General features: G+C 36.4%; 8 protein-coding genes across 9 annotated transcripts; 2 read left to right on the top strand and 6 right to left on the bottom strand.

Moving 5' to 3' along the window:
• Window positions 1–36,152: 36,152 nt before the first annotated feature.
• LOC128222698 (uncharacterized) lies at window positions 36,153–42,033 on the bottom strand. Of its 2 annotated transcripts, none has more exons than XM_052931792.1 (4): window positions 41,931–42,033; window positions 39,351–39,757; window positions 38,047–38,214; window positions 36,153–37,878 (listed from the first exon to the last, which is right to left on the bottom strand). In XM_052931792.1, the coding sequence occupies exons 2-4, from the start codon at window positions 39,375–39,377 to the stop codon at window positions 37,726–37,728; spliced, it is 348 nt and encodes a 115-aa protein (XP_052787752.1). In that variant the 5' UTR covers window positions 39,378–39,757; window positions 41,931–42,033; the 3' UTR covers window positions 36,153–37,725. The 2 variants fall into 2 exon arrangements, with proteins under 2 accessions (XP_052787752.1, XP_052787751.1); XM_052931791.1 differs by having other exon boundaries at window positions 41,261–41,982.
• Window positions 42,034–49,322: 7,289 nt separating this feature from the next.
• On the top strand, window positions 49,323–50,375 carry LOC128223518 (uncharacterized). The gene has a single exon (XM_052932795.1). It carries the CDS (start codon window positions 49,323–49,325, stop codon window positions 50,373–50,375), a length of 1,053 nt encoding a protein of 350 aa, XP_052788755.1.
• An 8,567-nt stretch (window positions 50,376–58,942) lies between these two features.
• Window positions 58,943–72,246, top strand: LOC128222943 (protein odr-4 homolog). Its single transcript, XM_052932134.1, has 12 exons — window positions 58,943–59,076; window positions 59,252–59,407; window positions 60,382–60,507; window positions 62,798–62,901; window positions 63,290–63,326; window positions 65,216–65,353; window positions 65,679–65,852; window positions 67,640–67,762; window positions 68,174–68,258; window positions 70,173–70,355; window positions 70,673–70,771; window positions 71,850–72,246. Exons 1-12 carry the CDS (start codon window positions 58,981–58,983, stop codon window positions 71,918–71,920), a joined length of 1,392 nt encoding a protein of 463 aa, XP_052788094.1. The 5' UTR covers window positions 58,943–58,980; the 3' UTR covers window positions 71,921–72,246.
• A 1,552-nt stretch (window positions 72,247–73,798) lies between these two features.
• On the bottom strand, window positions 73,799–77,101 carry LOC128222944 (uncharacterized). The gene is made up of 2 exons (XM_052932135.1): window positions 76,618–77,101; window positions 73,799–74,502 (listed from the first exon to the last, which is right to left on the bottom strand). The coding sequence occupies exons 1-2, from the start codon at window positions 77,075–77,077 to the stop codon at window positions 74,099–74,101; spliced, it is 864 nt and encodes a 287-aa protein (XP_052788095.1). The 5' UTR covers window positions 77,078–77,101; the 3' UTR covers window positions 73,799–74,098.
• Window positions 77,102–84,342: 7,241 nt separating this feature from the next.
• On the bottom strand, window positions 84,343–91,275 carry LOC128223517 (collagen alpha-1(X) chain-like). Its single transcript, XM_052932794.1, has 2 exons — window positions 90,879–91,275; window positions 84,343–84,766 (listed from the first exon to the last, which is right to left on the bottom strand). The coding sequence occupies exons 1-2, from the start codon at window positions 91,273–91,275 to the stop codon at window positions 84,363–84,365; spliced, it is 801 nt and encodes a 266-aa protein (XP_052788754.1). The 3' UTR covers window positions 84,343–84,362.
• An 8,452-nt stretch (window positions 91,276–99,727) lies between these two features.
• Window positions 99,728–106,130, bottom strand: LOC128223515 (uncharacterized). The gene is made up of 2 exons (XM_052932793.1): window positions 105,734–106,130; window positions 99,728–100,122 (listed from the first exon to the last, which is right to left on the bottom strand). The coding sequence occupies exons 1-2, from the start codon at window positions 106,128–106,130 to the stop codon at window positions 99,728–99,730; spliced, it is 792 nt and encodes a 263-aa protein (XP_052788753.1).
• Window positions 106,131–114,124: 7,994 nt separating this feature from the next.
• LOC128222917 (uncharacterized) lies at window positions 114,125–120,585 on the bottom strand. Its single transcript, XM_052932094.1, has 2 exons — window positions 120,167–120,585; window positions 114,125–114,758 (listed from the first exon to the last, which is right to left on the bottom strand). The coding sequence occupies exons 1-2, from the start codon at window positions 120,561–120,563 to the stop codon at window positions 114,355–114,357; spliced, it is 801 nt and encodes a 266-aa protein (XP_052788054.1). The 5' UTR covers window positions 120,564–120,585; the 3' UTR covers window positions 114,125–114,354.
• Window positions 120,586–129,996: 9,411 nt separating this feature from the next.
• LOC128224695 (uncharacterized) lies at window positions 129,997–140,357 on the bottom strand. Its single transcript, XM_052934671.1, has 2 exons — window positions 139,875–140,357; window positions 129,997–131,163 (listed from the first exon to the last, which is right to left on the bottom strand). Exons 1-2 carry the CDS (start codon window positions 140,269–140,271, stop codon window positions 130,760–130,762), a joined length of 801 nt encoding a protein of 266 aa, XP_052790631.1. The 5' UTR covers window positions 140,272–140,357; the 3' UTR covers window positions 129,997–130,759.
• Window positions 140,358–141,236: the final 879 nt, after the last annotated feature.

Here is a 141,236-nt window from a genome sequence, read left to right as displayed (position 1 = left end):
TACTACAACATTTAAAATGCATTTGTATATTTTGACTATATTTTGTTATATGTAAGCTGATTGATGAAAGTACAGTTTATAAAATAATGCTATAAAGATGTCGGATGTTTTTAATGTCGTGTCTAGCATGTAAATCTGCATGTAAACCATTTATCAAATTATTGAATTCTCATGAACAGCAACACTTAATGAATATTGCGCTCCTATGGTTAAATGTGTTGCATGTTGCTAGGTACATTCCAAAATTAGCCAAATTTAGTTTTAAGAAAGACGTTACATAATGTAATACGACCTACCACTATCAACATATCGCCGTAGGAGGCTGAACTTGATGACATCACTATAAAAATCTAGAGGCGTGCCTCCTGTCGTCTACTGCGGAAAACATGACACGCGCGAACTCCGAAAAATATTTTACCATTAATACGATTCTCATTCATGGAAATGACATAGTTAAGTACGAACACTTCTTACCGCTGCATTCACTATGTTGAAATATTTTTTGTGAAGGCTTAAAAACTACCATCAATCAATTTTTTTTTCTGCAACTCAAACTTTACTGTTGTGCCTTTAATTGAGGGAGTACGAATTCGTCTGGGGATATATACTTCAAAGAAACTTTCAAAACAGAATTCCACCTTACATATATCAAATACGCATTTAATGCTTGAAAGCAGACGGACAGACACTAATAAGTGATACTGTTTCATATCAATGGAACTACAACATAAACAATAACTTTGGTTTCGAGTTATGTTATTTCTGGCTTATTTACCAGTTTGAATACAAAGTTGATGTACAACCAGTAATATCTACGCAAGTAAAAATTCCTTTTTCCAAAAGATATCGAAATGAATTTCCTTTACCATATTGTGCGTAACATCTAGCCAAAAAAAACTAAATGAAATGCGATACATCTAGCCCCCAAAACAGGTATGTTAGGTAAGATTACTTTTAGGTTTCTAATTGTATTTTATTTTTTACCGACGGACTATGAAAACGGAAAATTCGGCGCCTATTTCGTAAATAAGGCCGGGTAGCCCGAGCCAGAATTATTGTTTTCGGCCTTGGTGTAACCTTTTGGCTACTGAGCTTGTTTCTGTAGCTTTTCACATAAGTATTGAAGTCACTGTAAATATCCAATACTGTGCCTTCCCCCTTCGCACCATACCAATCATTTTAAAAAAGTGAGTCATGTATTCTACATTTAAATTCTTCTATGCATGTCTAACCACAAAATTTGACGACCAAAATTTAGTTTTCTCGGTAATGCGTCTGAAAAATCTTATTTAATTAATATTTACCCTATGATACCGAAATTGCAGAAAAATATGCAATGAAAGAATATATAATGTATTGGTTTTAGTGTGGTGTAAACTCACGCCGGTAAAGTCAGGAATAAAAGCAAAATAGAAAACAGACACTTTAACCACTTGAACACAAGGACTTGGATTTACGTTTTACATATTTTATTTATTTAGGATTGTTGGGATAAGAGTGAGGTTTGTGCACGTAAACTGGTTTAAACTCCCAGTAAACCACATTTTACTGACCGTTCCAAGGCGGTACATAACAATCCTTGATAAACATACCTTGTTTTTTTTTATATAGTATATATTAATGTTTAAACTTTTGGCTGCTGAGCTTGTTTCTGTAGTTTTTCACGTAAGTACTGAAATTGGATATTTCAACATTTTAAGAAAACATAGATGGCATCACATGTTAATGTCAATCCACAAATATCACTACAACGAATAACTGAATCCTGTTAGTATTGGTATTTAAAATTGTGGTATTCAAAAACGATATTTGAGCAAATATCATTATTCAAAATCCAGCTCTCGGTGTATTAGATTTAACACTCCTAATGAGTTACTCTTTTTCGTCCAAAAGAGTACATTTTACAAAACATGAGCGTGTTCCTTAAAGAACAGCAAAACATTCCAGAACAAATAAAAACTATATAAACTGTGTACTTTTGTAAACAACATCGTTTCGCCAGATGTTGCCATTTGTTTTGCTTTAAGCCATTCTCTACATTAGCAAATAAGCAAACAAAATACATAAGCAAGCGTAAACACATTCGCATAAGAACCACATAAGGTCAAATTGTTTTGCGTAACCCTTCAAGCCATTCTCTACATAATAAAGCAAAATACTTAAGCAAGCGTAAACGCACTCACATTTGAACCACATAAGGTAAAATAATCCTACTTTGGACGACAGTTGAATTACAAGAAACCTTTGCTTTGTAATAAAGTACAATTTGGTTCCAATTTAGCTCCATATGCAATATTAAATACTATAAACAAAGGAGAGTCCTTACCAAACTGTTTTATTAGACTATGTATAAAAATCAGTGTTGCAGAATATATTCAATGACTTTATAGCAGTAGCAAAATCAAAATAACGTATTTAGAATGAAATTGTATAGTAAACCTATCATATCACGTTTATACGAATTCAACCATTCTACTTGAACGCTTTTAGAACGAAAAAAGTACTCGTGGAAAATTCGATAAGTTGTGTCTGTCAAGCATTTCTTCAATATCTTTGTTATATTTTCAAAAAGTTAAGCCACACAGCCGTGATAGAAGTCACTTGGATCTTCCGTTATTAGATTAACTGAATTCTGCAAACGTAGCGACAATGCAAATACCCATTTATATGATACGAGGTGAGACATTTATATACTTATTGATAACACTATTTTATATGTATGCTGTTTGTGTCTGCTGTCTGTTTTTCAGTGCGATTCGTTGAGTGTTTGTGCCTTCGAACAAACTCATAGTTAAATGTTAACTGCTGATCGCTTATTGTTTATTTGGTTATTGTATGACTATGAAACAAGCTATGTAACAATCTTTTGAAGTTATATGCAGACATTGTATCGTTTTCAAGCCGCGTTAAATCAATGTTATCATTAACAAACATGGACTACCTAGGATTCTATGCTGTACTCATTATGCTGCAAGCGCATTTCATTGGTTGACTGTGCACACGGAAACAAATAGATTACTGCACTTATTTCACATTATGAGCTTCTTAATTTGTTTGATTACTTTAGGTACAATTTAACGAGAAAATAGTTTATTTAAAGTATTTAACATATTGCCGTCATATGGTTTCATTCTTGCGAAACATAAAAAGGTATGTAGATCAAAATTTCTTGGTGGATGCATTTGTTTTATTCTAACTTAACATCAGCTGAATGAATCATGTTCTAATATATCATTAGCTTAGTTTGGTCAAAAGGTTTTATCTTTTTATTTTCAATTAAATGTTTTAACATTGATCCCATAACATATCGGCATATGGACATACCATGCAAACATATCACATCAAAACACAATTGTGCTTAAAGCCATATAACTTTGTTTAAAACCGCTCAACTGTGCTTTAAGCCACATAACTTTGTTTAAAGCCGCATAAAAGTGTTTAAAGCCAGACAACTGTTTTTAAAGCCACATAACTGTGCTTATAAAGCCGCACAGCTATGCTTTAACCCACACTACGTGATTAAGTTACATGTATTCTGTATCAAAATCAATAGAACTGCAAAACAGTGTAGGTGGTTGTCTTACAGCTTACACATGTTGTTGATAATAACAGGTTTTGCAAGAACGCGAGAAAGGAGATGAAATACCGCCGGAGATGATATCCGGCGACGTCTTGAACATTAAAGGTGGTATGCAAGGCATGTAACACACACTGCCCTTCATAATTTATGCAAGCCCTTGGATGAGTACGAGTCGGCCTCCCAGATAGCAACTGCTTAATTATTAATGGTTTTATTCATGGCTATTTCCTAAAATGTAGTTCCATGTCATATTTCATACACTAGCTTATGATTCAAAGGTGACAACTCGCTTAACATTTTCAAACAAACAATTAATGATAAGCATGGACACAATAATAAGCCAAAGATATCTTATTATCTTGAAACAAACAACAGTTACTTTACGCATATAAAAAATAAATCAAACACACTCATACCGATACAACATTCATATCCATGAAGACACAAGTGTATTTCATTTTACAGTCAGCAAGACAATGGAGAAATTTTCCTTGGGTTAAACAATGTTTCAGTTTCTCAAGGAATATCATCGATATATTAACAATATATATGTAGAGCTATATACATCGACAAGGCAGCGATATTTCCACAATAATAAACAGGACAACAAATTACGGTCAATATTTCTTACATTGTCTACTAAAGATTTTGCGGGATGCTGCGTGGATAAATGAGTATTTAAAACTTGTTTTAAAGCTTTCAGTCTTTTGTTTTTATGATAGTTTTGCAGATTTATGTTATCTTTAAACCGTCTTTGGCTGGCTCGGAATGTTTTTGGATGTGACGTCATTTTCGTCAAATATTTTACATAGGTAATCATTTGGAAGAAAAGATTAGCTAATATATGTCACTTTCAAGTTTGAAAAATGTTTTCTTTAATTGTTCCCAGTTTTGGAACAATGATACTTCTTATAATGAAACTCTATGATCACACCGTCTTAAACCTTTTATTTTCTAAGGCAGACTGTTTGTGATGCTCATAGTTTCAAACAATGACTACATCGTATCTTTGAAGGGTTTTCCCTTTAGGTATTCTGAATTGAATACCTCCGTCTGCAGATAGAGTTGTGATCCCTAAACATTGAAGTACTTGGGGTTTTCCTATTAGTTTATTATTATTTGTTTTATAATTAAGTTTCCTCAAGTTAATGCAAACTTTGATAAGATTCACCATTTACGTTTTTTATTCAGGATTGTTGGGATAAGAGTGAATTTTGTGTACGTAAATTGATTAAGCCCCCAATAAATTTACATTTTACCGACCGTTCCAAGGCGGCATCTAATAATCCTTGATAAACATACCTAGTTTTTTATATAGTATGTATGCATTGTGTTGTTTGCGGAGTTTTGTGCCGTTGTTTCATGTTTCTTGTTTGTATTTTTTTATTTTTGTGCTCTATATCTTTGGCGTATACCCTGTGCCATTAAACGAGGTTTATGTTTTAGCGTTTGGCTACTGAGCTTTTTTCTGTAGATTTTCACATAAGTACTGTAAAGAAACTTATTGTGTTGTTATTTCTTTTAAAAGAGCATCCATTGTTTACAGCCTTAAACTTTTTAACAGTGGAGAAGTGACAAGATTGTTCTACAATTTGCGAACACAAAAGAATGAATAATGTTTAGTCGAAATCGTGATTAATTTGTACTTTCGTTTATTTTTAAGTTTTGTTCTTGTTGGCAAAAATATATCGGGGGATTTTTTCTCCCAAAACAAAAAACTTGTGATCCAATCTGTTTTAAAAACATGATTGGATACACATTTGCAAAGCAGAGAAGAAATCTAATTTCAAAGCACTTCACAGAAAGCTTTTTCTGATTGCAGAATGTTCTATTTTCATGAAGTACTACTTAGGCGGTTTAATGTATTTCCAACATAATTGAGATAGTAAATACATTAATTGATCGAAGTGCAATTCATATTAAGAGTCATAATTTGATGATGATATTATAACTCCTTATCATTATGTTGCAATAACAAAATTGTGAACAATTTGATGGCAATAAAACAACGCGAAACGCATGTCTTTTGAAAAGGATTTTTATGATAATTTTATAACAGTTTTGCACTTTGCAAAACTGTTTTTCGGTAATTGTGTTTTGTACATTTTTCGGTATTGGGAAAGTTGAAGGCGACACACGTCTGGAGAAACACAAAGACAGTAAGGTAAATTGAATGGATATGAACATTACCAGACATAAATGGAGGCAAAATGAAAGTTGTAGGTTTGAAGTGTTTATATATGGAAAAACTAAGTATGCGTTTCTCAATTATAGATGATAAGATAATACCTGGAGACAAAATGATAATGCTAGGAACAAAATATTGATGCACTGAGACAAAATCATAGTTGAAGGTACAAAAGAGAAACGCTCTGAAATGAAACGAGTCATTGAAACGAGTAGAGACCATGTAGATATGGAGGACAATAAACAGAGTGGTTTATATCAAATTTGTATTGAGAGGGTGAGCATAACTGATGTACATCCGTAGAATTGTGAGTATGCCAGGTCTTATTTCTATACAGTCGGGAAAAAATGCTGGAGTCTTTCTGGTTTATATTTTGAGTTGAGGAACAGGTGTTCCAAAGGACTTAATTATGTTTCTTTAATCATGTGATTTTGGTTTGCTGCAGACCTCATTAATTTTCATTGTATTGAAGAAACATAATAAAAAAACAGAAAATGCAATGTATTTTCGCTAAAAGAAAACTGGATGAGTTTGGGGAAAACAGTGAAACACATATATTCGTTCATGTACAAGAAGTGTGAATACCAGTACTGCTGTTTAAGTACCTGATATTGCAGAAAATCATATTGAATATACAGTATGTACTGCTGTATTCGATACGCAAACCATGATGAGCTATCTTTATCTTCGCAGTATATAAACCCGTTTGTTAATGGTTTCAAATTGTGGAAAACACATTTATATTTAGATTATGATGTGCATAAAAGTAGAAAAAAACATGTTTATAATTGTGCTGTATGTAATATAGGTGTGATTTTATTTTTGTTTCCTGGAAACACATGTTGGTATGTACATACGCGGTCGATCTATCAGCGAATTTTTACTGTGAGATTTCTAGATATTTCCTAAATGCTGAAATCTTACAAACATGTGTTATCTTTGATACGGAATAAGATACACTTGCATATCAACTGGTCAAGTAATACGCTTGGCCTCAATGTAATCGAAACGTAATGTAAAGTATAAAATGTATGCCCCTAAAGAATTATTTTACAGACTAAAATGGAAACTAGTAGTTGGCAATAATCTGATTAAGTGTTGCCACTGATTACAATTGTTATTTTAAGAAGTCCATAAAAATAATTGCTAAAAACCTAAGTTTTCTTGTTTTGTCGTTTTGCTAAATTTCTAATCATCAGTTTCGAACGCTAAAACATACAATAATGCAATACATGTACATAAAGGGAACTTTATACACTTCCTCAATTATTTTAAGTCGAGCAAATGCTTTATAATTATGAGGGTTTTATATATATATATAAGAGTTCTTGCCATGCTGGAATTAAAGGATAGGGGCTAGATTTATTTGCAAAAGAGCATTAGCCGTTTTAATTCATAAAGTGTAACCAGAGTTACAAACATATGACTTTTTGTAATCATGAAAATTACACAGACATCCAGGATCGTACACGACAAAACTGACTTGGTAACCGCCATTTCGAATGCGATATTCATACACGATAACAGATCATTGATATAGTCTTATTTCAAAAGCAGATGTACATGAGTCGTATAAAATTACAGTTGAGGACATTTTTTTAGAAATTATTACAGTCAGAAATATAAAGAACAGATCAAATGTAAATGTAAGCGTTTATATATTTTCTTATCATATACGAGGTTATTCAACTAAATTGATTCTGACGTAAAGTTAAGATTGAAAGCCTATTATAGTATAATTCGACATTTTGCCTCATTTTGGGATTTTGGACTACTACGTGTGTTTGACATTATGTCCAATAATGGCAAGTGGACAAACATACGTAGTGTAAAGAGTGCTTTCAAATTTAAATCGCCGCCATCTTGGTTTTTCATTATTTGTTTAAAACATATACTGGGATATATACTTGATATTTTGGCGAAATGTTTGTGTGGTAATTGTTATTGACTTCAGAATCGAAGTAACTTTCAAGAAAAACAACCGTGGATGAAAGTTGGCACGGTGTAGTTTTCTGTGATGTTTACAAATGAAAGTAACGGGGCGTCAGAAGTTTCCGAAAATAAAACAAAAAACATGACATGCGACTTCAACAAATAATTCCAATAACGTGAAAAATAACATTTACAATGAAAATTTAATGTCAAGTATTCAAAGACCGGATACTAACATCATCTGTATACGAATCGTTAATAATAAGTTGTTGCTCGCTATTCGACTCTGAGTCCTCACGTCATTATAGACATCTTTGGGAGATTATCGCATAACGGCGAGTTTGCTTCATTCCATTTCCAAATGCAGCTGTACAAAACTTTCGAATCATATCAATGATTTATGAGTTTATTGAAATATGTAGTTCGAGAAATTAATTATGAAATCGATGTTTTGTTTTTCTCTCAGATTTCCTGCAGTTTTCAGCACGATCCAGTTAAGATACAGTATGATTAATATGTTTGCGTACAAAATGCAAATGTTCGTCAAGTATTCGTTTAAACAGTTAACTTATAGGGCATGAGATCGTGTTCCCTTATCGATATATGAAATTCTTAGCATACTCTTTATGATTTATTTTTGAGTCAAATGCAACTCAACGAACAACGTGTGTTAACAATCATAACATATGTCTGGAAAGCATTTATATCAATGTGATATATTATCCACGTCTTTATTGTTTACATCGTTTCTATTCAATTAAGATTTCCTTATCTAATAATGGTAATTTATTGGTACTTAACTAAATAAAAAATAACAGGATGTGGTCTAGGATGCTCGCTCTATATCAAAGTTTCAGAGCTCTTCTTTAGATTGATATTTTGTAAATATTTTCATAAATATTTCAGAGATTAAATAGGGTTTTTTTCATAGAACTAGACCTTTCCGTCTTCCGGCCTTATGCAACATAAATTCCTTGAAGAAAACAACGGTTCAAACCTTCAAAGTAAGAAATTTTCTGAGGACAAACGCGACATACATTTTTTTATTGTTTAAATCAATTGGATTTGAACTGTTTTTATAGGAAATTATTGTTATCATATACGCGGAACGCTTAATATGGCTTTTTAATCCATAGCCACGGAGTGAGGAGAGGATAGAAATGCACTTCGTCCGTCTATCATTCTGTCCGTCTGTCCGTCCGTACCATTTCGTGTCCGAATTATAACTTACTTATGCACTGATGGAAAACCATATTACTTGGTACGGATATTGTCCTCATTGAGACGATGTGCATTGACTTTGACCCTGGTCCATACATCAATGTTCAAGGTCGCACGATACATTTTAAGGTCTAAGTACACATGTTCGTGTCCGCGCTATAACTTACTTATGCATTGATGGAATACTATATATAAAGGGTACAACTGTTGTCTTTATTGAGACGATGTGCAGTGCCCAATACTCGTGTCCAAACTTCTTTGTTCAAGGTCACACGAGACATTTAAAGGTCAAGTACACATACTTTTGTCCGCATTATAACTTACTTTTGCATTAATGGATTACCATATTACTTGGTACAAATGTTGTTTTCATTGAGGCAATCTGGCCTTGACCCGGGTCGATACCTCAAAGGTCAAAGTCAAATATAGGTCAGAGTACACTGCTTATGTTAGCGCTATAACTTACTTTTGCATTGATGGATTACCATATAACTTGGTACAAGTGGATCTCATTGAGTGACCTACGTTTTTATGTGACAACATTAGCATTTCTCCTGGATCTAAGCAATTTCATTATATAAGTATTTAGAAAAAAACACACAAAAAAACGGCAGGGAAATAGCCGTCCTTTGGACTGCCTTGCTCAATATGACGTGTAATCTGTTTGGATAGGGAAATTAATTTGTACTGTTTAACCTTTTAAATACTTGAGATAAGAAATAAATTAGGGGAACAGGTTTTAACTGTAGCGAACTACAGAAATGGAAGGGTCATACTCAGTACTAAACCAAACTTAACTACTTGTGTAATTTTGACACATCTTATTTGTTCGTACGTAATACATGAATTGTAAATGCGTGTGGTACACGCATCAAATACATTTTTCATTAGAATTAGACTTTGTTAGGTGTTTTTGCCACATAAAAAGGACAATGTAGCACTGATTTGCCGTATACCTCATACCTAGGCAAGGTAATCGTTTTCACGTGCAATGTTCTCCAGGAATTTAGGAGCGTGCTTCCCTTGAGTGTTGTGTTATTTCAATGGCTACAAAAACACTTGTCGCCTATCAGTAACAAGTGCATTCATCACGATGGGCTGTTTATTCGTTTCCAGAGTTTTAGCAGGAAAGTCAACGACGAGTGTTCCATTTTACGACCTGAAGCAGTGCATTCTATCGCAGAGTGTTCGTAATTAAGTCCTCACACAAAGTACGATATGATATTCTTCGGACCCATAGCACTTTCTAAGAGGCGGTTATGTCAACGTGTATGTACTGATTTTTTTCAGTAAGTCCACTTTTGTTGGCAAAATATAAGTCATATCTGTCTGGAAAAGTCACAAATTCGACTATTTTAAGGGTTGTTTAACACCAAGCGAAATATTGAATCCATTTAATACTGAAGACAGACGAACATAGCGTTTGAAGGTTTTGAAGAACTATGTTTAAACGTCTTTCGCCTGTATATCGAATTCACATATCACAGCCTCCAACTGCTTGTAAATATCGCATGGAACTGACAACTGAATAGGCGGTTTTATACGTCCGCAAAGCATCCAATTGAATTCGATATAAAAAAAAAACTTCTTCGAACGGCGCTCTGACAGATGCAACAGTTTGAAGTGTTGAAACTGCGAAGTAAAAATTAACCTTCTTTTCAATGTAAAATGTCATTGCGATTATAGACAGACAGACAGCCAGACAGCCAGACAGACAGACAGACAGACAGACAGCAACAGTCAGGCATCGATAGGCAGGCAGGAAGACAAAAAACAGACAGGTAGGAATTTCTACCAAATATCAGTCTGAGTGAAGTTTCTGTGTAAATGAGGATTCCTCTCAAGTATGGCATTGGAACGTTTTTATATGTGAACCATCTCACATCTTGACAACGCTTTTATAGAATGGTATAACGAAAATGAGTTTGGTTTTGAATTATTTCAGAAGAATATATGCTCGCTTAATATTTTATTAAGAATTGCATTACTTCAGCTGTGTTTATTTATGAATATTTTGTAACATTATAGATGTAAATGAAATACAACGTTGTACATTCATTTCTTTAGTTTGACTTAGTTTTGCATAGAACCAGAACCTATCATGTGATATGTAAATAGACTAATGATGATGTGAACCGTTCGGAATACTAGATCCAGAATCACATCTGGTGAATTTAAGTGTTGTATTTACCATGTGAAAACCATTTGTTATTTAGATTTTTTATGCACCAGCCAATTGTATATGCCACCCCCCCCCCTCCTAAGTCCGGAAAAGCGGGGAATTTGACTTCCGGTCCATCCAATCCCCCACACACACACACCCGGGAAACCTAGGTAAGGACAATTCCCCGCTATTTTCAGTGTGAAGACAAAACCACTGCATTCACTTGGCACTGCGGGGCCACCTGAAAGGTAAAATAACGGGACATTGCCTCTGCTGTCTCCGGTTTACCCGGGGCGGGTGCAGTGGTTACAATTCACTGTTGCATTATAATTCCGGATTATGCTGAAAATGAAAACAAAATTTATGGTGATAAGGCTTCCATTTGTTTTGGTCAATCCAGGCCAGTGTTTATATCGCTATTGGTGAAAAGATATTTGTTCAAAAAGGTTGTTTTGTCAGAATTTAGTCAAGATGAGCTTGATACATCAATTTGGACCAATCAATGACTCATGTTCCTGTTAAGTTGAGCTGTCATCTTCAGCATCGTCGTAACAAGGTATAATTTTGGTCACTTGTATTATGACTTGAATAAAATAATACTTAGTTGATATTTCCGATATCCATCAAAATCGAGTCTAATAACGCAATATAATAGCTCAGATACACATGCTTTATTGCATAATTAATGATCCTTTAGTGTTTTAGACGATAAACAATGACTTAAAGCATGCTGAAACATATTTATTGTCAAAAATAAGATTTAATTTCCAAAATTCGAGCCGGTTTATACCAGAACCCGGCATTTTGATTGAATTTATTGAAACCCATGCTCAACCGATCGATATACAGTATGAAAACACCACCCATCGGTTACTTCCCTTCACAAACACTAGCGTAGATAAATTATAATTGATTATTTTTCAGCTTTTAAAACAAAATTACCTAAAAAATATGGTTGGCAATCAAAATGAAGGTGCGGGCGCACAAAAAAAAAGTTTTACATCATAATGGGCTGATTATTGGTTAGGAAAGAAAACGACGAGTGCTCCACTTTATGGACTGAAAAAGTAAATTCTATCGCAGACTAGTTTTCTTAATTAAGACCTCACACAAAAGTACGATATAATACTCCTCGGACACTTAGCACTTTATGAAGGGCAGTAATATCAACGTGTTTGCACTGATTTATTTCAGAAGGTCCATTTTAGTTGACGAAATATAGCGGGCAGGAGGGCGGGCGGGCCTGCGGGCATGCGAACGGACGGACGGATAGTCAGGCAGACAGGCAGACACGTGATATGTAAAGGTATAAATGATTATTTGAACCGATCGGAATAATAGATCCAGAATCAAATCTGGTTAATTTAAGTGTTGTTTCTAGCATGTGAAAACCATTTGCCAAGTTATTGAATTTACATTATTCACAGTAATTAATTAATATTGTGAGTCGGTGGTTAAAGCGTTTAAATGTTATTCAGTACATTGTGAAACGAGCCAAGAAGTAGATTTTATAGGTTTAACGAAAATTGATCTATAATGAAATATGACTAAATTGACAGGCAACTGGCGGCAGAAAGCGATAAGAGGCTGTACTGGATGACATCATTTCAGGAATATAGACGCATGCCTCCTGTCGTCTGCTTCGGGAAATATTTCGGAGAAATTTCTGATAATACTATTCTCATTCATTATAATATCATACCAACGATTTCCTAGCGTTCAATCCAATACGATGGATGCAATATTGTGTATTTTTTGAAATATTAATCAGCTAGGGATAAACACCTTATACTTGTGTGCCTTTGATTGAGGACGGCTATACATACTTATCGTCCATATAACCAGGACGTATTTAATGTTTAAGATCTGTGAGATGAGTGTATGAAATACACAGACAACTTTTTTTAACACTCGCATCTTAAACAACAATTCGAATATTCGTATACGAGATATCCAAGATAGCAATTGGTTAAGTCGTTATGGTTTTTATTTATGGTTATTTCATAAGATATAGTTACATGGAATATTTCTTACACTAGCTGATGGTTCAAAGGTGGCAACTCGCTGAACATTTTTAAACAAACAATGAATGATCAGCATGGACACAATAATTAGCCAAAGACATGTAATTAAAACATGTAATTATATTGGAACACACATCAGTTATTTCACACATATAAAAAATAGACCAAACATACTTATACCGATACAACATTCATATTCATGAAGGCGCAAATGTATTAAATTTTACAATCAGCAAGACCATGGAGAAATTTTCCTGGGGTTAAACGATGTATCTCTTTCTCAAGAAACTATCGACACATAATCGATCTAAATATAGAAATATATATATAAAAACAAGGCTTCGACATTTCAAATATAATGAAAGGAACAACACATTACGGTCAATATTTCATACATTGTCTACTAAACACTATGCTGGATGCTGCCCTGGATTAATGGGTATTTAAAATTACAAACGAAACTTATGATGTAGATGTTATTATTTTAACGTGTGAATCCTTTGTTTAAAGCGGGATCCTCCATACAAATCGAATTTCCTAAAAAGTGAAAAAGTGACGAGATTGTTCTACATTGTACGAAGATGTGTTTCGTACATATTTTAGATAGCAAATACATTACATGATCGAAGTGCAATTCATTTTAAGAGTCATAATTTGATAATAATATTATAACTCCTAATCATTCTAATGTTATCACAAATTTGTGATCAGTTTGATGAACGATAAAACAACGTGAAGCGCAAGTCTTTTGAAAAGGATTTTTATGATAATTTCAGAACAATTTTGCACTTTGCAAATTCGTTTTTCGGTAATTGGTAATTAGTTGTTTTCTTATCCTTAACACGTTTAAGGCGACGAACAATATATGTAAAGTGTGTTTTGTACATTTTGAGTAATGTGAACGTTGTAAAGGTCAAACCTCTGGACGCATAGACAGTAAGATACAGTGGACGGATATATGAACATTACCAGATGTCTAGACAAAGAACAAAATGAAAGAAGTAGGTATGAAGTATTTCTATACGGCAAAACTCAGTGATCAAATGATAGCGGTGGGCACTACATATTAAAACCTGGAGACAAAATTATAAGTGTACGACCGAAATATTGATGCACGGAGACAAAATGATAATTGGGGACACAAAACCTGCTTTAAAGACTGAGTTCAGTTCTTAATACGAGATGATACAATGTAAACATGGACGACAATAAACAAAGTGGTTGATATCAAACCTGTATTAAGCAGATGAGCATATATAATGTGTTATCGTAGAACTGTGAGAATACCAGGTATAATTCACACACAGTCGAGAACCAAATGCTGAAGCCATTCTCGTTTATATTTTGAGTTGAGGGACAGGTGTACCAAATGACTAAATTATGTCTCTTATCATATGAGTTTGGTTTGCTGCATTTCTCACTTATATTGAAGAAACAAATTATGCAAGTGTGTTTTCGCAAAATGAGAACTGAATGAGCTGGGGGAAAGCTTCTTTGACGACAAAAGAACAATGAAACATATACATTCGTTCATGTCAAAGAAGTGTGAATACCAGGACTGCATCATATGTTTTAGGACATTCTTTTGAAGAAATATCGTATTGAATGACGAAACCATCGTACATACTGTTGAACTCGATACGCAAAACATGTTTCGTTATCTATATCCATGCAGTATAAACCCGTTTGTTAATGGTTTCAAATTTTGGAGTACATAGTTGCATTAAGATTATAATGTGCATACAGGTAGATAAAAACACGTCTATAGTTGTGTTGTATGTAGTAATTGTGTGATTTTGTGTGGGGGGGGTTCTGGAAACAAAAGCGGGTATGTATGTAATCGGTCGATCTATCGGCGAATATAAACGATGTTTTTATTAGATTCTACTAAATACTCAAGGCTAACAAGTGTTTACGGAATACGATATAACTTGCATATGAACTGGTCAAGTAATGCACTTGGCCACTGTGTATTCGAAACGTAATTTAAAGTAAAAAATGTACGCCCCTACATAATTATTTTCCGGATTAAAACGAAATGTATTCGTTGGCAATTATCTGATTAATCAACCTTTTGTATTTTTGTAGACAATAGATGTATATATCTGTTATGGCATTCCAATGAATGCCCAGTTACAAACATACATGGTATTTGTTGATTTATTACCAGCTAGAGATGTGACAGTCATTATGTGGATAACACATAAATAATATTTTATGGGACATACACAGATTTATGTAGTTTACAATGGTGTGGGTTCAATTATTTGATTCCTTGTAGTGTTTCTTCGTCAATATGTTAATTTCTAAATTAAGCATCACGTGGGATAGCCAGCCAATGAATAGCTGTTGGCCATTAAGTCTTTGTTTTTCCGCGATTGTGCATCGCGTGATTATCATTTTTTTATTCCACCTCCTCCCATTCCTCCCCCACAACTTGACTTACACGTCCAGTAGAGTTGATATCATTTTATCTAGTCAGGTCTCAGTTTACTGCTACTTCTAGTTGCCATACATGCTACTTTATGTCATTTTATACATCGTTTTATATTGTTGTTTATTTATTTCTTGTGTCGTTCATACAATTGTTATGTTTGCATAATATTGTCATGCATGCTACTCTATATCAGTATTATACATCTTTTTATATTTTTGATGTTTTATTTCCTTGTGTAGTTCATAAAATTGTTTTGATTGTTTAATTATGTTTTACATTGTCTTTCTGGCGGATTTTACTGCCAGATAAGAAATCAGCCTTTTGTATTTTCGTAGACTATTGATGTATATATTTGTTATGGCATTCCAATAAATGCCCAATTACAAACATACATGGTATTTGTTGATTTATTACCAGTTAGAGATGTGACAGTAATTATGTACGTTGGATTACACATATAACACATAAAAAATCAGTTCTGAACTCTTAACATACAACTATGCAAAGAATGTACGTAAAGGTAACTCTATAAAATTCATCAACTGCTTTTAAATCGAACGAAAGCTTTATAAACTTGACGGTTTCATAGGTCTTGCCATGTTGAAGTAATAGACTACAAGCTAGATTTATTTACATGTCAAGAAACAAGCAGCAGCAGTATATTGTGATTTAATGGTAACCATGGTTTCAAAGATATGACTTTTTGTTATCATTCAAACCACACAGCCATCTAGGAACGCGCACGACAAAAATGTATACAGGTTTGATAACCTAGGTCTCGAATGCGATATTTAAACAATATAGCAGAGGTATTATATAATATAGTTTTATAGTTTTATTTTAAAAGCAGGTATACATAAGTTGTATTTAATTATAGTTGAGAGCTTTTAAAAGAATTTATTACAGCAAGACATATGAAGAGCAAATCACATGTAGATGTAAGCTTTTTGATATTTGTTTATCATATAAGATGTTATTTAACTAAACGGTTTTCAATGTAAAGGTTAGCCTGAAACCTATTATCAGTCATTTTGCCTCATTTTGTGATTTCGGACTGCGCGTGTTGGACAGTATTTTTCACTAATGGCGAGTAAGCAAACATAGTGCCGTCAACTGTATATGGCCGCCATCTTGATTAATCATTATTTGTTTTAACGAGATGCTCGGATAAAGACTTGGAACTTCGGCGACATTGTATTGTGGCAATAGTTATTTACATCAGAATCGAAATAGCATTCAAGAAAAACAATCGTAGATAAAGGTAATTAAATATTATACCTGGTACGGTGTTATTTTCTGTGAAGCTTACAATTTAAAGTAACGGAGCATCAAACGTTTCTGAAAATACAAATACAAAATCACTTTCCACTACTCTGCTTGTTTCTGTAGTTTTTATATAAATATTCATCATATAATTCGGTGTTAACCAATGTCCGCACTGAAGTGTATGGACAGTAAACACGACAAGTTCAGAGCCTTTTTAACGAGGAAGTGTAATAGAATTAGATTCCGAACCTTATCCAGGAAAGTAAATTTACCGGAACTGTATTCATGAAAATCAGAAACGTTTCAGTTGGTTTAAACAATATTTATTTCGATATAATAGTTGCAATAAGTTAGTTATAAACAACGAACATGTTAATTATGCACAAAACAATAGTTTTAACAGAATTGAGAAGAAAGCCTTAAGGCTTATACTATGTCTCGCTTCTGTAGGTCATTTACGCTGCTTAGGCTAGTGCGTTTCAGTTGAAAGGTAATGTACAAATCCACAGAAAGATGTTAGAAATGGTAAATTATATATTCAGTGCATTTTCATAAATTAACATGTATGAAAACAACAACGTTAATACAAACGGACGCATACTTTAACGTTGATAATAGGTTGCTGCACGCTATTATGCGACAATCACTTTCAAACCTTTAGGTCATTGTGGACATCTACTGGCGATTATCGCATAATGATAAGCAAGCTTCAGCTTTCCAAATGCAGCTGTGCCAAAAGCGCGAGTTATATTTATGATTTAAAAGAATATTGAAATATGTAGTTCGAGTTATTCATTATGAAAATGATTTCCTGTTTTGATTTCCGATTTCCTGCAGTTTTGGGCTCGATTCCATTAAGATACAATACGATTTATATGTTTGCATACGAATGGCAATGTTCGTCGATTAATCGTTTATACAATTATTACATAGAGCATGAGATTGTGATCGCTTATCGATATATAAACATTTTTTTCATACTCTTAACACTTTTATGTTAAGGCAGATGAAAAACTCTGAGCCCATATTAAAAGTGTGCATATTAATACTTACGGACACATTTGCCCTTCAGTATGAAAAACAATCTAAAAATCCCTTATCACTTTAAAATGTTCTTAAAAGCACACCAGCCGCAGTTTTCTTGTTATCAAATATAAAATATGTCTAGAAACCATTTATATAATTGTGTTATAGGCATAGTTTAAATATCAAATAATTAATTATATTTTGTAACATTTACTTTGATGCATCCGGATTTACATATCTACTTTCACTTTGTCTCATCCGGGTTTGATGCAGTTAATTTTTACATTGAGTTTCATTGGACGAAATTTTGATTGGCTGTTCATTCGCGCTAATGAAATTTCTTGGGTAAATTGTTACGCGGTTTTTGGCATTCGATCTTTGTTGTCGTGACAGTCAGTTGACTTTAGAATAATTTTCAATTTAACCTACCCACCCAATCCTTTATTATTCGGCATGAGGAAAGACGTTTATTTGGTTGTGTTGAATAACTATTTCCTTTTGTTGTGCATGGAAGTATTGTGATGATACTTAGATATTTGTGTTATTTTTGTTGTACTAGGTTCAATATGTGTCTTTATGTTGCTATTTGTATTAGACATTATAATACGTGATAATGTATGTGTGCATCACATTTATCATGTTATTGATATGTACAACTTATTATATTGATGAGTACTTAGTTTATTTAACACTGATGTTTAGCATATGGCGAATTTATACATTATGTGTTAAGTTATTTCTTTGAAATGAGAATTATTTGTATTCCAAATTATGTCACGACGGAATAAGCTAGATAAACTTGACTAGCATTCGGCGTTGATCTTATTCTTCCTAAGTAAGGGTTTTTTTCTTTAATAATGAGCTATATAAAGAGCTGAGGATAATTTATTGGCTTTGTCTTCATTGTGTTAATGAATTAATTTCATAATTTTAACAAGAAGTGTTCAGATTTACATTCAACATGATTTCTTTTCTTTGTAAATATAAAAAGAATCTCAAAACAGCGTATGTTCCATTAAGATTACTAACTAAAGATGGTATGTTTAAGGATCTGGTCAAGGATGCCAGCTCTATATTTAAGAATGAGAATGCTACTTCCGATTGATATTCCGTTTATGTCTGAGTGATGGACATAATCCAAAGGTGTTATATTATTTTAAATTCAGTCAAATACCTGCACTCAGAGAAACCAAAATAATAAATATCTCAGGCATTAAATATAACTTGCTGTCTTCCGGCCTGATGCAAAAAGAATTCTCTCAAAAATTAACACTTCAAAGAAAGTGAATCTTTTTAGGGGCAACAAGGTATACATTTTTATTGTGACATTTGCGAAAAAACGCTAGAAATGGCATTTTTCCAATCTGAATTGTTGTCTGATAGCATTTAATGTATCGGAAATTTATTAGTAGTGTGTACCCTTTGGCATACCTCAGCGAACAAGTAAGGGATAAACCAAACTTCTCTAATTGTGCAAATGTGTACGCATCTTATTTGTTCGTACGTGCGACATGAATTGTAAAAGCGCGTGGTACTCGGTTCAAATGCATTTTTATAAGTATTAAACTTTGTGAGGCGTTTTTGCCACATAAAAAGGACAATGCTGCACTGATTTGCCGTCTACCGCATACTTAGGTAATCGTTTTCACGTGCAATGCTCTCCAGGAATTCAGGAGCGTGCTTCCCTTGAGTGTTGTATTATTTTGATGGCTGCAAAAAAATGAACACTTGTCGTCTATCAGTAACAAGTGCACTCATCATAATAGGCTGTTTATTCGTTCGGGAAGAACACGACAAGTGTTCCACTTTGAACTGAAACGAATGAGAAAGTAAATTATATCGCAAACTGAAGTGTTCGAAATTAAGACCTCACACAAAATAACGATATAATATTTTTCGGACACATAGCACTTTCTTAATGGCAGTAATCTTAAAGTGTTTGTACTGATTGATTTCAGTAGGTCCATTTTTCTGGCGAAATAAAGCGGGTAGGAGGGCGGGCGGGCCTGTGGGCAGGCAGACAGACACACAGACAGACAGACAGACGGACAGACGGATACACAGACAGACAGACGGACAGATGGACAGGACAGACAGACAGACAGTCAGACAGAAGACAGACAATAAGAATTTCTACCATATATCAGTATGAGTGGAATTACCGTGTGAATGAGGCTGCCTCTCAAGTAAAGCGTTGGAACGTTTTCATATGTTAACAATCACACATTTTGAAAACGCTTTTATTGATAAGAATAACGAATATGAGTTTTGTTTTGAATTATTTCAGAAGAATATATGTTCGCTTTATAATTTGTATATACTAATTGCATTACTTTAGCTGTGTTCATTTATGAATATTTTGTTACGTTATAGATAAATGAAATACAACATTGTATATGCATTTCTTTATTTTGACTATAATTTTGAATAATACCATAACCAATCATGTGATATGTAAAGTGACTAATGATGATTTGAACCGTTCGGAATACTAGATCCAGAATCACATCTGGTGAATATAAGGGTTGTATTAAGCATGTGAAAACCATTTGCCAAGTAATTGAATTTACATTATTCACAGTAATTAATTAATATTGCGCTCCGGTGGTTAACACGTTTATATGTTATTCAGTACATTGTGGAACGAGCCAAGAAATAAAGTTTTTATGTTTCACGAACAATGATTTATAATAAAACATGTCTTAATTGATGTCTGACAGACAACTGGCGACAGAAAGTAATAGGAAGCTGGACTGGATGACATCATTTCAGGAATATAGGCGCATGCCTCCTGTCGTCTGCTTCGGGAAATATTTCACGCGTAAATTCCGAGAAATATCTGATAATACGATTATCTTTCATTTAAATATCATACCAACAAATGCTAAGCGTTCAATACGATATGGTGGATGCATTACTGAGTAAAATTATGAAATATTATTAATGTTTATCATCTTGGGATAGACAACATGTGTGCCTTCGAATAAGGACGGATATATACTTATATTCCATATAACCAGGACGTTTTTAATGTGTAAGATCTGTCAGATCAGTATATAAAATACACGGACATCTTTTATAAATACTCGTATCTTAAACAAAAATTTGAATATTCAGATACGAAGAAATAATTAGTAGGTGTTGAAAAGCGCAAAGCAAGCGAATAAAATGTCAGAAGCGGAAGCGTTCATGGGTAGCTGGTGGGAAGAAGAAAAAGAAGGATATGAGGCGATGGTCACTGCCCTAGGTAGGCGCAGTGTTGATTCATCATTCTTGAATTCTGTTTAAAAATGTGTTTAAAAGTGTTTGAAAATGTGCATTGGCAAATTCATCCCAAACCTTTGTGACGAGTATATTTAGGTGTAGTTGTTCAAACATCAACACCTAATTAATGTATAAATTATAGATGAATTATATTTTTAAGGATTTTAAAAAAAAACATAACTTCTGTAGACAAAATAAAATCACCGTTCCAAGTGAATCAACGGATTATATTTTCTAAATTGACTCAAGTTGATACAATAAAAGAATGAAACAGTTTTACATAGTCAGCTATTTTTAGTTACATATGATTATGAAAATCCAAACAATTGTTCTAAATGAGGTTAAGTTTTGAATTTTCGACTTCTAGGCTGGCCTCTGGAGTTTTCATTGTATAATAATCACAAAATAATTTTTATTTTTTAAATGTTTTGGCAAATTGGCTTCTTAAAAACAGTATAAAGTGTTTTAAGGCCAATAATCAAAAGTATATACTCACACTTAAGATAATGAATTAATGATACTTAAACATAATAATCAGCATTGTTCTATTAATATAATATGTATAAAGACAATATACAATATTGCTAAATATGTTATAAATAAACAAATAAGAAAACCAAGATAAGGAAGCAGAAAATGTTTTTTATCTGTATTTCATAGCATCGTAAATAAGTAATACAGATATTTCTTACGAGAATTATTTTTTTTGTGTGCCAGATTAAATAAATTCAAGGCAAAACTGTGGCCGCGTTTTAATATCTACTGTTATTATCATTAGTTTGTAAATGTTCAAGATTGTTTCTTTTGCTTTCCAGTTCGAAATCATTCTTTATCATCCTTACATATGTACGTCGTTGAAACTGGCAGCACATTCTCTGTATACCAGCAAATTAACTATATATTTTAATATATTACCCCATTTGTTACAACTAAATAAAATCTCTCATTTACCATAAAAGTATCAAACAACTGCTAAATTTGTATTTTTTATTATTTTTTTCTTAATAAAAAAACATTAAATTGTTATTTCAAAGTTAACTGATTTTCTATAGGATAATCCTGATTTTTGCATAGCTACCATGAGAAAAAAATATTTGAGAAGTATTACTCTTTTATTAAATCGATTTTTATATCATTTATTATTTATGATTGGCAATAATAGTTAGATGACATGAAGTAACATTTGATTGATTAAGAATGCGCGGAGTGGGTGAAGCGAACAATCCTTTCTAAATCATTTAACAGTTACTTCATGTCATTTGATTTATACATATTTTATTCAACATATACAAACAAACTACACAGAATATGCACATATACACAAGTTGTCTATAATATTGAAATGGATTTGAACGAAAGCATAGGTTATAGAGTTCTTCTCCGCGTCATTTAACTGTCTTAGAATACTACCTGATTGGCTCAAACATTTTTAATGCAAACTCTGAATCAGGGGGTCTGTATTGAATGAGTGGCAGTCGGCAGACCTTTAAACACCCGCAAGAGTTAAAATTCTTAGTGATTAAGCCTAGTACTAAATGATTGCCATTCTGCAATTTTATTGGCTGAAAATGTAGGTTGTATTCTTATTGATTTTATACCTTCAACCATAATACAAAATGCTTTTGGAACGAATGAATAACGCTGGAACATATTATTACCTGTGCTTGTCAATCAACTTCTTAAGTAGCGTTAGTTTTGTTTCTCTTCATTAAGTTAAGCCACGAAGTGATGATAGACGTCACTTTGATCTCCTTTAATTAGATAAACAGATACCTGCATTGTAACAATAATGGAAATACCAACATGAATTGGAAAACTAATTTATATTTGTGTAATCTGTGTCTGTTATATTCTAGTGTAGTATGTCTCGGTGCGTGTCTTTTCTGCTTCAAAAAAGTTCACAGTTAACTTTCAACGACTAGCACTATGATCACAAATGCATACAAAGTCATTTCTGATTCGCCATCTCATTTTACCACATAACAGCAATACCTGATTTACAATGATATATGTCGTTTTTTTCGCTCTTCAAAAATGGAATCTCTCCAAGATTGTTTTGATCAACAACCTGAAGGGAAATTGGTTCAGAAAAAAAACACGGCAGTGGACTGGCATTCTTATGTCCGCGTGTTTCACTGACCGTTCCAAGGAAGCTCCTTTGAAGTGTGTGTGGTCTGTTTGTGGTGTATTATCTGTGTATATCGCTAATATGTTGTGCCTCTCGTTCAGTGTCATTTGGTCCTTGCCTTGTGACTCATAGTTTAGGTTCGAACGTTAGACTACTGGGCCTGGCCATGGATTATCGGTGTTATATTGAGTCCAGGCCTCAGTATGAAAAAAGTACTCATGTCAAACCTCAATATCACTCTTAACTTATTTTACCACATAAAAATAATAGTATGTTTCAAAATCATGATAGGTCTTTTAACATTTTGAAAACGTATTTTCAAAAGGAATGTATTCTTAAACATGTTTTGTTAATATTTTATTACATAATGCTATATGTGAGCTGTATCACATCATACTACGTATATGCAGTATTATATGCGGTATCATATCGTACTAGATGTGGGTGTTATCACTTCATACTTCATATAGGATATCTCACTTCATACTACTTACAGGTAGTATCTTGGACGGTATCACATCATACTACTTACACGTAGTATCATAGGCGATATCACATCATACAACAAATAGGCAGTGTCATAGACGGTATCACATCATACTAAATGTGGACGGTATCACATCCTACTTCATATAGGATATATCATGAACGGTATCACTTCATACTATTTACAGGTAGCATCATGGGCGATATCACATCATACAACAAATAGGCAGTATCATAGACGGTATCACATCATACTAAATGTGGACGGTATCACATCTTACTTCATATAGGATATCTCATGGACGGTACCACATCCTACTTCATATAGGATATCTCATGGACGGTATCACATCATACAATATGAGGGCGGTATCACATCATACCACTTACATGTAGTTTCTTACGTGTTATCACATCATACTATATATAGGCAGTACCATAGGCGGTATCACATCATACTACATATAGGTAGTATCATGGACGGTATCACATCATACTACATATAGGTAGTATCATGGACGGTATCACATCATACAATATGAGGGCGGTATCACATCATACCACTTACATGTAGTTTCTTACGTGTTATCACATCATACTATATATAGGTAGTACCATAGGCGGTATCACATCATTCTACATATAGGTAGTATCATGGGCGGTATCACATCATACTACATATAAGTTGTACCACAGGCGGTGTCACATCATACTACATATAGGCGGTTTCACAGCATGCTAAACATTAAAGTTATCCAACCATCTAGACTTATGCATATGATCGGTATCACATAAACTACATGTGTAAGGTATCAAACTGTATATGTGTGAAATCACATCATACCACATTTGTTCGAAATTACAGCGTATTATCTATGTTGTAAATCAAATCGTACCACATATAGGAGGTATCACATCATACAACAAAATTATGTTAAGTATTACATCATACTACTAATTTGCATCATCACATCATTCTATGTATGAGTGTTATCACAGCATATTATATTTATACTGTATCACATCATATCGTATATATGCAATATGACATGATACTATTTACTGGCGATTTTACATCAAACTACATGTTCAATATCACAGCATACTATATGTATCGTAATGTCTCATTAAACTACATATTTCCGGTGTTACATGATACTACAAATTGGCGGTAACCGACCATCTAGCCTACTACATATAATCGGTTCATATAAAACTACAGATGGGCGGTATCACATCATGCTATATATGTGGCGCGCAACTCCCCAAGGATATACAATGTATGTGAGGCCTGGAGGCCACTGTATGACGTTATGAGACAGGCCAAAAACGCGGACAAGGACGTGAAATTTGTCGGAAAGGACTTATTCATAAATGGTAGACTCTACAAACCCGGCAACCAAGAGCGCATGGAAGCCCAGTAGGGGCGTCACGATGGGCAGTCCCTTAAAGTCGGGTCGTGGAATGTAAATGGACTCAAACGGAAGTTAGGGGACGAAGACCTCATTTCACACTTAAAAACATTTGACATAGTATTTCTTAATGAAACCTGGATACCTAGTATAAATAGTTTATAGAAATCTCTGAAATTGAAATAAAAAAGCCATATTGGCTCAAAATAATAATAATAAAGCCCCGGGTATCGATAAACTTCCAGCTGAATTTTTTTAATGCTCGGTTGATATAATACTTCCTTTCTTTAAAGCCATGTACAATCGTATATTTCATACTCATGAATACCCCCAGTCATGGGGAAAGGGAATCATTACCCCCGTATTTAAAAAAGGTGATGTAAACGATGCTAAAAATCACACTGACAAACATCCTAGCAAAAATATACTCTCAAATACTTTTAAATAGATTAACGTTATGGTCAAAGGAGCACGACAAATTAACAGAAAACCAGTTTGGATTCCAAAGAGGGAGATCAATATCAGATTGTATATTTACCTTACACTCGGTTATATCGAAAACTCTCAGTGAAAAAGAAAAACTTTATTGTGTTTTTATAGATTATCAGCATTTTTTTGACCGCATTGATCACTCTCTTCTTTGGCAAAAACTGCTAAATGAAAACATCAGTACTCATTTTGTTTTAGCGTTGAAAGCAATGTATAACTCTGTGGAATCGTGCGTTAAGTTCAAGTCCGAGTTTTCTCCCTTTTTCAATTATTCATCTGGCGTCAAACAGGGCAATCCTAGTTCTCCATTATTAGCAATGTTTTTTATAAACGATCTTATAGAAGATATAAACTCTGACCTGCCTGGTATTATTTTCCTTGGAAGATATCAAACCTTTTCTTTTATTTTATGCTGACGACATGGTACTATTCGCAAAATCGTATTCATGAAAGATTAAAAGTAATGTTGGAAAATGTTGAAACATACTGTAACACATGGGGATTGAAGATAAACGTAGGCAAAACTAAAGCAATGATATTTGAAAACGGAAGATCAACGCACGTAGATTTATCAATTTATAATGCATTAATTGAAGTTGTTCAATCATTTAAATATCTTGGTATACATCTATTCAAAAATGGAAATTTCCTAAGATCTCAAAAACTAATTGCACAACATGCCTCTTTCTCGTTACATAAACTGTTCCAAATTTTTGACACTACTGAATTACCTATATCACAAAAAATAAATTATTTGATATATTAGTGGGATCGATATTAATTTTTTGCTCTGAGATATGGGGATTACATCCAGCCACGGATTGCGAATTAATACACACTAGATTTCTACGAAGCATGTTAGGTGTAAAAAAAGTCTACTAATCGAATTACCCTTTACGGAGAATTGGACATAGCCCCATTATATGTATATCGAAAATTTAACATGATAAAATACTTTAAAAGAATCTTCGATAGTAAAAAAGATGTACAATACACTTAAAAACGATGACATCAACAATAAAACTTATAAAAATAAAAATTGGGTCTCTCAAGTAAAACTCATCCTAAATGAACATGGTTTTAGTTACGTATGGCTAGAGGAAGAAATTGACAACCATCGTATTGAGTTGATCCGAAAAAGAATTTTTGATAATTATTACCAAAAAAAGTACTCCGAAGTTAACAACACCTCAAAATTAACCAGTTATACTCTATACAAACATAAATTCGAAAAAGAAATTTATCTTGACTTAATAACTGAAAAACATTTAAAATATACTTTAGCGAAATTTCGAACATAATCACACCAATTGGCAATTGAAACTGGAAGATATACAAACACCCCTCAAAATGAAAGATTTTGTAAATCCTGCAACATGAACTTAATCGAATCGGAATACCACTTTCTTCTAGTGTGCCCAAAATACAAAGAACTAAGAAATAAATTGTTTAAAAAATATTTTTGCCATTGGCCAACTATAAACAAATTTAACATTCTAATGAGCTAAAATCAAAGAAAACTATTTATAATATTTCAAAATTCCTATTCTTTGCAAATAAAATTAGAATATCATAAAAACTTCTTTTCAATAACTAAACCTAGAAACACTTTTGTATAACATCGTTAACATTGTATCTCTTGAAAATGTCTTGATACTGTTCTGTTCTACCCATTTGATTGTATCATTTTGTTCATGCTAAAAACATTGTATTGTTTTATGCAATAAACTATGGAACTGAACTGGAAATATTGATAGAATGACACCGATTTTGGTTGGTATTAAATACAGATAGAATGACACCGATTATGGTAGGTATTAAATATAGATAAAATGACGCCGATAATGGTAGGTACTAAATACAGATAGAATGACACCGATTATGGTAGGTATTAAATATAGATAGAATGACGCCGATAATGGTAGGTACTAAATACAGATAGAATGACACCGATGATGGATTGATAGAAATAGACAAAATGCTGGGAATAAAGCATGCTTGAATGGATACGAGGTGCTGGATAGGTGCTACACTACATTTTTATAATCGTTTATATTAAACATGCATGCATTTGGAAAACATATATGTTGGTAAGCGCATTAGTTATGGTACCGCATTAATTGTGATAACGGCAATACGTATTTATATATACAGACGGGAATAAAGTGTCTGAGCCATTTTGATAGACATTTTAGTAGAGGAACTAAATAAGTAAATCATGTTTCTTTTAACATATGATTTTGGTTTGGTGTAGGCTTTATGCAACATAACTTTACTCATATTGAAAAAGCAGAAACAGAATATGCAGTTATATTTATCCTGTGATCCACATGCGGAAGCCGAAAAAAGACGAAAATGCAAGTTTCAAATTATGGAAAAAACACATGTGTAATAAATTACTATATTTACAAGACATTTCGGATGGAAAAATAAAAATATTTGTTGTATTTTTTTTTCTTTTTCAGGAAACACAAGTGGGTGATTTACATATGCGATCGATCTACGCGCGAATATAGACCATAAGCATTCTAGAACTTTTTTAATCCATAGTGCTTACAAGTGTATGACATTCATACGGTAAACAATGTATACGAACCGGTCTAATAATTCGCTCGACAACTTAATATGCGATACGAATTTTAAACTGCAACATGTTTGTCAATATAGGATATGTGCTCATATTTAAAACAATAGCGGTAGGTGGGTCAAATTAACACTTGCCATAACAGCTTATATTGTGAATGTTTTTCCAGACTGCTCTCTCCGGAATAAAACCTAAAGACAATAAAACGGAACATGCTTTCTGCTTAAGATTTAAAACTGCTAAATTAAATTTGAAAGGAAATTAAATGGAATTCGTTATGATCCAAAACCCAGTTAAACAAAAATGAAAGAACATATACCGTGATATGCAAAGCAAACGTCAATTTTGGCTCGTCCTTACTCCACTTGCCTCCTCTCATGTTTCATATACTAACGCACTTTAATCGAAGAATAGATTGTATGCAGTGAAAACATGTGTTATATCACGTCCGAGGTCTTATGTTTTTTAAACAATCTTGATAAATTGACATGATGTGACCGGACAGTCAACTGGTATCTTGACATGATGTGACCGGACAGTCAACTGGTAACTTGACATGATGTGACCGGGCAGTCAACTGGTAACTTGACATGATGTGACCGGGCAGTCAACTGGTATCTTGACATGATGTGACCGGACAGTCAACTGGTATCTTGACATGATGTGACCGGGCAGTCAACTGGTATCTTGACATGATGTGACCGGACAGTCAACTGGTATCTTGACATGATGTGACCGGGCAGTCAACTGGTATCTTGGCATGATGTGACCGGGCAGTCAACTGGTATCTTGACATGATGTGACCGGACAGTCAACTGGTATCTTAACATGATGTGACCGGGCAGTCAACTGGTATCTTGGCATGATGTGACCGGGCAGTCAACTGGTATCTTGGCATGATGTGACCGGGCAGTCAACTGATATCTTGACATGATGTGACCGGGCAGTCAACTGGTATCTTGACATGATGTGACCGGACAGTCAACTGGTATCTTGACATGATGTGACCGGACAGTCAACTGGTATCTTGACATGATGTGACCGGACAGTCAACTGGTATCTTGACATGATGTGACCGGACAGTCAACTAGTATCTAAATGTACTGCAAGGTGTGCCATTACGACTTAAGATAAGTGACATGATACTGGTGTGATACTCTAGCACGTATCAAAATGTTCATTAACATGCCAAGGGTAAAGCACGATACATGGGAGACAAATGTCGAATGTTTTAACCTATAGTAAATTATACTCCTATTCTCCCAGTACTACCTGTTTGTGTCGAGCGCCAGGCCATTAACTTTTGGTACCATTTTAATGTATTGGTCTGAGAGCTGAGCTACCATTATGGAAACATCACTCTTGAAAGGTGTAAAGGTTTAATAACTTTTATTTTAAATATCACCGTTTATAAACATTAAGCATATACGTACTCGGTGACATTCTGTCGTTGGTCTTTGATCTGTCCAGCTTTCCTTGTATTAATTCAATGTTTGGAAATTTACAGGGGCGGATCCAGGATTTCACGTAAAAGGGGGATCGCTAATATGTATTTTTGGTTAGGGGAGGGGGTCGTTCCAAACTAAGTTCGTGTTCGGTGTTCATAAAAAAGGTCCATTTTGGAGTTTGGTGTAATTTATAGATATCTTTTTACCGTATTCTCATGAACTGATGACCTGAAAAAAAATAGGGGAAGAAGAGGGGGTGTCACGCCGGGAGTTCATCGAAACCCATCCCCCAACAAACTCCAAATCCGCTATCGCTTACAGAAGAAGGTGTCCTGCTTTGTTATGGTCAATTGGTGAAGTAAAAAAATAGAATGTTTTTATTTTCCAATTTTGCTTGTAAAAAACTAAGCAATAATCAACAACAATAAAACAAAACGACGAATCTCAATATGGGTTCATAAATTCGTCTCAAACAGATAAAAAAAAAGTCAGAATTAAAACGGATAACCAATCAAATAACAGTCTAAACGGTAAATCTTCCTCAAATTGATTATTAGTATTAAAACTAGAGTTAATGACATTATAGTACACGTCACACACAATCCAAGTAGCAAGTCTTGCTATTTGGTCAGACCAAAGGGGCAACAATGTCAACAATTGATACTGCTATCGTATTTTGGTTGAACTGTTAACTACATATAACATGAAATACTTAGTTCAATTATCAGATTGTCTGTAAAATGATAGAAAAGAACATATTCAAGTTAAACATATCAAGTACTGTGTGAATAAGGTTTATAGTTATTGACTATCACATACTTGGTTTCCCAAGTATGATATATACTTGGTTTCCCAAGTATGATATACTTGGTTTCCCATGTATGATATACTTGGTTTTCCAAGTCTGATTCTTGGTTTTCCCAGTCTAATTAACTTGGTTTCCCAATATTGATAATCTGTTTCGGTTTCGTAAGTTTGATACCGTATTGCTATTTGGCTACGTGATCGCTCTTACTACTGTGTCTGAACTGATATTTTTTATTAAACATAAATGTTAATTATAATTATTGTTATCATCCTCAAACCAAACTTCAGTCGCTTACAATCGGCGGTCCGGTTAGTGCAGTGATCTGGTATACGCGCTTCTCACATAAGCGACCAGGATTTTATTCCCGTCCTGGGCACATGTAGATTTGGTTGGTGGGCACAAAGTCTTACAAAAGGCTTTTCTCCGATTACTCCAGTTTCTCTATACATAGTTTTCCCAACGACACATGACCACATGCTCACGTGACATCGTGTCAACGAGCGAGATTTATACAAGTTGCAATAACTTGTTTCACTATCGTTATAAACATTAATAAATTTAGACTAAACCAACAAGAACATTGAAACCAAACATTACTCTCATCAAATATTTATATCTACTACTTCAATGGCTTCAATTATTAATTATATATTGTTATATCCGATGAGTTTAAACGATGTCGTTGCCTAACCATTTAATCATATTCAAATTGAAGTTTATGGTTTCAAAAAGGTTTCAAATGGAGTTTTATGATACTTAAAAATAGGGATGTGTCTAAGGATGAGGAGATGCTATCAGTACTCTATATGAACTACCCAACGCGACAAGCATATGTATAAGGAATTGTTAAAAGTATTTTGTATTTTTCAAGAAAAAAGAAATTCACTTATAAGTATTTGATGATTTCATTCAGGAAATATTTTCCTACAAAGGGCTTACTTAATACAATATGAGGCTAATCATATCCATTGTTGGTCAGTTAACTTTCTTTTCGCTCACCGTGCTCTTTAATTGTTTTTCTCAAAAGATGCATGTTTTCAGACTAATTTTTCTCCATTCCATTGCTATGAAAATGTGACGTTTCGAAGTAAAAGAAGCCAAGTATACAAAACGCAATTTTAAACTTAGATCGTAAAAGACAAGTGTTTTACCATAAATACTATCACTACCATGTTTTGGCTGGTTGATAGTCATTCATCATTAAAATAAATATATGTTTATTTATTTAGAAAATCTATTTGAAAAGGTTGCAGTATATGTCCATGTCAACAATATATTAAAACATTAACAATGTGGAAAACTTCATGAAATGGTAGGCCAATGACACAAGGCATTTAAAAGGCAACGCGAAAACGCAGGCTACGCAAGATATATATATGTTATATCTCGCTGAAAATGAGATTATTTCAAACTGTTTGATGTTTAATTTTGCATTGTTTTACATTAGTCAGAAATTAGAATATCAACACAGCGAATACAAACGTCTCATTTGCACTAAAGACCATTTAAGAAAAAATATATATAGCCTATACTTTCTCTTGTGTCTGAGTGAACATAACAAACTTATGAAGACTGAAGAAGCGGGTCTGGGCGAAAGAAAAATGTAAAATGAACTGTATCTAATTTATAAACATGATAAGATACGTATAGATTATAATTAGGTGTTTTGGTTTCCCATGGGTTTCTACAGTTATACAATCTTGTATGTTTAAAAATAGTAAAACAGATCAATTATCGAAGTATCGACTTTTAAAATGAGCTGTTCGATCAAAATACTGAAACAGTTTTATCGGGGCGTTTTTATGCTATGGATGATTGGATACGAGAACAAAAAAAGGCTTTTGCTTTCAGGTCAAACAGAACTTCTTCGCGTCTTTATACACTAAGTGAAGTCCAAACATAACGTCTATGTAGCGTAGTACCAAGCATGGAGGCGCATCGAAGTACATATTTTCACTGAAACCGTATGCGTGTGATGTGAAACTCTTGAGAAAATAGTGCTAAATATCGCAACGCATTAAAGATATATGCGATATGTTGACGTTTCTTCAACTAGGGAAGTCGTTGCCACGTAGCTATTAATTGAAAGTAAACAACATTTATTCAGTCTAAACTTTGTCTATATGTACACAATTCATATGTTTTTTCTTCTGCTTTGATCATTAAGGTCAAATGAGTTAAACACAATAATGCATTAAAGTTAAACAAAGACAACATTATTTGGCATCAACCTGTATTGTGGGCCTTTAAAATGTGTTTAAATGTTTTACATATGTGTAGCATTCATATAAATTGTGGAAGCTGTCGGCCTTGGAGTCAATTATACTTAGGAGTGTGTCTATTATTCGCCCATACTGGCAGACTTAGTGTGATCCGTCTATTGAATATTGAGTTGGTGATGTAACTAAACACCAAGATTGACCCTGATGGCAACCAAAAAATCGAGAACATAAGAACCACACTCAACTGAACTCGGTTTGTTTAAAAAAAACATGTGTATATTCTTATAGCGAATAATAATCAAATTGCCGTAGTCATAGGTATATAGCAATAATTGTGAAGTGCCTTGGGTCATTGGAATAATGGTGATCGATTTCTAGTCAGACGAACTACATGTATATTGAATAGTGTTTTTTGCTTTGTTTTCGTTTATTTAATACGAATTTCTTTTGTAAAATGTTGCTATATATATATTGTAACGTGTGTATTACACATAAATAATCATAACCAACGGTTACGAGGCTTACTATGCAAAAAGCAGCGAGCACATCCCGTTTGATCTGTATAATTTCAATTACTATGGTAGTCTGTTCTCTTATATATAGTTGTTGTAGTAACTAAAAGGCTGTGAGCATTGACTGCATTGTAGCTTTATCCCACAACATTCTTCATTTGGTTATTGAAAACATGTTGAAAGCCGAAATGAACCCTCACTGACAGATGTGATGGATGAGGTGTTAAGCTGAAAATAATAATTTGGAGCCGGAAGTGTTGATGTGTTACTACGATGAATGACATCTTACCGTAACACAACTAAAATGAAAAAGGAAATAGAAGTCAACTTCTCTTACAGGAGCCAGTCCAGGCTCAGCTCAACTTGTATCATCGTAGCCGGCCTTTTCAAGGAATGTTGCTCCAAGCCCGTGCCTTCGTTGAGCAACTGTATTTGAAATGATGCTGATTGCCATTCAACCATTCAATATAGACAATTCCGTATTATACAAATAAACGGATTATATTTCGTAAATAGCTAATAGCCCTTTGTTGTGTAATCCAATGATTTACTGTGACGATCTCTGACCGTCGAGAAGTAACTTGAACAGTGTAGAGAATGTAATGAAGTGGTAGGCAAATGACATAAGGCATTGAACGGCAACCAAAATTAGGACAGTAAAGCGAAAACGCAGAAAGCGCACGATATATCTGTGGTATATATGTGGTATTTCGCTAAAAACAAGCATACTCCGTTATTTTCGATGTTTATCTTTGAATTGTTTTACAAGTAAAAATAAAAACCATCAAACAACAAAAACTTAAATTATATGATCTAACCTCATCTAAAAGTTTCATTTGCACTAAATACCATTTGATTAAAGCTGCACTCTCACAGATCGACAGTTCTGACAATTTTTCTTACTTGGAAAAATAGCTATGTTTTGCGTAAATTTCTGGAACCAAGTGATACAGAACTGTTGGCAACATATCAGATCGCATTTTTCTATATTTACATTCGAGAATTGATGCTTGATGGCTAAAAGCTTTACAACTGCTTTAAGAAAAATCCAATTTTCGGCAGTTTTCCAAACAATTGAGATCAGTCCTATTGTGAGTAATCTTATATGACTGAATTGAAAGCATCGATATCACAAATCAGCTGATCCTAAGACAAAAACTAAAACTAATGTCAAAGCTGTCAATCTGTGAGAGTGCAGCTTTAAGAAAATATCTAGAATCCGTACCTTTTCTTGTATCTGAGTGAATTAAAAAATCTTATGAACACAAAGAAGCGGGTCTAGTCAAAATAACAATGTTAAATGATCCGGACCTATATATATATATATATATACATTCGTAGATACGTGTTAATAAAAATAAGGTGTTTTGGTTTCCCATCAGTTTTTCCTAAAGGAAATTAAACACACTAATGGACACTGAAGAAGCGGGTCTGGACAAAATAAAATGTAAATATAACAGAAGTTATAAATACACAATAATTAAGATACGTGTAGATAATAATAAGGTGTTTTGGTTTCCCATCGGTTTTTCCCTATACCACTTGCATGTTTAAAATAGATCAATTATCGACGTATCGACTCCTAGAAGGATATATGCAATTGAAGTATCGAAGCCTATTATCGGGGATATTTATTATGGTATTAAATATGTTTTTTCGAGAGCTAAGATGGACAGCACGCGATTTAATTTTTTCACCAACTGATGATCCTGTTGGATACGAGAGCAAGGGATCTGTCTTACAGATCAAATAGAATTTCTTAATAGACAATATGAAGTCCAAACATAAAGTCTATGTAGGGTAATATTACCAAGCATGGTGTCGCATGGAAGTACATATTTATGCCCCCACAAAGTGGCGGCATATAGGGTTGCCCTTGTCCGTACGTACGTCTGTCTGTCTGTACGTACGTACGTCCCGAAGATTGTTTCCGATCTAATTCTTGAAAACCGTTTGTCCAATCCTCACCAAACTTTAAACACATGTTTGTGACCATAATATCTTGATCAAGTTCGATAGTCATGGAAATCGCTTTAGTCATTTAGGAGTTACGGCCCTTTTTTGCCAAAAATACTTCAAAAATATATGTTTCCAATCTAATTCTTGAAAACTGTTTGTCCAATCCTCACCAAACTTTAAACACATGTTTGTGACCATAATATCTTGATCAAGTTCGATAGTCATGGAAATCGCTTTAGTCATTTAGGAGTTACGGCCCTTTTTTGCCAAAAATACTTCAAAAATATATGTTTCCAATCTAATTCTTGAAAAGTATGTGTCCAATGTGGATCCAACAAGTTTTTTCCTGCCTGAATGGCGCCATATAACCTATACAGTCTTGCGATGCCGTAAAACCCAACTCAACTCAACTTATCCTATATGTGCAGATTATCCTGAATAATCATTATGGCTTATTTTCTGTGACAAAAAATCGAAGTGGGGGCATCCGTGTCCTATGGACACATTTCTAGTTTCACTTAAGCCGTATGCGTGTGGTGTGACACTCACTTGCGAAAAGATATAAGCGATGAATTTGTCGCTTGTTTACCTAGGGAATCCATGGCGGGCACGTAGCTATTTATTGAAAGAAAACAACATTTCATTTATTAAGTCTAATATTGGTTTATATGTACTCAAATCTTAGTTTTTGGGGTTTGTATTTATGATTTAAGTCATGTGAGTTAAACATCATGCATTAAAGTTGAACAAAGACAACATTATTTAGTATCAACCTAAATTGTGCGCCTTTAAAGAGTGTTTAAATGTTGTACATATGTGTATCATTCAATTAAATGATGGAACCTGCTGGCCTCGGAATCAATTGTATTTAGGAGTGAGTCTACCAAATGTCTATACATGTAGACTGAGTGTGATCCGTCTATTGAACATAAGTTGTTAATATAACTCAAGACCAAGATAGACCCTGATGGCAACCAAAAATCGAGAACATAAGAACCATACTCAACTAAGCTATGTTTATTGCAAAAGAACATACACAAAAGTTTACAACAAATAGTATGCAAAGTACCATACACATGGGCATAAAGCAATCATTTTGTTATGCCTTGGGTCGTTGGAATGGTGATAAGACAAGTTTCAAGTTTTATATTCATCATGGCATATAATATGCACGTGATATCACATAACAATAAAACACTTTTTAATTAGCATCAAATAAAACAGTGAACAAACACAAGCACAAACGATTTTTTCAAACAACATCAGTGAAAATATGAAGAAATAAGACATAACGTAATGATATTGTAATATACGTACCATATTGATAAGTGTATTTGTTTTCGTTTTATACATAAAGCATCATCAAAACGTTAAAAAGCATTACCGCGTAATAAGTAAAACTCAGTCACTATGGTAATACGGTTACGTTTATGGTTTGTTGCATTTAACATGTATTTAGTTAAACCGAAAAAGTCCTCTACGCAGCAAAATCCGCCAGTTTCAATAACATTAACATGAATTAACAACAGGCAACATCAGCATTAACATTACGTTATTATAACAAACAATAAAGCAAAAGTCGGCATTTGGATCGACATTCAACTCAGTTAAGAACACAAACATCAGCTATTAATATGAAAAAGTAAAATAAGTTGTACATCAGACACAAACTAACTAACCATCGATTAAATTCGGCATATGTATCAGCAAATCATGCTCCTGCTAATGTATAGTGTCATTTGTGATAAAACATGTTTATATACTATATATATCTGGTTGTAACTTCCTAAATTATAAACAATATATCTTAATGTAAACACAAAAACAATTATAAAGTAAGCCTGGGAGAAGGAGTGCGCCTTGTGTGGGGCTCGAAACCACGACCGCCGGAACACTTTCACGGAGCTCTAACCAACTGAGTTAACCGGGTGGCTGGTTCTAACCCCCACACACTACTCCTCCCGCCATCAACCATTCAGACCGACGGCGGCACTCCTACCGTTTACCGCTTCCACAATAAAAGTAACCCGGGGAGCAAAAGTGCGGCCGGTGAGAGGCTCGACCCACGACCGCCGGAAAACTAGCAAAACGCTCTAACCAACTGAATTAACCGGGCCGCTTGTTCAAATCCACACACACTACATAAGCATATTTCTATACAACAATCAAGAGGTATTGTCAATTATTGTTGACACATTTCACTTGATCCTTACAAAACATTTGAAAAGAAATGCTAATACCACCGAAAGGTATATCTATAAACAAAATGTTTGTTAAACACCTATTTTTCGCGGCCGTTAAACAAGTGGACGGAAAAAAGTGGATTAAATTTCTAAAACAGTGGAACTGATCTTTCTATTTGATTTGTGTTTTCATTTTGAAAAACAAACAAGTTTCCTTCCCTGTCAAGAACATTCCAAACGTATCTTGCAATGTTTTGCCCAACCGGCGACGGTAACATCCTGGTGAATTAGACAATTTACAATTTCTATTGCGTAAATCCCATCAAAAGAGCAGGAAAATTAATCAAAATCAAACACAAATATATATGGATAATTATGTCTTCATTTGCGCTCTAACAGCACGTGCACTCCATCCATAAACTCTTGAGACCAAGATTCGGGTTGATAATGACATGGAACATGTCCCTGAGCTCCTTCCGTTGACGGTTTCTCACTTGGAGATTCGCCTCCTTAAACACTAATACATCAAGGTCGACATTTTTCAGCTGAAATAAAACGAAATCACATCATTTCCAATAAGTAGTAATAACAAAATGGTGCCGCCAAAGTATTGCTGCTGTTATTTAGCAGTAAGGCAATTTCCAAAATTAACATTAATATTAAATAAGAGATACTCAAATACATGACACTTCACGAAAACCAGAAACACTTACCCAGAGCAGAAACTCCGTGTTTCTACGTAACTTTCCCTGTATTTCAATTGGTAACCCTGGCTGATCCGCTATGGTTTGCAGTATGTTGATAGAGCTCTGCAGGAACTGCTGTGTGTCCCGTGTACTAATAGGATCTCCGTTCCGAAGCTGTCGCTCGACTCCCTGCACCTATAAAGAAATACAGTTCAAATATGAATGGTCTGCCCTTGTTGTTTTGGACGTTGTGTGTTTCGCGTTTAATTTATTTTGGCTTTGAGTTTGTCCCACTAAACAGGACTATTGTTAATGTTGTTAATATGTAGTCCAGTGTGCATCCGCATATCTACTTCCGCAATACTACGCTACTATCGTCAAATTTGAGAAAAATATGTTGTTGGTTTTTTATTTTTTATAGTACTTTAAAGGTACGAAAGAAAAGAAATACTATACAATTTGGTTGATTTATGTGAAAGAATCATTTCCTGTTACTTGTGTAAAGATATATAGCACTCGATCTTCGACTTGACGCAAGATACTAGAGAGAATTACCATCGACTAACATAAAACTCCCCATGTATAATTACTAAAATAGCTATGAAAATTAAACCAGGTAGCGACCGCCCTAAATAAATTACCTTCTTTTCTTTACAATATAGAGTATATCAAATGAAAGACTACTACTGCTGCTGCTGCTGCTGCTGCTGCTGCTGCTGCTGCTGCTGCTACTACTATGCTACTACTACTACTACTACTGCTGCTGCTGCTGCTGCTGCTGCTGCTGCTGCTGCTGCTGCTGCTGCTGCTGCTGCTGCTGCTACTACTACTACAACTACTACTACTACTACTTCTGCTGCTGCTGCTGCTGCTACTATTACTACTACTACTACTACTAGTAGTAGTAGTAGTAGTAGCAGTAGTAGTACAAATGTAGTACTTCTTTGCCAGCACTACCACTACCAATAACACTACAACTACCACTACTATAATACTTTCTTGAGTTATTAAGTAATTCGTATATCATATGTATCCACCTTAAAATTTGTTGTTAATTAAGATATGTATTATATTTACTGCTTCTGTTCCTACTTCTGCTGCTTTGGCTGTTTAATATAATTTATATTGTTGCTGCACGCAAACTTTTTACCTTTTACATAGTCTCATGTTTTGAATGATGGTATAGCGCTGATAAGTATATACTACTAACGGTATGCTCATACAAACATAACGTGTTAAATTATTTGCAAAATGTGCACAGCTTCTACTTAGTATTAATTGATTTATAAGAATATATTATACATTACTATTAATAAAACTATGTTGCAAACCTGATTCATGTAATTCCCGTCAAACATGTTCGTGATAGGCGTACATGTCACGCTTTCAAAAAAACGTATTCTACCAAACTCTGGTCTGTCTCCTTGGACATCCTCACCTAGGGCAAGGTCTTTGATTTTTTCCAGCTTGCTTTTACATGTTGGACAGTCAGTTTTTAAATCAATAGCTTTAAAAAAAAAAGCCGTGTTGAACAAAACATCCTTTTCCCTCTAAACACTCGCACACGTCATGCTCCCTCTCCTCTTCGGTGAACCTATCCGGGTGTAACGCAATACAGCGCCTCAAGGCATCCATAAGTTGCCAGAATTGAAATATAACGAGTGATTCATTCAATACTTCTGAACCAAGCAGACACTTGATTTTGTTCGCCAACGCCTCATCACTCATCGGTGGTAATCTGATATTTAAAAAGAAATAAATTATCTAGAACGTACGATTATACATCTTAAAATTGTCACTAGAACAAAAACCAAACAGCATTTTCGTCTGTTAATAGTCACGTTTTTTAACATAGTTGAAATAGAGCAATACTATTATACAGACTTTTGCAGATTTAAGTTCAGCCTCATCTTAATTTTGCAAACCAAAATAAGATATCTGAACAAATTACGAATGTTATCATATAGACATGAAAATGGAATTAACCAACAGTTTTGAAGGCAACTGCATGTTTAACATATAATGTAACATCAATGAAATATAATTGCTCATCAATAGTAAACATGAGAACAGTAGTGCAGATATATGTCGTAATAGTATGTACAATGTAAATCCAGACTTCGTGAAACCCCATCTATGTATTAGACCACAGTCACACTGTCATGACTTTTAATACGTCGTGTGTACGCGAGTTTATTCCTCGACTCTTGTCGTGTGCAGAACGTAAAGATTTCGCATGAATCGTATAACATTGTTTCTTGAAACTTTTGGGGACTGCCTTCGAGATATGAACAGAGTATCGACGTCAGCAAAATTTACCCACACATGTCGCGACTCATCGCTGGGTGGTCGTACTACTGTACACTATCGCTGCATTTTGTCGTAAGTTCATGTTTACCGTCTTAGTCAAGAAGAAACTGCCGAAGGAAGTGTACATGTGTATCGGATGAATGGCAGTAGGCAGTAGGCGGACCTTTAAACACTCGCGAAAGTAGACATTCTCAATTGATAAGTCTAGTTCTAAATGATTGCCTATCTGCAATTTCATTGGCTGCAAGTGTAGGTTGTATTCTAATCGAATGTATTTGACACAAGTACGACACGCCTGTTCGTGCGCGAGTGTTCTTCGAGTACCATACGCGTTCAAGCTATTGTGCCTTTTATGTAATGGGTAAAGGTTGTTAGTATGCCCTTACAAAAATAAATGATTTGGTGCGTCACTGTTAATATATATAAATCGCTTTACCTGATTAAAATTAATTACGTCTTTTTCTGAATTAAATGTATCTGAACACTTCAGTTATATTGCCTGCCATACTAGACACTTAGCGGCTCCAGGAAGGGCGCAACCGGGGCACACACGGCGCCCTCAACCCCTCATAAAATCGTTCAAGTTTGCTTTTTATTTCAATAAAAGAGAGGAGAAAAAAGTAATAAAATACGCACAAGATGGACCATTTCGGACTATAAATTGTAAAAATATCTTTGAGGCTTACCCTCAAACCACTCTGCCAACATTTACACCAAAATTTGTTCTGGGGAGGGGCGCAAGTCAAAAGCTTATGCCGTTAAGTTACGCCCCACTTATGTCAAATCCTGGACCCGGCCCTGCTAGATACCCTTTAAATACAGTTTAAGCATTCGATTTCAACACAGATGACGCTAGATAAAAAGTATCAAACCATAATAATTAAGTATTATTTTAAGATGCTAAAATGCTCCTACCTTGTTCAGAACTCACCATAACTAGTACTACGTCGTACTCAACCAATGCTCATGTCGTAACTTATTGCACCACTAATATGAAAAATCGCACACAAGCCTTTAAACTCTTGCAAATCCGCAATAGCTCAAAATTTTGATTTAATGTCGAAGCTATTTGTCAGGTTACGTAATATACTTGCGCATTTCGCCAAAAAGATATGACAAAGATGTTGAAGACAATCCGTACACATATTTCATGACTTTCTTCAGTTTCTATCTCGCCGTATAACGCGGCATGTTGGCAGAAATGTTGTGACAGTGATTTCTTATTAATCGTTTTAGACAGATGAATTGAATCGATTTAGTTATTATAACAAGAGATGCATATATTGGCTCTGCATAACCGGTAATTTAGCTATCGACATTATGTATTTAAATGTCATAAATGTGTTCAAAAATAATTAAAATTTACATCAAACAACATTTAAAGAAGCATTAAATTTGTTTGTTAGGATAAAATCAAATCGAATGAAACTCATGAAAACTTTTAAAAATATAATTTTGTAAATATGATTTTTCCAAAAACTAAAAATGATTGTGCAGCAAACTTCTAAAAACCGTTCAATACTGAAGAATTCGCTAACCAAACCACGCAACTGTAACAAATATTATAATTACAATAACAAATACATTAAGACGGTACATACCCTCGGCACAAGTAAAACTGTTCCATTTTAGTTCCGATTGATTAGACTGCAGCTTGCATTATGATTTAATATTTGCTTAATATTGACTGTCTTCATTTTCAACTAACACGGGTAATGAACTAAGTGAAAAGTGGATGGGACTACTGGACGCTATAAAATGAGGAAGGCATGTTCGCGACATTTCAAATTTTGGTGAATAGTTTATTCGTTAAAATTGAAGCAAACAGAAATATGTGTAAGGACAATATATTGCTGCAATGATAAAAATGTATTAACTCCATTTATACTGAGTGTAGTTTTATAATGCAATATGATTTCGTAAAATATGAGACCTCCATCTTGTTACCATAGACATTGGGACATTGTATTTGTTACAATTAAGATTGCAAATGCCTTTCTATCATTATAAAGAGAATGTTTATTCTACGGAGGGTGAATCCAAAACCCTACCGAGCTCTATAGTTGTTTTTAATACAAGTACCCTTGTTGAATACTTGAAAACTGCCCAGTGGATTGTGATAGATGATCACTCCTGCTCGTTGAATCATACTTTGCGCTAATATCCGCCCTCCCCATCACAACCCCACTATTCAACTACGTGACATAACGATATGGGACCCATGATTCATAACTTATATATTGAACATATAGCGGTGCTTTGTTTTCAACTAATACAAAATTATCCTTTTGTTATAATCGCTATTCTATACACTATACAAAGGCGGCTGACTTTTGTCATCTCGTTCTGACGACGCCTAGACAATGAAATAACGAGTATAGATTGACAAATGCCAATCGATGCCCTATTATTAACCATTTTGGCACGAATACAAGACAATACGCTACAAAGACAAAATAAGTGTGCCAATACGACATGTTTATACGTACTTATGTTTGTACGTGCAAGTGCGTATGAAATGTTCGTTTAGGTGCCAGTCTTTTGTCGTGCTTACGTGTTGGAGTATGTCCAGAACGCTAACACACCAGAACCACAAAAAAGGGCATCAAAGTAAGTGTCGCTTGGTAAGACTACATGTACACAGATACAAGGTTTCAGAAAGGTGTTCCTGTGCGTAGCAAATAATCGAAGCATCATTTTGTCATTCTGGCTCCAATGATGGTCCGCTGTGTTAGTTGTATGTCATTTGTTTTTTTTTTATTTCTATATAGAATATTTGAATACCCTGTTTTCACATTTAGTATAATAAAGAACAACAAACAGGAGTTTACAGCCTACATTGACCTCCGCCGCTGTTTTGATTACATATATAGGGAAATGCTGCTTTACGAACTTCTTGCAAACAAAACGGACGGGAAACTGTATTACACCATAAAGAATATATACGCAAGCTCAAATATATTCGAACTTTACCAATCTATAATAAACTAACTGGTTCGATTGTGTTACTGGTGTGTCTGGCAAAGAATGCAATTTAACAACGTTAATGCTGGTAGTGTGACCTTTTCCAAGAGGTGAATGACCTTGAACTTGGAATATAAGTTGCTGAACGTAAACTCTCAATATAAGTGTATGCAGGTGATATTATGCTCGTGATTGACTCAAACGAAAAACGTCAAACCATGCTGGACATTATGTATAATAGGTGTAAGCGTTGGAGAGTTTTGATTACTAGTAACATGGCCCATTGCATGCATTATCGACATAGTTAAACATATAATATCCTTGAAATGGTCGTTGGAAATACCTCGGAATAGATTTCATGACAAAAACGACTTTTGTCATAGTCAAGTCAAGTCAAAGTTTTATAAGCATACACATACAAATGTCATCGCTATTATACAGAATACAATATAAATGACGGTGAAAATTTATATACAAACACACTTGTAGCATAACTGTGATGCCAGTGGACGTAAAACTGCAGGCCGTGCTCTTGGTGGACTCATAAACGAAGTGCATCATATTAAGTACTTGTTTATAAAATGTTTGGTATATTATACAACTCAGGTGTTCTCCCAATTCTTGATTACTGTTAATCCGTTTGGGGATATAAAAATACCAGGCTATATAATTATAGGCAATGTACAACACAGGGCAATGAGATATTTTCTTGGTGTTCACCGCTATACGCCCATTCTCGGAGACACTGATACTGGAACAGATTAACATTAATGGACGACGACAACATAACCAATAAAGTGCATATCGTTGACTACAGTTGCCATATGAACAACAAGAATTGGAGGCAATATGTATAAGAAACTTTCCGTGTAATACGTCAAACGAATTCGCTTGAAAGTAAAAAAAGTTGTTAACCTCCCAGTGACAAAAGGCTTGATACAAAAACGCTACGCAAATGTCTTGAGCCAGGAAATTCAGCACGTGCTGAAATTAAGAACATTTAGACAGTGCACAAGGTGCATTTAATACAGAGAAGTACATTACAACATGAACGTTCATTGTTGTGTCAATTGAGATGGGAATCTTACCATTGAGTGTGAATCAGACAATATGCAAGCTATGTGAACTAGGCCAAATTGAAGACGAAAAGCATTTCATATTTGCGATCTATATAATGATTTGGGATTATTGTACTTCGATGAAATACGACCTGAAATTGTCTGCGAAGATATGATTAGTAAATTATACACTCAAATGTCCTTATGGCATTGAAAACGGACAAAATTTACTGTTAATGCATATTTGAAACGACGAAGAATTGTTCGTAGTGACAACTTTTTAAACATTGAAATGATACGTACAAAATATGTTGTATATATAATGCGACGTTACATGTGTATAAAATGTATACGAAATATATTCTGGTTTGTGTAACTTATAGACCCATCGGATGGGCTGCAATCTTTTGTAAATGTGCTGTTATTTGTTGTATGTGCACATTATATAATATCATATCTTTTAAAGGGAGTATTCTGACATAAGTCATGTTTACGTACATTATTTTTATAAATGAGTTCAAATTAGGTTAGTTTTATATAGTATTATGCACTGTCTTGTTTGTAGAGTTTTGAGCTGTTGTTCGATGTTTCTTGTTTATGATTTTTTGTTTTTGCTTTATTTGTCTTTAGCGTTTACTCTCTGCCATTAAATGGTATTATTATTATTTTGCTACTGGGCTTGTTTCTGTAGTTGTTATATAAATAGTCTTATTTATAACTAAAAATAAACATGAAATAAAAGTGACGGCTACTTATGTCATTACTTATAACCTATAAACATCTTACTTTCTGTAGCTGGTGTTTTGGGGGGAGAAAACAACAACTTTTTCTGTCATTCTGCCAATAATCAATCATTCTAAATCGTACAATTTCTTTCGAAAAGATAAACTCATGGTTTTGCATGGATTTAAGAACGTCAAAAACCGCTATAAAATTGATGAAGATGAGTTTAACTAATACTAAAATCAGCAACAAAATATTTCATTTTAGTGTTTTATCAAAAGATTTGGTCTAATTTATTTTATACATACGTTATTTATACATTTCCTTAATATAATGTTTATAATAAGCAGTGAGTTTGGTTAGTGGTCACCAAGCTGGACAAGTGGGTTTTCTCCGGGTACTCCCGTTTTCCCCCAAAACACAAGACCACACTCTCGAGCAACATCGTGCCAACGAGAGTGATTAATATAAGTTGCAATAGCTTGTTTCACAGTCGTTGTAAAATTACATAAGTTTAATCTATTAAGCAGTTAAATGCACTTCTTACTTAATATTCCAAGTGAGTTAAATATGTTAAACCTTTTACAAGGGTTTCAATAGTTTCAACTCAATTGAATGTAACGTTAAGAATACTTTTTTGAAACAAAATGTTTTGATTATTTTAAGATTTAAAGTTTCAATGTTTTTTTGCAAATCGGCCTAGCGCCTTTAACCCTTAACATTGCAAACATTTTTACAAACTAGCAAATATTTTAAAATAATATTCTTTTTTTAGAACTATTCGGATAACGTTACATTCCATTGAACTAAAACAATAGTTTTGTAGAAAATCCACAGGCATGTATTTATATTATGAATAGATTGACGATAAACGATCTCAGTACTCTGTGAAAATCACGTTAACTAATTTCAAGTATATGTCTTTTTCTCAAAACGGGTGCAATATAAGCATTTGAAAGGCCTTCCTGAAAGCAATCTGATATAAGTCTATCCCTGTCTTCGTCCATATTCACTTTTGCTGTGTACAAATGGCCTTTTAATACCAGGGGTGCTAACTGTGTTACTAGAATTACAATAGAACGGCAAAGATGAGACAACTGTTTTAATTGAATAAACTAAGTTGTGGCCACAAGTTACTAAGTCGTGGCCACAACTTACTTTAAGTTGTGGCCACACCTTCCTATGATGTGGCCACGAGTTACTTCGTTTTGGTCTCAAGTTACTAAGTTTAGGCCACAATTTACAAAGGTGTAGCCTCAAGTTACTAAGTTGTGTTCACAATTTACTAAGTTGTGGCCACAGTTGTGTTACAAATTAATCACGATTAATGAACTAATAATAAATATATCTATGACAGGAAACCGAATTAAAACAATGAAATAAGTAAAGAAATAAGCCTTAGTCCAACAAGTACCCCTTAGTTGAGGACTTAAAATTATTTATGGACTTCATATTCCTTATGGCTTGTGGCAACTCATTTCACAATGAACAACCACGATAGGCAAAGTACTTCTTACCAAAACACTTGACCTTGGGTAGGAAAAGCGACCACTATCGACAAATGTACGTGTATCATTATGACTAGTTGAAGCGGTCACTCTAGACCTAATGATATTATTGTGAGCAGTACTAGCAGGGATAAAATGGTCCATCGTATAGGAAGGAGCTGTTTATGAAGATACCTTAAAACCATGACAGAGAGTGATAAAATCAACTCTTCTTGTCACAAGGAACCTGTTGTATTCCTCGGGGGGGGGGGGGGGGAGTACAATGACACAAGGTTTTGGTTCCATTTTAACTGTGTGAAGTCCGATTAACAAGTGCTATGAAAGTGTACAACATCAGTTTATAATAAACAATACATGCAATAGAGTTTATGAATAAAGGGAAGTAATGCAATCTAACTCATTGTATATTGTAGTGTTTGAGTAGTGTGTATATAATACAACAGAACCAATTAGGACAATATAATTGCTCATAAATGGTTCTAAATTTAAAACAAATTTAATTAGTTTATTTTGGGTAACCTGTAGCTTGTTTCTCAATTATTGAGTAAAATAATAAAAACAAACAGTTGAGGTAAAATAGAAATGGCACTGAATAAGGGACATTACCAGCAACTTCTTAGCATGTTTGGAAAGGAAATCACGTTTTCTATACAGAAACTTTAATCTTGCATTGGTTTTCTTGATAACAGACAAAACCATAACATCGACAGATAAATATTTAACAGAGTCCCTAGACTCAATGGAAACACCATTACAAGTGACAATAAGATTACTCTGAGATTTAAGCCACTGTTTTGACCCACATATTATAGTTTCTGTCTTACCAAGGTGTAATGATATTGTGCAGCAGATGAGCAGACGTTCCCGAAACATTAACTTGCTGCTGCCTGTCGGACAAATAGGAAGAAAACCACCTGATAGTTGACAAGGCCAAGGGCTTCGAGTTTCATAAAAAGTATACCATTAGTTATTGTATTAAATGCTTTCTGTTTGCCAAGAAGCACTGTTTCTTGCAACAAACAAACACCAACAGATCCCTTCAGGGAAAAGCATACTCGACTTTGTAAGGGTCCACTGGTCTTTATATACACTAACTTCTCTATTCTCACATAGCCCGGGCTTTGCTAATTTGCATATTACCAACCAAGTTTACATCCGGCATGAACGTACTTCCGTTTTATACGGAATATTATTATGAACGCACCTCCGCCAATGTAGACATGCCTATAGGGGACCGTTACACTTCAACCATCAGGAAAGCAGAGCTTTAAAGATTGTTGAAGTTCCAACTTACTATGCCTCACATGACAGCTGAGCTTTCTAGCAAGTGCATAGAAGTGGACCGTTACAGTACCATATGCCGACGTGATCTCCTTGATCCATGTTAAGCGAATAGAGTCTGGATCTGGTCACATGCCCTTATCTGTCACTCAAAATAGGAACTATCACTGAATGATTATGGCATTGACTATACATATATGTATTTATTTTTTATTCTGAATACTAGTATCATACAATCCAAAGGTGCTCGTCACATTGCCTGGATACAGTAATACATTTTTTTTTAATTTTTTTTTTAAATTTATTTTATTATTTATTTTGGTCAAAATAGTGATTATATGTCATTTAAAAAATTATTCCACAATTTTTCATGAAAGAAAATTGGTATATTATATAAATATATATTTATTTATTATAATACTAATTTCCTTTCATGAAAAATTGTGGAATAATTTTTTAAATGACATGTATTCACTATCTTGACCGAAATAAATAAATAATAATAAAAAATAAAAAAAAATAAAAATAAATATGAAATAAGTATGTATTACTGTATCCAGGCAATGTGACGAGCACCTGTGATACAATCTGTGAACATTACAAGAGAAATAAAATTTCTTATGACCTTTCCTTTTGGGGAAATCGATACTTAAGTTGGGAAAAGACTGGCATCTTGTGCAAGAGTGCTCTTAGTGTTTTGACGTAGTGCGGTGCATTCCTGTCGTTATATTTTTTTATAGTTATTGACCATTGGATTAACGGTATCCAAATGTCGTGAATTTAACATTCTTGACCAAGGTATTTATAGAACTATCAATATGTTGAACATTTGTCGCCATAAGAAGCGCCGGAGGGGTAAGCGCGGTGGAGAACGTAAAATTCGAACGAAGCCAAATGGTGTTAATTTTGCAAACCTATTATATCCGTCTCGAGAAAACAAAATCCCCAGACACGAAAAAAATGTGACATGCATTACACTTAATTGTCGTTCTATTGTTCACAAAGACTGTTTAGTTGGTCAGTACATGAGAGAAGGAAATATCGATTTTGCACTGCTTACTGAAACCTGGTACTCGGACGAAAAACAACACCAGTTTGAAACCTCTGATTTAAATCAATTTGGCTATAAAATGAGCGTAGCTAATCGTCAGTGCAGAAAAGGGGGTGGAGTTGCATTAGTATGTAAAACTGGTATCAAAATGAGAAGACTAGAAAAAGGAACGAAACACAGTTTTGAGTATGAAATTTGGCAACTGATATTTAAAAGTATAACGGTACATGTAGTGGGAATTTATCGACCTCCCTGTCTTGCCACGTCTGAACAATTCATCGCTGATTTTTCTCCTTTGTTGAAGAAGTCCTTCCGTCCCATTCAGGTCTCATACTGATGGGCGATTTTAATTTACACATAAATGAGGAAAACAATGTAACCACGAACTTTAACAATTGTCTTGATGAGATGGGTTTACAACAGCATGTCAACTTTAGCACTCATACTGGTGGACACTGTTTGGATCTAGTCATTACTGAAGTTGTTCATGGCATTAGCGTAGTCAAGTGTGAACAGGGTCCATATATATCGGATCACTGCGTTGTGAAATCAGTAATTAGTGTAGAAAAAGACAACATTGTAAGCAAACATGTTACGTATAGAAACTGGAAGAATGTTTGCAGCAACGAATTTTCCAGTGACTTATTGAATATACCATTTGATTCCGTGGACATTGATACCTTAGTGTGCACATTTGAAACAGAATTACAAAATATTGTTGACAAGCATGCCCCTGTTAAAGAGAAAACTCTAGTTGTCAGGAAACAAAAAGCATGGTTCAATGATAACATCATGAAGCTTAAGCGTACCTTACGTAAAGCTGAACGTATTTGGAGGAAGTACAGACAACAGGACCAATTTGAATATTTTAAACAAATCAGAAGTTTGTACAGTTATGAAATCTGCAAACAGAAGAAAACAGTCATGGTTGACAAAATTGAAAACGCAAAAGGAAATACCAAACACCTGTATCGTATAGTGTCCGAACTTACTGGCACCAAATCTGAAAATCCAATGCCCTCTGCCGTGAACGACACAACGTTAGCTGAACAATTCGCAGATTTTTTTATGGACAAAATTGCCACTATCAGAAATGCACTCAATGACTACCAGTGTTTTGAGCCTATTCCTAAGGACACCTTGTGTTTCAACAGTTTCCAGGAGCTTTCGCAAACGGACGTTAAGCGAATTATAAGTGAACTGAATACCAAGTCTTGTAGCATTGACATCTTACCAACTCATATATTGAAGTCATTTCTAAACGAACTTTTACCATGTATTACGCGAATTGTCAATTTATCACTAGCAGATGGTGTATTTCCATCCAATTGGAAACAGGCTATCGTTCGACCACTACTGAAGAAAGCGGGACTCGAGCTTCATCTATCTAATTATAGACCTGTTAGTAACCTGTCGTTCCTCTCAAAAGTGATTGAAAAGGCAGCCTTACATCCGGTTTAAAAAAAAGTTTACATCCGGCATGAACGTACTTCCGTTTTATACGGAATATTATTATGAACGCACCTCCGCCACTGTAGACATGCCTATAGGGGACCGTTACACTTCAACCATCAGGAAAGCAGAGCTTTAAAGATTGTTGAAGTTCCAACTTACTATGCCTCACATGACAGCTGAGCTTTCTAGCAAGTGCATAGAAGTGGACCGTTACAGTACCATATGCCGACGTGATCTCCTTGATCCATGTTAAGCGAATAGAGTCTGGATCTGGTCACATGCCCTTATCTGTCACTCAAAATAGGAACTATCACTGAATGATTATGGCATTGACTATACATATATGTATTTATTTTTTATTCTGATTACTAGTATCATACAATCCAAAGGTGCTCGTCACATTGCCTGGATACAGTAATACATTTTTATTTTTTTTTATTTATTTTTTTTTTTTATTATTTATTTTGGTCAAAATAGTGATTATATGTCATTTAAAAAATTATTCCACAATTTTTCATGAAAGAAAATTGGTATATTATATAAATATATATTTATTTATTATAATACTAATTTCCTTTCATGAAAAATTGTGGAATAATTTTTTAAATGACATGTATTCACTATCTTGACCGAAATAAATAAATAATAATAAAAAATAAAAAAAAATAAAAATAAATATGAAATAAGTATGTATTACTGTATCCAGGCAATGTGACGAGCACCTGTGATACAATCTGTGAACATTACAAGAGAAATAAAATTTCTTATGACCTTTCCTTTTGGGGAAATCGATACTTAAGTTGGGAAAAGACTGGCATCTTGTGCAAGAGTGCTCTTAGTGTTTTGACGTAGTGCGGTGCATTCCTGTCGTTATATTTTTTTATAGTTATTGACCATTGGATTAACGGTATCCAAATGTCGTGAATTTAACATTCTTGACCAAGGTATTTATAGAACTATCAATATGTTGAACATTTGTCGCCATAAGAAGCGCCGGAGGGGTAAGCGCGGTGGAGAACGTAAAATTCGAACGAAGCCAAATGGTGTTAATTTTGCAAACCTATTATATCCGTCTCGAGAAAACAAAATCCCCAGACACGAAGAAAATGTGACATGCATTACACTTAATTGTCGTTCTATTGTTCACAAAGACTGTTTAGTTGGTCAGTACATGAGAGAAGGAAATATCGATTTTGCACTGCTTACTGAAACCTGGTACTCGGACGAAAAACAACACCAGTTTGAAACCTCTGATTTAAATCAATTTGGCTATAAAATGAGCGTAGCTAATCGTCAGTGCAGAAAAGGGGGTGGAGTTGCATTAGTATGTAAAACTGGTATCAAAATGAGAAGACTAGAAAAAGGAACGAAACACAGTTTTGAGTATGAAATTTGGCAACTGATATTTAAAAGTATAACGGTACATGTAGTGGGAATTTATCGACCTCCCTGTCTTGCCACGTCTGAACAATTCATCGCTGATTTTTCTCCTTTGTTGAAGAAGTCCTTCCGTCCCATTCAGGTCTCATACTGATGGGCGATTTTAATTTACACATAAATGAGGAAAACAATGTAACCACGAACTTTAACAATTGTCTTGATGAGATGGGTTTACAACAGCATGTCAACTTTAGCACTCATACTGGTGGACACTGTTTGGATCTAGTCATTACTGAAGTTGTTCATGGCATTAGCGTAGTCAAGTGTGAACAGGGTCCATATATATCGGATCACTGCGTTGTGAAATCAGTAATTAGTGTAGAAAAAGACAACATTGTAAGCAAACATGTTACGTATAGAAACTGGAAGAATGTTTGCAGCAACGAATTTTCCAGTGACTTATTGAATATACCATTTGATTCCGTGGACATTGATACCTTAGTGTGCACATTTGAAACAGAATTACAAAATATTGTTGACAAGCATGCCCCTGTTAAAGAGAAAACTCTAGTTGTCAGGAAACAAAAAGCATGGTTCAATGATAACATCATGAAGCTTAAGCGTACCTTACGTAAAGCTGAACGTATTTGGAGGAAGTACAGACAACAGGACCAATTTGAATATTTTAAACAAATCAGAAGTTTGTACAGTTATGAAATCTGCAAACAGAAGAAAACAGTCATGGTTGACAAAATTGAAAACGCAAAAGGAAATACCAAACACCTGTATCGTATAGTGTCCGAACTTACTGGCACCAAATCTGAAAATCCAATGCCCTCTGCCGTGAACGACACAACGTTAGCTGAACAATTCGCAGATTTTTTTATGGACAAAATTGCCACTATCAGAAATGCACTCAATGACTACCAGTGTTTTGAGCCTATTCCTAAGGACACCTTGTGTTTCAACAGTTTCCAGGAGCTTTCGCAAACGGACGTTAAGCGAATTATAAGTGAACTGAATACCAAGTCTTGTAGCATTGACATCTTACCAACTCATATATTGAAGTCATTTCTAAACGAACTTTTACCATGTATTACGCGAATTGTCAATTTATCACTAGCAGATGGTGTATTTCCATCCAATTGGAAACAGGCTATCGTTCGACCACTACTGAAGAAAGCGGGACTCGAGCTTCATCTATCTAATTATAGACCTGTTAGTAACCTGTCGTTCCTCTCAAAAGTGATTGAAAAGGCAGCCTTACTAAGACTAAATGAGCACGTCGAAGCCAACAGTCTCCTTCCGGTGAACCAGTCTGCATATAGACGCTATCACTCGTGTGAAACGGCAATAGTCAGATTGGTCAACGACTTGCTGGACGGCATGGAGAAACAGGAAGTGACGGCATTGATTGCACTCGACCTCAGCGCCGCCTTCGATACTGTAGACCACGGCATCCTGCTTGATGTCCTCCACAAACAGTATGGCATTGCTGACTCGGCCTTGGCGTGGGTCGATTCGTATCTGCGTCCCAGAAGTTGCCGTGTGAGTGTCAACGCCGCCATGTCATCCTCGAGGTCACTGGAATGCAGTGTTCCTCAGGGAAGTTGCCTCGGCCCTTGGCTGTACCTCACTTATGCTGGCACACTGTTTGACGTCATTCCACCGTCAATTTCCGTGTACGGGTTTGCCGATGACCATATTGCCGGCAAGCGTTTCCGGCCTGCCTCGGAGCTTGAGGAGCACAGTGCCATACAAGAGCTTGAAGAGTGTGCGACCACAATAAATGAGTGGATGAACGCGAATAAACTTAAGATGAACACATCGAAGACAGAGTTTATTTTATTCGGACATAGTTCTCAACTAAATAAATGTTGCACAACTGAAATCAACATTGTAGGTGACAATATCCCGTCCGTGAAAGTTGTGCGATATTTGGGCGCTTACCTTGACCAGTTTCTAAATTTTAAAGAACATATTCGAATTAAGTGTAAAAGTGCTATGTTTAACTATCTGAGGATTAAAAGTATCCGTAAATATCTGACCGTAGACGCTACCAAAATTCTTGTTTTGTCGCTTGTCATCTCCCATCTCGATTATTGTAATGCATTACTTTACGGAATAGCCGATTGTGATTTATATAAATTGCAGCGTATACAAAATATGTGTGCGAAACTTGTTCTTCAGCGTGGAAAATATGACAGTGCTAAAGACGCGTTATTCGAGCTCAATTGGCTGCCAGTTAAAGCACGAATTCAATTTAAGATACTGTGTTTAATGTTTAATTGTTCAACCGGAAATGCCCCATCATATATCACGGAACTATTGACCGTAAAAATGCATCGACGTGCCGGTTTGAGATCCTCTGCTACGTCGGAACTTATTTAGGTTGTCCCATTTAATAGGCGAAAAACATTCTCTGACCGGGGTTTCGCTACAGCAGGCCCAGTTCTTTGGAATAAACTGCCTGTACACGTCAAGAACTCGTCTTCCATAGAACAGTTCAAAAAGAATCTTAAAACTCACTTCTTTAGAGATTTTTATGCATTTTTCTAGTCATTGTTCATACTGTGGTTTTAATAGAAGATAGACTGATTGGACTTATCCGTGTTTCTGTTATTTGTGTTCTGTGATATTTATATGAATTTTTAGAATCCTGATTTATTTTTTATTGTAATATATTGTAATTTAAAGTGTTTAAAGTCTTAAGTTGAGTGTACTTTTATCATCTTAATCAAGCTCATGTATAATTTATTTTTATTTTTATTAATATAATTCAGCTGATTCGAGCCTCTGTTATTTTGTACATAGGCTTCCGTTTAAGCAAACGCATCCCATACTCGCCAAGTTCTCGTCAATTAAGGACCGTGACACCGTTTTAAACGCATTTCGAGATAAGCGAAAGCACGGGGCCGTACAGGGTAGAGTAGTCGAGGATCTGCCGGACCGCGTTATGAAGGCTCGAACCGGACTGTTCCCTTTCATGCAGGAATGCATTAACAGTGGAAAATCGGCGAAATTGAAACATGATAAGTTACTGGTAGATGGTGACTTATATGAATTTGACTTTGATGCCAAAAAGCCTGTGTTGGTACCGCAGAAATAGGGATTAGGCCAAGGTCCAAAATACTGTTGTAATGTAAATACATGAAATGATACTTTTGTACAGTTGTGCTCTTTCAATATACAAGGACTTAAGAAATATTTACATGACACTGCCTTGAAAACATTTTGTAGTGCATTTGATATTATTGCACTTTATGAAACATGGCAAACCGAGGCGAATGAATTCGATGATTTCCTAGATGGGTATACATGTTTCGACAAAAGACGAATAAGTAATCATAGAAGAGGTTCTGGTGGCGTTATAGTGTTTCTAAAAGATAAACTAGCAAAGATTTTTACACGCTTATATGAACAATTCGATGATTGTGTATTTTTACATGTAGCCAAGGAACATACGGGATTTAACAATGATCTTATACTATGTTCTACCTATATATCGCCAGAATATTCTCCGATATATGCTGATGGTGAGCAAGATGGTGTTTATAAACTTAATAAAAAACTTCTGAGTGTGTTGTCCGATTTTCCGACGGCGAGTATGTTAGTAGCTGAATGCCAGAATAGGCGATCTCAAAGATTACATTCCCGACGATGATACAGACTTTATATTTGGTCAAACGGATTACCCATCTGACACCTTTAATGTCCCGAAACGAAATAAAGACACTGTTTTGAACAAGTTTGGGTCAAGCCTTATTGAACTATGCTGTTCATTTGATATTCATACATTGAATGGTAGAGTAAATGGAGATGAATACGGGGAATATACATGCACGGCAAATGGGGGATGTAGCGTAGTTGACTATATTTTAGCAGCTACAGACTTGTTTCAATATATATCATGCTTTGAAATAGGAAGTGAATCTTTCTCAGATCATTTCCCACTGAAATGTCAATTATCACTAACTTCATATAATCCTATTAAATCTGAAGATGCTTTACGCACGGCGTTTCATTATGTGTATAGGCAGGAAGTTAGAGACACTTTTGTGACAAACTTTGAAGAAACGTTCGAACAATTTGATAAACATGTTGACCAAAATAATTGCCTTGTGAAACTTGAACAATTTAACACATTGTTTCATAAATCTGGTGTTTGCTTTAAGAAGGTACGATGTGGTCCCGCTACCAAACACGAACGACCGCGTCAACCAGAATGGTGGGATAATGAATGTAAACATTTAAAACAGGACAAATATCATAGCCTACGTAACTATAGAACAACGAATACTAAATCGGACTTAAATAAATATTTAGATAAACGAAGGCAGTTTAAACAGTGCTGTAAAGCCAAGAAAAATATATTAGTGTCAAACCGACGTGAATACCTTATAAACTGCTGTAATGAACCTAAACGGTTTTGGTGTAAAATAAACAGTGCTAAGCGAACCAGATCGAACACAAGCGATTTAATAGACAGTAGCCAGTGGTTATCGTATTTCAAAGACTTGTTTTCAACATCAGAGGCCGAGAACCCACAGGCGCGGTTTGATGATTACGTTAGCGAGCGATTAACAAGGGAAACAGATACGTATGTCTTAAATGAACCTTTTACTGAGAGTGAGGTGTCGGATAGTATTAAAAGTCTGAACGGAAATTGTGCATCAGGGGCCGATGGACTGAGTATGGAGATGTTTAAAATCACTTCAAATAAAACTGTGCCATTTTTGACAAAACTGTTTAATGCTATTTTTGAAAAGGGTATATATCCTGATGGGTGGGGAGAGAGTCTTATATGCCCCATTCACAAAAAAGGATCAAAACTAGAGCCAAATAATTATAGGGCTATATCATTATCGAGTAGCCTTAGTAAAATATTCATGCAAATTCTTTCCAAAAGACTCATGAACTGGTCCGATGATAACTCGATTATCGACGAATCGCAAGCAGGCTTCCGAAAAGGATACTCGACGTTTGACAATATTTTCAAATTATAGTCTGTTATTCAGAAATATACTACTCGCCAACGTGGGCGGTTTTATGTATTTTACGTGGACCTGTTCAAGGCCTTTGACAGCTGTAAACACCAAAAGATCTTCGAATGTTTGTCCAGGAACAATATAAATGGCCCGTTCTTGCAAATATTTCGCTCAATGTATAGTAAACTGAAAGCAAGTGTTAAACTCAAACATGGACTGACAGATATCTTCCAGTGTGAATTAGGAACAAAGCAGGGCTGTTTGAGTTCACCAATAATTTTTGCCCTCTTCATAAACGATCTTATTGGATACTTAAGACTAAAAATGAACAATGGTGTGTTAATAGCAAATGATATTGATCAAGTATATGCCTTTATGTACGCAGATGACGTGTCTGGGTTTTCAAAAACCGCCATAGGCCTACAGAGACTTATAAACAATATATCCCAATTTTGTGACGAAGTAGGTATGCAAGTTAATACAGATAAATCAAAGGTGGTGGTTTTTAGAAACGGTGGGCCACTAAGAGCTTATGAACAATGGTATTATAAGGGGAAATTACTTGAAGTTGTGTCCTTTTATAAGTATTTGGGTGCATACTTCACTCCAAAACTAAGTTGGTCAATGACAAAAGATATGCTGTGTAAACAAGCTTCAAAAGCACTCATTACAATATATAAATATGAAAAATACTTTGGACATTTCAAACCCTCTCAATCTTTTAAATTATTTGATGCAATGGTTGTGCCGATCCTTTGTTATTCATCCGAAATATGGGGCTATGAACTTTCCATAAACACAGAAAGAGTGCAAATAAACTTTTGTAAGAGAATATGTGCAGTGCATACAAATACAGCAAACTTCTTCGCACTTAGCGAATGTGGACGATTACCGTTATTTGTCAATTATATGACAAGATGTATTAAGTACTGGACGAGACTTCTACAGATGTCACCACAACGATACCCACGGCAATGTTACCTGATGTTGCGTAGACAGTCAGAAGCAGGAAGAACCAACTGGACGTCCCATGTTAAACAGCTACTGTTTCAACATGGTTTCGGTTACGCGTGGATTGCAGACGAAATCGGTGATGTTAAGACATTTATGGCTGCATTCACTCGAAGACTGAAAGACTATGCTTTACAGAAACTTAGTGCTGACATAAACTCATCGGCAAAAGCAATCTATTATTGCCAATTTAAATCATTACTTGACATTGAAAAATATCTAACACTTAATATGCCATATTCACATAGAAAGGCCCTTTCGAATTTTCGATGCTCGTGCCATAAATTGATGGTAGAAAAGGGAAGACATGTGAATCTAGAACGACAGTATAGATTTTGCCCATTTTGCTTAAGTCGAAATGTGTACACTGTCGAAGATGAATTACATATGCTGTTAATTTGTCCACTTTATAACGACTTGAGAAATGAACATTTTATGCCACAATGGCTAAATACATTTGTGAGTGTTACTCTATTTAATGCTATCATGTCGAGTGATCAGGAAGAACATATACGTTGTTTGGCAAACTTTTTACTAAATGCATTTTCTTTAAGAGATGCAACTATTCAAGTTTAAACAACATTCAATTACGAACATAATTATATGTTACAAACATGTTTAAATATTGCCTATATACTTATTTATGCACCAATGTTATCGTTTCATAACCATTATATGTGTCACTGTACATACATGTGCATGTCTATTTATTATTTAAATTATGAATATGTCATCTATATAACAAATGTGATACGGTGTATTTTGGGCTGGAGGCCTTGTAGTACGTAATAAACTATTCGAAACTTTATTCGAAACTATTCGATTCGTTATTCGTGGCATCGATGTATAAATTTATTTTAGTCACAACGATCCATTTTTTAAAGCAGGTTATTTAAATTTTTAGAAGTAGTATGTATCGTGAATTGTTAATATTTTAATAATTCTCTTATTGTCTTATAGTTTTGCTACCTACGTTTGACATGTTTTATATGGTATATGTCTCAGTGTTTGATTTTGTTCTATAATTTGTGATTCTTATATTTTGTATTGTGTGTACAACGCCATTGAATATTTATATAGAAATAGGCGTTTAATGAAATAAATCAGTTTCAGTTTCAGTTTATAGAAAAGTAACGTAGGAAACTAGCCTAGATCTACAACTCGAGGATATTTACCTGTAAACCGTTTTGATATATGCCGTTTTGATTTGATAAAAGTACTTACTCGAAAAAATGGGACGTACAATCTTAGCCGACGAAAGAATACAAGCATATGTCGAGAATCTACTTCAGTCGAAGACATGGTTTTTAGGAGTTATTATTGGAAAAGTATTTTATTATTCTGTCTATTTATTTGGTATAAATTCGAAACGCCTTTTTCGTGTAGAACTAGAAGTCGTCGATGTAAAACTGTTTTTCTTTTTTTTACCGATTTATTTTTAATGTATCAACGAATTGAAATATTCAGCTAATACACTATTTAAGATACTGTGCGCATCTTCAGCTGACGAGCCAAAAGGACTTTGCAGTTCACCTTGTGCGGACCCCAGAGCCATTGGATGACCAGGCGAGTAGCGATGATGACGAAGCTGCTACAGTCTCAGAGAGGAAGAAACGTCGCAGGTCACAGACAAAGCCTTCAGAACTTGGAGACATGCAGGTCGTGATTGTCAAATAACAAATTTAATTAATCATATATAGTAAACCCTCCTGGCATTTCCGCTTTAACAGCCAACATAATGTATTAAGCGATTGTCCCTTGTTAGCCTCAATAATGCGCGTTTAGGGAAGTTTTTTTACATTTGGATTTTCATTTTGTTCCCTAAATGCCACAAGTCCACTGATTCATACCAATGTAAAATATATTCTTCAACTGTATATTTACAATAATTAACACTGCATTGTTAAATGGAAACACAAAAGTTACACATAAATTATTAGCCGATACCTTTTTCATAAATACACTGTAGTTTCATGAAACTCAAATTCAGATTGATTTGTCAACAAAGCAATTTTTGAAGTATCTAGCTGGTGCCCATTATCTTTCTGCTCAATATTCTTAGCGCTGGGATCTGTCATTTATGCTCTGTTGACACCCCAGATTCCGCAGATGTTGGATTTTCAGTCAGAGGCTGATTAGTTGACTGAAGAACTACAGACTTCCTGCAATTGTAATAATTCTGACTGACAGACATGTTAGAAGTTTTTGCCTGTCCGAAAAAATATTTGCCTATAAAATTAGGGCACGACTAGTTCTGTTCATATCAAACTCTGCAAGCAACAAAGAGGAACATTGTTGAGATTTCAGCAAGGGAATCAGCTTTATCCCTGTGTGGGAGGAAAGAGGGTCTAAGTCGTTGAGTGTTATGTACTGGCATGTATATAACAAAGCAAATTAATCCCAATTCAGGTTATTCCCGACATTAGATTTGAGAACATTCTAGAAGCTCTTTCAATCTACTGTTGAGTATGAACATTTTTAGTATTTAGCTATATATGTACAAATTTATTTTTTTACCTCCAATCCATTTATTCTTTGTAGAACTCTTTTTTTTTACTTTCTTTATGCTGCTTTTATTATCAGCCAATTGATTTCCGGTTGTAACTTTGTCCATGTTATTTCTTTACTTATAGGAGCAATGGGCAGCCACACATGCCAGACAGGTAACCATGATGCTGCCCGGGGGACTGAATGTTATCGGGATATTCGCAGTCGCCCCTCCCGCGATGATGCAAGCTGCTCAGAGCAAACTCAGACAGGTGAGACTTCTAGTTTAAATACCATGCAGGAAATGTCTACATATATTGAAATCTACATGAAGTCTCTAATGTTGACTTTGAACTTTGTAATTAAGGCATGGCATGGGCAGCTGACTATACTATCACATGGCAGCACTGCAGGTGCTCACACTGAATTCATTTTTGTGTCGCCTGAAAAGACGACATATAGGGGTTACTTTTGTCGGCGGCGGTGGCGGCGGCGGCGGCGGCGTCCCATTTTCGCTTGTCCGGGGTATATCTCCTAAACTATTAGTGGTATCAACTTGAAATTTCATATGTAGATAGATCTAATTGAGGGCAAGTGCAGTGCACAAGAACTGTTACTCTTGCTTCCATATTTTTAGAGTTATTCCCCTTTGTTATTTTTCATGCTTAAAGTTTTGTCCGGGGCATATCTTGTAGAATATAGGAGGTATCAACTTGAAACTTCATATGTAGATAGATCTCATGGAGGGCAAGTGCAGTGCACAATAACAGTAACTCTTGCTTTCTTAGTTTTAAAGTTATTGCCCTTTGTTAATTTTCATGCTTAAAGTTTTGTCCGGGGCATATCTTGAAGAATATAAGAGGTATCAACTTGAAACTTCATAGCTAGATAGATCTCATTGAGGGCAAGTGCAGTTGTGCAGTGCACAATAACAGTTACTCTTGCTGCCATATTTTTAGAGTTATTGCCCTTTGTTAATTTTCTTGCTTAGGTTTTGTCCGTGGCATATCTCGTAAACTATAGGAGGTATCAACCTGAAACTTATTCCGTAGGTATATCTGATTGAGGGAAAGTGCAGTGCACAAAAACCGTAACTCTTGCATCTATATGTTTAGAGTTATTGCCCTTTGTTAATTTTCATGCTTTAAGTTTTGTCCGGGGCATATCTTGAAGAATATAAGAGGTATCAACTTGAAACTTCATAGCTAGATAGATCTCATTGAGAGCAAGAGCAGTGCACAAGAACCGTTACTCTTGCTGCCATATTTTTAGAGTTATTGCCCTTTGTTAATTTTCATGCTTAGGTTTTGTCCGTGGCATATCTCGTAAACTATAGGAGGTATCAACCTGAAACTTATTCCGTAGGTATATATGATTGAGGGAAAGTGCAGTGCACAAAAACCGTAACTCTTGCATCTATATGTTTAGAGTTATTGCCCTTTGTTAATTTTCATGCTTAAAGTTTTGTCCAGGGCATATCTTGAAGAATATAAGAAACTTCATAGCTAGATAGATCTCATTGAGAGCAAGAGCAGTGCACAAGAACCGTAACTCTTGGTATTGTGCTCATTTTTGCTTATATAACCAATTGCTTGCTCCTGGCTTAACGTTGTTACCTTCAGTTCAAATGCCACCTACACTTGAAAGTTAAATGGCAACATCATTGTCTATAAATGAATAAAATGCCAATCTAACAGCTATAATGTCGACAGTAAATAATTCGTAAGGCGACACATCCGACTCGCGGAGTTCTAGTTTAGCGATAGAAGCAGTAACTAACACCTCAGGCACACAAATTTCAGGAGCAGGAGCATTGCCGTCAGGCTCACATGATATTATTATGACAGCCACTAGGAGAAGTGGCAATGCTGCTTAAGATTGTAAACGAGAGCAAGGTCATCTTAGGATGTTAGTTTATTGGAAACAATGTTAGATGGAACATAAGGTTGTATTAATCATGTTTTATTGGAAAGAACAGATGAAAACATGAGGTAGATTATTGAAATAGATTTTCATGTTGATGTGTTGAGCTTGCATCAGAACACACCATTTACAGTGTCCTAGCCTAAAATAAAAGCATAAATTTTCTCAACACAGAAGGTGGTACTCTCAATCCTTCACCCGATCATTGGTTGTAACTAATTATTTTTCTTGGAAAGACCCTGAATTGGAAATGAAATTTCTGAACATTGCTGATAAGAATTTTTGGAATATGAGTACATTTAAGACGAAATCAGAATTATTCTGACAGAAAACAGTTAACATAATATTCATTGTTTTAAGTGTTTAATGTTGATTTAATGGGTAAAGCGTTTTAATGTGATCAGTACCGCATCTTCAGTAAAAATGACTTTGGTTTATGTGCAAATAAATAAGTCATCAATATTTTTCAATTTTTCTGTATACCAAAATTATGTTTAGTGGACACTGAGAGAACAAACCCAGCAGTTGACTACAAGTTCATGATTAATTTTTTAGAAGATGCCAAATATAAACAGTTGGCAAACCTTACTAATCTAGCAAACTAAAGGTGGTGTTAATGGTTGATTTGTTTCTTCTCAGGTGTTGTTTGCGATACAAAAGCAGGAGAAGAAATCTCAGATGTCAGAGCTGGGAGACAGTATCGGGGACCGAATCCTCCTGCAGATCTGTTCCAGCACCAGAAAGTATCCTTTCCTTAAAGCTGACCACAAATCTGGCATCATACAGGAAGTTCCTTAAGTTAAAGCTGACTTCATAATTAATTTCTAAACGCTTCATCATTGCTATTAACATTTAGGTTTTCTTTTATTACTTGTACTGTAAGTGTACTATTACTTTTAAACGTTTTGCAGTATTTTAGATTTTTTTATTATGATCAAGACTGCTCTTGCTTTCTTTGTGATGTTTTAAAGTATTGAAATGACAACATACACTTGAAATGACAACATACACTTAGTCTTTATCTCTTTAAACCCCTTATTCTAATTGTAAACACAGAACTTCGTTTAAAGATGTACCATATTGCAGTGGGTCTTATTAATGATACTCAACTTGACCTTGACACACTGACAGATACACATGCCGAACAATAGATGTAACCGACACAAAGGTAAATGTTGTCACTTTTACTTCCATTTCTAAGATGAACAACCTTTCGGCAATTGCCATTTGTTATCATTATCGTCCAATGAACACAGCATATTTGGATATGCTTGGACCCCAAATGATTGTGTACAAATATACATGTTAATTGAACATTGTTTATCTTGATATATTATATTGTGTGAGCAGACCACAAAAGCTTAAATCAAAATTAGCGTTTCAATTCTATGTTAAAAATCAACTTCAGAAGTTGTTGATATTTCACACAGTGTTAAGACTACATATGCCAAAGTGTTTCCAGTTAAGGTCAGTTCAAGATTCCTTAAATGAAAATATATTTTGTTAACAATTCTGGAAATAAGTAAATACCGTATGTAAATATAAGTAATGAATTGCATGATTGAAAATGACATTAGTCACACAATTCATTCCTTAAATGAACTTCTAGTCAGAAGAGGTCTAGGCCTGGGCCCCATTATCATGAACAGTCTTAAGTGAGTCGAGACAATTCTCAGAAAAACATTCATTTTAAATTACAAAGAATCATCTTATTCTGTTTTGTTTAAAAAAAGAATGTCAGTTTAAAATTGCAATAAAATTCAGCAAATTAAATCAATTCTCAATTTATAGGAGGAAAGTTACAATGAAAGGAAGAACTGCAGTTTTGCTACTTCAGTCTAAACTTGAGACCGTTCGTAATAACTGCCTCATAGTGAGTTATTTTCAACATTATCCACTCGACAATCACCCAAGTCAAGTTGTTGCCAGTCTGTCGACTGAAAATTTCAAGTCTCTAGCCCGACCTGTCAAGTGTTGCTGTTGTTTTTTTCGGAAAAACGACAGCAACACTTGACAGGTCGGGCCAAGGGTATTTTGATTTAAACAGTTAACCAACAAAATTCCATCGGATGATAATACATATGATGATACTATATTTAGTAACACATTTGTAAAGTGGGTCCGTGATTAGTTGCATGACTCAGCGATTATCAGTGTATTCCGATAGTCTTCTTGTGGAATTTTCAAGTTATAATGTTAATTAATGTTCCCAAAGAATGGAATTGATGGAAAAATGAATGAGCGACACACTGTTGTTTGTTTTTTTTTGACATGCCTTACTCTTAAAAACGATATAATTTGAGAGGAAGTTAATTCATGGTTGCAAAGCTTGAAGGTGATAGGAATATAGCTGGAATGGAGGTAAACTTTTCAAAAATATATAGAAAACTTTCAAAATGAAGAAACAAATAACCACTACATATACTCTTTAGCCCTGCCAGGAAGAATGAAGTATGATGATGACAATAGTGTCAGTGGAGAAAGTGATGTGAAATGTCTTCAGACCTTGTGTTTATTACAAATGGTGTTCAATAGAGATTAAAAAAGAGTTCCTTGGTATTTTACCTTTATTTTACTACCCAAATTTTATCATTTCTCTGCAAAGCCTTCTCCCGGTTCGGGCTAGTGAAATTTGAATCATGATAGTTTTTTTCCAGGTAACTAGCCCTTCTGGGCTAGTGCTTAAATATTTTGATGCAATGACTGAGTAACACTACCAAATTGTGTTAGAACTTTTACTCTCACCCATTGCCTGTATATGATCTAGAACAGTGTGTAGAAGTGTATATAAATATATGGTTTATGGGGAAAATAAATAAATACCATGTATAATATTCAAACTCCTAGTCAGCAATGTCCTCTGGTGAAAGTGTCAAGCTTGGCTTAAACTTAAAAGCTGCATTAATATTCACATGAAGCGTAGATGAAAATTCATACATGCATCAAGGCCCAAAAATAGTATTGTAATAATTGTGGGTTATGCCTCTAAATCGATTGGAACAACAATGGTATATGTGGGTTAATGTTTGAGTTCAGATTTTTCCTTTATCCCTCTAGAGCACATTCAGACCAGCTGAGTGGAAGACCCAGGGAGGGCAGGAGAGGTGGCAGCGTCTTGAGACCCAGATGGCTGTAAATATTCCATTGAACATTGCTCAGACCTCCCGGCAGACTGGCCTAGCTAAACAGATACAGGTAGGCTCTATAGAGGTTTGGTGGTGGGGTTGGGAGCTGAGAATGTTCTAGTTTGTCTTATAACAAATTCTTTGAAACATTGCTCTGACCTCCCGACAGACTGGCTTAATCAGTTCATGGTAGGCTTTGAAAGTCTGGGAAGAGATGGGAGAGAATGTCAAATTTGTGTTTGTGTATGTATTGATTTTAAATATGAGTGTCACTTTAAGTTTCACTTATTTGAGTGTTAAAATGATGATATACATGTATAATCATTTTAATATATTCATAAATATTCCATAGATATATGTTACTTTATGTATATACTCGATTCCCCTATCTACAGGTTGGCCTTCAGCCCTACATTGGTCGTGTGTGTACCAGTCTAATCTTGGTGGATGACAGTCTACGACAGGAAGTAGATGCACTTGACCAGTCTACAGAGAAGCGGGGAAAATCAAGGGACAAGGTCACAACAGAGAACCAGTCGGCTCATAAATGTAGTGTGCTCTTGAAACAGGTAAGGAGTAATACAAAGTTGGTTAAGACTAGTTGATCAGCCTGATCCCTTTAAATGTGAATAATAACCAAATTAAGCTTGTTTTCATTTCACTTTGACCAATAATGATCATTCTAGACAATATAAAAATATTCACCATTTTCTGTTTACAATCACTGCAAACCATAAACCAGTAAAACTGTTGCAGTTACCCTTTTTGGGGTATATTTTCAATTACTTTTTTTTACATTTTTAAAATAGGACATGAAATTAAAAATGAGGATTGCTTTCAGATTTGATTTAAAATAAAATATCTAAAACTTCAATTTTAATTGGATCATTTGGTAAAAATAGCCTGCATTAAAATAAAATTTTGTTGTTACATTTTTTTCCTCAACCTGCCAAATATATTTATACAAAATCTGAGTGGGAATAATAATATATTTATAAAATAAAAAATTATATATCTGGCCTTAAAAAACTTAGTCCTAATGTCAATTTGTATAATTACTAGGGATGCAAACGAATGGCAAAATAGATATTCGAATATTAGGTAATTCTTTCGAACGAATATTCGAATATTCGATTACCGAAATACATATTTTAGAATATGTAGTAAACTGCTATTATTATTCGCTAAAGTAATAGCCGGGGCATTTTAACCCTATTTTGTCGTAGCCGCGGCGGACCCTGATTTTCCCCAAATGAGCCTTTGAAATTCTCCATTTTCAGGAAGAAAACAGCAATACATTATAAACAGACAAATAACAAAATCGAATAATTCAATTCCGCTGCCTTTTGTGTACAATGTGAAATCAGATGGATTCCTAGTCAAACAGTGTTTTGCGCCAATGGAGGGTCTTTCCGTAGGATGATCAGCCTCGTTCTGAGATTGACCTCTAAATTGACTAAATATAACTATGGAAAACCCAAACCAACTCGGGAACTAGTAAAACAGTAAAACGAAAACATAAGTGGATTGGACTCATCTATTGTACAACGATAGAGGAAAAATATCCTGAAATCCATTTCAAAGCTAGAAAATTGTATCGAAAGATGGAAACAGTTTAAAGCACATATATATATGCAACAACATTATTGTGGTACAATATTACATTATTGTGGCATTCCCATCATCACCTCGATTTGCGTTATGTTGCACAGCATAATTTGCAGCCAAGACAACACATTAGTGTTAAGCCGATCCCTAGCCAGTTATTGTAAAAGTAGGGGGACATTTTATATTACCCGACAATATGTCCCTAAATGACACATGACGCGTGTCTAGTCAGCACATTCACACCTCTGGCATTAGGGGCCTATCGTTGTAAAAACAAGATAAACGAACTTTATAAACAACATCAGTGATGAAAGCAAATTGTGTTTTATTCTCTTTATTGAATTTTTTTTCGAATACCGATTTTGACATTCGAATACCAAACGTTTGATCGAATATTCGAACATTCGAATATTTGTTTGCATCCCTAATAATTACTCATACAAGGCTGATATATAGCCTGATTGCTTAAATAAAGAAGCTGTTGAGTTACAGCCCTTAAATTGTCAATATGGAACCCAATCGACCTTGTCAGCTCTATGATTTGACCATTTTTCATCCAATCTTTACAAAACTTGGTTACAATGTTTATCAACATAATGTCTTTGATTGCTTTGAGAACTAATCTAAGTGCTACAATCATTTCAGTAAGGTAGCCTGTAAATTTTCTTACTTAACTATTTCTTAAATAAACTTCTTAACACATTTGTTTTAAAAGCGGAAGTGTAAATATACCTATCCTTGAATACAGGGCACATCTGGAGATGTACCAGAACCCAGTGTTAAGGTTTGTTCAACACAGCTCGTCATCAAGGGCACACTCCATGGAAGAGCGTATGTCACTTCAAAGGCGACAGTAGCTGATGCCCAGAACGTAAGTCAATAGGGTAGTGTTTGTGATCTTGATTTGGAAATTACCTTAACTGGCTTAAGGCTTGATATTCATTGACACTAAAACCCTCCATGTGTATTGTTTATTTCATGGAGAGCAAAAGAATCCCTAGCCCCCTACTTTTGTGAAAAAAATTTGAAGGATTTTAAAAATTTATGGTGTTTGGAAGACCTGCATGACATGAAAGAAATAATCAGAAGTAAAAAGACATATTTGCTAAAACTTATGAAACTTATTTGATTTGATTTTTTTCAAAATGATCATTTAATATGATGGAATAAGTACATGAATTTCCATTTACTAAAGATTATTACTGTTCTCTTGAATATTTATATGTGATGGTACCGACAGACTGGCTTTATGTTGACTGGTATTAATGTTTTGTACATGTAGTCGATGCGTACAGACATTGTGCGGAGTGTGCTGTCCAGATGTGAGCTGCTCTCGGACGATATCCAAGTTGTGGAGGAGGATGTAGGTCAGTATAATATGCATAACATACTCTGTGAATGGAGGCTACAAAATGGAAAATGTGCAGTGATTTATTTAATTGTACATCTAGAGTCCTATACTCCTTGTTTTGCCTGAGGACCCATTATTCTTAAATATTCTGTTTTTAAAGGCGCACATTGTAGGTTAATGCAAAAAGATATATTTTAATTAAATCATTGGACTTTTATGATCTTAACCGCGCCAAAATTTCGAAATACTTTTATCTGTGCCTTAATTGTTTGAAATTTTGTTTTTGTCATTAAAGTCGAATGAGGTATACACGATAAAGCAATGAACCTATATTGTGCCCCATTGTGTTGTAAGTCCACAAGGTAATGTTTGGGAGCCCCACATTTTTCTCAGAATCCTTGGGTGTGATATATGGGAGGCCGTGCAACCAAGCAAATTTGAAAAACAGTCCGTGAAGATGTATATAAAAATCAGCTTGTATAAGGAGGTCATTACCAAATTACTGTCAGACTTGTGACTCCACTGAGTGATTTATGTTACAATTAGGTATTCACTAATTTTTAGCTCTACTGGCCAAAGGCTTGAAGAGCTTATGCGATGGTAATGTGTATGTAGTAATATGTGCGTCCGTGCTTCCGTGCGTCTGTAAACGATTGCTTGTGAACACGATACAGTCTTCAGTTTTGATTGTATGTTGATGAAACTTGTACAGTATCTAGATATCCATTAGAGCTCGGTTCCTTTCAAAAACCAGCCAGATCCACCCATGCATGCCTAGATTATGGGCCTTGATAGTATAAAAAATCAGTGTGCCTGTAAACAATTCCTTGTTAACATGATACAGCCTTCACTTTTGATTGTATCTCGATGAAACTTGTACAGTATCTAGGTATCCATAAGAGCTTAGTTCCTTTCAAAAACCAGCCAGATCCGCCTATGCATGCCTAGATTATGGGCCTTGATAGTATAAAAAAAAATGCTATTGTCTAAACAATTGCTTGTTAACACGATACAGTCTTCAGTTTTGATTGTATCTTGATGAAACTTGTAGACAGTATTTGGATATCCATTAGAGCTCTGTTCCTTTCAAAAACCAGCTAGATCTGCCCATGCATGCCTAGATTATGGGCCTTGAAATGATTAGATTATGGCCTTGATAGTATAAAAAATAGCAAATATTATGAAAAAAATAACTGGAACCATATTATGGTAATGATTGGTCAGATAATGTTCAAACTTCATCAGAATGTTACCTTTGATCAAATCTCAAGAACACCATGCCAGGATATCTCCCCCTAATAATTACCCATATTTAACTGCACATGTTCTATTACAGAGAGCCACGAGGTGAACAGCACACCAAGGGGATGTTTTTCCCTCTGCCAGTGTACCAGTCTTCATCTGTCTATGTTTTATTACAGAGAGCCATGAGGTGAACAGAACACCAAGGGGATGTTTTTCCCTCTGCCAGGGTACCAGTCTTCATCTGTCTATGTTCTATTACAGAGAGCCACAAGGTGTACAGCACACCAAGGCGGATGTTTTTCCCTCTGCAGGGTACCAGTCTTCATCTGTCCATGTTCTATTACAGAGAGCCACGAGGTGTACAGCACACCAAGGCGAGTGTTTTTCCCTCTGCAGGGTACCAGTCTTCATCTGTCCATGTTCTATTACAGAGAGCCACAAGGTGTACAGCACACCAAGGCGAATGTTTTTCCCTCTGCAGGGTACCAGTCTTCATCTGTCCATGTTCTATTACAGAGAGCCACAAGGTGTACAGCACACCAAGGCGAATGTTTTTCCCTCTGCAGGGTACCAGTCTTCATCTGTCCATGTTCTATTACAGAGAGCCACGAGGTGTACAGCACACCAAGGCGAGTTTTTTCACTCTGCAAGGTACCAGTCTTCATCTGTCCATGTTCTATTACAGAGAGTCACGAGGTGTACAGCACACCAAGGCGAGTGTTTTTCCCTCTGCCAGGTACCAGTCTACAGCTGTGTGACTACATGTTTCAAGATGAGAAAGCATCTGAGGTTAAAGGTCGTGTACGGGAACTTCTCGACCTAAAGCTGGAAGATGATGACCTTGACTTCACGCATGAGCGACCTCCAAGTGAGTTACATACTACACCAATACATAAGTCAAGATGCATGATGATACATACCATTGAAAAACGAATTTATGATGAACTACCCTGGGAACTTACACATCATTTTTTAACAAGCTATTATAAGTAAATTGCTTTACTTGAGAAAGTTCTGATGCAATTATCAATGCAGGTTTAGTGTGTTTTGCTTATCTTCACCTCTGAGGTTATGTTTGTCAGTAGATGCATTGTAAAATGAATTAGTTTTGAAATATGTCACAGTTCTACAATATAACATATATTATCCTGTATTATCTCTAACACGACTTGTATAATGTTACAGCGGAGGAGGACTGCAGCCAACTGGTTGCCACGGAGACAGAGTCAGGAGAGGTAAAGGGAGACAACTCCAACGGTGCCCCGGGAATGAAATACTACATGAGTAAGTGTTGGTTTCCATACTTGTAGGGAAAAGGTATGGCAGGTGTGAATTGAAATTGGTATATTGTTTAGTGGTTTATTTACTTTGCATCTTTGGTCCTGACCATCAAACTCAATACCGGAAGAGAAACTAGCAACAACCTTTTACTGCTTTCCATGAGTGATTTCAAAAAGTAATGTGAAAGTGTAAATACTATAACCTAGAGTAAAGAATCATGTCTAATAGTTTACTGAATATCTTCACTGATCTTGGGTTTTTTCCACAGTTTAAATCCACATGAAATTTTGAACACACTATTTATGAACACTTTTATTCCAACGAATTTCAAAACAAATACAACAAAAGATTGAAATGTAATCCTCACAGAATTATTTAATTATATCCCAAGATTTTAGTAATGTTCTATATTACTTGTAAAAATGTTATAAATACTTTAATATTCGCCCTTATATGAGAATATTCCAGATGGTAGAACATACTTTGAAAATAATCCTTAGGAAGTTTCTCTCAAATTTGTTGAGATCTTGTTTATTTTGATACTTTTATAAATGGCATAGATAAAAAATTCTAAAAATCTAAATAAAGCCTTCAAAAGGGCTTCTTAGAAACCATTTTCGCTGATGCTGTATGGTATTTCACCTTCTTTAACCCCTATTGGGGGCCTTAAGCACCCCAAAAGTTCATGGTTGAAATGGTTTCAGCCCTTTAGCTGCCAGATCAATCACATCCCTGACAGGAATCGTAATAGCCTTGGTGTCTTTGTCCTTCAAATATCTAACCTTTGTCATTACTTAAAACCCATTGATAATAGGCTTATGTACAGTAAGGTCCATAACTCTGGCTTTAGTGCGCAGATTTGCCTCTCTTCGGCTGAAAAATAGTCTCAGTTTTGACTCAAGCCCAGGGTTAGGGCATAATTGTGCGACTTCGAAAGATATACTGAAGCAGATTGGAAAATAGAGTTTTCCTAATGATTGAACTTTTATATAAGAAAGCGGTAAATATTGTCAACTTTTGATAAATTAACATTAACACCAATGTAGTTTTCATATAAGTAACGTATTCATTTGTTTTACAGTGGCAGGGATTGGAGCAGTTACAGCATTCTTGGCAGCTGGTCTGTCATACATCTATGGCCAGGATACATGATGGTCTTTTATTCATCTACAGCCATGATTCATGATGGCCACCAGAATTCTGGGCACTTTTTCTGCATCATGCGTTCAAATTGACTGATTTCGATGCAATATAAGCTAATATATGTTCAGTAAATGAAAAACAAATGTTTCCTCTGCAATATATGTTTCACTTTTTGTGTATGTATCTTAATTGTTATACCAGCGACCCCATCAATACACTCGAAGTTTCGTATCGTATCATACTTTCTTGCATGATTAAAATGTTGTTATTTGCTAATGTAATGTGAAGTTTGTAATATATTGGTTATTGGCCATTAAAAGGTTTAATGATGTTAAGTCTTGTTCAACATTGTTTAATGGGCCCACATTTATACCCCAAAACAATGATTCAATAAAATCATTAGGAATGATTGTACGGATGATCTAAAGGTATTGTGAAAACGACCATCTCCCCCTGGCCATAAATGTAGATCAACGCAATGGCTTCAAAGACTTGAGTAGTGAATGGGATGGAAATGTCACTGTGGCTATCATATGTAGCTGTACATTACATATTTTGGTCAACATGCAGGTCCATCCTGGTTTTTAGCTCGACTATTCGAAGAATAAGGAGAGCTATACTACTCACCCAAGCGTCGGCGTCGGCGTCACCCCTTGGTTAAGGTTTTGCGTTAATATCTCAGCAACAACTTGAGGTATTGCATTGAGACTTGATACAATGGTACTCAACCATCCAACCTACTCAATTAATCAAGTTAGATAACTCTACTTTGCATTTAATGCCAATAATAGGCCTTTACTATTTGACTTAGAAATTCTGGTTAAGGTTTTGCGTGCAAGCACACATAGGTTAATATCTCAGCAACTACTTAAGGTATTGCATTGAGACTTGATACAATGGTACTCAACCATCCAACCTACTCAATTAATCAAGTAAGATAACTCTAGTTTGCATTTAATGCCAATAATATGCCTTTATTATTTGACTTAGAAGTTCTGGTTAAGGTTTTGCGTGCAAGCAAACATAGGTTAATATCTCAGCAACTACTTGTGGTATTGCATTGAGACTTGCTACAATGGTACTCAACCATCCAACCTACTTAATTTACCAAATTAGATAACTCTAGTTTGCATTTAATGCAAATAATTGCCCTTTATTATTCGACTCAGAAATTCTGGTTAAGGTTTTGCATGTAAGCACACATAGGTTAATATCTCACCAACTACTGGATGAATTGCATTGAGACTTTATAAAATGGCACTCAACCATCCAATATACTTAAATAACCAATAAAGATAACTCTAGTTTGCAATAAATTTAAATAATGGCCCCTTTTTTATTCAACATAGAAATTCTGGTTAAAGTTTTGCATGTAACCACTTTTAAGTCAATACCTCACCGAATACATCATGTATTGCATTGAAACTTTACACACAGGCTCCCAACCATTTAACCTTCTTATTTAATCAAGTAAGATAACTCATTTTTGCCCCTTTATTATGCGACTTAGAAATTCTGGTTAAGGTCTTGCATGTTAGCACACGTAGGATAATATCTCAGCAACTACTTGATGTATTGCATTGAGACTTTATACAATGGTATTCAACCACCCAACCTATTTGAATAATGAAGTTAGATAACTGTGTTTTGCAAATAATGGCCCTTTATTATTAGACTTAAAAATTATTGTTAATATTTTGCATGTAAACACATTTATGTTAATATCTCCGCACATCACGTATTGCATTGAAATCTAATCTAAAAGTGATCAATGCATGTTTCGCCAAAACTTTTTAATCCTTACACTGAAAAGCGGCGGAATTGTCGATATAATGAATATAATCATCAATCAGCCTTCAGGTTAAATAAATGATACAACAGTTTTCATTGCAAACTTTCTAAACATACGATACCTGAAAACAAAATGAAATCTTTATCATTGTTATTCTGTTGTTAATTAAATATATTCATTTTTTTCTCTCTCATTTTATTGAACAACCAATAAGGCATCGACACTGATCATCTTAAATGTTGTATTCGTAAGTCGTAATGGCGTTTCAGTGACAATGGGGTCTCAGGTTTACACTTTGTTCCTGACTACAATTAAACAACCAGTGTCCATATAAGTCTTGCATGTATTTATATATGAGAGCACTACAATGCGCAAAATGTAAGTTTCTAAACAAACTACAGCTTGAAACCGGAGAAAAACGTGAATGAGCCATGAATAAACCGTCCACTAGTTTCACACGTAACGTGAACTGTGTCCCCAACCTGCAGGGAGAGAAGGCCAGTTCCCGAAGGCGTCTCGTAAACACTATCCTTGTCGTTTGCATAAAGCCACATTACAGGAATGTCGTTCTTCTTTAAAGAAAAATTAGCTGAAGACCCCGACGAGGACATTTGAACCATTACAGTGATGGAGAACACGTAGAGACCGTCTGCTGGGGCGGTGAACACGCCTGTCCCCGGGCTGTAACCGCCGCCAACGTCTGTGGTCACGAAGTCGAACACTAGCGTTTGTCCGCTAGATGTTGTAATATGTGATAGAGGTCTGGTGAAGAAGGCGACGGAAGCTTGGAGCTTACTCTCTGAAATTATGCAAACCAATATTTGTACTATTTTCAATATGTAATTACCACATTCAAACATCTAGAAAAGACTTTCAACGTATATTCTCAAAGCATCTTTATCCACTCCATCATATTGAATTAAGCTCGTACTCACTGGTTGTTGAAAAATTAAGCTCGTGTGCTCTGGACTTAAATATATTTTTAAATATTTAACATACAATTTTCTTGCATACCGGATGTGTGTTTCTGGTCATGTGACCAGTGCTGGAAAACCCCATCTCCCCCCCATGTAAGATGACTCACGCGCAACAACGCGTCTTTTCTTATATCTTTTATTGTATGGTTTATGAAAAGTATATTATGCCATTTTAGTAAAGTGCAATAAAATATATTAGTATGCAAGACTTAATTAAAATTTGATATAAATAATCGTAAAACGCGATTTTTAGAGGAACTATTTGACGTCAAAAGTGATTTAAAATTACTGTGCTTTATGACGTCAGTAAACAACGTCACACGCGCTTTTTGGTGAATTGTACAGAAGTGCGTTTTCTTCGTCAAATTTCCACAAATATCAATCATGTTTTTTCCGGTACGGATCGAAAAATCTGACCCTCGGGCACGCTGCGTGGCAAGCCTCGTTACCGGCTTAGGCGCGTGCCCCCGGGTCGGATTGTTCTATCCATATCGGAAACACATGATAGATACTTATAATATATTCACAGGTCTTACTATATGTAACCTTTCATCTTCAAAGCAATCGAACTCCCGGACTTTTAAGGACGTGTCTAAGTCCCATCTAATGGACAGGTATGAATCAGGTCATACCAAGTAGAGTTCATTTTTAAAATGTTATTATTTTTTTGGAAATCCGTTTGATTAAAAAATATGACAGTGTTTAAAACAAACCCTATTTTCTGGTCATCGATTTGTTGTTTTTCATTCAACAGAAGTTATTCTAGCGCCTTGATAGTCAGAGTAAAAATAAATGTCAAAGATGCTCTTCGTTACTGGAGGAATAAAACGTATCTATCTATCTATCTATCTTCAGAACAAAATGACATATAATGAAAATTTCTTTTTCAAAGTAAGCAAATGTTGACGAATTTGTCTGAGGTGATTTTTTTCGGTTTTAAGATGATGAAGTGCGCTGAAAAAAAACGCATTTTGATGCCTAAGTATAAGTGTTCCAGTTGCAGTGCTTGATTTTGATATGTCGATTTTTTTAAATGAATTTGAAGAATGCATGCTCTTTCTCTTCATTAGAATATAGCTTTATCGAATGTACAATTACTTTAGGTCTACATCAAGCACGTTTCTGTTACATCAGATACAACAGGGATAAATATAGTCGCGAAACCTTTTCGGTAATATAAATATCATAAGACTTAAAACAGTCTAATGAACTGCCAAATGATCATGCTTTACAACCCTAACAGATATTCATGTTATAGCGTTCCGCTGTAAACGGACGTACGTTCATAGTACATTGTTCCGCTGTAGGCGAAAGTGCGTTCATAGTACGTTGATGTACTTGGTTGGTAATGTCCTTGGTTGGCATATCTAGGTCTCCGTGTGGATGGAGAATATACTATGTATAAAGACTAGTCGACCCCTTCAGGGTTCAGCATGCTTTTTTCTGAAGGGATCGGTTGGCCTTGTTGATCTCGCACGTTACAATGCTATGGTTTGCGAATTCAACTTGATAAGTAACATACTAACTGCATATCTATGAATCTGTCTTTGGCTTCTAGCAGTAATTGATTATCTAGTTAAAATTTCCGAATTCATTATAGATTTTCCGAATTCATTATAGATAAGGAATATTTAAATAATTAGATAAATATTCGATGGAATATCATGAACAAACATCATTATAAATATATTCATAAGACAAATATAAGACTGTAATATTAAAGATACGATTGTGCATATAATTCGCTGAGGAAGGTTTTTTACGATTTGTTTTGTTTGATAACATTGTTATATTATTTTGCATAAATGAGTTGCAGAGCAGACATTACTAAAGTATATAATAAATAACACTTAAGCATCAAATCACATTAACAAGATAATTCAATTTAAAATTACCTAAACTCAGTTTGCTCTAAACAAGCTATTTTTCTAAAATACCTGTAATATTTGTGTACATAGCATCGAGACGTTGATCGTTCATCTCGATGGATTTTTCAAGGCCGTCAATATCAGACTTTGTCATGTTTTCAAATGTTTCCACGGCAGCCTTTGAATTGTCCAGTTCGATTTTCAAATCGTCGTGTTTCTTTCCCAGATCGTGTATTTCCTTCACTGAATTGTCCAGTTCGGTTTTCAAATCGCCATGTTTCTTTCCCAGATCGTGTATTTCCTTTACTGAATTGTCCACCTCAGTTGCAATGTTGTTGTGTCTCTTCTCCAGATCTTCTAATTTACCGAGAAGTTCCTCCATCTTGATCTCAGTTCTAACCAATTTCTCCATCATTTTCTCGTCGTAGTCAAACCGGCTGTAACATCGAGGTTCATTCACGTCACACAAAGAGGATTCAATGACGAGAAGTATGACAAATAATTCCCGAACACGTTTGCAGAAATACATTTTAAGGGTAAATTTTCTCTCCGAATTGTTGTAGCAACGAATCGTCGTTTGCAAACAGGTTTGCTCTAAGCCTCTTATAGATCACTTTATAAGTTAAAGTACCAGTAATAGTGTTACATGTTATACATTCGAAAATGAATTAAAACCAGACGCATCAGCATTTAATGAAAATTAATGCAATTATTATTTTATTTTTTTGCATTGATCAAAAGCTTAATCAAACAAATCAATACTTGTGGAATCTTAATAATAATATTTCTTAAATGGTTATGTGAATTAAAACTAGACAACGTTTTATTTGATGATTTTCTGGTTAATTTTCTAATTTTCTGTATTTCTAAGACCCGAATTGTTGTAATTACAAAGGAACCTTTTTGCATAGCAAGTGATTCGACGACAATCATAAAATGGTGAATACCTTCTAGTGTTTAGATATTAATCGAATATTAAAGCCTCTTTTTAGGTAATAATTGTCTGGTTTTTTCATCTTGCAAGGACAAAAGAGTGCTTACTGCAACAAAACCTCACTGCGGAACGAGTCATGGGAGAGTTATAGGTTCAACACTCGATATACCTCGTATTGTTTTGTACCTTTAGGTTTAAGAACATATCTTGAAAGGTCAGATTAAGCTCTTCTTAAAAACTTCCAATCTGAAACACCTACGTTAACGAAACCCTACCATCCGACCGGTTTCGTTGTTCTATTAAGAAAACATTAAAAGAACAAAAGAGCTTTGGTTTAGGTGGACTCCAGACTGTTGCTGGATTTGGAAGGGGTAATGGGGGTATTTATTAGCGGACGGGGTCAAACGCGGTACCCAAACAATCATCAATCATATTTGTCATTATTGGGTACGCAAACTCTCAATCAAATATTTGTTACACAGGATTCTGGTATATATTAAAGGCGTTTTCGTACAAAATGTCCCAGCTACTTTACTTTACTTATCCTTAAAAAGGAATTCGATACAATTGTAATATGGTGCGAAAAAGTGTTGGCCCTATTGCTTTTTTGATTTCCTTGTTCAAATTGTAACTACCAAGGACCACATCCCTAGAAGAGCAACGATTTAACTGTGAGTGATGAAGTTTGGCATATTGTTTGATATTTGTTCAAATCGTACCTACCTCTACCGGGTACTTACATCCTTAGAAAAAGAATATATACAACGGTGAGAGATGTAGTTTGACCTTATGTTTAATTTCTTCTGTTTGAATTGAATGTACTTTTACCAAGGTTGACGACCTCTTTACTTACAACCGTGAGGGATGCTGTTTGACTTGTTTGATTTTATTTGGTCAAAATTTATTGATTCCATTTTTATAATATTTTATGATTGTTCTGGTTACCCGTTGTCCCTTTAAACATGCTGATTTTGAATTTCATTTCTTTGGACAAAGTCCAAAATCATAACATATACATGTACACCAATTATCAAGCAACAACACTTTACATTTGATAAAACTCCAGTCCGCCCAAGATAACACAGGCATATTAAACTGACATGCTCGATAATAATATTCGCCCAAGATAACCATATTACAATTTGTATTACACCCCAATTAATCTTGGGCGGAACGTTCATGACAAAACAGTTTTAGACAAAGACTTTAACACACTGTCTCGGGGCAAGATTGCAACCCCGCTACATTAAGTAATTACATTTGTTTTTCGTCTAAATAGACATACAAAAAACAGTTTTACCAATCTTTAATTTATCAATAATTACTAATTAGTGATAAATTAAAGATTGGTAAAACAGTTTTGTTTTTTTGTATGTCTAGTTAGACGAAAACAAATGCCCTAAACATGCACTGAAACGAATATTTCGATTTTTTCTATTAGATCAAGGTCACGAGGGCCGATTATTGCTTCAGGTTCCTTCAAGCTTGGTGCTCCTGCTCAAGCCTGAGGCTCAATTCATGTAAAGACATTTTGGAAACAAACACTTTAAGAACCCAAGTGGCATAAGACACATTTGAAACTGAATATCAACCGGTGACAGCATCTTACAATACTCGAAAACCCGCTGATGTGGCCAGGTTGGCTATATGTTTAGCCCATTGTTTTATGAATAAAGGCTTGCTCTCAATGTCATGACTTGGGCTACCATCGGCGGCGATTTACAAAACATTGGCGGAATGAGTTATCTTGGTCACATATGTTGGCGGCTTCAACACTTATTGTGAAGTATCGGGAAACATCGGCATAGTCTTTATGGATAATAAAGAGTCACGAATGATTATACTTTATTAAAATATACGGATAATGGCATAGAACATATCTGTTTGTATCTGAATATATTTATATATTTGAAATTACCATTATGATGGAGTAAAATACATGAATTTCCATTTACTAAAGATCATTACTGTCCTCTTGAATATTTATAATGCGATGGTACCAACAGCCTGGCATTTGGTGACTGGTATGTATGTTTTGTACATGCAGTCAATACGTACGGACATTGCTTGTAGTGTGCTGTCCAGTTGTGAGCTGCTTTCGGACGTTTCAAAGTTGTGGAGGAGGATGTAGGTAAGTATAGTATGTTTACATACTCTTTGTGTATGAAGGCTACAAATGAAAAAGGTGCAGTGATTCATTTTGCTTTGCATCATGAGTTCTGCTTTTTGTTATTCATGAGGACCTATTATTCCTAATTATATGCATCTTCCAGGATTGACATTTTGGTGCGGTATGTGCACTAGGTCATGTTAGGGAATCCCACTGTTTTACACATAACCTATGGTTGTGAAATACGGAAAGCGCTAGGGAAGCAACCAAGCTTATTGAAAATGAAGCAATGATGGTGTATATAGAAATCAGCTTGTGTAAGAAGGTCATAAACAAATTACTGTCAGACAAGTGACTTAATTGGGTGACTTATGTTAAAATTGGTTATTAACGTATTTCTAAGGTCGGTGTCAGTTCCATTTCCGTTTGTCAGGATCATTATAGTGAATAATGTCTTACAGTGAATTTATCATTTGTCAAGAAGTAAACAGCTCTGTGAGGTTTGTGTTTGCCTATTGTTAGATCTGCGTTATTTGACAGCCATGCCTGGAGGTTGACAGCTCTACCTCCTCCAATAATGTTGTAAAACCTTAACACTTTTTTGTCTAGAGTTATTTTTTTAGATTTCTTTCCAATGTCGGTGTCTTTCGAATTGGGACATCTTCTGACTTTATAAAACATAAATATACCACGTCATACCAAAATAGCTGATATTAGAGCATATATATTAAATGTTTTAATTTTTTAATGCATGCACTTTTGCTTGTTAAACCTCGCCGAACCAAAGATTTCGGGAGCGTCATACTGTTGTGTCTTTGTCCGTCCTTATGCCCTTCTTGCCTTTGAACTTCACTAAGAAATATTACTGGTTACTGGTCGAATATCATTGTTAAGCTGTTTGCTATCATGTCCATGTTTACACACAGTACGGAGTAAACAGTACACCGAGGCGGGTGTTTTTTATTCTATCGACTACCAGTCTTCAGCTGCCAATGTTCAATAACAGAAAGCCACGAGGTACTTTCCGGGGCGAGGGTTTTCCCTCTGCCGGGTACTTCATCTGCCCATGTTATAGTACCGAAAGGCACATGGTATACAACACACAAAGGCGGGTGTTTTCTCTCTAGTAAGTACCAGGTTTTAACTGCCAAAGTTCTATTAAAGAAAGCCACGAGGTAACAGCACTCAGAGGCAGGGTTTTCCTTCAAATGAGTACACATCTTCAACAGCTCAAGTTTCAGTACAGAAAGCCACGAGGTGTACAGCACACCGATGCGGGTGTTTTTCCCTCTGCCGGCACCAGTCTACAGCTCATGTGACTACATGTTTCTAGATGAGAAAGCATCTGAGATTAAAGGTCTTGTCAGGGAACTTCTCGACCTTAGGCTGGATGAGGATGACCCTGACTTCTTGCATGACCAACCACCAAGTAAGTGACATACTCCATGCCACGAACACATACTTAAAGATGCATGTTGGTAAATACCATTAGAAATTTCGATGAACAAATCTGGAAACCTAAACTTCGTCTATGAACAAGCTATTATAAATAAATTGCATTACTTGAGCAAGTTCAGATAGCAATTTTCAATGCAGGTTTTGTGGGGTTTTGCTTATTTTGACCTCAGGGTTTTTGACTGTCAGTAGATTCATGGTAGAATGAATTAGTTTTGAAATATGTCACAGTTCTACTTAATACATCTTCTATCCTGTTTCATCTCTGTCACGGCTTGTATACTGTTACAGCCGAGGAGGACTGCATCCAGCTGGTTGTCACGCAGACAGAGTCAGGAGAGGTAAAGGGAGACAACTCAAACGGTGCCCCGGGAATGAAATACTACATGAGTAAGTGTTGGTTTCCATACTTGTAGGGAAAAGGTATGGCAGGTGTGATATATACTCGATTTATTGTTTAGTAGTTTATTTACTGGGTCATATTGCTACGAATATCAAACTCAATACCGGACGGACAACAAAAAGCAAAGTGAATGTGTAATTACTTTTACCTAGAGTAAAGAATCATGTCTAAAAGTTTAAGATTTTGCTTGTTAAGTATTTTTTAGCCACAGATTTATATTCACTGTAATTTTGAACACACTATATATGAATACTATTTAAATCCAAAAACACTTTCAGGATAACTCCAACAAAAAACTTGAAGTGAAATCCCCACAGGATAATTTAATTAAATCAAAGATTTTAGAAATAATCTATTACTTGTAAAAAATAAAATAAATATTTTTGTATTAATATTTTAAGGAAATCTAAAATGTTCCCAAAGACCAAAGGACAGAAAAGTTCGCCCTTATATGAGAATGTTCCAGATGGTAGAACATAGTATAACATAATCCTTGGTAAGTTTCTCTCCAATTTGTTGAGAATCTTGTTAATCTTAATATACTATAAATGGCATAAATAGAGAATTCTAAAACATTCTAAATAAAGCATTCAAAAAGGCTTATTAAAGACCAGTTTTGCTGTTGTGGTATGGTGTTTTACCTCCTTTAACCCCCATTTCAGCCCTTCAGCTGCCAGATCAATCACATCCCTGACCAGGAATCGTAATAAAATTGGTGTCTTTGTCCTTCAAATATTTAACCTTTGTCATTACTTAAAACAGATATTGATAATAGGTTTATGTGCTGTAAGGTCCATAACTCTGGCTTTGATAAGTGTGCAGATTTGCCTCTCTTCGGCTGAAAAATAGGCTCAGTTTTGACTCAAGCACAGGGTAAGGGCATAATTGTGCGACTCCGAAAGATATACTGAAGCATATAGGAAAATAGTGGGTTTTTTTCTAATGATTGAACTTTTATATAAAGAAGCAGTAAATATGGTCGACTTTTGATAAATTAACATTAACACCAATCTGATATTAATATTAGTAACGTATTCATTTGTTTTACAGTGGCAGGGATAGGAGCAGTTACAGCATTCTTGGCAGCTGGTCTGTCATACATCTCTGGCCAGGATACATGATGGTCTTTTATTCATCAACAGCAATGATACATGATGGCCACCAGAATTCTGCACACTTTATCTGCATCATACGTTCAAATTGACCGATTTCGAGGCAATATAAGCTAATATATGTTCATTAAATGAAAAACAGAAGTTTCCTCTGCAATATATGTTTAACTTTTGTGTATATATCATAATTGTTATAGCCACCCCATAAATGCTTTCAAAGTTTCATATTGTATCATACTTTCTTGCAATAATGTAATGTGAAGTTTGTAATATATTGGTTATTGGCCATTAAAAGGATGAATGATGTTAAGTCATGTTCAACATTGTTTAATGGGCCCACATTTATACCCCAAAAACAATGATTCAATAAAAGCATTCGGAATGATAGTACGGGTGATCTGAAGGTCTTCTGAAAACGACCCTCGCCCTGGCCATGAATGTAGATCAACGGTTTTAAAGACTTAAGCAGTAAATAGGATGGAAATGTCACTGTGGCTATCATATGTAGCTGTATATTACATAATTTGGTCAACATGCAGGTCCATCCCGGTTTTTTAGTTAGTTAACATTAGCAAGCCATTCCGGTTCGTCAAAATGTATTATTGGTCATATGTATGATTAAATAGTGTATATTCTATAATTCACAGTTCAGGATTAGTCCTGAAATTAGGAGAGAGCTTGAGACTACTGTACAATTTTAAAGATTGTTTTTTTGCCTATGCATTTGCATAAAAATAGTAGAAAGTGCTTTGAAATGAATATAAATTACTTTGGAAACGATTTTAAATGGGGTTGAGGCCTCTTTACCCTACTTTACCACGTACTCAAAAATTACCCCGGCTACGTTTTCATTATTGAGACTTGTCAGCTGAAACCCTTAATTCTACTCCAACAAAATCAACAACAAAATGTGTTTCATTGCCTATTCATTTCCTTTTAATGGGGCTGTTATGCATACTTTTAAAGTCCCATACGCTTCTGTTTTCATTTAATCAAATAAATAACTTCTGAAAATTAGTATAACGTCTGTGATTAGTTCAGACATAAAATTTATTTTATATATGATGATAAAACACACTCAGAACTTAAAAATTAGATCAGTACATTTCGTCTGTAGCAGGGATGGAACTGTGGTCAACTATATCTTCACTCGCGGATCATATCCAGTACACTTTGATTGAGCTAAGTTTTTAAACAAAATTTAATTTTGAGAAAGAATGTGTTCGTACTAATGTCATAAAAACGTTTTAAGAGGAAGAATTCAATTACTGTTTTATATAAAATAAAATTATTATTTAAATAATCTTCTAATGTTTATTTTATCAAATGCATCCATTTTACAGTAATAGAAGCCCTGAAAAACACAACACTTTAAACTCATTTCGCTGCCTTGTGTTTAAATGAGTTTCGAGTAGAACAATTTTAAAATCATGTCTTCAGCTTTCAGATTAAATATATGATACAACAGTTTTCACATGCGGTATCTGAAAACAAAATGAACATCTCAATGGTTTCAATCAAAATAGTTTTCATTTTATTGAACAACCAAATAGGCACCGACACAATCTCAAATGTTGTATTCATAAGTCGTATTTGCTTTTCAGTTACAATAGGGTCTCAGGTTTACACTTTGTTCCTGACTGCAATTACACAACTAGTTTCAATATTATTCTTGTATGACGTAGTTTATATATGATAGCACTACAATGCTCACAATGTATGTTTCTAAACAACTACATCTTGAAACCAGAGAAGACCGTGTATAAGCCATAAATGCGCAAAATGTATGTTTCTAAACAACTACATCTTGAAACCAGAGAAGAAAGAGTATGAGCCATAAATATGCCGTCCACTATTTTGAGTTGTAAGACGAACTGTGTCTCCAACCTGGAGAAAGAGAAGGCCAGTTCCCGAAGGCGTCTCGTAAACACTGTCCTTGTCGTTTGCATAAAGCCACATAACAGGAATGTCGTTCTTCTTTAAAGAAAAATAAGCTGAAGACCCCGACGAGGACATTTGAACCATGACAGTGATGGAGAAGACATAGAGACCTTCGGCCGGGGCGGTGAACACACCTGTCTCCGGGTTGTAGCCGCCGCCAACGTCTGTGACCACGGAGTCGAACACTATCGTCTGGCCCCTGGATGATGTGAAGCTTGACGAAACTCTGGCAAAGAAGGCTATGGGTGCTTGAAGCTTACTCTCTGAAATTATACAGAACAATAGTCGTACTATTTTTCAGTTTGTTGTTACATATTACAAAACTTTAGAAAACACTTGCAGTGTATTCTCAAAGCATGTTTATCCACTTTATCATAGTAAAGTCAGTATGTAATGGCATTGAAAGCAGCTCGTGTATACTGTTTTTTTAATAATTAAGCTCGAGTGCGCTGGCTTAAAATAATAAAATTTGTGTGCATTGGTTTTAAATAATTAAGTTCTTGTGTACTGGCTTTAGATAATTAAACTCGTTTGCACCTGATGTTAATATATTTAAATATTTAAAAATATTACAATCATATATTCACAACTCTTGCTATATTTGACATTTCATCTTAAAAGTAAACAAACTCTCGTACGTTAAGGATGTGTGTAGGTCCCATCCAATGGTTGTATTCTGGTCATACTAAGACAAGTTTAGGTCAAAATGTTATTCTTTTAAATGCATTAAAATATATGACAGTGTTTTTTTTTCTATTGAATATACGCTAAGATAAAGAGCATATACACAGGCTATTTTCGAACGTAGATAATAATTTGTAATCGATTTGTTGTTTTTCGTTTAATAGGAGCGAAAATTTTGCACCCCGATATTCCTATAAATGAATTTCAAAGATGGTCCTGAAATAAAGTTATCAAAATGGCATATACCTAAAAATGACTTTTTTAAAGTAACCATAGTATGTTTAACGACCTTGTCTCAGGTGAAATTTGCCTACTTTAAGATGATGAAAGCACATACCTTGAAAAAAAACATTTCGATACCTGAGTATAAGTGTTCCAGTTATAGTCACGAAAGCATATTCTTAATTTTCAATATTGGTGATTCAAGTGTTTTTGTTTTATTTACTTTAATGATTTTCTTTTCAATGTAGCTTTATCGGGAAGTGAGTATTGCGTATACACTGCACCAACAAGTACCAAGTTCACTTTATTCGAAGTGCTCTCGAACATGTAGGTATTACAAATACGGATTGACTCTTGTCCTCAACACATTCGGAATGAAACCTTTACATGTGATGTGGATACAATACATACTAAATGCCCCCTGTACATGTGGGTACAGTACATACGGAGTGCCCCTTGTACATGTGGGTACAGTACATACGGAGTTCCCCTTGTACATGTGGGTATTGTACATACGGAGTGCCCCTTGTACATGTGGGTACAGTACATTCGGAGTGCCCTTTGTACATGTGGGTATTGTACATACGGAGTGCCCTTTGTACATGTGGGTACAGTACATTCGGAGTGCCCCTTGTACATGTGGGTACAGTACATTCGGAGTGCCCCTTGTACATGTGGGTACAGTACATACGGAGTGCCCCTTGTACATTTGGGTACAGTACATACGGAGTGCCCACTTGTACATATGGGAACAGTAAATACGGAGTGCCCCTTGTACATGTGGGTACAGTACATACGGAGTTCCCCTTGTACATGTGGGTACAGTACATACGGAGTGCCCCTTGTACATGTGGGAACAGTAAATACGGAGTGCCCCTTGTACATGTGGGTACAGTACATACGGAGTGCCCCTTGTACATGTGGGTACTGTACATACGGAGTGCCCCTTGTACATGTGGGTACAGTACATACGGAGTGCCCCTTGTACATGTGGGTACAGTACATTCGGAGTGCCCCTTGTACATGTGGGTACAGTACATTCGGAGTGCCCCTTGTACATGTGGGTACAGTACATTCGGAGTGCCCCTTGTACATGTGGGTACAGTACATTCGGAGTGCCCCTTGTACATGTGGGTACAGTACATACGGAGTGCCCCTTGTACATGTGGGTACAGTACATTCGGAGTGCCCCTTGTACATGTGGGTACAGTACATTCGGAGTGCCCCTTGTACATGTGGGTACAGTACATTCGGAGTGCCCCTTGTACATTTGGGTACAGTACATACGGAGTGCCCTTTGTACATGTGGGTACTGTACATACGGAGAGCCCTTTGTACATGTGGGAACAGTACATAAGAAGTGTCCCTTGTACATGTGGGTACAGTCCATAAGGAGTGTCCCTTGTACATGTGGGAACAGTACCTACGGAGTGCCCCTTGTACATGTGGGTACAGTACATACGGAGTACCCCTTGTACATGTGGGTACAGTACATACGGAGTGCCCCTTGTACATGTGGGTACAGTACATACGGAGTGACCCTTGTACATGTGGGTACAGTACATATAAAGTGCCCTTTGTACATGTGGGTACAGTCCATACGGAGTGACCCTTGTGCATGTGGGTACAGTACATACGGAGAGCCCCTTGTACATGTGGGTACAGTCCATACGGAGTGCCCCTTGTACATGTGGGTACAGTACATACGGAGTGCCCCTTGTACATTTGGGTACAGTACATACGGAGTTCCCCTTGTACATTTTGGGTACAGTACATTCGGAGTGCCCCTTGTACATTTGGGTACAGTACATACGGAGTTCCCCTTGTACATTTGGGTACTGTACATACAGAGAGCCCTTTGTACATGTGGGAACAGTACATAAGAAGTGTCCCTTGTACATGTGGGTACAGTCCATAAGGAGTGTCCCTTGTACATGTGGGAACAGTACCTACGGAGTGCCCCTTGTACATGTGGGTACAGTACATACGGAGTGCCCCTTGTACATGTGGGTACAGTACATACGGAGTGCCCCTTGTACATGTGGGTACAGTACATACGGAGTGCCCCTTGTACATGTGGGTACAGTACATACGGAGTGCCCCTTGTACATGTGGGTACAGTACATACGGAGTGACCCTTGTGCATGTGGGTACAGTACATACGGAGAGCCCCTTGTACATGTGGGTACAGTCCATACGGAGAGCCCCTTGTACATATGGGTACAGTAAATACGGAGTGCCCCTAGTACATGTGGGTACAGTACATACGGAGTGCCCCTTGTACATGTGGGTACAGTACATACGGAGTACCCCTTGTACATGTGGGTACAGTACATACGGAGTACCCCTTGTACATGTGGGTACAGTACATACGGAGTACCCCTTGTACATGTGGGTACAGTACATTCGGAGTGCCCCTTGTACATGTGGGTACAGTACATTCGGAGTGCCCCTTGTACATGTGGGTACAGTACATACGGAGTGCCCCTTGTACATGTGGGTACAGTACATACGGAGTACCCCTTGTACATGTGGGTACAGTACATACGGAGTGCCCCTTGTACATGTGGGTACAGTACATACGGAGTACCCCTTGTACATGTGGGTACAGTACATACGGAGTGCCCCTTGTACATGTGGGTACAGTACATACGGAGTGCCCCTTGTACATGTGGGTACAGTACATTCGGAGTGCCCCTTGTACATGTGGGTACAGTACATACGGAGTGCCCCTTGTACATGTGGGTACAGTACATACGGAGTGCCCCTTGTACAGGTGGGTACAGTATATGTGGAATGCCCCTTGTACACGTGGGTACAGTATATGTGGATTGCCCCTTGTACACGTGGGTACAGTATATGTGGATTGCCCCTTGTACACGTGGGTACAGTATATGTGGATTGCCCCTTGTACACGTGGGTACATTATATGTGGAATGCCCCTTGTACACGTGGGTACATTATATGTGGAATACCCCTTGTACATGTGGGTACATTATATGTGGAATGCCCCTTGTACACGTGGGTACATTATATGTGGAATGCTAATTGTACATGTGGGTACAGTATATGTGGATTGCCCCTTGTACACGTGGGTACATTATATGTGGAATACCCCTTGTACATGTGGGTACATTATATGTGGAATGCCCCTTGTACACGTGGGTACATTATATGTGGAATACCCCTTGTACATGTGGGTACATTATATGTGGAATGCCCCTTGTACACGTGGGTACGTTATATGTGGAATGCTCCTTGTACACGTGGGTACAGTATATGTGGATTGCCCCTTGTACACGTGGGTACAGTATATGTGGATTGCCCCTTGTACACGTGGGTACAGTATATGTGGAATGCCCCTTGTACACGTGGGTACAGTATATGTGGAATGCCCCTTGTACACGTGGGTACAGTATATGTGGAATGCCCCTTGTACACGTGGGTACAGTATATGTGGAATGTCCCTTGTACACGTGGGTACAGTATATGTGGAATGCCCCTTGTACACGTGGATACAGTAAATGTGGAATGCCCCTTGTACACGTGGGTACAGTATATGTGGAATGCCCCTTGTTCATGTGGGTACAGTATATGTGGAATGCCCCTTGTTCAAGTGGGTACAGTATATGTTGAATGCCCCTTGTTCATGTGGGTACAGTATATGTGGAATGCCCCTTGTACACGTGGGTACAGTATATGTGGAATGCCCCTTGTACACGTGGGTACAGTATATGTGGAATGCCCCTTGTACACGTGGGTACAGTGTATGTGGAATGCCCCTTGTACACGTGGGTACAGTGTATGTGGATTGCCCCTTGTACACGTGGGTACGGTATATGTGGAATGCCCCTTGTACACGTGGGTACAGTATATGTGGAATGCCCCTTGTACACGTGGGTACAGTATATGTGGAATGCCCCTTGTACACGTGGGTACAGTATATGTGGAATGCCCCTTGTACACGTGGGTACAGTATAAGTGGAATGCCCCTTGTACACGTGGGTACAGTATATGTGGAATGCCCCTTGTACACGTTGGTACAGTATATGTGGAATGCCCCTTGTAAACGTAGGTACAGTATATGTGGAATGCCCCTTGTACATGTGGGTACAGTATATGTGGAATGCCCCTTGTTCACGTGGGTACAGTATATGTGTATTTTCCCTTCGACATTATATATGGAATTTCCCTTGTACATGTGGGTACAATGTATGTTGAATGCCCCTTGTACATGTGGGTACAGCATATTCGTATTGCCCCTTGTACACGTGGGTACTGTATGTGTGAATTGCCCCTGGAACATGTGGGTACAGTATATGTGAAATTACCCTTGTGAATGTTGGTTCAGTATATGTGGAATACCCCTTGTGAATATGGGTACAGTACACGTGGGTATTGTATGGGTGGAGTGCCCCTTGTATACGTGGGAACAGTATATACGGAATGTCCTTTGTACAAGGTATTTCACGATATACGGAATAGCCTTGTACTCTGGGTTTACAATTGTAACGTGCGAGACCAAAGACGCAACATATCCCTTCTACGAAATGCATGCTCGACACCAAAGGGGTCCACTGGTTTTTATATACAGTTAATCTCAATTCACAGCTTTGCTAATTTGCATATTACCAACCAAGTAAACATACTATGAACGTACCTCCGTCTATAACGGAATGTTATACTGTTAACGCACACCCGCCTACAGCGGACCGTTACACAATAAACGGAATGTATGTGTCGGCACAATGCCTCTGACGTATGAAATGAGGTTTTGTGAATTGAATTGCTTGTAATGATTATGGTCGTGAAAGATTTTTGGAAATATTAATTTCATATGACTTTAAACAGTCTTAAGAACTGCCATCTTTTCATGCTGTAAACCCTAATCTAGTTATGGTTTGCGAATTCCACTTGAACAGGTATATAATAACAGGTATACTAGATAAGATAGCAGTAAGTGATTATCTAGTCATGATTTGTGAATTCATAAATTATAAGGAATATCCGAATAAATCAGATCAAACATTTGATGAGCCCTTAATATAATCGAATGATTAAATGGAATATCATGAACAAACATCATTATGACTTCTTTCATAAAACAAACAAACAATATGTTATTAATAAATAAATTTTAGGCTGGAAAATTCAAGATACGTTTGTGCTTATAATTAGATGTTGTAGTTTGTTTTTCGATTTGCTCTTGTTTTATGATTTATCTTTTGTAAAACAATGTTTGAGTTGCTGCTTATATTTCGGGTGTACTGTTTATATGGAAAGCCGGCAAGTTAAAACTGTTCGATAACATTGTTATATGTTTTTGCATATTTGAGTTGCAGAATAAACATTGCTAATAGATATAATAAATAGTGTTTTAGTATTAAAATCATATTAACAAGAGTATTTTTAATTTAGAATTATCAAAACTCAGTTTGCTCTTAACAAACGATTTCCTTTGTTCAATACCTGTACTATTTGTGAACATAGCGTCTAGACGCTGAACTTTCATCTCGATTGATTTGCGCAGACCGTCAATATCAGATTTTGTCATGTTTTCGAATGTTTCCACGGCAGCCTTTGAATTGTCCAGTTCGGTTTTCAAATCGTCGTGTTTTTTTGCCAGACCGTGTGTTTCCTTTACGGAATTGTCCACCTCAGTTTCAACGTTGGTTTGTCTTTTTTCCAGCACTTCTAATTTAGCGAGAATTTCTTCCATCTTGATTTCAGTTTTCACCATTTTTTCCAACATTTTCTCGTCGTAGTCAAACCGGCTGTAACATCTCGGTTCATTCTCGTCACACAGTGAATATTCAATGACGAGAAGTACGGCAAATAATTCCCGGACACGTTTGCAGAGATACATTTTTAGGGTAAAATTTATTTCCGGATTGTTGTAGCAACGAATCGTAGCTTGCAAACAGGTTTGCTCTTAGCCTCTTATAGATCATTTTATAAGTTAAAGTACCAGTAAAAGTGTTACACGTTATACATTCGAAAATGAATTAAAACCAGACGTATTATCATTTTGTGAGAACTTAATGTAACTATTATTTTATTTTTTTGCATTAGACAATAGCTTAATCAAACCAATTAATACTTGTGAAATCTTAAAATAATAATATTTCTTAAAAGGAAATGTGAATAAAAACAAGACAACATTTTATTTGATGCTTTTCTGGCTAATTTTCTAATTTTCTGTATTTCTAAGACCCAAATTGTTGTAATTACAAAGGAACCTTTTTGTATAACAAGTCATTCGACGACAATCATAAAATGGTGAATACCTTCTAGTGTCCAGATATTAATCAAATATTAAACAATTAACAATCATATTTGTTAGTATTTGGTACGCAGAATCTCAATCAAATATTTGTTGTACAGGATTCGAGAAGATATAAAAGACCTTTTCGTACAAAATTTCCCATCTACTTTACTTTACTCATCCTTAAAAAGGGATTCGATATAATTGCAATATGGTGCGAACAAGTGTTTGCCCTATTTCTTTTTTTGGTTTCCTTCGTTCAAATTGTATCTACCTCTATCAAGGTCTTACATCCCTAGAAGAGCAACGATTTAACTGTGAGTAATGAAGTTTGGCATATTGTTTGATTTATCTGTTCAAATTGTATCTACCTCTACCGGGGTCTTACATCATAAGAAAAGAATATATACAACGGTGAGAGATGTAGTTTGACCTTATGTTTAGTTTCTTCTGTTTAAATTAAATGTACTTCTACCAAGGTCGACAACCTCTTGACTTACATCCTTAGAACCGTGAGGGATGCTGTTCGATTTTATTTGGTCAAATTTTATTGATTTCTACCAATCCATTTTATGGCATTTGATGATTGTTCTGATTACTCGTTGTCCCTTTAAACATGCTGGTTTGGAATTTCCTTTTATTGGACACAGTCCAAAATCATAGCATGTACATGACATTACAATTCAGCCCAATACACCTAGTTTAAAGCAGCAACACTTTACATTTGATATAACTCCAGTTCGCCCAAGATAGCACAGGCAGATTTAATTGACATGCTTAATAATACAATTTGCCCAAGATAACCATATTACAATTTGTATTACACCCCAATTAATCTTGGGCGGAACGTTCATGACAAAAAAGTTTTAGACAAGATTGCAACCCCGCTACATTACTAATTAGTGATAAATTAAAGATTGGTAAAACAGTTTTGTTTTTTTGTATGTCTAGTTAGACGAAAACATATGCCCTAAACATGCACTGAAACGAATATTTCGATTTTTTCTATTAGATCAAGGTCACGAGGGCCGATTATTGCTTCAGGTTCCTTCAAGCTTGGTGCTCCTGCTCAAGCCTGAGGCTCAATTCATGTAAAGACATTTTGGAAACAAACACTTTAAGAACCCAAGTGGCATAAGACACATTTGAAACTGAATATCAACCGGTGACAGCATCTTACAATACTCGAAAACCCGCTGATGTGGCCAGGTTGGCTATATGTTTAGCCCATTGTTTTATGAATAAAGGCTTGCTCTCAATGTCATGACTTGGGCTACCATCGGCGGCGATTTACAAAACATTGGCGGAATGAGTTATCTTGGTCACATATGTTGGCGGCTTCAACACTTATTGTGAAGTATCGGGAAACATCGGCATAGTCTTTATGGATAATAAAGAGTCACGAATGATTATACTTTATTAAAATATACGGATAATGGCTTAGAACATATCTGTTTGTATCTGAATATATTTATATATTTGAAATTACCATTATGATGGAGTAAAATACATGAATTTCCATTTACTAAAGATCATTACTGTCCTCTTGAATATTTATAATGCGATGGTACCAACAGCCTGGCATTTGGTGACTGGTATGTATGTTTTGTACATGCAGTCAATGCGTACGGACATTGCTTGTAGTGTGCTGTCCAGTTGTGAGCTGCTTTCGGACGTTTCAAAGTTGTGGAGGAGGATGTAGGTAAGTATAGTATGTTTACATACTCTTTGTGTATGAAGGCTACAAATGAAAAAGGTGCAGTGATTCATTTTGCTTTGCATCATGAGTTCTGCTTTTTGTTATTCATGAGGACCTATTATTCCTAATTATATGCATCTTCCAGGATTGACATTTTAGTGCGGTATGTGCACTAGGTAGTGTTAGGGAATCCCACTGTTTTACACATAACCTATGGTTGTGAAATACGGAAAGCGCTAGGGAAGCAACCAAGCTTTTTGAAAATGAAGCAATGATGGTGTATATAGAAATCAGCTTGTGTAAGAAGGCCATAAACAAATTACTGTCAGACAAGTGACTTAATTGGGTGACTTATGTTAAAATTGGTTATTAACGTATTTCTAAGGTCTGTGTCAGTTCCATTTCCGTTTGTCAGGATCATTATAGTGAATAATGTCTTACAGTGAATTTATCATTTGTCAAGAAGTAAACAGCTCTGTGAGGTTTGTGTTTGCCTATTGTTAGATCTGCGTTATTTGACAGCCATGCATGGCGGTTGACAGCCACTACCTCCTCCAATAATGTTGTAAAACCTTAACACTTTTTTGTCTAAAGTTATTTTTTTAGATTTCTTTCCAATGTCGGTGTCTTTCAAATTGGGACATCTTCTGACTTTATAAAACATAAATATACCGCGTCATACCAAAATAGCTGATATTAGAGCATATATATTAAATGTTTTAATTTTTTTATGCATGCACTTTTGCTTGTTAAACCTCGCCGAACCAAAGATTTCGGGAGCGTCATACTGTTGTGTCTTTGTCCGTCCTTATGCCCTTCTTGCCTTTGAACTTCACTAAGAAATATTACTGGTCACTGGTAGAATATCATTGTTAAGCTGTTTGCTATCATGTTCATGTTTACACACAGTACGGAGTAAACAGTACACCGAGGCGGGTGTTTTTTATTCTATCGACTACCAGTCTTCAGCTGCCAATGTTTAATAACAGAAAGCCACGAAGTACTTTCCGGGGCGAGGGTTTTCCCTCTGCCGGGTACTTCATCTGCCCATGTTATAGTACCGAAAGGCACATGGTATACAACACACAAAGGCGGGTGTTTTCTCTCTTGTAAGTACCAGGCTTTAACTGCCAAAGTTCTATTAAAGAAAGCCACGAGGTAAAAGCACTCAGAGGCAGGGTTTCCTTCAAATGAGTACACATCTTCAACAGCTCAAGTTTCAGTACAGAAAGCCACGAGGTGTACAGCACACCGATGCGGGTGTTTTTCCCTCTGCCGGCACCAGTCTACAGCTCATGTGACTACATGTTTCTAGATGAGAAAGCATCTGAGATTAAAGGTCTTGTCAGGGAACTTCTCGACTTTAAGCTGGATGAGGATGACCCTGACTTCTTGCATGACCAACCACCAAGTAAGTGACATACTCCATGCCACGAACACATACTTAAAGATGCATGTTGGTAAATACCATAAGAATTTTCGATGAACAAGTCTGGAAACCTAAACTTCGTCTATGAACAAGCTTTTATAAATAAATTGCATTACTTTGGATAGCAATTTTCAATGCATGTTTTGTGGGGGTTTGCTTATTTTGACACATGGGTTTTTGACTGTCAGTAGATGAATGGTACAATGAATTAGTTTTCAAATATTTCACGGTTCTACCTAATACATCTTCTATCCTGTTTCATCTCTGTCACCGCTTGTATACTGTTACAGCCGAGGGGGACTGCAGCCAGCTGATTGTCACGCAGACAGAGTCAGGAGAGGTAAAGGGTGACAACTCCAACGGTTCCCCGGGAATGAGAAACTACATGAGTAAGTGTTGGTTTCCATATCGGTAGAGGAAAGGTATGGCAGGTGTGATATAAACCCGGTTTATTGTTTAGTAGTTCATTTACTTTGAATCTTGGGTCATATTGCTACGAATTTCAAACTCATTACCGGACGGACAACAAAAAGCAATGTGGATGTGTAACTACTATAACCTAGAGTAAAGAATCATGTCTAAAGGTTTACAGAATATCTTCATTGATCCTGGTATTGTTTTAGCCATAGATTTATATTCACTGTTATTTTGAACACACTATATATGAATACTTTTTAAATCCAAAAACACTTTCAGGATAACCCCAACAAAACAATTGAAGTGAAATCCTGACAGAATAATTGAATTAAATCCAAGATTTTAGAAATAATATATTACTTGTGTAAATGTTAAAATACTTTTATAATAATATTTTAAAGAAAAACTTAAACTTTCCCAAAGACCAAAGGTCAGAAAAGTTTGCTCTTATATGAGAATGTTCCAGATGGTAGAACATACTATACTAAAAAAACAATCCTTTATATGACCTTTCTCTCCAATTTGTTGAGAATCTTGTTAATTTTAATTTACTATAAATGGCATAAATAGAGAATTCTAAAACATTCTAAATAAAGCCTTCAAAAAGGCTTCTTAAAAACCAGTTTCGCTGTTGCAGTATGGTATTTCACCTTCTTTAACCCCCATCTGGGTCCTTAAGCACCCCAAAAGCCCATGGTTGAAATGGTTTCAGCCCATTAGCTGCCAGATCAATCACATCCTTGACCAAGAATGGTTATAGAATTGGTATTCTTGTCCTTCAAATATCTAACCTTTGTCATTACTTAAAACCCATTGATAATAGGCTTATGTGCAGTAAGCTTTAGGTTCATACCTCTGGCTTTAATAAGTGTGCAGATTTGCTTCTCTTCGGCTGAAAAATAGTCTCAGTTTTGATTCAAGACCCTGGGTTAGGTCATAATTGTGCGACTCCGAAGGATATACTGAAGCAGATAGGAAATAGTGTTTTTTTCTAATGATTGAACTTTTATATAAAAAGCGGTCAATATCGTCAACTTAAATTAACATTAACACCAATGTAATATTCATATTAGTAACGTATTCATTTGTTTTACAGTGGCAGGGATTGGAGCAGTTACAGCATTCTTGGCAGCTGGTCTGTCATACATCTATGAGTAGGATACATGATGGTCTTTTATTTATCTACGGCCATGATTCATGATTGCCACCAGAATTTTGGACACTTTTTCTGCATCATGCGTTCAAATAGACCGATTTCGAGGCAATATAACCTAATATATGTTCAGTAAATGAAAAACAGATGTTTCCTCTGCAATATATGTTTCACTTTTGTGTATGTATCTTAATTGTTATAGCGACCCCATCAATACACTCAAAGTTTCGTATTGTATCAAACTTTCTTGCATGATTAAAATGTTGTTATTTGCTAATGTAATGTGAAGTTTGTAATATATTGGTTATTGGCCATTAAAAAGTTTAATGATGTTAATTCTTGTTCAACATTGTTTAATGGGCCCACATTTATACCCAAAAACAATGATTCAATAAAAGGAATGATTGTACGGATGATCTAAAGGTATTGTGAAAACGACCATCCCCCCTGCCCATAAATGTAGATCAACCCAGTGGCTTCAAAGACTTGAGTATTGAATGGGATGGAAATGTCACTGTGGCTATCATATGTAGCTGTTTATTACATATTTTGGTCAACATGCAGGTCGATCCCGTTTTTTTAGTTAGTCAACAGCATCAAGCCATTCCGGTTCATCAAACTGTATTATTGGTCATATGTATGATTAAATAGTGTATATTCTGCAATGCACAGTTCAGGATTAGTCCTGAAATTAGGAGAGAGCTTCAGACTATTGTACAGTTTTAAAGATTGTTTTGCCTAGATATTTGCATAAAAATAGTAGAAAGTACTTTGAAATGAATATAAATGCCTTTGGAAACGATTTAAAATCGAATCGAGGCCTCTTTACCCTGCTTTACCACGTACTCAAAAAGTACCCCGGCTACGTTTTCATTATTGTGCATTGTCAGCTGTTAGAAACCCTTGATTCTATTTCAACAAAACCAAAAAAACATGTGTTTCATTGCCTATTCATTTCCTTCTAATGGGACTTTTATGCATACTTTTAAAGTCCCATAAGGCCACACCAAATTAATATTTAGTTCCTCGGATTTTTGCCAAAAAACATTTGAGCGCGCGAGCGAAAAATTTTTTTTTCAGGTTTCATAAAAACCGAAGCGAGCGAAGAGGTAAAAATATATTTTTCCTTATATTCAATATAAATAAGAAAGATTGTTCAAAATAATTGCCCTTAAACCCATTTTAATGCCACCTTGAACTGAACCTAAAACGGACATTGGAAAAATGTCGGAATACATACTATTTATTCATCCGTGTTTAGTACAAACATTTTATGGATAAATCTAATTTCTTATATAATTAAAACGTACTTTAATATGACGATCATTCATAATAATAAATAACCCTGCTTTTAGTAAAAAGTTTGAAACGACTTATATAAATCTACCTGAATCAGTTTAACATCTTATGCAACTGTATTAAGACATAACATAGGATTGATTTTGGATTTGTAAAAAATGATCACTTACACAGGCATCATCAAACATCAGACTCCAGCATTCTTAGCAGCTGGTCTGTCATACATCTATGGACAGGATACATGATGGTCCTTTAATCATCTACGGCCATGATTCATGATGGCCACCAGAGTTCTGGACAATATTTCTGCATCATACGTTCAAATAGACTGATTTCGAGGCAATATAAGCTAATATATGTTCATTAAAGTAAAAACAGAAGTTTCCTCTGCAATATATGTTTCACTTTTGTGCATATATCATAATTGTTATAGCCACCCCATCAATGCTTTCAAAGTTTCATATTGTATCATACTTTCTTTATGATTAAAATGTTGTTATTTGCTAATGTAATGTGAAGTTTGTATATATTGGTTATTGGTTATTAATAGAATAAATGATGTTAAGTCTTGTTCAACATTGTTTAATGGGCCCACATTTATACCCCAAAAACAGTGATTCAATAAAATCATTAGGAATAATTGTACGGATGATCTAAAGGTATTGTGAAAAGACCCTCTCCCCCTGGGCATGAATTTAGATCAACGGCTTAATGACTTGAGTAGTAAATGGAATGGAAATGCCACCGTGGCTATCCTATGTAACTGTATATTACATATTTTAGTCAACATGCAGGTCGATCCCGGTTTTTTAGTTAGTTAACATTAGCAAGCCAACCTGGTTCATCAATATATATTATTGGTCATATGTATGATTAAATGGTGTATATTCTACATGGATTTCAAAATTCAGGATTAGTCCTGAAATTAGGAGAGAGCTTGAGACTATTGTACAGTTTTAAAGATTGTTTTTTGCCTAGGCATTTATTTGCATACAAATATTAGAAAGTACCTTGAAATGAATATAAATTACTTTGGAAACGATTTTAAATGGGGTTGAGGCCTCTTTACCACGTACTCAAAAAGTAACCCGGCTACGTTTTCATTACTGTGCATTGTCAGCTGTTAGAAACCCTTGATTCTATTCCAACAAAACCAAAAAAATGTGTTTCATTGCCTAATCATTTCCTTTTAATGGGGCTTTTATGCATACTTTTATTAAAGTCTCATAAGCTTCTGTTTTCATTTAATCAAAAAAATAACTTCTGAAAATTAGTATAACGTCTGTGATTAGTTCAGACATAAAAATTGTTTTATATATGATGATAAAAAACACTCAGAACTTAAAAATGAGAACATAATATTTCGTCTACAGCAGGGATCGAACATTGGTTGTCTATAAGTTCACTCGGGGATCACATCCATTACACTTTGGTAGAGCTATAAATTTTGTAACTTTTAAATAAAAGTTAATTTTGAGGCAGAATGTATTCGTAATTAAGCCGTGAGAATGTTTTAAGCGGACGAATTCAATTACTTTTTTTATATAAAATAAGATTATTATTTTTTATAAGCTTCTAGTATATTATAGTATATATGTATTCACATGCATCTATTTTCCAATAAAAGAAACGCTGAAGAACCCAACATTTAAAACTCATTTCGCTGCCTTGTGTTTAAATAAGTTTAGAGCAGAACGATTTTAAAATTGTAAAAGCATTCATCCTTCAGATTAAATAAATGGTACAACAGTTTTCATTGCAAGTTTCTAAACATACGATACCTGAAAACAAAACGAAAATCTCTATCATTGTTATTATGATGTTTCAATTCAATATATTAAAAAAAAATCATTTTATTGAACAACCAATAAGGCATCGACACTGACCATCTTAAATGTTCTATTCGTAAGTCGTAATGGCTTTTCACTGACAATTGGGTCTCAGGTTTGCACTTTGTTCTTGATTGCAATTAAACAAGCAGTGTTAATATTAGTATTGCGCGACGTGGCTTAGCACTAAAATGCACAAAACGTAAGCTTTTAACCAAACTACAACTTTAAACCGAGAAGAACGTGTATTCGCTATAGATATACCGTCCACTTTCTCTATTTGTAACATGAACTGTATCTCCGACCTCCAGGGAGAGAATGCCAGTTCCTGAAGCCGTCTCGTAAACACTGTCCGTTTCGCTTGCATAAAGCCACATTACAGTATTGTTGTTCTTCTTTAAAATAAATTGAGCTGAAGTCGCCGACGTGGTCATATACACCATGACAGTGATGGAGAAGACATAGAGACCGTCGGCCGGGGCGGTGAACACGCCTGTCCCCGGGTTGTAACCGCCGCCAACGTCTGTGGTCACGGAGTCGAAAACTAGCGTCTGTCCAGCGGATGATGTAAAGCTAGTCGAAAGTCTGGCGAAGAAGGCGACGGGAGATTGAAGCTTACTCTCTGAAGTTATACAAAACCCGTAATACTCGTTCACCTTTTTAATATGTAAATACAACATACACACTTTTAGATAACACTTGACAGTTACATGGTATATTCACACAGCATGTTTTCCCACTCTTTCATATTTATAGTTAGTATGTAATGAATTAAACTCGTGTTTACTTTTTTGTTTAATAATTAAGCTCGTGCTCACTGGTGTTTGAATAATAAAGTTCATGTGTACTGTTTTGTTAATAACTAAGCTCGTGTTTACTGGTTTTTGAATAATACAGCTCATTTGCACTGGATTAAAATAATAAAGCTCGTGTACAATTACTTAAATTAAAAAGCTCGTATGACCACTGACTTTACTATTTTCAGCTCATATGCACTGGATTTAAATAATAAAGCTTGTGTGCACTGGATTAAGATATTCTGAAATATGTTACAATTATATATTCACAATTCTTACTAGTATATTTAACCTTTAATCTTCAACGTAATCAATCTCACGTACTTTGAGGACGTGTGTAGGTTCCATCCAATGGTATGAATCAGGTAATACCAAGTATATTACTGGTTAGAATGATATTATTATTTTTAAATGCCTTTGATTGAAAAATATGACAGTGTTCTAAAATTAACTATTTTTCTGTTAAATATACGGCTAGGATAAAGAGCATGTACGTTGGGTAGCTTTGAACGTAGATAGTCTTTTGTCTTCGGTTCGTTGTTTTTGTTTAATAGCAATGAACTTTAGCGCCCCGATGTTTATAGTGTAAATGAATTTCAAAGATGGTCTTCAGAACAATTTGTCAAAATGGTATATACCTGATAATGACTTTTCAAAGTAAACATAGTACCTTTAACGATTTTGTCTCAGGTGAAGTTTTCTTGCTTTAAGATGAGAAGACAAATACGTTTAAAGAAAGACATTTTGATTCTTAAGCACCAGTGATTTATAGTTATCGGTCGTGTGTTTTCAATTGAGTTTGAAACATGCAGAATTGTTCTTAAATTTCATTAGAATGTAGCTTTAACGAAATGTACATTTTTGTTCACCAGCATAAAGGTATCTGCTACACCACAGACAAATGCGTTATTATACCGTTATAATAATATTTTGTTTTGCATTTGAATTTACATTCATTGAATGCACCACAGTGTACAAGAACCTTTTTTAAATATTCAGGCCAACTGTTCAACTTTGTAATACATTTGGGTACACTACATACGGTTTATGTTGAAGCAGTACATACGGAGTGCCCCTTGTACTTATGTGACAGTACATATGGAGTAACCCTTGTACATATGCGTACAGTACATAAGGAGTGCCCTTCGTGTATGTGCGTACAGTACATACGGAGTGCCCCTTGTACATGAGGGTACATTACATACGGAGTGCCCCTTGTGCATGTGGGTACAGTACATACGGAGTGCCCCTTGTACATGAGGGTACATTACATACGGAGTGCCCCTTGTACATGTGGGTATTGTACATACGGAGTGCCCCTTGTACATGTGGGTACAGTACATACGGAGTGCCCCTTGTACATGTGGGTACAGTACATACGGAGTGTCCCTTGTACATGTGGGTACAGTACATACGGAGTGCCCCTTGTACATGTGGGTACAGTACATACGGAGTGTCCCTTGTACATGTGGGTACTGTACATACGGAGTGCCCCTTTGTACATGTGGGTACAGTATATACGGAGTGCCCCTTGTACATGTGGTTACAGTATATACGGAGTGTCCCTTGTACATGCAGGTCCAGTACATACGGAGTGCCCCGTGTACATTTAGGTCCAGTACATATGGAGTGCCCCTTGCACATGCAGGTCCAGTACATACAGAGTGCCCCTAGTACATGCAGGTCCAGTACAAACGGATTGCCCCTTGTACATGTGGGTACAGTATATACGGAGTGTCCCTTGTACATGCAGGTCCAGTACATACACAGTGCCCCTTGTACACATGGGTACAGTATATACAAAGTGACCCTTGAACATTTGGGTACAGTACATACGGAGTGGCTCTTTGCATGTGGGTACTAAGCATACTGAGTACCCCTTGTACGTGTAGGTACTGGATATACGGAGTGCCCCTTCTACATGTGGGTACAGTACATACGAAGAGTCCCTTGATCTTGTGGTCACAGTACATACGGAGTGCCCTTTGTACATGTGGGTACAGTACATACGGAGTGTCTCTTGGCATGTGGGTACTGAACATACGGCGTGTCCCTTGTAAATGTGGTAACAGTACAAACGGAGCTCCCCTTGTTAATTCGGGTACAGTACATACGGAGTGCCACTTGGCATGTGGGTACTGAACATACGGAGTGCCAATTGTACATGTGCGTACAGCATATACGGATTGCCATTTGTACATGTGGGTTCAGTACATACGGAGTGCCTCTTTGCATGTGGGTACTAAACATACTGAGTACCCCTTGTACGTGTGGGTACTGGATATACGGAGTGCCCCTTCTAATATGTGGGTACAGTTCATACGAGGGGTCCCTTGATCTTGTGGGTACAGTACATACAAAGTGCCCTTTGTACATGTGGGTACAGTACATACGTAGTGCCTCTTGGCATGTGGGTACTGAACATACGGCGTGTCCCATGTAAATGTGGTAACAGTACAAACGGAGCTCCCATTGTTAATTCGGGTACAGTACATACGGAGTGCCACTTGGCATGTGGGTACTGAACATATGGAGTGCCAATTGTACATGTGCGTAACGCATATACGGATTGCCATTTGTATATGTGGGTTCAGTACATACACTCCGGAGTGCCTCTTTGCATGTGGGTACTAAACATATTGAGTGCCCCTTGTACGTGTGGGTTCTGGATATACGGAGTGCCCCTTCTACATGTGGGTACAGTACAAACTGAGTGTCCCTTGTTCTTGTGGGTACAGTACATACGGAGTGCCCTTTGTACATTTGGGTACAGTACATACGGAGTGCCTCTTGGCATGTGGGTACTGAACATACCGCGTGTCCCTTGTAAATGTGGTAACAGTACAAACGGAGCTCCCCTTTGTACATTTGGGTACAGTACATACGGAGTGCCTCTGGGCATGTGGGTACTGAACATACCGCGTGTCCCTTGTAAATGTGGTAACAGTACAAACGGAGCTCCCCTTGTTAATTCGGGTACAGTACATACGGAGTGCCACTTGGCATGTGCATTCAGTAGATACAGAGTACCCTTTGTACATGTGGGTACAGTACATACGGAGTTCCCCTTCTTCTTGTGGGTACAGTACATGCGGAGTGCCCCATGTACACGTGGGTACAGTACAGACTGAGTTTCCCTTGTAGTTGTGGGTAGAGTTTATACGGACTGCCCCTTGTACATATGGGTACATTGTACATTCTTGTATATGTAGGTACTGAAAATACAGAGTGCCCCTTGTACATGTTGGTACAGTCCATTCAGGGTGTTTCTTGTACATGTTGGTACAGTACATAAGGAGTGCCCCTTGTACACGTGGGTACACTACGTACAAAGTGCCCCTTGTACATGTGGGTAAACTACGTACAGAGTGCCCCTTGTACATGTGGGTATACTACGAACAGAGTGCCCCTTGTACATGTGGGTATACTACGAACAGAGTGCCCCTTGTACATGTGGGTAAACTACGTACAGAGTGCCCCTTGTACATGTGGGTAAACTACGTACAGAGTGCCCCTTGTACATGTGGGTACACTACGTACAGAGTGCCCCTTGCACATGTGGGTATACTACGTACAGAGTGCCCCTTGTACATGTGGGTAAACTACGTACAGAGTGCCCCTTGTACATGTGGGTAAACTACGTACAGAGTGCCCCTTGTACATGTGGGTAAACTACGTACAGAGTGCCCCTTGTACATGTGGGTATACTACGAACAGAGTACCTCTTGTACATGTGTGTACATTACATACGGAGTTTCCCTTGTACACGTGGGTACAGTACAGACGGAGTTTCCCTTGTATTTGTAGGTGGAGTATATACGGAGTGCCCCTTGTACACGTTGGTACAGTCCATTAAGAGTGTTTCTTGTACATGTTGGTACAGTACATGCGGAGTGCCCCTTGTACATGTGGATACACTACGTACAGAGTGCCAATTGTACACGTGGGTACAATACATACGGAGTGCCTCTTGTACATGTGGGTACATTACATGCGGAGTGCCCATTGTGCATGTATATACACTACATAAGGATTGACTCTTAATATTGTGGTTACAGTACATACGGACTGATCCTTGTTCATGTGGGTACAGTACATATGAATCCCCTTGTACATTTGGATACAGTATGTGCTGAGTGCCCCTTGTACATGTGGGTACAGTACATACAGAGTGACCCTTGTTCATGTGGGTACACAACGTACGTAATGCCCCTTGTACATGTGCGTACAGTACATACGGTGTGCTTCTTAAACATTTGGGTACATTACAAACGGAGTGCCCCTTGTACATGTGCGTACAGTACATACGGAGTGCCTCTTAAACATTTGGGTACAGTATATTCGGAATGCCCCTTGTACATGAGGGTACAGTACATACGGAGTACCTCTTGTACATGTGGGTACGGTACATACGGAGTGCCTCTTAAACATTTGGGTACAGTATATTCGGAATGCCCCTTGTACATGAGGGTACAGTACATACGGAGTACCCCGTGTACATGTGGGTACAGTACATACGGAGTACCCCTTGTACATGTGGGTACAATGCGTACGGAGTACCCCTTGTACATGTGGGTACAGTAAATACGGAGTACCCCGTGTACATGTGGGTACAGTACATACGGAGTACCCCGTGTACATGTGGGTACAGTACATACGGAGTACCCCTTGTACATGTGGGTACAGTAAATACGGAGTACCCCGTGTACATGTGGGTTCAGTACATACGGAGTACCCTTGTACATGAGGGTACAGTACATACGGAGTACCCCGTGTTCATGTGGGTACAGTACATACAGAGTACCCCTTGTACATGTTGATACACTTCATACGGAGTGCCGATTGTATTTGCAGATACGGTACATAGGGAGTGCCCCCTGTACACTATGGTACAGTACATACGGAGTTTCCCTTGTAGTTGTAGGAAGAGTATATACGTCATGCCCCTTGTACATGTGGGTAAGGTTTATACGGATTGTCCCTTGCGCATTGTGTGTGTGGGCTTATTGCCTATGGCTTTTAGGATGAAGTTCTTGTCAGATGATTTCCTTGTGGTAAGGAATATCCGATTAAATATATTAACATATTTGATGAGCTCAAACAATTATGGTATAAATTAAAACTGATGAACAAGCAAAGTGACCACTATTTTCATAAAAGAAATATAAAATTGTATTATGATTTTTAAAAAAAATGTTTGAGCTATTGTTTCGGTTTTATGTGTACTGTATCTATGAAAAGCGGGAAAGTTAATAATGTTCGATAACGTTGCTACCCAATTTCTTGCATATTTGAGTTGTAAAGTAAACGTTTCTAATAGATATAGTAAATAGTGTATTAGCATTAAAATCACATTAACAATAGTTGTTGTTTTTTTCATTTTAATTTTCCGCAACTCAGTTTGCTTATAACAAACTATTTTTCTTTGTTAAATACCTGTATTATTTGTGAACAAAGCGTCGAGACGTTGATCGGTCATTTCGATTGATTTTTCAAGTCCGCCTATATCAGATTTTGTCATGTTTTCGAATGTTTCCACGGCAGCCTTTGAATAGTCCAACTCGGTTTCAACGCTGTTGTGTCTCTTTCCCAGATCGTGAATTTCCTTTACTGAATTGTCCACCTTAGTTTCAACGCTGTTGTGTCTCTTCTCCATAACTTCTAATTTACCGAGAAGTTCCTCCATCTTGATCTCAGTTCTAACCAATTTCTCCATCATTTTCTTGTCGTAGTCAAACCGGCTGTAACATCGCGGTTCATTCACGTCACACAGAGAGGATTCAATGACGAGAACTATGACAAATAATTCCCGAACACGTTTGCAGAAATACATTTTCAGGGTAAATTTTCTCTCCGGATTGTTGTAGCAACGAATCGTCGTTTGCAAACAGGTTTGCTCTAAGCCTCTTATATATCACTTTAGAAGTTAATGTACCAGTAAAAGTGTTACACGTTATACATTCGAAAATGAATTAAAACCAGACGCATCAGCATTTTATAAAATAATAAATGAAATTATAATTTATTTATTTTTTTGCATTGGTCAATAGCTAAATCAAACCAATTAATAATTGTGGAATCTTAATCATACTATTTCTTAAATGATAATGTGAATAAAAACAAGACAACTTTTTATTTGATGGTTAATTTTCTAATTTTCTAATTTTCTGTACTTCTAAGACCCGAATTGTTGTACTTACAATGAAACCTCGTATAGCAAGTGATTCGACGACAATCATAACATGGTGAATGCCTTCTAGTGTTCAGATATTAATCAAATATTAAAGCCTCCTTTTAGCTAATAATTGTCTGGCTTTTTTCATCCATTGTTGGAGAGTAATGAGAACAACACCACTCGATATACTTCGTATTGTTTTGTACCTTACGGTTTAAGAAAATATATTGAAAGGTAGGATTAGGCTTTTCTAAAAACCTCCAAATCAGAAACACATACAACAAAGAAACCCTACCATCCGACCGGTTTCGTTATTCTATTAAGAAAACATTAAAACAATAAAAGAGCTTTGGGTTAGGTTGACACCAGACTGTTGCCGGAGTTGGAAGGGGAAATTGGGGTATTTATTAGCGGACGGGGTGTAACGCGGTACCCAAACAATCATCAGTAATATTTGTCATTATTGGGTACGCAGACTCTCAATCAAATATTTGTTACACATGATTCGGGTAGATATCAAAGGCGTATTCGTACAAAATGTCCCATCTACTTTACTTTACTTTTCGATACAATTGTATCAAAGGATTCGATACAATTGCAATATGGTGCGAACAAGTGCTTGGTCTATTTATTTTTCTTGATTTCCTTTGTTCAAATTGTAACTACCTCTACCAAGGTCTTACATCCCAAGAAGAGCAACGATTTAACTGTGGGTGATGAAGTTTGGCATATTGTTTGATATTTGTTCAAATTGTATCTGCCTCTACCGGGGTCTTACATCCTTAGAAAAAAATATAGGACTGTTAGAGATGTAGTTTGACCTTATGTTTAATTTCATCTCTTTAAATTAAATGTACTTCTACCAAGGTCGACAACCTCTTGACTTACATCCTTAGAACCGTGAGGGATACTGTCGTAATATTTGAATTTATGTGGTCTATTTGAAAAAAATTACCAATCCATTTTAATGATATTTTATGATTGTTCTAGTTACCAGTTGTCCCTTTAAACATTTGGTTTTGAATTTCATTTTATCGGACACAGTCCAAATTCATAACCATCACATGACATTACAATTCAGTTCAATACACGTACTATCAAGCAGCAACACTTTACATTTGATATAACTCATGTCCGCCCAAGATAACACAAGCAGATATAATTGGTATTCTCGATTATACAATCCGCCCAAGATGACAAAACAGTTTAAGACAAAGACTTTAACACTCTGTCTCAGGGGGAAGATCACAACCAAACTACATTACGTAATTACTAATTAGTGATAAATTAAAGATGGGTAAAGCAGTTTGGTTCTGTCTATTAAGACAAACAATTGCCCTAAACATGCACTAACCAGAATACTACGATTTTTTTCTATTAAACCAAAAGGCATATTTTTTTGGAACTGAACATCATCCAGAGACAGCACATGAATTATCATCCAATAAATAGAAATACTGTCCTCTTGAATATTGATAACGTGATGGCATTAGTTGAATTTTATGTATATTTTATACATTCGATGGGTACGGACATTGCACGGAGAGTGTTGTCAATATCGTAGCTGCTCTCGTCTTCAATAAAATATTGGCATAGTTTGAAATTTGGTTACATGGGATCAAAAACAATGTCACTAGGTCAACTCAGAGAATAACCTTGGGGCACTCTAGAGGCCATATATATTCTGAATAAAACTTACTCAGATTGTTTACCTTCATGAAATATTTTATTAGTTTGAAATTGGGTAGATTGGGTTCAAAAACTAGGTTTTTAGGTCAAATCATAATAGCGAATACTGCACTATAAACAATATTCTTTTCATTTCAAACAGTAACTGTTGCAAACAAACTCATATCTCATATCAAATGTTCATAAGCTTAGGGTTCATCACACTGCATCCTGTTTCTGTTGAAATATTTCACCAGCACGTGATTTCTTATGCCTTGACTTATCTGGTAGGGGATATCAATTCAACAAGTTTGCTTGATTTTTGAGAAATACTTTACTCTTTTATCCATTCACGTTAAATGTTTCTCACAGATTTGGAAAGTCATTCCACGGCAAACAGCCTTCAGAAAGCAGTAAGCTGCACCAAGAAATATCACTGGTCTGTTTGTAGAAGCTATTTGCATTCATGTCCATGTTCACATACAGTGAGCAAGGAGGTAAACAGTAACAGTTGTGGGAGGTTTTCCCTATATATGTACTAACTACCATTCTTCAGCTACCAATGTTCCATTACAGAGAGCATAAAGGTATACCAGAACCAAAACCCAGAGGCGGTTGTTTTTTCCCTAAAATTAGTGTCTGTCTCATTATCGCATGTTCCATTACAGAAAGCCACGATGTGTACAGCACACCGAGGCGACTGGTTTTTCCACTGCGTGGTACCAGACTACAGCTGTGTGAGAACATGTTTCTTGATGAGAAATCACCTGAAGTTAAAGGTCGTGGTCGGGAATTTCTCGACCTATTGTTGGATAAGGATGACCTTGACTTCTAGCATGACCGACCTTCATGTAAGTGGCACACTCCATGGACACAAAATTTAAGATGCATTATGATAAATACCATTGAAATTAAAAATTTCGATGAAAAAAATCTCGTAACTTACACCTCTTTTTTGACAAGTTATTATAAAATAATTTGTATTACTTGAGCAAGTTCAGAAAGCATTTTATTAATACAGGGTTTAAGGGTTTTTGCTTTTTTAACCTCTGGGGTTATAACTGTCAGTATATACCTGGTCAAATAAATTAGTTTTCAAATATGACAAAGTTTTACATTATAAAATCTGTTATCCTGCATTATTTCTGACACGACTTGTACAGCCGAGGAGGACTGCAGTCCGCTGGTTGCAACGGAGACAGAGTCGGGAGTGTAAAGTTAGTCAACTACAACAGTTCCCTGTGAATGAGATACTATATGAGCATGTGTATGTTTCCATATCGATAGAGGATAGATATGGCAGATGTGATTTAAAAGTGGTTTATTACTTAGTGGATCATTTTGTTTATCATCTTGTGACATATTGTCATGTCCACCAAACGCAATACAGAAATACAAACTAACGGCTAACTTTAGAGTACAACAATATGTTTTTACAGCTTTACAAAGGTAACTTCAAGAATTAATGTGAATGTGTAAATACTGTTACCTAGAGTAACGAACGATGTTCAAATTTTCACCCAGTATCCTGGTATTTATGTCAACATATTTAAATCAGCGTGCAATTTTGAACACACTTTTTATGAACACTATTTAAATCCAAGGAAACTCAAGATAACTCCAACAAAAAGATTGAAATGTAATCCTCGCAGAATAATTTTATTAAATCTAAAATTTTAGAAATATTACATTACTTGAGAAACTGTTTGAAACAGATATTAATGTTTCAAACATATTTTCATTTTTCCAAAGAGTCCCAAGATCAGAAAAGACTGCTCTTACATACTATTTGAGAATGTTCCAGATTCTAGACATGCTAACTCAATCCTTAGGAGCTTTCACTCAAATGTGATGAGAATCTTGTTTATTTAAAACTTTTATCAATGGCAAAAACAGATATTCTAAAACATTCGAAACAAATCTTGACAATTACATCATGTATCCTGGCCGTTGATATATGAAATTATCATATGTGACGTTTATTTTCATGACTCGAGGTCACTGTGTTGACAAAACTATATTATTAAACAATAATGTACTGAATGTAAAATACCAAATAAAATGTTACAATAGACTCATTGTTATTCTTATGGAATAATTGTTCTGGATCCTTTGTATCAGCATTTCCTTGTCTTTGTTGTTGTGTAATCGTTATTCCAAGGCTGGATTTCATTAATGGTCTTAATTCGATCTAAGCACAATGTAGGTAATCAGATTACTTGTTGTTGTTTTTTGTATCTGACCAACAGAGTGAATGAGGTCAATGATTTATGACCCTTATATTAACTTAAGTTGTTGTTTGAATATCTAACCAAAGGTCGGTATTCATAAAGATTATTAAAATCAGAAAAAGGCATATTTTTACTTAGTTGAAACTGTCACTAACAGGGCGTGATTTGTCCGTAAATTTTTTGATTTCCGCGAATATAAATGGCTCCAGGGATTAAAAATTATTTAACTACTTGCTTTTGGTTGTTTCTTTATTTATTGGTGTCCTTGTCCTCTAATCTAATTCATTACAAAAAAAACATAGAGACAATAGGTTTATGTGCAGTAAGTTCCATAACTCTGGTTTTAATGGCCGTGCAGATTAGCCCCTATTCGGCTGAAAAATGGTCTCAGTTTTGACACAAGACGCCAGGTTAGGGCATATTTGTGCAGATTGGAAAATAGTGTTTTTCTAATGATTGAACTTTTAATACAAAAGCGGTAAATATCGGCCACCTTTGATAAAATAACACTGATATCAAAGTGATTTTCATATTAGTAACGTATTCCTTTGTTTTACAGTGGCTGGGATAGGACCAGTTACAACATTCTTGGCAGCTGGTCTGTCATACATCTACGGCCAGGATACATGATGGCCTGTCATACATCTATGGCCAGGATACATGATGGACTGTCATACTTCTACGGCCAGGATACATGATGGTCTGTAATACATCTATGGCCAGGATACATTATGGTCTGTCAAACTTCTACGGCCAAGATACATGATGGTCGGTCATACATCTATGGCCAGGATACATGATGGTCTGTCATACATCTACGGTCATGATACATGATGATCTGTCATACATCTACGATCATGAAACATGATGGTATGTCATACTTCTACGGCCTGGATACATGATGGTCTGTCATACTTCTACGGCCTGGATACATGATGGTCTACGGCCTAGATACATGATGGTCTGTCATACTTCTACGGCCAGGATACATGAGGTTCTGTCATACTTCTATGGCCAGGATACATGATGGTCTGTCATACATCTCATGATACATGATGTTCTGTCATACTTCTACGGCCAGGACACATGATGGTCTGTCATACTTCTACGGCCAGGATACATGAGGATCTGTCATACTTCTACGGCCAGGATACATGATGGTCTGTCATACTTCTACGGCCAGAATACATGAGGATCGGTCATACTTCTACGGCCAGGATACATGATGGTCTGTCATACATCATAATTTGGTCAACATGTAGGTACACCCCGGGGTTTTAGTTAGTTAACATTAGTAAGCCATTCCGGTTCGTCAAAATATTTAATTTTAAAATATATTATTGGTCGTATGTATGATTAAATGGAGTATATATCAGGATTAGTCCTAAAATTAGGAGAAAGCTTTTATCTTCAGATTATTGTACAGTTTTAAAGACAGTTTTGCTTGAACATAAAAAGCAGGAGAAGGTACATTAAAATGAATTTAATGACTTTGAAAACAATTCGAAATGGGTTCTAGGCCTCTTTACTCTGCTTAGGGTATATGTACCACTTACTCAAACAGACCCCCGGCTGCTTTTTAATTATTTTTCATTATTGAGAATTATCAGCTGTAATTAACAAAAAAATATTTGTGTTTCATCGCCTATTCGACTCTTATTATGATATTTTTAAAGTCTCATTACCTTCTGTTATGTAAGCGAAACTCATGAAATTTTGTAAAACATCTGTGAATAGTTTATAGTTAATACATAAAATTAAGTTTATATATGATAGAAAAGAAACTCAGAACATAAAAAGAACGATATATTTCGTCTGCAGCAGGGATCGAACTGTGGTCGTCTGTGTCTGCAGTCGGGGATCACGACCATTACACTATGGTAGAGATAAGTATTATGAAACTTTTAAACAGAAGTTACTTTTGTGGCATAATATGTCAACCGTTAACATTTAAATGTTTGTTCAATGTTCTCATTTTGGTGGATGTAATGAGCATACTTAAGAACAAAGCTATTAGTTCATGAACAGTTTTTGCTAGCTGTTACTAGTGCCATAAGAAGTTTTCAAGGGGCCGAATTCAATAACTTTATTATATAAAATAAAATATATATGGAGATATTATGAAAGGACGCTTTTCTGGTGACCTGTATCACGTCGAGTTCGGTGTGTGGAGATCGCAGGTTTGCAGGTCACCAGAAAAGCGTTTTATCGTAATTTTCCATTTATTATATACCTGCCTTAGTCTATCTAATTATTCCTGTTTTTTATTGTTTGGTTTCGGTTTAAATTATCCGCCGTCTGTCAAATTTCACTTTATTGAGCGAAAAAAAAAGAAAGTAGTTTATATCTTAGCAAAATTAACTTGCTGATACGAAAACGACAAATGTCGAAGCACAAAAACAACAACAACAACAAAACGGTACATATTTTACAAGTATACACTAATCGTCATTTCATGTTGACGGAACGCGGCCATTTTTTTACAAAGTGAACATTCGTGGGATTTTGACGATCATTATATGCAGAATTGAGGGAAGCTCGTGAGTCAATCGCTATTTCTTTCGATGACGCGAATTCGCATTCTTCTTTGTATTGGCGAGCTGCTCATGTTTATGATAATGCTACAACTTACGAACTTCGAAATGACAAACATCTAGTTGTCTAGATAGGTTGGAAGTGTTCTCTGCTTCGACATTCGTGCTTATCCTCATGTTTCGTTGAAGAACCATGTTCCTGAATATTGACATGCTTCTGAAGCGTGAGTAAAACTAGATAATTTTATGTATTATTTTATTTAAAAGTGGACAGGTTTTACCAGGGTTTTTTGTCACGCTATTTTTACCAACGCGAAAGTAGTTTCGAGACTAAGCACGGTACTCGCATGATACGGAATCAGAAGGCGTGAGACCACAGTTATTTTTACTATATGTTTCATATAGACACTAACCTGGCTTTTCACTTAAAAACAGTCCCAATTGAAAAAAACAAGTAATTGGCTGCTGTAGAACAATCCAAGACACAAAATTTAATAACAAGAAAACATAGGGTTGACCAATGCGTTGTCTCACAAAATTGAGTAGTAATACATGACCCTGAGGTCAAGACGGAATAAGGCTACAAACAACCAATTTACATAGTTCCACAGGCAATAATTTTTCCAATTATTGCACTGCAATACAGTGTCAAATTATGTTAAGCTCTATGCAAAAGGCCACCTGTTTCTTCTCTTTCATTCAACTTTAATAAAATATTGATACTTGAACACAAGCACCCTTTTTTCTGTATTCACATCCGGATCTTGGTCAACGAGGGGCAGATAACTGTGGTCTTGAGCTAGAAAACGATAGTATGGTGATACGGATTTTGCAAACCGGCGTGCTCTATTTTCACAGTTGGATATGGAAAAGGAAATCGATAGGCATATGATAAAAACAAATATCGACATGCTCGTCAGAAGGAGCGTCTTTCTTTAAAAAAAAAATAATATTTAATTTTTGCTTTATTTTTTTTGAATTTGTATAAGCTTCTACTTATATTATCAAATGTATCCATTTTCCAATAATAGAAACCCTGAAGTATCTGTCACTTAAAACACATTTCTCTGCCTCGTGTTTAAAAAAGACTCGAGTACAACACTTTTAAAACTGTAATGTCAATCAGCTTTCAGATCAAATAACTGATACTACAGTTTTCACTGTAAATATTCTCAACATGCGGTATCCGAAAACAAATTGAAAATCTCAATTGTTTCAATTGAATATATTCAAAATATTTTTCATTTTATTGAACAACCAATAAGGCAACGATATACACCATCTCAAACGTCTATTCGTATGTCGTATTGGCTTTTCAGTTACAATAAGGTCTTAGGTTTACACTTTGTTCCTGACTGCAATTACAAAACCAGTGTCTATATTATTCTTTTACGACGTAGTTTATATATCAGAGCACTTCAATGCACTAAATGTAAGTTTCTAAATAAACTACAACTTAAAACCGGAGAAGAACGTGTATGAGCCATAAATAGTCCGTCCACTAGTTTCCAATGTAACGTGAACTGTGTCTCCAACCTTCAGGGAGAGAAGGCCAGTTCCAGCAGTCGTCTCGTAAACAGTGTCATTTTCATTTATAATAAACCACATTTCAGTATTGTCGTTCTTCTTCAAATAAAAGTCAGCTCTACTCTCCGACGGGGACAATCGCACCATGACAGTGAAGGAGAACACGTAAAAGCCGTCGGCCGGGGCGGTGAACACGCCTGTTTCCGGTTTGTAACCGCCGCCGACGTCTGTGATCACGGAGTCGAACACTAGCGTCTGTCTGCTAGATGATGTAAAGGCGGATGAAACCTTGGCGAAGAAGGATACTGGAGCTTGATGCTTACTCTCTGAAGGTATACAGAACCTGTAATACTCATATTTTTTAAGTATATAATTACAACATACAAACCTTTAGAAAACACTTGACAGTTACAGAATATTTTCAAAGCATGGTTATCCACTCTAACATATTATAGTTAGAATGTAATGACACTCAATTTAGCTCGTGTTCACTGGTTTTTAAATAATTAAGCAGGAGTGCACTGGCTTAAAATAATAGTATTTGTGTGCAATGGTTTTATATAATTAAACTCTTGTGTACTGGCTTTAATTAATCTCGTGTGCTCTTGATTTTGATAAATTTAGATATATTACAATCATATATCCACAATTCTTACTATCTGACCATTCATCTTCAAAGTAATCAAACTCCCGTACTTCGAGGACGTGTGTTATTTTTGCGTTTAATAAAAGCTATTGGCAGTGTTCTAAAACAAACCGTTTGTTTCTGTTGAATTTACGCGAAGATAAAGAGCTTATACACAGGGTAGCGTAGGCTAGATAGCCTTTTGTCATCGATTTGCTGTTTTCGTTTAATAGCAGTGAACTTTAAGCGCCCCGATTTTTTATAAATTGCCTTCTTTAAGATGAGGAAGACATGTACGTTGAAAGAAACACATTTTCATTCTAAAGTATAAGTGTTTCTGTTCCAGTGACTTATGGTGATTTTAGAACCCAATCGCTCGACAAAAGTAGCTCAACTGACGAAGCTTCAGGTGACTGTGCTAAATTCGGAATGTCCAACGTACATATATTTGCAGGTCAAAGATCGAACGAAACTTAATATGTGAGTACAATACGATGAGAATGCCCCTTGTACATGTGAGTATACAACAAAAGACGTGCCCCTTTAAATCTGGGTACAATACATACAATATATAATTTGTGCATGTTCGTGCAGTACGTATATAGAGCCCCGTCTGCATGTCGGTACAATTCATACGGTGTGCCCTTTGAACATATGTGTACAGTCTATACGGAATGCCCCGTGTACATATGTGTAGAGTAAATACGGAGTGCCCCTTGTACCTGTGGGTACAGTAAATACGGAGTGCCCCTTGTGCATGTGGGTACAGTACATACGGAGTGCCCCTTGTGCATGAGGGTTCAGTACATTCGGAGTGACCCTTGTACATGTGGGTACAGTACATACGGAGTGCCCCTTGTACATGTGGGTACAGTAAATACGGAGTGCCCCTTGTGCATGTGGGTACAGTACATACGGAGTGCCCCTTGTGCATGTGGGTACAGTAAATACGGAGTGCCCCTTGTGCATGTGGGTACAGTAAAAACGGAGTGCCCCTTGTGCATGTGGGTACAGTACATACGGAGTGCCCCTTGTGCATGTGGGTACAGTAAATACGGAGTGCCCCTTGTGCATGTGGGTACAGTAAAAACGGAGTGCCCCTTGTGCAGGTGGGTACAGTAAAAACGGAGTGCCCCTTGTACATGTGGGTACAGTAAAAACGGAGTGCCCCTTGTACATGTGGGTACAGTAAATACGGAGTGCCCCTTGTACATGTGGGTACAGTAAATACGGAGTGCCCCTTGTACATGTGGGTACAGTAAAAACGGAGTGCCCCTTGTGCAGGTGGGTACAGTTAATATGGAGTACCCCTTGTGCATGTGGGTACAGTTAATACGGAGTGCCCCTTGTACATGTGGGTACAGTACATACGGAGTGACCCTTGTACATGTGGGTACAGTTAATACGGAGTGACCCTTGTACATGTGGGTACAGTTAATACGGAGTGACCCTTGTACATGTGGGTACAGTACATACGGAGTGCCCCTTGTACATGTGGGTACAGTACATACGGAGTGCCCCTTTTGCATGTGGGTACAGTTTATACGGAGCGCCCCTTGTGCATGTGGGAACAGTTAATAGGGAGTGCCCCTTGTACATGTGGATACAGTACATATGGAGTGCCAACTGTGCAGTCGGGTACAGTACATACGGAGTGCCCCTTGTACATGTGGGTACAGTGAATACGGAGTGCCTCTTGTAAATGAGGGTACAGTAAATATGGAGTGTCCCTTGTACATGTGTGTACAGTAAATACGGAGTGCCCCTTGTACATGTGGGTACAGTAAATACGGAGTGCCCCTTGTACATGTAGGTACAGTACATACGGAGTGCCCCTTGTACATGTGGGTACAGTGAATACGGAGTGCCTCTTGTAAATGAGGGTACAGTAAATATGGAGTGTCCCTTGTACATGTGTGTACAGTAAATACGGAGTGCCCCATGTACATGTGGGTACAGTACATACGGAGTGCCCCTTGTGCATGTGGGTTCAGTAAATACGGAGTGCCCCTTGTACATGTAGGTACAGTACATACGGAGTGCCCCTTGTACATGTGGGTACAGTAAATACGGAGTGCCCCATGTACATGTGGGTACAGTACATACGGAGTGCCCCTTGTGCATGTGGGTTCAGTAAATACGGAGTGCCCCTTGTACATGTGTGTACAGTAAATACGGAGTGCCCCATGTACATGTGGGTACAGTACATACGGAGTGCCCCTTGTGCATGTGGGTTCAGTAAATACGGAGTGCCCCTTGTACATGTAGGTACAGTACATACGGAGTGCCCCTTGTACATGTAGGTACAGTACATATAAAGTGCCCTTTGTACATGTGGGTACAGTACATACGGAATGCCCCTTGTACTTAGACATGTGGGTACAGTACATACGGAGTGCTCCTTGTACATGTGGGTACAGTAAATACGGAGTGCCCCTTGTACATGTAGGTACAGTACATACAGATTGCCCCTTGTACATGTGGGTACAGTACATACGGAATGCCCCTTGTACTTAGACATGTGGGCACATTACATACGGAGTGCTCCTTGTACATGTGGGTACAGTAAATACGGAGTGCCCCTTGTACATGTAGGTACAGTACATACAGATTGCCCCTTGTACATGTGGGTACAGTACATACCGAATGCCTCTTGTACTTGGACATGTGGGTACAGTACATACGGAATGCCCCTTGTACATGTGGGTACAGAAAATACGGAGTGCCCCTTGTACCTGTGGGTGCAGTACAAACGGAGTGCCCATTGTACATGTGGGTACAGTACGTACGGTGTGCCCCTTGAACATGTGGGTACATTACATATGAAGTGACCTTTGTACATGTGGTTACAAAACATAGGGAGCGCCCCTTGTACATGTGGGTACAGTACATACGGAGTGCCCCGTATATGTGTGGGTACAGTACATAAGGAGCGATGAATGACATCTAGAGTCGCCTCACAGCTGTTACAACTGCATAAGTCCATTAAGTTCTTTCGTATGATTCAACAATTTCAAAAAGCAAAATATGTAAAAACAAAAAGTATTATATATACATTTGACAGTACAATTATGTGGGTGCCATACGTGCAGAATGCCCTATGTACATCTAGTTGCAATACGTATAGAATGCCCCTTGTACATGTGTGTACAATACGTACAGAATGCCCCTTGTACATCTGGGTAAATACATACAAATGGCCCGTTGAACATGTTGGTACAATACTAACGGAATGCTTCTTATTCGTGTGTTTCAATACATTCGGTATTTCCCTTGTACTTGTGGGTACAATATATACGAAGTATCTCTTATTCATGTGGGTATAATACACTTCCGGGCATAATATACACGGAGTGCCCCTTGAACATGTAGGTACAATATATGTTGGTACTATAAAAACGACATTTCCATTCAATACATTCGGTATGCCCCTTGGCCGTTTGTGCCTCTGGTTCATGCTGTGACAGTTTATACAGAATTGCCGTTGTACATGTATATACGGAATACCGTGTGCTTTTGAGTACAAAACGTATAGAATGTCCCTTGTACTTGCAGGTTCAGTCATAAAATGAATGCCCCTTGTACGTGTGGGTGCAGCATATGTGGAATGCCCCTTGTATTGTACGTGTGGGTACAGTATAGTGGAATGCCCCTTGTATTGTACATGTGGGCATAGTATAGTGGAATGCCCCTTGTACATATTGGTGCAACATATGAGGAAAACCCCTTGTATTGTAAATGTTGGCACAGTATAGTGGAATGCCCCCTGTACATGTGGGGGCAGCATATGTGGAATACCCATTGTATTGTTAATGTGGGCACAGTTTTGTGGAATGCCCCTTGTATTGTACATATGGGCACAGTTTAATGAAATGCTGCTTGTACATGTGAGTGCCGCATATGTGGAATACCCCTTGTATTGTAAATGTGGGCACAGTATAGTGGAATGCCCCTTGTAAATGTGGGTACAGTGTATGTAAAATGCCCCCTGTAAATGTGGGTACAGTATATGTGGAATGCCCCTTGTGAATACGGGTACAGTATATGTGGAATGCCCCTTGTGAATGTGGGTACAGTATATGTAAAATGCCCCTTGTGAATGTGGGTACAGTATATGTGGAATGTCCCTTGAAAATGTGGGTACAGTATATGTGGAATGCCCCTTGTGAATGTGGGTACAGTATATGTGGAATGTCCCTTGTGAATGTGGGTACAGTATATGTGGAATGTACCTTGTACATGTTGGAACAGTATTTACGGAATGTCTTTTGAACAAATGATTTCACGATATACGGAATATCCTTGTACTCTTGGTTCAAAATAAACGGAATGTGTGTGTCGGCACAATGCTGCCGACTTATGAAATGAAGTTTTGTCAATTGACTTGCTAGTAATATGTATGGTCGCGAAACCATTTTTGGTAAATAAATATCATTAGACCTTAAACAGTCTTAAGAACTGCCACCTCCTCATGTTGTAAACCTTAATCTAGTTATAGTTTGCGATTTTCACTTGAAAAGTTACATAATAACTGGTATACTAGATAAGACTCGTGTTACCACTTATCTATAAATGCATCTCTGGCTTCTAGCAGTAACTAATTATCTAGTCTAGATTTGTGAATTCATAAATTATAAGGAATATCCGAATAAATCATATTAAACATTTGATGAGCCCTAAATATAATCGAATTATTAGATGGAATATCATGAACAAACATCATTATGACTTCTTTCATAAAACAAACAAACAATAGAATGTTGTTAATAAATAAATTTTAGGCTGGAAAATTCAAGATACATTTGTGCTTATAATTAGATGTTGTAGTTTTTCTTTCGATTTGCTCTTGTTTTATGATTTATTTTTTGTAAAACATTGTTTGAGTTGCTGCTTATATTTCGGGTGTACTGTATATATGGAAAGCGGGCAAGTAAATAATGTTCGATAACATGGTTATATGTTTTTGCATATTTGAGTTGCAGAATAAACATTGCTTATAGATATAATAAATAGTGTTTTAGTATCAAAATCATATTAACAAGAGTATTTTTAATTTAGAATGATCAAAACTCAGTTTACTCTTAACAAACTATTTGCATTGTTAAATACCTGTAATATTTGTAAGCATAGAGTCGAGACGCTGAACGTTCATCTCGATTGATTTGCCCAGACCGTCAATATCAGCTTTTGTCATGTTTTCGAATGTTTTCACGGCAGCCTTTGAATTGTCCAGTTCAGTTTTCAAATCGTCGTGTTTTTTTGCCAGACCGTGTGTTTCCTTTACGGAATTGTCCACCTTAGTTTCAACGGTGGTTTGTCTTTTTTCCAGCACTTCTAATTTGGCGAGAATTTCCTCCATCTTGATTTCATTTTTCACCATTTTTTCCAACATTTTCTCGTCGTAGTCAAACCGGCTGTAACATCTCGGTTCATTCACGTCACACAGTGAATATTCAATGACGAGAATTACCGCAAATAATTCCCGCACACGTTTGCAGAGATACATTTTCAGGGTAAATCTTTCCGGATTGTTGTAGCAACGAATTGTAGCTTGCAAACAGGTTTGCTCTTAGCCTCTTATAGATCACTTTATAAGTTAAAGTACCAGTAAAAGTGTTGCACGTTATACATTCGAAAATGAATTAAAACCAGACGTATCAGCATTTTGTGAAAACTAAATGTAATTATTATTTTATTTTTTTTTGCATTGGACAATAGCTTAAGCAAACCAATTATTACTTGTGAAATCTTAAAATAATAATAATATTTCTTAAATGGAAATGTGAATAAAAACAAGACAACTTTTTATTTAATGATTTTCTGGTTAATTTTCTAATTTTCTGTATTTCTAAGACCCAAATTGTTGTAATTACAAAGGAACCTTTTTGTATAACAAGTGATTCGACGACAATCATAAAATGGTGAATACCTTCTAGTGTTCAGATATTAATCAAATATTAAACAATTATCAATCATATTTGTCAGTATTTGGTACGCAGAATCTCAATCAAATATTTGTTGTACAGGATTCGAGAAGATATAAAAGACCTTTTCGTACAAAATTTCCCATCTACTTTACTTTACTCATCCTTAAAAAGGGATTCGATATAATTGCAATATGGTGCGAACAAGTGTTTGCCCTATTTCTTTTTTTGGTTTCCTTCGTTCAAATTGTATCTACCTCTATCAAGGTCTTACATCCCTAGAAGAGCAACGATTTAACTGTGAGTAATGAAGTTTGGCATATTGTTTGATTTATCTGTTCAAATTGTATCTACCTCTACCGGGGTCTTACATCATAAGAAAAGAATATATACAACGGTGAGAGATGTAGTTTGACCTTATGTTTAGTTTCTTCTGTTTAAATTAAATGTACTTCTACCAAGGTCGACAACCTCTTGACTTACATCCTTAGAACCGTGAGGGATGCTGTTCGATTTTATTTTATTGATTTCTACCAATCCATTTTATGGCATTTGATGATTGTTCTGATTACTCGTTGTCCCTTTAAACATGCTGGTTTGGAATTTCCTTTTATTGGACACAGTCCAAAATCATAGCATGTACATGACATTACAATTCAGCCCAATACACCTATTTTAAAGCAGCAACACTTTACATTTGATATAACTCCAGTTCGCCCAAGATAGCACAGGCAGATTTAATTGACATGCTTAATAATACAATTTGCCCAAGATAACCATATTACTGTTTGTATTACACCCCAATTAATCTTGGGCGGAACGTTCATGACAAAAAAGTTTTAGACAAGATTGCAACCCCGCTACATTACATAATTAGTGATAAATTAAAGCTTGGTAAAAAGGTTTTTTGTATGTCTATTTAGACGAAAAACAAATACCCTAAACAAGCACTGAAACAAATATTTCGATTTTTTCTATTAGATCAAGGTCAAGAGAGCACATTATTGCTTCAGGTTCCTTCAAGCTTGGTGCTCCTGCTCAAGCCTGAGGCTCAATTCATGTAAAGACATTTTGGAAACAAACACTTTAAAAACCCAAGTGGCATAAGACACATTTGAAACTGAATATCAACCGGTGACAGCATCTTACAATATTCGAAAACCCGCTGTTGTGGCCCATTGTTTTATGAATAAAGGCTTGGTCTCAATGTCATGACTTGGGCAACCATCGGCGGCGATTTACAAAACATTGGCGGAATGAGTTATCTTGGTCATATACGTTGGCGGCTTCAACACTTATTGTGAAGCATCGGGAAACATCGGCATAGTCTTTATGGATAATAAAGAGTCACGAATGATTATACTTTATTAAAATATACGGATAATGGCTTAGAACATATCTGTTTGTATCTGAATATATTTATATATTTAAAATTACCATTATGATGGAGTAAAATACATGAATTTCCATTTACTAAAGATCATTACTGTCATCTTGAATATTTATAATGCGATGGTACCAACAGCCTGGCATTTGGTGACTGGTATGTATGTTTTGTACATGCAGTCAATGCGTACGGACATTGCTTGTAGTGTGCTGTCCTGTTGTGAGCTGCTTTCGGACGTTTTAAATTTGTGGAGGAGGATGTAGGTAAGTAAAGTATGTTTACATACTCTTTGTGTATGAAGGCTACAAATGATAAAGTTGCAGTGATTCATTTTGCTTTGAATCATAAGTTCTGCTTTTTGTTATTCATGAGGACCTATTATTCCTAATTATATGCATCTTCCAGGATTGACATTTTAGTGCGGTATGTGCACTAGGTAATGTTAGGGATTCCCACTGTTTTACACATAACCTATGGTTGTGAAATACGGAAAGCGCTAGGGAAGCAACCAAGCGTATTGAAAATGAAGCAATGATGGTGTATATAGAAATCAGCTTGTGTAAAAAGGTCATAAACAAATTACTGTCAGACAAGTGACTTAATTGGGTGACTTATGTTAAAATTGGTTATTAACGTATTTCTAAGGTCTGTGTCAGTTCCATTTCCGTTTGTCAGGATCATTATAGTAAATAATGTCTTACAGTGAATTTATCATTTGTCAAGAAGTAAACAGCTCTGTTAGGTTTGTGTTTGCCTATTGTTAGATCTGCGTTATTTGACAGCCATGCCTGGCGGTTGACAGCCACTACCTCCTCAAATAATGTTGTGAAACCTTAACACTTTTTTGTCTAAAGTTATTTTTTTAGATTTCTTTCCAATGTCGGTGTCTTTCGAATTGGGACATCTTCTGACTTTATAAAACATAAATGTACCACGTCGTACCAAAATAGCTGATATTAGAGCATATATATTAAATGTTTTAATTTTTAAATGCATACACTTTTGCTTGTTAAACCTCGCCGAACCAAAGATTTCGGGAGCGTCATACTGTTGTGTCTTTGTCCGTCCTTATGCCCTTCTTGCCTTTGAACTTCACTAAGAAATATTACTGGTCACTGGTAGAATATCATTGTTAAGCTGTTTGCTATCATGTCCATGTTTACACACAGTACGGAGTAAACAGTACACCGAGGCGGGTGTTTTTTATTCTATCGACTACCAGTCTTCAGCTGCCAATGTTCAATAATAGAAAGCCACGAGGTACTTTCCGGGGCGAGGGTTTTCCCTCTGCCGGGTACTTCACCTGCCCATGTTATAGTACCGAAAGGCACATGGTATACAACACACAAAGGCGGGTGTTTTCTCTCTAGTAAGTACCAGGTTTAAACTGCCAAAGTTCTATTAAAGAAAGCCACGAGGTAACAGCACTCAGAGGCAGGGTTTTCCTTCAAATGAGTACACATCTTCAACAGCTCAAGTTTCAGTACAGAAAGCCACGAGGTGTACAGCACACCGATGCGGGTGTTTTTCCCTCTGCCGGCACCAGTCTACAGCTCATGTGACTACATGTTTCTAGATGAGAAAGCATCTGAGATTAAAGGTCTTGTCAGGGAACTTCTCGACCTTAAGCTGGATGAGGATGACCCTGACTTCTTGCATGACCAACAACCAAGTAAGTGACATACTCCATGCCACGAACACATACTTAAAGATGCATGTTTGTAAATACCATTACAATTTTCGATGAACAAGTCTGGAAACCTAAACTTCGTCTATGAACAAGCTTTTATAAATAAATTGCATTACTTTGGCTAGTTCAGATAGCAATTTTTAATGCATGTTTTGTGGGGGGTTGCTTATTTCGACATATGGGTTTTTGACTGTCAGTAGATGAATGGTACAATGAATTAGTTTTCAAATATTTCACGGTTCTACTTAATACATCTTCTATCCTGTATTATCTCTGTCACCGCTTGTATACTGTTACAGCCGAGGAGGACTGCAGCCAGCTGATTGTCACGCAGACAGAGTCAGGAGAGGTAAAGGGAGACAACTCCAACGGTTCCCCGGGAATGAGATACTACATGAGTAAGTGTTGGTTTCCATATCGGTAGAGGAAAGGTATGGCAGGTGTGATATAAACCCGGTTTATTGTTTAGTAGTTCATTTACTTTGAATCTTGGGTCATATTGCTACGAATTTCAAACTCAATACCGGACGGACAACAAAAAGCAATGTGGATGTGTAACTACTATAACCTAGAGTAAAGAATCATGTCTAAAGGTTTACAGAATATCTTCATTGATCCTGGTATTTTTTAAGCCACAGATTTATATTCACTGTAATTTGAAAACACTATATATGAATACTATTTAAATCCAAAAACACTTGCAGAATAACTCCAACATTGAATTGAAATCCCCACAGGATAATTTAATTAAATCAAAGATTTTAGAAATAATCTATTACTTGTAAAATATTTATAAATACTTTTGTATTAATAATTCAAGGAAATCTTAAATTTTCCCAAAGACCAAAGGACAGAAAAGTTCGCCCGTATATGAGGATGTTCCAGATGGTAGAACATAGTCTAAAATATTCATTGGGAAGTTTCTCCCCCAATTTGTTGAGAATCTTGTTAATTTTGATATACTATATATTAATGGCATAAATATACATTGATAGACATAAAACATTCTAAATAAAGCCTTCAAAAAGGCTTCTTAAAGACCAGTTTTGCTGTTGTGGTATGGTGTTTTACCTCCTTTAACCCCCATTTCAGCCCTTCAGCTGCCAGGTCAATCACATCCATGACCAGGAATCGTAATAGCCCTGGTATCCTAATCCTTCAAATATCTAACCTTTGTCATTACTTAAAACCCATTGACAAAAGGCCTATGTGCAGTAAGCTTTAGATCCATAACTCTGGCTTTAGTGTGCAGATTTGCCTCTTCGGCTGAAAAATAGTCTCAGTTTTGACTCATGACTCTAGGTAAGGGCATAATTGTGCGACTCCGAAAGATATACTGAAGCAGATAGGAAAATAGTGTTTTTCTAATGATTGAACTTTTATATAAAAAGCGGTCAATATCGTCAACTATTGATAAATTAACATTAACACCAATGTAAAATTAATATTAGTAAAGTTTCATTTGTTCTACAGTGGCAGGGACTGGAGCAGAACTTTACAGCATTCTTGGCAGCTGGTCTGTCATACATCTATGGCCAGGATATATGATGGTCTTTTATTCATCTACAGCCATGATTCATGATGGCCACCGAAATGCTGGACACTTTTTCTGCATCATATAGACCGATTTCGAGGCAATATAAGCTAATATATGTTCAGTAAATGAAAAACAGAAGTTTCCTCTGCAATATATGTTTAACTTTTGTGTATATATCATAATTGTTATAGACACCCCATCAATGCTTTCAAAGTTTCATATTGTATCATACTTTCTTGCATGATTAAAATGTTGTTATTTACTAATGTAATGTGAAGTTTGTAATATATTGGTTATTGGCCATTAAAAGGATAAATGTTAAGTCTTGTTCAACATTGTTTAATGGGCCCGCATTTATTCCCCAAAACAATGATTCAATAAAAGGAATGATTGTACGGATGATCTAAAGGTATTGTGAAAACGACCTTCTCCCCCTGGGCATGAATTTAGATCAACGGCTTCAAAGACTTGAGAAGTAAATGGGATTGAAATGCCACTGTGGCTATCATATGTAGCTGTATATTACATAATTTGGTCAACGTGTAGGTCCATCCCGGTTTTTTAGTTAGTTAACATAAACAAGCCATTCCGGTTCGTCAAAATGTATTATTGGTCGTATGTATGATTAAAAGTATATATTCTACAAGGATTTCTAAATTGAGGATTAGTCCTGAAATTAGGAGAGTGCTTCAGACTATTGTACAGTTTTAAATATTTTTTTTCCTTGGATATTAACATAAAAAACAAGAGAAGGTAGATCTACATTAAAATGAACTTAAATGGCTTTGAAAACAGTTCCAAATGGGATCTAGGCCTCTTACCCTGCTTTGGGCATATATACCACTTACTCAAACAGACACCCGGCTACTTTTTCATTATCGAGAATTATCTGCTGTAATATACAAAAAAATCATGTGTTTCATCGCCTATTCGATTCCTATTATGCTATTTTTAAAGTCTCATTACCTTCTGTTTTGATGAAATCGAATTCAAACGTCTGAAAATTTGTAAAACATCAGTGATAAGTTAAGACATAAAATTAGTTTTTATATATGATGATAAAAAACACTCAGAACTTAAAAATTAGACCAGTATATTTAGTCTGCAGCAGGGATCGAACTGCGGTTGTCTATATCTTCACTCGGGGATCACATCCATTACACTTTGGTAGAGCTAAGCTTTTTGTAACTTTTAAATAAAAGTTTATTTTGAAGCAGAATGTGTTCGTACTAAGAACGTTTTAAGCGTACGAATTCAATTACTTTATTATATAAAATAAAATAATTATTTCTATAAGCTTCTAGCATTCATATTATCAAATGCATCCATTTTCGAATAATAGTAACTCTGAAGGATCCACACTTAAAACTCTTTTTGCTGCCACGTGTTTAAATAAGTTTCGTGTAGAAACATTTTAAAATTATAATGTCATTCAGCTTTCAGATTAAATATTTGATACAATAGTTTTCACTGTAAATTTTTATAAACATACGATAATTTATTGAACAACCAATAAGGCACCGACACTGACCATCTCTAATGTTCTATTCGTAAGGCCGTTTTTTTAATAAATTGGTTAACGGATCCGCCGCCCAATTTTTAAGAAAAATGGAAAGAAATAGGATTTTTTTTCTGCGAAATTGAAAAGTGTTATCATTATGTTCATGTAAAGCCTGTTGTCTGTTCCTTTGTAACATAAGGGTGCAGTTCTAAAAATTGTTTTCAAAATGGCGGCCTCAATGAAGCTGAGGTCATATATAAAATAAATTCCATGTTCAACATACCATCTGCATTTAAACAATTTTTTGTAAGAACTGACAACTCAACTGTAAGGGATGTAATCGCATCAGCAAAATAACACGCTATTTATGCGTCAGCCGATGAAAAAACTGGACGAAGATATCACCTGAAATAACCTCCCTGTAGGTCTTCGATTTCGGAAACCAGTTGATCAAGGTTGATGTCTGTATCATTGGTAAGAATTCGCATATACACGAATGTTATTGTTAAAATACATCGGCCTGTGTGTGTGTATATATATATATATAACAGTTCTAAGCTGGCCCTGTAAGCACAGTGGGTAAAATGCTAGTATACCAATTCAAAGGTCCCGAGTTCAAACCTATAGTATGCTGGCTACAGTCACTGTCGTGATTTGATAAAGTCGAGGAATGTGCTGGTTGATCAGACATAGGCATATTTCATTGTAAGGCCAATATGTGGCAAAGAGTGTTGCAAAGGAAAGCTCTTGCAGTCAGGAATGCACTTCAAATAAACAAAAGTGACACTAAAACTGGAAGTTTGTAATAAAATTGACTTTATGTGGCATTTATTTATTATGTGAAGTGAATAAAATGCTTTTATCATGATTACATCAATTTAAATCTAAAATTGGTAGGAGAGACAATTGGACTGTAAAGCAAACCATATGTGTATGACAAAGTGAGCATTTGAATACATATCATTATTTATTATAATATTGAGGCATTGCATGCATTGTGTTCCATAGAAAACAAAACATACTTAAGCAATTATTCATTTTCAAAAGTCTGTCTTTATATGTGTCTATGAACATGTCGCTTCTGTTTGTTGATATTTTGATCTTTAGGTTTTGGGTTTACTCACCAATACTATGAAAAATACATGTATTGTAAAAATTGAATAACTTGTCTGGATTCCTGGGGGGGGGGGGGGTGTTCCCACCACCCGTCCGACATTTTTTCAAATAAAAAAATCCGTTAAACAATTGTAACGTGCCGGGGCTAACTTTCAAATTGTTATATATTATAAGATTTTCCTCTTTGGCTACTTTGCCAAATAATTTGCCCTAAGGCCACAACAAATTGATCAATTGTTCGTCGGATTTGCCGCACCTAAAAATCGAAAAACGAAAAAAAAAAAATTGCGCCCGCACATACTATTTGGCCGCGCATATTTTTTTTTTTGTTGACTCTCTATTTTCTGAAATTCTTATACTTAGAATTTAAACCCGCAACGTCGACTTCGCCTCTTTTAAAGTAATTCCATGCTTTACATTCTTCGCGAGCAAACTTTCCTCGTGTCAGGACAAAATAAGGTCCGGGTAACCGCAAAATAGCCGATATTTGTTGACAGTCTTTTTTGTAATATTTTGCAGGACGCACCGTTGTTATTCATTTCCGGTATTAATTTTCATGTTACTTTTAGTATTTGTAATGTAAAATACACGTTTTAAGTGAAAATCAGTGTCATAGTCAATGGATTATAGTCTTCAGTAAACAACATCAGTTTCACAGCGTCGAAGGCAATAATTATGTATGTGTGTTTTGAGTAATTTATTGTTTTGTACTTAAAATTTAGTGTTAAATAATAACTAAATTTTGAGTGCAAAACTTTTATTAAAATACACGGACACACGACTTACGGTACAACCATTGAACGTGTTTTCGTGAGTTATGTTTTTTAAATTCTTAAATGCATTTCTCAGTTTTCATATACTCATAATTATTTTAAACTGATAAAAATAGTAGGACTTGTAAATGTTTTAGAAACATTCTGTATTTATGTACCAGTCAATTGTAACCACGCCCCCAACCCCATCAGGTCCGGGGATAGCCGGGTAAATGAACCGTGTTTTAACCTTCCAGGTTGCACTGCATTGCCAGGTGAATGGGGTGGATTTACCCGGCAGGGTTGGCTTGACCGAAAGTCCCCGCTATTCCCCAGACCTGGAGGGGGAGGGGGGGCGTGGTTACAATTGACTAGTGCATAACACATACAGTTTGAAAATAACATCAGTTAAATCAGAAAATAAAACCTTTTATAAGTAAAATGACTGCTTTAATTTTCTCAATTCGTTGTGCTTATCCACTTTTTTCTTTGACCGAGTTGTAGTAAAGTGGCCTGTTATTAAAGTGGCCTGTTTCTTACGGTCATTGAAGCTATGGAGGCCATCATGTTATTCTGTTTTAAGGCACGGACTTATACACCATAGGTTCGTGGTCAAGGCGTGGTCTTGAAAGGGAAACATCTTTATTCCACCACATGCTCTAATATAATGCCACATTTGCAGAATTGTCTGATACTGCTTCAAGTATGTTGTCCCGCAATTCAATCCACAGTGGGGTTTTTTAGAAATGTTCTGTGTTATTTACTTTTTCAATCTTCTGCAATGTCAATGCGTCAATACTCTCGCTTTTCTATTTAATACTCTCGGGTTCACAGTTTATACTAAACTTATATCTATATTAAATATAGATAATTCGGTATAAACCCCTAGGGAATTAACATGTATATTTGCCGCTAGGGCAAATAGTGTTTAACCCCTATTAGAGATAATAAATATTTTACACCTTGTCTTATCAAGTTGTTTCTCTCGCAGAAGCCAGCACAAGAATTAATCAAAACGCGGGTTTGCTGTATTTATACTCATGATATCACGTGACCACATTGAACGGTCCTAACCAGTTGGAATAGTCCATTTTCAACGTTAAGTCTTTTTCCGTAGGGGTTTTGCCTTATATCTTCATATTTTCAGAAAACAACATTATTACTATAAATCGCTGTTCGCATCATGATTATTATTATTCAACCATCTTATTTCATTTTACGATCACGTTGCCTCATTAACTGTTGTTTTTATTGAGAAATTCAGTCTCTACACTAATTTCATACCCCATATCAAAAGTTAAGCATTAAGTGCATATCAAATATATTAGTATTCCAAATACTATTTGTTTATGAATACTTACTATTTCCTTTAGCCTTCTATTATCTCGAAACGTATTTGCCAATGAAATAATAACTTCTAAGATGATTGAAAATTAGCGCTTTTCCAACTATTCAAAACGAAAGTGAAAGTGTACAATAGCAAAATTCGATGCCTTACTGTAAAAGCAGCAGACAACAGTTAAACGACATATCGCTCGGCCCATATTCGCTATAAGTACATTTGGGCTCAGGCAAATACAGCTTACCTCAGACAAATAACTGAGCCAATATGAAATCACCTAATTAATAACATTATAGGTCTAAGTCTTATTGACTTTTCAGTTACATTAAGGTCTCAGGTTAATCCTTTTTTCCTGACTTCAATTACACAACCAGTATCCATATTAGTCTTGTACGACAAACTTTATATATGAGAGAACTGCAATTATGCACAAAATGTAAGTTTCTAAACTAACTACAGCTTGAAACCTGAGAAGAACGTGTATGAGCCATGAATATATTGTCCACTAGTGTAACATGTAACACGAACTGTGTCCCCGACCTGCAGGGAGAGAAGGCCAGTTCCCGAAGTCGTCTCGTAAACAATGTCATTTGCATTTACAATAAACCACATTACAATACTGTCGTTCTTCCTTAAATTAAATTCAGCCTTTTTCGCCGACGAGGACATTTTAACCATGACAGCGATGGAGATCTCGTAGAGACCGTCGGCCGGGGCGGTAAAAACGCCTGTCCCCGGGTTGTAACCGCCGCCAACATCTGTGATCACGGAGTCGAACACTAGCGTCTGGCCGCTGGATGATGTAAAGTCGGTCACAGGTCTGGCGAAGAAGGCGACGGGAGCTGTAAGCTTACTCTCTGAAATTATATATAACTTTTCGACAACACTTGACAGTTACATAGTATATTCACACAGCATGTTTTTCCACTCTTTCGCATTTATAGTTAGTATGTAATGACAATGAATTAAGCTCGTGTTTACTTTTTTAATAACTAAGCCCGTGTTCACTGGTTTTTGAATAAAACAGCTTATTGGCACTGGATTTTAATAATAAAGCTCGTGTGGAATTATTTTAATTAAAATGCTCGTATGCGCACTGGCTTTACCAATTGCACTGCACTGGATTTAGATATTCTGAAATATGTTACAATTATATATTCACAATTCTTACTAGTATATTTAACCTTTTATCTTCAAGTTATTAATCTCTCGTACTTTGAGGACATGTAGGTTCAATCCAATGGTATGAATCAGGTCATACCAAGTAAAGTCCTGGTTAAAATGTTCTTATGTTTGATTGAAAAGTATGTCAGTGTTTTAAAACTAATCATTTTTTGTGTTGGATATACGCTAGGATAAAGGGCATAATTATATACGTAGGGTAGCTTCGAACGTAGATAGTCTTTTGTCGACGATTTGTTGTTTTCGTTTAATAGCAGTGAAATTTTAGCGCCCCGATATTCATAGTGTAAATGAATTTCAAAGATGGTCTTCAGAACAATTTGTCAAAATGGCATATACCTGGGAATCACTTTTCAAAGTAAACATAGTACGTTTAACGCCTTTGTCTCATGTGAAGTTTGCCTGCTCTAAGATGATAAAGACAAATACGTTTAAAGAAAGACATTTTGATTCCTAAGCATAAGTGTTCCAGTTCCAGTGATTCTTAGTGATTGGTTGTGTGTTTTTAGTGAGTTTGAAGAATGCACAATTGTTCTTATATTTCATTAGAATGTAGCTTTAACGAAATGTACCGTTTTTCGTCAACAGCATAAAGGTATCTGACACACTACAGACAGATACGTTTTTATAACGTGATAATATAAAAAAATAATATTTCAAATATTAAGAAGGCGTAATTTTAACATAAAATACATTATATTTATATTTTGTATGTACCACAGTGTACTAGATTCCTATTTAGCTCGACTATTCGAAGAATAAGGAGAGCTATCCTAGTCACCCGAGCGTCGGCGTCGGCGTTACCACTTATTTTTGTAAGAGTTTGTGTACCACCTCAAATATTTTCAAAGTCCATTGACATATGGCTTAGAAACTTTGCACACTTGTTCACCATCATGCCCCCAACCTGTACACAGGAGGAGGTAACTGTATCAAGCATTTTGACAAAATTATGCCCCTTTTTCGACTTAGTTTTTACGTGTAAGTTTGCGTACCACCTCAAATATTTTCAAAGTCCATTGACATCTGGCTTTTTAACTTCGCACGCTTGTTCACCATCATTCCCCAAACCTGTACACGGTAGGAGGTCACTGTATCAAGCATTTTGACATAATTATGCCCCTTATTCTACTTAGAACTTACGTTAAAGTTTGCGTACCACCTCAAATATTTTCCAATTCAATTGTAATCTGGCTTTGAAACTTTGCACACTTGTTCACCACCATGCCCAAACATGTTCACAGGAGGAGGTAACTGTCAAGCCTTTTGACAGAATTTGCCCCTTTTTCGACTTAGAATTTATGTTAAAGTTTGCGTACCACCACATATAATTTCAAAGTCCATCGATATATGGCTTTGAAACTTTGCACACTTATTCACCATCATGATCTCAACCTGTGTACAGGAGCAGGTCACTGTATCAAGCTTTTTTACAATATTGTGCCCCTTTTTTTTACTTAGAACTTACGTTAAAGTTTGCGTACTACCTCAGATATTTTCAAAGTCCATTGACATAATTATGCCTTTCAAACTTTGCACACTTGTTCACCATCATAATCCGAACCTGACAGACTTTATACAATGGTATTCAACCACCCAGCCTAATTGAATAACCAAGTTAGATAACTGTATTTTGCAAATAATGGCCCTTTATTATTAGACTTAAAAATTCTGGTTAAAATTTTGCATGTTACCAAATTTATGTTAATATCTCAGCACATCACGTATTGCATTGAAATCTAATCTAACAGTGATCCATGCATGTTTCGCCAAAACTTTTCAAATCTTACACCGAAAAGCGGCGGATTAGTCGAGCGCGCTGTCTCTGTGACAGCTCTTGTTAAAATTCGCAGGCCAAGTGATGAACTTAGGTTCCACATCGCTCGACAAAAGAAACATAACTGACGAAGCTTCAACTGTCTAGGGTTCATATAAGTGCAGGGCATATATGAAAAAACATAAACATGTGGGTACAATATCAAGTGCATACCCCTTGTACACTTGAGTACAAAACAAAAGGGTGATCCTTTTACAAATGCAGGTAATGTACATACAATATACAACTTGTAAATGTTCGTGAAGTAAGTACGGGGTGCCCCTTGTACATGCGCGTATAGTACATACGGAGTGCCCTTGTAAATGTGGGTTCAGTACTATCGGAGTGCCCTTGTAAATGTGGGTCCAGTACTCTCGGAGTGCCCCTTATACATGTGGGTACCGTACATACAAAATGCCCCTTTAAATGTGTTAACAGTTCCCACGGAGTGTCCCTTATCCATGTGGATACCGTACATACAACATTCCCCATGTACATGCGGGTACAGTACACACGGAGTGCCCCTGGTACATGTGGATACCGTACATACAAAATGTCCCTTGTACATGTGGGTTCAATATATACAGAGTGCCCTTTGTACATGAGGGTACAGTACATACAAAATGTCCCTTTTTACATGTGGGTTCAATACATACAGAGTACCCCTTGTGCATGTGGGTACAGTACATACGGAGTGCCCCTTGTACATTTGGGTACAGTACATACAAAATTCCCCTTGTACATGTGGGTACAGTCCATACGGAGTGCCCCTTTTACATGTGGGTACAGTACACACGGAGTGCCCCTTGTACATCTGGGTACAGTACATACGGAGTGCCTCTTGTACATGTGGGTACACTTCATACTCAGTGCCCCTTGTACATGTGAGTACCGTACATACAGATTGCCTCTTCAACATGTGTTTACAGTTCACACGGAGTGCCCCTTGTACATGTGGGTACAGTACATAAGGAGTGCCTCTTGTACATGTGGGTACACTTCATACGCAGTGCCTCTTGTACATGTGGGTACAGTACACACGGAGTGCCCCTTGTACATGTGGGTACAGTACATACGGAGTGCCCCTTGTACATGTGGGTACAGTACATACGGAGTGCCCCTTGTACATGTGGGTACAGTACACACGGAGTGCCCCTTGTACATGTGCGTACAGTACATACGGAGTACCCCTTGTACATGTGGGTACAGTACACACGGAGTGCCCCTTGTACATGTGGGTACAGTACACACGGAGTGCCCCTTGTACATGTGCGTACAGTACATACGGAGTGCCCCTTGTACATGTGGGTACAGTACACACGGAGTGCCCCTTGTACATGTGGGTACAGTACATACGCAGTGACCCTTGAACATGTGGGTACACTTCATACTCAGTGCCCCTTGTACATGTGGGTACAGCACATACGGAGTGACCCTTGTACTTGTGGGCACAGTACAAACCGAGTGACCCTTGTACATGTGGGTACAGTACATACGGAGTGCCCCTTGTACATGTGGGTACAGTACATACAGATTGCCCCTTGTACATGTGGGCACAGTACATACGGAGTGCCCCTTGTACATGTGGGTACACTTCATACGGAGTGCCCACTTGTACATGTGGGTACAGTATATACGGAGTGCCCCTTGTACATGTGGGTACAGTACATACGAAGTGACCCTTGTACATGTGGGCACAGTACATACGGAGTGCCCCTTGTACATGTGGGTACAGTACATACGGAGTGCCCCTTGTACATGTGGGTACAGTACATACGGAGTGCCCACTTGTACATGTGGGTACAGTATATACGGAGTGCCCCTTGTACATGTGGGTACAGTACATACGAAGTGACCCTTGTACATGTGCGTACAGTACATACGGAGTACCCCTTGTACATGTGGGTACAGTACACACGGAGTGCCCCTTGTACATGTGGGTACAGTACATACGGAGTGCCCCTTGTACATGTGGGTACACTTCATACGGAGTGCCCACTTGTACATGTGGGTACAGTATATACGGAGTGCCCCTTGTACATGTGGGCACAGTACATACGAAGTGACCCTTGTACATGTGGGCACAGTACATACGAAGTGACCCTTGTACTTGTGGGCACAGTACATACGGAGTGACCCTTGAACATGTGGGTACAGCACATACGAAGTGACCCTTGTACTTGTGGGTACAGCACATACGAAGTGACCCTTGTACTTGTGGGCACAGTACATACCGAGTGACCCTTGTACTTGTGGGCACAGTACATACAAAGTGACCCTTGTACTTGTGGGCACAGTACATACGGAGTGCCCCTTGTACATGTGGGTACACTTCATACGGAGTGCCCCATGTACATGTGGGTACAGCACATACGGAGTGCCCCTTGTACATGTGGGTACACTTCATACGCAGTGCCCCTTGTACATGTGAGCACAGTACATACGAAGTGACCCTTGTACTTGTGGGCACAGTACATACCGAGTGACCCTTGTACTTGTGGGCACAGTACATACAAAGTGACCCTTGTACTTGTGGGCACAGTACATACGGAGTGACCCTTGTACTTGTGGGCACAGTACATACGGAGTGACCCTTGTACATGTGGGCACAGAACATACGAAGTGACCCTTGTACTTGTGGGCACAGTACATACGGAGTGACCCTTGTACATGTGAGTACAGTACATACGGAGTGACCCTTGTGCATGTGGGTACACTTCATACGCAGTGCCCCTTGTACATTTGGGCACAGTACATACGAAGTGTCCCTTGTACATGTGGGCACAGAACATACGAAGTGACCCTTGTACTTGTGGGCACAGTACATACAAAGTGACCCTTGTACATGTGGGTACAGTACATACGGAGTGACCCTTGTACTTGTGGGCACAGTACATACGGAGTGACCCTTGTACATGTGGGCACAGAACATACGAAGTGACCCTTGTACTTGTGGGCACAGTACATACGGAGTGACCCTTGTACATGTGAGTACAGTACATACGGAGTGACCCTTGTGCATGTGGGTACACTTCATACGCAGTGCCCCTTGTACATTTGGGCACAGTACATACGAAGTGTCCCTTGTACATGTGGGTACTGTACATACGGAGTGCCCCTTGTAAATGAGGGTACAGTACACACGGAGTGTCCCTTGTACATGTGGGTACTGTACATACGGAGTGACCCTTGTACATGTGGGTACTGTACATACGGAATGTCCCTTGTACATGTGGGTACAGTACACACGGAGTGTCCCTTGTACATGTGGGTACTGTACATACGCAGTGCCCCTTGTACATTTGGGTACTGTACATACGCAGTGCCCCTTGTACATGTGGGTACTGTACATACGGAATGTCCCTTGTACATGTGGGTACAGTACACACGGAGTGTCCCTTGTACATGTGGGTAGAGTAAATACGCAGTGCCCCTTGTACATTTGGGTACAGTACATACGCAGTGCCCCTTGTACATGTGGGTACTGTACATACGCAGTGCCCCTTGTACATGTGGGTACAGTACATACGCAGTGCCCCTTGTACATTTGGGTACAGTACATACGCAGTGCCCCTTGTACATGTGGGTACTGTACATACGCAGTGCCCCTTGTACATGTGGGTACTGTACATACGGAGTGCCCCTTGTACATTTGGGTACTGTACATACGGAATGCCCCTTGTACATGTGGGTACAGTACACACGGAGTGTCCCTTGTACATGTGGGCACAGTACATACGGAGTGACTCTTGTACATGTGGGCACAGTACATACGGAGTGACTCTTGATACATATGGGCACAGTACATACGGAGTGACCCTTGTACATGTGGGTACAGTACATACGGAGTGACTCTTGATACATATGGGCACAGTACATACGGAGTGTCCCTTGTACATGTGGGCACAGTACATACGGAGTGACCCTTGTACATGTGGGCACAGTACATACGGAGTGACTCTTGATACATATGGGCACAGTACATACGGAGTGTCCCTTGTACATGTGGGCACAGTACATACGGAGTGACCCTTGTACATGTGGGCACAGTACATACGGAGTGACTCTTGATACATATGGGCACAGTACATACGGAGTGACCCTTGTACATGTGGGTACAGTACACACGGAGTGCCTCTTGTACATGTGGGTACTGTTCACACGGAGTGCCTCTTGTACATGTGGGTACCGTACATACAAAAGGCCCCTTGTACAAGTGTTAACAGTACATACGGAGTGCCCCTTGTACAAGTGTTAACAGTACACACGGAGTGCCCCTTGTACATGTTGGTACAGTACACACGGAGTGACCCTCTTCCATGTAGGTACCGTACATACAAAATGCCCCTTGTACAAGTGTTAACAGTACATACGGAGTGACCCTTGTACATGTGGGTACAGTACACTCGGAGTGCCCTTTTTACATGTGGGTACAGTACATACGGAGTGCCCCTTGTACATGTGGGTACTGTTCACACGGAGTGCCTCTTGTACATGTGGGTACCGTACATACAAAATGCCCCTTGTACAAGTGTTAACAGTACATAAGGAGTGCCCCATGTACATGTGGGTACAGTACACTCGGAGTGCCCTTTGTGCATGTGGGTACCGTACATACAAAATGCCCCTTGTACAAATGTTAACAGTACATAATAAGTGACCCTTGTACATGTGGGAACAGTATATACGGAGTGCCCTTTGTACATGCGCGTACCGTGCATACAAAATGCCCCTTGTACATGTATTTACAGTTAATATGGGGTGCCCCTTGTACATGTGGGGACAGTCCATACGGAGTGCTTTTTATACATTTCGGTACAGTACATACAGAGTGCCCCTAGTACATGTGGGTACAGAACACACGGAGTGCCCCTTGTACATCAGGGTACAGTCCATACGGAGTGCTTTTTATACATTTAGGTACAGTACATACGGAGTGCTCCTTGTACATGTGGGCACAGTACACAATGAGTGCCCGTTGTACCTGGGCACTCCGTATGTACAGTATAAGTTGAGTACCTCCTTTATATCTCGGTACAGTACAAACGGATTTTCCTTTGTTCATGTTGGTAAACTAGAAACAGGGTATCCCTTGTGCATGTGGGTACAATAGAAACGGAGTACCCCTCGTACATGGGGTTACAATAAAAAAAAACGGATTATCTCTTGTACATGTGGGTAAAATAGAAACGGAGTACCCCTGTACATGTAGGCACAATAAAAACGGAGTACCCCTGTACATGGGGTTACAATAAAAACGGAGTACCCCTGTACATGTGGGCACAATAAAAACGGAGTACCCCTGTACATGGTGTTACAATAAAAAAGGAGTGCCCCTGTACATGTGGGCACAGTAAAAACGGAGTACCCCTTGTACATGGGGTTACATTGAAAAAAACGAATTATCTCTTGTGCATGTGGGTACAATAGAAATGGAGTGTCCCTTGTTCATGTTGGTAAAATAGAAACGGAGTATCCCTTGTACATTTCGTCACAGTGAAAAACGGAGTATCCCTTGTACATGTGGAAATAGTAAAAAAGGAGTAACCCTTGGACTTGTGGGTGTAATACAAAAAGTGTGTCCCTTATACTTGTGGGTTTAATATATACAGGCTGTTTGTAGAGTAAATACGAAAATTCCCTTGTACGTGTGGTTCAATATATTGGATGTGTTCCTTGTCCATTTGGGGAAAATGTGGGTTTACCACATACGGAATGTTCTTAGTACGACTTCTCTATATTTGGAATACCTTTGTACCCCTTGGTTCACAATAAACGGAATGTGTGTATGTCGGTACAATGCCTCTGACTTATAAAATGAAGTTTTGTCAATTGACTTGCTTGTCATAAGTATAGTCGCGAAACTTTTTCGGTAAGATAAATATCATAATACTTAAACAGTCTTAAGAACTGCTCCCTTTTCATGCTGTACAACTCTTATTTAGTTAATATGGTTTGCGAATTCCACTTGAACCGTTTCATAATAACTGGTATACTAGATAAGATTCGTGTTACCGCGTATCTATAAGTACATCTCTGGCTTCTAGCAGTAACCGATTATCTAGTCATGATTTGTGAATTCATAAATTATATAATGGAACATACGAATAAATCAGATTAAACATTTAATGAGCCCTTAATAATTACAATCGTATTATTAAATGGAATATCATGAACAAACATTATTATGATTACTTTCATGACACAAACAAACATTTAGTTATTAATAAACAAAATTTAGGCCGGAAAATTCAAAATACGTTTGTGCTTATAATTAGATGTTGTAATTATTTTTTTCGATTTGCTCTTGTTTTATGATTTATCTTTTGTAAACCATTGTTTGAGTTGCTGCTTATATTTCGTGTGTACTGTAGATATGGAAAGCGGGCCAGTAAATAATGTTCGATAACATTGTTATATGTTTTTGCATATTTGAGTTGCAGAATAAACATTGCTAATAGATATAATAAATAGTGTTTTAGTATCAAAATCATATTAACAAGAGAATTTTTACTTTAGAACTATCAAAACTTAGTTTACTCACAACAAAATATTTGCTTTGTTAAATACCTGTTATATTTGTGAATATAGCGTCGAGACGCTGAACGTTCATTTTGATTGTTTTTTCAAGTCCGCCAATATCAGATTTTGTCATGTTTTCAAATGTTTCCACGGCAGCATTTGAATTGTTCAGTTCGGTTTTCAAATCGTCGTGTTTCTTTGCCAGACCGTGTATTTCCTTTACAGAATTGTCCACTTCAGTTTCAACGTTGGTTTGTCTTTTTTCCAACACTTCCAATTTACCGAGAATTTCCTCCATCTTGATTTCAGTTCTCACCAATTTCTCCAACATTTTCTCGTCGTAGTCAAATCGGCTGTAATATCGCGGTTCATTCACGTCACACAGTGAGGGTTCAATGACGAGAAGTAAGACAAATAATTCCCGAACACGTTTGCAGAGATACATTTTGAGAATAGTTCTTCTCTCTGAGTTATGGTATCAGCTGAACGATTCGCCGAATGGAATAAGGCGACACTTCTCTCAGCCTCCTATAACCACTCGTGAACGTGCGCAATTGAATTGGTTAAAGTACCAATATCAGTATTATGAAATACTTACATCAGCCAAACTTGTAAGTAATCCTCTCAATTGTAGTTGAAACATTTCTAAGACGTGTTTACAAACACTTTGTTTGTATTTATCATATCATTTTATAGTATATTTAAAACGGTATATAATAACAAATGAGACGTCGAAAATAAATGAATAGATCATGGTTTGGTCAAAAGATTTGGATGTAAAGACAAATGTCCGATAGAACGAATTCTGATTTTTAACATTGAGACAAATGTTATTCACTAATAAATACATTTGTTTTGACGATAGCTCATTCAACACGAGCACCACTGAGTAACAGCGAAAGCACGTCTCTTTTTATTTACCAGGTTTTCACAAAGTGAAACTTGGTTATTAGAATGAAGAACGGCATTGTTTATTGGCGTCAAACTCACCTATGGTATCGAAAAATTTAAGTAAAGTTTGACATATAGTGACCAAACTTGGTATATATAAAAATTTAAGACGATCTTTCACGGGATTGCGCTAGCCTGCGCTAGAGTCAGTGTCAACATAACTGTTTTCATAAAAAGGAAAACGGTTTGTACTGAATAACTTTAGATTTTGTTGAACATATTGCGATCAAACTTGGTATAAAGAAAAATATTATGGAAACGTTTTATGGGGTAGCGTTTCGGGACACTAGGTTTTGAGGGATAGAGTTTTGTGCTCCTGGTTTTAAGGTCAAGGTTGGTAATGTTATTGTTTTTTTAAAAAGGAAGATTGTTGTTTCTGAATATTTTTAGTTAGGGCTGACCAAATTTAATACAGAGGAAGAGTTTAGGCGATGGACTCATAGAATTAAGCCCACTGTA

Source organism: Mya arenaria, chromosome 17, assembly GCF_026914265.1.
Source record: "Mya arenaria isolate MELC-2E11 chromosome 17, ASM2691426v1".
Lineage (NCBI taxonomy): Eukaryota > Metazoa > Mollusca > Bivalvia > Myida > Myidae > Mya > Mya arenaria.
Note: the sequence above shows the minus strand (reverse complement) of the source record. Positions and strands in the feature narration are given on the sequence as shown.

What these genes read in the sequence shown, in the direction of transcription:
- LOC128222698 (XM_052931792.1), bottom strand. Translation starts at nt 39,377, where the DNA reads ATGTTTGACGGGAATTACATGAATCAG. An exon ending in ACGGGAATTACATGAATCAG is followed by an intron (nt 38,215 to 39,350) that starts GTTTGCAACATA and finishes ATTTCTTTATAG; the next exon opens with GTGCAGGGAGTCGAGCGACA. An exon ending in ACACGGAGTTTCTGCTCTGG is followed by an intron (nt 37,879 to 38,046) that starts GTAAGTGTTTCT and finishes GTTTTATTTCAG; the next exon opens with CTGAAAAATGTCGACCTTGA.
- LOC128223518 (XM_052932795.1), top strand. Translation starts at nt 49,323, where the DNA reads ATGGGTTTACAACAGCATGTCAACTTTAGCACTCATACTGGTGGACAC.
- LOC128222917 (XM_052932094.1), bottom strand. Translation starts at nt 120,563, where the DNA reads ATGTATCTCTGCAAACGTGTGCGGGAATTATTTGCGGTAATTCTCGTC. An exon ending in TATGCTTACAAATATTACAG is followed by an intron (nt 114,759 to 120,166) that starts GTATTTAACAAT and finishes GTATACCTTCAG; the next exon opens with AGAGTAAGCATCAAGCTCCA.
- LOC128223517 (XM_052932794.1), bottom strand. Translation starts at nt 91,275, where the DNA reads ATGTATCTCTGCAAACGTGTCCGGGAATTATTTGCCGTACTTCTCGTC. An exon ending in TATGTTCACAAATAGTACAG is followed by an intron (nt 84,767 to 90,878) that starts GTATTGAACAAA and finishes GTATAATTTCAG; the next exon opens with AGAGTAAGCTTCAAGCACCC.
- LOC128222943 (XM_052932134.1), top strand. Translation starts at nt 58,981, where the DNA reads ATGGGACGTACAATCTTAGCCGACGAAAGAATACAAGCATATGTCGAG. An exon ending in TAGATGTAACCGACACAAAG is followed by an intron (nt 63,327 to 65,215) that starts GTAAATGTTGTC and finishes TTATCCCTCTAG; the next exon opens with AGCACATTCAGACCAGCTGA. An exon ending in CACGCATGAGCGACCTCCAA is followed by an intron (nt 70,356 to 70,672) that starts GTGAGTTACATA and finishes ATAATGTTACAG; the next exon opens with CGGAGGAGGACTGCAGCCAA.
- LOC128224695 (XM_052934671.1), bottom strand. Translation starts at nt 140,271, where the DNA reads ATGTATCTCTGCAAACGTGTTCGGGAATTATTTGTCTTACTTCTCGTC. An exon ending in TATATTCACAAATATAACAG is followed by an intron (nt 131,164 to 139,874) that starts GTATTTAACAAA and finishes ATATAATTTCAG; the next exon opens with AGAGTAAGCTTACAGCTCCC.
- LOC128222944 (XM_052932135.1), bottom strand. Translation starts at nt 77,077, where the DNA reads ATGTATTTCTGCAAACGTGTTCGGGAATTATTTGTCATACTTCTCGTC. An exon ending in TATGTACACAAATATTACAG is followed by an intron (nt 74,503 to 76,617) that starts GTATTTTAGAAA and finishes GCATAATTTCAG; the next exon opens with AGAGTAAGCTCCAAGCTTCC.
- LOC128223515 (XM_052932793.1), bottom strand. Translation starts at nt 106,130, where the DNA reads ATGTATTTCTGCAAACGTGTTCGGGAATTATTTGTCATAGTTCTCGTC. An exon ending in TTTGTTCACAAATAATACAG is followed by an intron (nt 100,123 to 105,733) that starts GTATTTAACAAA and finishes GTATAACTTCAG; the next exon opens with AGAGTAAGCTTCAATCTCCC.